The 140514-nt window shown below is 35.8% G+C and overlaps 16 protein-coding genes across 26 annotated transcripts; 7 read left to right on the forward strand and 9 right to left on the reverse strand.

Moving 5' to 3' along the window:
• Nucleotides 1-8573: 8573 nt before the first annotated feature.
• On the reverse strand, nt 8574-9565 carry LOC104904080 (hypothetical protein). The gene has a single exon (XM_010692261.4). The coding sequence runs from the start codon at nt 9370-9372 to the stop codon at nt 8914-8916; it is 459 nt and encodes a 152-aa protein (XP_010690563.1). The 5' UTR covers nt 9373-9565; the 3' UTR covers nt 8574-8913.
• A 6042-nt stretch (nt 9566-15607) lies between these two features.
• Nucleotides 15608-23108, forward strand: LOC104904081 (CMP-sialic acid transporter 4). 2 transcript variants are annotated; one of them, XM_010692262.4, is made up of 15 exons: nt 15621-15864; nt 16218-16275; nt 16468-16513; nt 16639-16750; nt 16931-17010; nt 17228-17303; nt 17394-17494; nt 17607-17678; nt 19129-19177; nt 19275-19316; nt 19456-19577; nt 20807-20866; nt 21680-21728; nt 22300-22394; nt 22492-23108. In XM_010692262.4, exons 1-15 carry the CDS (start codon nt 15838-15840, stop codon nt 22541-22543), a joined length of 1041 nt encoding a protein of 346 aa, XP_010690564.1. In that variant the 5' UTR covers nt 15621-15837; the 3' UTR covers nt 22544-23108. The 2 variants fall into 2 exon arrangements, 1 of the variants encoding a protein (XP_010690564.1); XR_007269645.2 differs by lacking the exons at nt 22300-22394; nt 22492-23108 and adding an exon at nt 19949-20151 and having other exon boundaries at nt 15608-15864.
• A 2748-nt stretch (nt 23109-25856) lies between these two features.
• On the reverse strand, nt 25857-32905 carry LOC104904082 (uncharacterized). 3 transcript variants are annotated; one of them, XM_057391873.1, is made up of 7 exons: nt 32182-32903; nt 31990-32065; nt 29533-29663; nt 29368-29438; nt 28909-28990; nt 27337-27383; nt 25857-26448 (listed from the first exon to the last, which is right to left on the reverse strand). In XM_057391873.1, exons 1-6 carry the CDS (start codon nt 32587-32589, stop codon nt 27363-27365), a joined length of 789 nt encoding a protein of 262 aa, XP_057247856.1. In that variant the 5' UTR covers nt 32590-32903; the 3' UTR covers nt 25857-26448; nt 27337-27362. The 3 variants fall into 3 exon arrangements, with proteins under 3 accessions (XP_057247856.1, XP_010690566.1, XP_010690565.1); XM_010692264.4 differs by having other exon boundaries at nt 27341-27383; nt 32182-32902; XM_010692263.4 differs by lacking the exon at nt 27337-27383 and having other exon boundaries at nt 32182-32905.
• Nucleotides 32906-35580: 2675 nt separating this feature from the next.
• LOC104904084 (cysteine protease XCP2) lies at nt 35581-37288 on the forward strand. The gene is made up of 4 exons (XM_010692266.4): nt 35581-36096; nt 36209-36441; nt 36659-36799; nt 36900-37288. The coding sequence occupies exons 1-4, from the start codon at nt 35637-35639 to the stop codon at nt 37113-37115; spliced, it is 1050 nt and encodes a 349-aa protein (XP_010690568.1). The 5' UTR covers nt 35581-35636; the 3' UTR covers nt 37116-37288.
• LOC104904083 (hypothetical protein) lies at nt 36917-43101 on the reverse strand. Its single transcript, XM_010692265.4, has 12 exons — nt 42697-43101; nt 41862-41927; nt 41314-41380; nt 41158-41226; nt 40861-41001; nt 40411-40539; nt 40225-40311; nt 39231-39305; nt 39054-39131; nt 38869-38946; nt 37783-37845; nt 36917-37680 (listed from the first exon to the last, which is right to left on the reverse strand). The coding sequence occupies exons 1-12, from the start codon at nt 42855-42857 to the stop codon at nt 37600-37602; spliced, it is 1095 nt and encodes a 364-aa protein (XP_010690567.2). The 5' UTR covers nt 42858-43101; the 3' UTR covers nt 36917-37599.
• Nucleotides 43102-43826: 725 nt separating this feature from the next.
• On the reverse strand, nt 43827-46942 carry LOC104904234 (exopolygalacturonase). The gene is made up of 6 exons (XM_010692432.3): nt 46375-46942; nt 45300-45440; nt 45044-45220; nt 44612-44901; nt 44295-44523; nt 43827-44208 (listed from the first exon to the last, which is right to left on the reverse strand). The coding sequence occupies exons 1-6, from the start codon at nt 46603-46605 to the stop codon at nt 43981-43983; spliced, it is 1296 nt and encodes a 431-aa protein (XP_010690734.2). The 5' UTR covers nt 46606-46942; the 3' UTR covers nt 43827-43980.
• Nucleotides 46943-47959: 1017 nt separating this feature from the next.
• Nucleotides 47960-50231, reverse strand: LOC104904085 (hypothetical protein). Its single transcript, XM_010692269.4, has 2 exons — nt 49746-50231; nt 47960-48410 (listed from the first exon to the last, which is right to left on the reverse strand). The coding sequence occupies exons 1-2, from the start codon at nt 49923-49925 to the stop codon at nt 48237-48239; spliced, it is 354 nt and encodes a 117-aa protein (XP_010690571.2). The 5' UTR covers nt 49926-50231; the 3' UTR covers nt 47960-48236.
• A 3904-nt stretch (nt 50232-54135) lies between these two features.
• Nucleotides 54136-54969, forward strand: LOC104904086 (hypothetical protein). The gene has a single exon (XM_010692270.4). It carries the CDS (start codon nt 54326-54328, stop codon nt 54788-54790), a length of 465 nt encoding a protein of 154 aa, XP_010690572.2. The 5' UTR covers nt 54136-54325; the 3' UTR covers nt 54791-54969.
• Nucleotides 54970-58819: 3850 nt separating this feature from the next.
• On the forward strand, nt 58820-63455 carry LOC104904087 (pentatricopeptide repeat-containing protein At2g03880, mitochondrial). Of its 2 annotated transcripts, XM_019251986.3 has the most exons (2): nt 58820-59147; nt 61243-63455. In XM_019251986.3, exon 2 carries the CDS (start codon nt 61319-61321, stop codon nt 62909-62911), a length of 1593 nt encoding a protein of 530 aa, XP_019107531.1. In that variant the 5' UTR covers nt 58820-59147; nt 61243-61318; the 3' UTR covers nt 62912-63455. The 2 variants fall into 2 exon arrangements, with proteins under 2 accessions (XP_019107531.1, XP_010690573.1); XM_010692271.4 differs by lacking the exon at nt 58820-59147 and having other exon boundaries at nt 59154-63455.
• Nucleotides 63456-64366: 911 nt separating this feature from the next.
• Nucleotides 64367-68147, reverse strand: LOC104904090 (uncharacterized). The gene is made up of 5 exons (XM_010692275.4): nt 67596-68147; nt 66162-66614; nt 65884-66021; nt 65461-65700; nt 64367-64742 (listed from the first exon to the last, which is right to left on the reverse strand). Exons 1-5 carry the CDS (start codon nt 68007-68009, stop codon nt 64629-64631), a joined length of 1359 nt encoding a protein of 452 aa, XP_010690577.1. The 5' UTR covers nt 68010-68147; the 3' UTR covers nt 64367-64628.
• Nucleotides 68148-68361: 214 nt separating this feature from the next.
• LOC104904089 (uncharacterized) lies at nt 68362-73374 on the reverse strand. Of its 3 annotated transcripts, none has more exons than XM_010692273.4 (5): nt 72705-73362; nt 71405-71857; nt 69923-70060; nt 69108-69347; nt 68362-68848 (listed from the first exon to the last, which is right to left on the reverse strand). In XM_010692273.4, exons 1-5 carry the CDS (start codon nt 73116-73118, stop codon nt 68735-68737), a joined length of 1359 nt encoding a protein of 452 aa, XP_010690575.1. In that variant the 5' UTR covers nt 73119-73362; the 3' UTR covers nt 68362-68734. The 3 variants fall into 3 exon arrangements, with proteins under 3 accessions (XP_010690575.1, XP_048491754.1, XP_010690576.1); XM_048635797.2 differs by lacking the exon at nt 72705-73362 and adding an exon at nt 72610-72636; XM_010692274.4 differs by lacking the exon at nt 69923-70060 and having other exon boundaries at nt 72705-73374.
• Nucleotides 73375-73686: 312 nt separating this feature from the next.
• Nucleotides 73687-77541, reverse strand: LOC104904088 (uncharacterized). 2 transcript variants are annotated; one of them, XM_010692272.4, is made up of 6 exons: nt 76959-77541; nt 75963-76415; nt 75708-75845; nt 74940-75179; nt 74255-74375; nt 73687-74155 (listed from the first exon to the last, which is right to left on the reverse strand). In XM_010692272.4, the coding sequence occupies exons 1-5, from the start codon at nt 77361-77363 to the stop codon at nt 74262-74264; spliced, it is 1350 nt and encodes a 449-aa protein (XP_010690574.1). In that variant the 5' UTR covers nt 77364-77541; the 3' UTR covers nt 73687-74155; nt 74255-74261. The 2 variants fall into 2 exon arrangements, with proteins under 2 accessions (XP_010690574.1, XP_048491755.1); XM_048635798.1 differs by having other exon boundaries at nt 76967-77092.
• A 675-nt stretch (nt 77542-78216) lies between these two features.
• LOC104904092 (uncharacterized) lies at nt 78217-82256 on the reverse strand. 2 transcript variants are annotated; one of them, XM_010692276.4, is made up of 5 exons: nt 81729-82256; nt 80281-80733; nt 79832-79969; nt 78967-79215; nt 78217-78774 (listed from the first exon to the last, which is right to left on the reverse strand). In XM_010692276.4, the coding sequence occupies exons 1-5, from the start codon at nt 82137-82139 to the stop codon at nt 78655-78657; spliced, it is 1371 nt and encodes a 456-aa protein (XP_010690578.1). In that variant the 5' UTR covers nt 82140-82256; the 3' UTR covers nt 78217-78654. The 2 variants fall into 2 exon arrangements, with proteins under 2 accessions (XP_010690578.1, XP_010690579.1); XM_010692277.4 differs by having other exon boundaries at nt 78967-79206; nt 81729-82254.
• A 2754-nt stretch (nt 82257-85010) lies between these two features.
• On the forward strand, nt 85011-87758 carry LOC104904093 (expansin-A16). The gene is made up of 3 exons (XM_010692278.4): nt 85011-85513; nt 86319-86637; nt 87316-87758. Exons 1-3 carry the CDS (start codon nt 85351-85353, stop codon nt 87626-87628), a joined length of 795 nt encoding a protein of 264 aa, XP_010690580.1. The 5' UTR covers nt 85011-85350; the 3' UTR covers nt 87629-87758.
• Nucleotides 87759-90548: 2790 nt separating this feature from the next.
• On the forward strand, nt 90549-98655 carry LOC104904094 (glutamate--tRNA ligase, chloroplastic/mitochondrial). The gene is made up of 13 exons (XM_010692280.3): nt 90549-90958; nt 91035-91153; nt 92812-92933; nt 94307-94489; nt 95066-95184; nt 95360-95408; nt 95523-95624; nt 95724-95826; nt 95950-96013; nt 96207-96321; nt 97332-97432; nt 97936-98092; nt 98189-98655. The coding sequence occupies exons 1-13, from the start codon at nt 90693-90695 to the stop codon at nt 98417-98419; spliced, it is 1731 nt and encodes a 576-aa protein (XP_010690582.1). The 5' UTR covers nt 90549-90692; the 3' UTR covers nt 98420-98655.
• Nucleotides 98656-100744: 2089 nt separating this feature from the next.
• On the forward strand, nt 100745-114733 carry LOC104904095 (brefeldin A-inhibited guanine nucleotide-exchange protein 1). 3 transcript variants are annotated; one of them, XM_048636648.2, is made up of 12 exons: nt 101327-101456; nt 102037-102111; nt 105006-105323; nt 106479-106815; nt 107623-108045; nt 108295-108587; nt 109551-109824; nt 110277-110779; nt 111206-111527; nt 111648-112008; nt 112607-113280; nt 113834-114733. In XM_048636648.2, the coding sequence occupies exons 2-12, from the start codon at nt 102074-102076 to the stop codon at nt 114443-114445; spliced, it is 4155 nt and encodes a 1384-aa protein (XP_048492605.1). In that variant the 5' UTR covers nt 101327-101456; nt 102037-102073; the 3' UTR covers nt 114446-114733. The 3 variants fall into 3 exon arrangements, with proteins under 3 accessions (XP_010690583.1, XP_048492605.1, XP_010690584.1); XM_010692281.3 differs by having other exon boundaries at nt 100745-102111; XM_010692282.4 differs by lacking the exons at nt 101327-101456; nt 102037-102111 and having other exon boundaries at nt 105145-105323; nt 106469-106815.
• Nucleotides 114734-140514: the final 25781 nt, after the last annotated feature.

Genomic DNA, 140514 nt, shown 5'->3' on the forward strand with positions numbered 1-140514 from the left:
CAAAACAAAACAGTTAGTTATCTCCCTATTTTTTTTTCTTTTATTCCTTTTTCTATTTTTTGGTGTCCCCCATATGTTGACTTATATAATAGAGATTGTATCACGTGGCACTCTTTTGGAGCTTATTGAATAGCAACAAAGAAGAAATAAAAATTAGCAGCCAATGGCTGCTGTTAATAAACCATAAAACAGCAAGAAGCAAAGCCAATGGGCCAATGCTAACGACTAAGCTATGTTGGGGTTACAGTAAATGTAAATCTTCAATGTTTTCAACTATATAAATCTGAAATTACATATCTCTGTCAAAATTTAACTAATAGATATTTAAAAAATTCATTTATATTCGTTAATATTTCATATGAGTTACACCAAAAATCTATACTAATATATTAAAAGGCGTGCCTAAATCAGGAACGGTGCGATGTGGCGTTTTCCCTAACGGCATTATACTCCATGTCATTCACAACTAGGGATGGAAATATCCAGTGGATGACCCGTTCACCCGGTCCACCCGCATTAAGAAAGCGGGTGAAAACCCGAGATAAACGGATGAAAAGCGGGTGACGGATAACCGGGTGACGAATTCGGGTCGGGTTCGGGTGAACTTTTTCATCCATCACCCGACCCACCAACTTATCACCCGATCCATCACCCGTTTTTGTTAATATATATATATATATATATATATATATATATATATATATATATATATATATATATAATTGTTAATAATATTTTAATAAATCCATAGCCCAAAAGTTGCCACATAGTAATATAACTCTTTAACTCCCAAAACCCTAACGTAATTCACTATCTCAGTTCCCCAGTCACCATCTCTAGTCTCCTTCTCTCTCTTCAGGTCTTCCTCTTTAAGTGTCGCCGGAAAACGCCAAACTCGCCGGAAAATGCCAAACTCGCCGGAAAAAGAAGCCAAATAAGTTAATTAAACTCTTCTTAAGTTACTTTGTCAAGAAAAATTAATTTTTTTTTGTAAGAATTTCGAGTTAGATCTAGTTTTGGGCAACCTCATCAAATGAATCGTGGTGAATGTTAAGAAAAAGAAAGGGGATTTGCTTTGTTTTACTCATGCAGCTTCTGTTGTTTTTGTTTGAATGCTATTGCTTTTTTTATTTTTTGTATGTACGCCTGAAGTATGCTTCTCTTTCTTGCTGTTATAGCAATTTTTGGGTTGATGTAGACAATAGTTGCCCCTCTTGGATTATACTGTTGTTTAATTTTTTGTTTTTTATTCACAAATCACAACTAAACAATTATGATGCTCTTTGATATTAAAATGTTGTTTAAGTTACTACACTTTGTATGATAATTGGTGATTGATGACGATTAGTACTTTATATGTTAACAAATTATGGTGAATGTGTTGATTTATTTTCTGTATTTTAGGGAATGGAAGGTGATGAATCTGGATTGCAATCTGGCATTTGTAATACTGTTGGATAATTTGTTTATTTTACTGCTTATTGTTGGATACTTCATAATTAGTTATTAAACTCTTTATAATTTTCTTTATTTCTACAATATACTATTTAATTTCACCAACTAATCACCCGATCCATCCGTTTCACCCGGTGAAAAATGGATGGATGGATTCGGGTGGGGATGGATGCGGGTGATGGATGGATCGGGTGCAGCGGGTGGATGCGGGTGATGCTCCATCCGCCCCGAACCCAATCCATTTCCATCCCTATTCACAACAATAAAAAAAAGTTAGAAATTACATAGTATAGGGTTTGATCTCGGAACCTCCGGAAACACAAATTAAAGTCTTAACCACTAGACCAAATAACATTTAGTGTTATTATCTTAAAGTACAATATTAATAAATTGGAATTTTTTCTTACCCGGGGCGTAGCCCGGGCCTAATAACTACTTCCTTCGTTTTTTTTATAGATGCTACATTTCTCTTAAATGGAAATGTCATAGTAGATGCTACATACCATAAATGGATTCCTTTTCACCATAAAAATCTTAAAATACTATTAAAAAGTTGGTGGTCCCCCACCTTCTCTTTTAAAATACTCATACTTTTTCCTTAACAAATGTTTTTTTATTCAAAAAGTGGTGGTCCCCTACTTTCTCTCTCTACCTTTTCTTAAAAACCCCCCACTTTCTCTATGTAGCAAGAATAAAAACACGGAGGAAGTAGTTAAGAATTGAAACCCTAGCTACACTTAAAAATTTATAAACACCCTCAAAACACTAAATCCAAATTCTCAAATTTAATTGTAAAATTATGAACATCTGACAAATCTATCAGACATGCAAAACAAACAATACTAAAGCTCAATTCATATCATCAAATAGAAAAAAAATTAAATATAATTCCATCAATCAATAAGTGAACCCCTCATAAGATTTTAAGAAAAAAAATCAGTCAAAAGATGTGGCCAAACAAGTAAAATAGAAGGTATTATGAAATTAACAGTGAATAATCCGCGCCAAATTTAGAGATCAAAATATAACTTGCGATTTGCGACAATCAATGCCAAATTTAAAGTCATACAAGTAGTTAAAAAAAATAGACGTTTAAAAAAAGTGAGACAAAAGGCAAAGGGCAAAAAAGTCCTTTTAATATTGTTTTGTTATTATAAGAAGACTCTTTGCTTTTTAAACGATATGATTATTATACAAACTATTCGGACGAGGATATAACAAATCTATTCCGATTAGGATTTAGGTGTTACTCAATACTGTCTGCCTATATATTATATATAGTCATATAGGGTTTGTAATGTTTGTAAATGAGCATACAAACCTTTCTTATTTATTTGATTACTCGACCTTCTTCTCAAATTGTCTTTCATTAGCTGGATTCTTCCGCCTTCCGGGTATTTATTTGATAATAGGATATTGTGATAATTATACTAATTATTAAGAAAAAGTTAAGCAGCTAAAAAACATGTAGAATTATTAATTCATAAAAATTTAAAACAACATATGAGTCTAATTACTCTAATGAAAAGAATCCAAAGTGGAACAAGAATATGATCCCCTAGTTGGACATGGAATGACGTTTGGTATGGTGATAAGGGGTACATAGCATATCTGGGCCTACTAGCCCAAGTTATGCATGCACCAAGCCCAAGGCTCTCATAAGTATATTTGATTTGCCAAATTTCTATGGTTGCATTTGCACAATGTTTGGCTAAAGAAGAATAGCCATCAAATTCCGGCATAGTTTTGGGCATATGTTCCATCTGCCACTGTCGGTGATGTATGGTAGGGAGTAGGGACTAAGGAGCATGTGCTGATGTGCTAATAATTTTTTTTTTTTTTTTTTTTTGAAAGAAAGAAAAGGGATTTCATTAATATTTCGCCAAACGGCACTTACAAGTCATTTCTGAAAAACATAAAATTCTAATAGAAATACATATCACCCTAGAAATGTAAACATCGCAGATTTGACTTAATTTTGCCTTAATAAAAATCTTCATCTGAAGCAATGCAATCTGTGAGTTCGCTCTGGTTCGGCATACGATCTGCAGATGCGGAAATTTTGGGATGAACGTACTCCAATAGTCTTCCATAATTTTACAGAAGTTGTGAAACCCTAATTCTTCAGATTGAATCTCGAACTTCAACCAATGAGAATAATTTCTCATACCTAAAAACAAAAGAACTATACTCACAACTCCCATAGGGAGAAGGAGATTTCCAAAACAGAAACTAAAAACCCCATAAAAGGGTTTGAGAAAATCTCATAAAGAGATACTAATTTATTGAACAAAACAAGAAAATGAACTAAAAACTGAAAATAAAAGGGAAAAAGGGGCTTACCATGGATGAAAACATCCATGGCAGCCCCCTAATTGATGAAGAAGGTGTAAGGGAGGCTAGGGTTTTATAGAGAGAAAAGGAGAGGGGAGGCTGATGTGCTAATAATAATTACTCTAATAGCAACTTAATTATTGTCATCTAAATATTAATGTTAATCATCACAATTATTATTCGAATGGCATATTTCATCCATTCTGTTTTAAATATCGGGTGAAATGACATTATTTATTGATTAATTTTGATTCTAATTTATCGTCATTATATAAAGAAAAAGATAGTTAAGTGAGATCTTATTAGATTCGTCTTGATATATATTATCAAATTATAACTTTTTATATTTTTTATGTGTGAACAACTAAAGATATCATCTTATTTATTTCAAGTAAATAAACATGATCTACTTTAAAAGACTAATTGATACTCGATCCAATATTATTATGGTCTTGTTTGATAAAGAGAGGTTTGATGCAAAAAATAGAGGTCTGAACTCATACTAATGGCTTGTTCTCCCCATCTTATTTTCAGTTCAGTTCAATTCAACTCCAATCAGTTCAGTTCAACTTCAATCAGTTCAGTTCTGCTCCATTCTTATATAAACATTTTGTTAAATATTATTATTATGTTGGTATAGTTTATTTTACTAATTACTCTTATTATTATTATTATTATTATTATTATTATTATTATTATTATTATTATTATTATTGTTCTTATTATTATTTTTTATTTTATGTCATTACTATTAAGTATTAATTATTATTAATATTATTATTATTATTATTATTGTTGTTGTTGTTGTTTCTATATATTATTTTGTTTATTATAGCTTTACTCATTATTATTACGATTATTATTAGGAGGAACATGGTTTAGGTCAAAGAACAAATAAACCCACGTTTTTTAACCCATAAACCAATCAAATCGCGTCAAGACGGTTTATGATATAATTTTCGCGGTCCAACCCAATCATTATTTTTATTACTAAATATTATTATATTAGTAAATCTAATAATTAAAATAGTAATATTAATTTACTTCTTAGAAATTATTGTTATTATATATCATCATCAAGTATTAATATATTAATACAAATAATATAAAATAATTATTATTAATTATCATTATTATCATTAATTATTATTATTATTAATTTATGATTATTAATATTATTTATTTATAACTATTATTTAAAAATATCCAAAATACTTTTATTATTATTCATTATTATTACTTATCATTATAATTATTATTTAATATTCATATTATTATTGTTTAAATATTATTTATATATTTATTACATTCAATTTAATTTAATTTAATTCAATTCAGTTCAGTTCAGTTCAGCTCCGATCAGTTCACTTCAGTTCAACTCCAATCAATTAAGTTCAATTCAATTGTTTTATGCCGAAGAGAACCGGTCCTAAAAGATTTCATTATTCAACCCTCTATTTTGAGTGTTTGGTAATAAGTTTTAATTAACTGATTGAGTCCAAAAAGCTCTTTCTGAAAAAGTTGAGGGAAAAAGATTTTTGATATTAGAGGTTTGGGAATGAGTGTCCCAATTACATTTATTTTCTAAAGTTGTTGAAATTTACATTAATAAACAATAAAAGGTACAACAATAGATTATAAACATGTTTTTATTAGTCATTTTTCACAATTATGTTGCAATCAACTATCAGCTACTTATTAGACACCTTTGTACAAACAACTAATATAATCAGCTAGTCAAATCAATTAATACAATCAGCTATTAACTAATTAATATAATCAGCAAACAACTATTCAATAATTGTCGAACAGGACCTTATATTATTTTTACCTTTATGTACCGATTTAAAAATTAGTGGAAAATTTAGAAATCAAGTTAGAAGGGACCATGTTGACGAAATGTTATCAATTTTGTAATAGACTAACCACCTTATAAGCTTCTCATTCTTGCTTTGACAAGTGTTTGGATCCTCTATAGTTCTAAAATAACTCTATAATGTAGAGTTTAAGCAATATCAACTATTGAATAAGAAAATCAATGACTCATATATTATCTTTTCAAAATCCCTCCTAATTTTTTCTCATCAAAATATCTTCTTTTAAAATGTAGTAATTAATTCAAAAATTATTAAAAGAGACCGTCTAATTTTAATATAAAAGTAAACCTAATTACTAAATGAATTAAACTAGTCACCAAAACAAAATAACTTAGTCACTATTAGGCTGATTTTCTTTTTAATATTGGGTTTACCATTGCCTACTTTTAATGTAAAAATAGACGGTCACTCTAATTATTTTAAAACATCCCCTACTCGAACATATAAATGATACTACGATATTACGAGGTAAGGAAGAGACATCGAAGCATATAAGATTTCTTATGTATGTCTTGGTGGTCAATGGAGAACCGTATAATTGTTTACCTAATTAGCTTGTTATAAACGTGAAAACAATGGCTCCTTTGTAGCTTTTTTACTCTATGATCTGCCATGAAAACAAAAAATATTGACAGCTTGCATTTAGATGTCTGACCTCCCAAATAATTGCTTATATTAGCAAACTAATCATTGAAATTTTCTTTTAAATATAGACAAATAGCGGCTTATTATTGACTAATCTTCTATTCTACGGTAAAATCTAATATAAGAAACTTTTACAATAATAATCTAGCTCAATGGTATGTTTAGTTTTATATATAGATAATACCAAATTCTTGAAATTAAATCCCGTCAACATTACTCCCTCGTTTTTTTTTAATCTTTATATACACCAAAAATGTGACCTTAACTTATATTTAGGGGTGATCTTATTGTTTTTCTAAGGTGATGCTCAAATGCCTCTCAATACATTAGCGTAATTCGTTTAAACAGCGTAACAATAAGCTCATTATCATGAAGCACCTCTTGCATAGAGAGTTGAACTTTCTATCTGAACATATACATGCAACTTACAACTATGCAAGTTTCATTGATTTGTAATCTTGTATAGTTGCGAAATTTGATTTATCGTCTTAGCTCCTTAGAATATTGACTTGCTAATCTTCTCCTATAAGGCCCTCCTCGCAAATCCCAACTATACCTAAGTTTTTGAACAATTGCGAAGATCTTTAATAAGGTACACTAACTCCTCGACGTCTAGCTAATTAGTGACATATTTATACGAATAAGAACCAAAGACCCTTGGGTCTAATGGTATCCTATCTCCCACATGGGAGACCAAGATTCGGATCTTGGTGGAAGCAAATTTCAATATTGTTGGAGAGGGGGGAGGGGGGAGGGGGTTGGGCTCGTTGGGCCTCTGGGTGAGTAGCCCTATGTGAGGGTAGCCCAGAGGGCAGAGGTACTTCATCTTATCACGGGTCCCCGAACGGGGCCCAAAAAAAAAATTATACGAATAAGAGTAAATTCTTTAAAAGACTTCTAATTATATGAGAAAAACTATGTATACCTCATAAAATGAGAGATGATGCATCCAAGCAAGAAACTACTAATGAAACCATCTACTACTTCTTATGAACACGCTTCTCTTAACAAACCTTTCATATAAAATAGAAAAGTGTACCACTTATTTTAGAACGGATCAAGTATATGAATACCTCATACTATTTGTCATCCGTATTTATACGATACTCTTTCTCCCCCCAGCTTGTTCTTCCACCATAACCACCACCTACCCACCACTACCCACCCACGCCAGCTAACCCACCCGACCCACCCCGCCAGCCTAGACCCCTGCAACCACCACACCCCCACAACCCCCACCTCAGAGTCACACAACCCTCCTCGATAGCCCCCTTCTCGCGCAGCTCCCGCCTCTTCTTCTTCTCCCTCTTTCTTGAAATTTTCCTTTTTTTTTTTACTGTTAATGCCTTAATGGTGGAACCAAAAATAAAATTCTGTTTCCACCATGGTAAAATAAAAAATCGATTCCGTTCATGCTGAAAAAATTATTAAATTTTAATATTTTTGAGATAACTTTTTTTTTTTTAAAAAATACAAATTTCGTATAAAAAATACAAACAATATTTAGTAAATACAGACAATATTTAATAAACCCCTGAATTTACAAGTGGCACCTGCATTCTTAAAGAAAGTCATTAGGTAGGTACGCAGACGCTGGTGGATGCATGACATAAGTTGCAAAATAGGAGTAACACTTCCTTTTCTTTCCCTATTGGAATTTGGAAATGGACATATTATCGCAAATTCAACAAAAACCAAATTTGAATCCTATGCTGTTGGTATGCTTCATATGAAAGCAACCCTTTTTCTTGCTACAGAAGTTCAGAAACATCTCTAGTTTTCCTCCTTTCTTCCCTAAAGACTTGTCTTTCTTTCATTTTGTTCAGCAGAGAATCTTTGATTTCTCTTGCTGGAGAACATAGCAGTACTTACAAATAACAATAGGAGACATTAGACATAACACTGTAGTAGATTGGTGAATAAGGGGCCAAATTAGCCTATTTTACATGGGGCAATTAATAATTTTATGCATGGCAGATGGCACACTCGATTCACCACAGCTTAGCTCTGACTACATCCGAGATCGATCAGGGCCACACACCTATGTTATGGGGCAATTTATAATGGCTGATGCTTCAAACCAAAGTTGAATGAAGTACTTTTTACTCTGTACCTCTTTCTTCACCAAAAATTCATCGAAGTTTGTGAATTGAGAAGTATTGCAAGTAATATGAAACGGGAAGTACAAAAAGCTGACTTTAACAAAAGAAATTAATCCACATACAAATTTTGGCCTTTTCCATCACTCATCTTTCAATGATATAATAAGAACGTACACCCATATTAATTACGTGTAAAAAAACTTTACAAATTACACTACAATACCAAATAATTCTACCCCAAACAACAACAAATTAAATAAAGTAACATAAATGAATACTTACTACTACAAATAATAATATAATAATCTTCTATTTACCCATCAAAAACCTACCTCCAAATCACCCACCATTTTGTGAAATCTTCTTATAATTTTCACCTCCCAAATTAATCCCCCCCAAAAACCCATAAGTAGCACATAAAATACATTGATTATTCATAATAAAGAACTAATCTTTATTAAAAAAATCTGCAATAAATGAAACAAAAAAAAAAAAAAATCTCAAGCAAAAGTAGAAGTTCTTCTGATCCCATCATACTTATTAAAAGTTTGAGGAAGAGACATATCATCATATCTCAAAAGTTTCCTAACCTCAGATTTAACCTTAAAAAAGAGGTGTCTTAAATTCCCTCTATTATGAAACCCAAGAACATGTTTTTCCTCTTCATTCATTTCCAGATCTTGAACAAAAGTGGGCTTTCTAGAAAGAACCCAAGCCCAGCCCAAATCCCACCATTTCTTGATGGAACTTCCAGCATTTTCTCCCATGGAGGAGAGAGATTTGGACCTGTGTAAAGCCCATGAAGTTGCAGGAGAAGAAGAGATAGAAGGGTGAAGTTTAAGAGAAAGAGAAGAAAGTCTTCTTCTTAAAGATGGTTGATTATTATCTGAAGGAGATGATGAAATTGGTAAGGATTTGTTTGTAGTTCTATGTTGAATTGTTTGAACAATTGAGCTCATTTTTTTGGATTTTTTTTGAGGAGAGAGAGAGAGTGTCGGTTTAGAGGAGAGAGAATGAGAGAGGGACTGTATGAAGGAAATGGGGGATGAGAAAGAAGATGGAAAGAACAGAACAGCTATAAGGTTTTTGAAAACAGGCTGGCTGATTCCTTCTTTTGCTCTGCCTTCATTTTAAGGCATAACAATTAACAACAAGAGGAAGAATGGAAGGTGGGGTGATCATGGTAGGGTCCTTTTTTTTGCCTTTTTGTATTCTTTTGTAATACTATGATATGAGTAAATAAATAAGAGTAATATCTGTACATGACCACTTTTATAAAAGAAAATTCATTTTTTCCCCCAATGTCCAATGAAGAGTTGTACTCCCACATTGGTGGTTCGTGCTTTTTTATCTATATGAGTTACGAAGACAGTACAATAAGCGGTGAGAAGATGTGAACATGTAACCTATTATTCACAAGCCTGTGCAAACTACCCACTTGCATAATACCTCGAATGTTTTACGATCCCCTAAAACAAGAAAAAGAGAAAACACTTTATCTCATATCTCCCTTGAAGATGGCAATATTCCATTCAAGTTATAGGTGATCATGGGCTGTGCCGGGCCGAGTTCAGGCCGGACCGCGGCTAAAAAATTGCCCATTAGTCGGGCCTGGCCCAAATTCGGGCCGAATTTTTGTGTCCAAAGCCCGCTATTTCGGGCCTAAATTAGCGGGCTTTGCGGGCCAAAAAATAGACTAAAAGATCGTTTTTGACATGCCCAAAGCCAAAAAAAAAATACGGCCGGGCCAAGCCCGCATGCCGAAAAATTCTGCCCAAAACCCGGCCCAAAAACGGGCCGAACCGGGCCAAAATGATCACCTCTAATTCAAGTCTCCAAATTCTTCTCGTCCTTTAGTTGCAACTTCCATAAAAAAATTATATTTTCTATAATCCATTATTATGCAATTATCATTAATTTTCTTGATTTAACCACATTTTCTAATAATACTTTCATTCTTTCATCTTCCTCTCTCAATCTTATTTTCTATGTCAAACTAAATTGTTAACCCCTACGTATTTTCACCCAACCTTAATAATTTCTCAAACAACATCATATGAATCAGAAGTTTGATTGCAAAAAAATCAGATTCATAAATATAAATGCATTTGATTGATTTAAAGTACTCTCCAATTCTCTATACTCAAATCTGAGCAATTTCATCGCCAAATAATTTGAAGAAAATTCTGATTCTTGTTTTGAAGATGCAGATTTTCGTTGGTGGCAATTTATATTCTACATTTCTATAGTTTATGGAATGCGTAACTTTTAGTATTTTGTAATTTATTCTTTAGTTCATCTTGGTTAATTTCAGATTTTAGTGTTCCACTATGTGAAATGGGTATTTTGGTGCTTCACTTGAGTCTTAAAATTTTTTGCTGCCTTTTTAAAAAATTCAGTTTTGTATAAGTTCTGCCATTATATGAAACAGATGAATGTTTTTGCCATTGACAGTTCGAGAGATTACTTTCACATATGCTTTTCTGGGATGATTTTTTCTTTTGCTTTCTAATCACAATGAACCAATTTTGTGTAATTTAATTGCCTATAAAATCACATATACCAATTATGTTTTTAATTGGTTCACTGTACGATTATAGGATGAAAAATTCCAAAACAGGAGTTGAACATTGTAGAACATTTGTTTGTAATAGGTAGGGGTGTGCACGGGCACAGGATCGGACCGGAACCGTCTGGATTGGAATCCGGCATTTCCTTGGACGGGACCAGATCAGACCGGAAAAATTTTTGTCCTGTCGGATTATTTTTTTTAAAAAAAAATCTTCTTTTATTTTATTTAAATATATTTATAAACTATATATATCAAAAAGTAATAATTTTAATAATAATAATCCTAAAAAAATAAATAGTAGGTTTTTAAAATTTCTAACTTGCTACCTTTTAATTTTTATTTATCATATAAACTTGTATTTACTAAAATAATAAAAATTCCGATTCAACCGATCCGGTCGACCAGATTCATGATATTCGGCGGACCGGGGACCGGAATCTCCGGTTTGGTCTGATCCAAATTTCAATTCGAATCAATTTGTGCACACACCTAGTAATAGGGTTCCATTTTTAAAATTAGTATAAGATTAAAATAGGACCTTCGAAATGTTAAAGACAACCCTAATTAACACCAAAATTTGTCCATTTATGAATTTTTTTTTTTATCTTCGCTACCGTCTAATAGAGGATTAAATTCTCACCTCTTGCACATACAAGTATACAAACAGGGCCGTGAATGGGCTGTGCAAACAGACCCATTGCACAAGGCCCCCAAGTCAATAGGGCCCCCAAATCAGTTTATAATTATGTTGTTATGATAGAATAACAAAGGTTTATGTTGTAGCACATTGGTACTACCTTATATTGATTCATTGTCTTTGTATTTAGTCAAGGGTTCAAATCCTACAAGGTAGCTTTTTGATCCCTTTTTTTTCCTCTTTTATTTATATACCATCAAACTAATAAAAGCAAGTATGCTTTTCTCAAAAAAAAAAAATCAAGTATCATTTTCGTGGAAAATTACCAACTCTAGAAATTTATCTTTTTTTTTTTTTACCAAATTAACTCTTAACATTTTTCATTTTTTACATTCAAGTTTTAAATAATGATAAAGATTTCTCGTTCTTAGGTAGTACTCCCTCCGTCTTTTTTTATTTGCTACATTTTGCCATTTAGGGGTGTTTCAATTTATTTGCTACATTTGCAAATATTTCCATATATAGTACATAGGTCCCACACTTTATTTACAAATTTGCCATCACTCCCTCCTTGATTTTGTAAATGTTTCCATATATAATACATAGGTCCCACAATTTACCTATTTGCTTTTTTGTTAATTCCATTTATGTCAATGGTCCCCACTCCCTCCTTAGTCTTTGTGAAAAAGTGCTTGTAGCAAATAAAAAAATACGGAGGGAGTATTAGTTTATTCTCAACTATGAATTTTGTCGTTTGAAATAACAAATATGACATTATATGCCTCGTATGTATTTTCACATATGTCGTAGTTATATATTCTAAAAATTTTGGGGCTTAAATTTAAAATTAGCACAGGATCCCTGAATTATTTAAGACGGCCATGTATACAAATATACATCATGAGACTTGAGAGTCGGACTGTTCTTTGCTGGCATGGGTTGGACTTTGGAGCATGGACGTAAAGTTTTTCTTATCAAGGTATTTATCATTCTATGGAGGACTAAACAAATAAAATTCGAGCAAAGTTGGGATAAACCGTCGCACCTATTTCCTCACGAGGCGGGGAATAAGTCATAACTTATAAGTGAATGAGAATTCGCGGGAATGGAAAAGCGAGTAATTCATACGTGGCAAGAGCGGTGTCGTCATGCATCTGAGGGTGGGACCATGTGAAGCTGTCGGTTGACATTACCGCCGACACAATCATTTCTCAATTTTTTTCTTTAAAATGAAAAAAAGAGAATTTATCTCCTGCTAATTTTCTCTTTTTGTACGTACTATGGGGTCAAGGGAGTTAAGGGCCGTCTTACGAGTTGGCCCAGGCCCTAAAATCTAGTAGCTAAATAAATCTAGCATCTTTTACTCTTGTAAGTTGTAACTAGTTATAAGGTTCGTGTTATGCATTGGTTAAGAAAAAAATTCATTTATTATTATAATACTTTATAATAATAATACTAAATACAACTTAGCCTAATGGTTAAAACTTTATTATATGTATTTGAGGTCTTGGGAGCAAACCCTATAATATACAACTTAGCACCATGTTCTTTTTTTACATATGTTAAGACACTTTTCTTATATAAGTAAATTTTATAAAAAGTTAATATTTGAATTCTTATATTACGAGGAATTTAATAAAATTCCACTTGTCTATATTTTTTTTATATAATGGTCAGAGTAAATTTGTCAAAATTAGTTGATTAATAATGTCCAAATATCAAATGATGGTACTAATAGAAATAGAGGAAGCATTATCTTTTCAATTGACCCAAGTCCAATCGTGCAGTAAACTATGTTGTAGTGTTATGTCAAATTTTCTAGATTCACTAGGATGTTAACCCCATTCATAGATAGTTAATTTTTCTATTTTATTCTTTTGACAAGTTACAGTATTAATATAAGGCTTTCCTTACTTTTGTATTTTTTGCATTCTAAAAAAACTTTCACTAGTAATCAACTAACCACTAATCAATATCACTTTGTGAATACAGATGACATTGTGTTGAATTGGATTATATTATTTAAATTTCATATATGATCATTCTATGGGGACTTGACTCGCACTTTTTAAAATAAGATCTCAACTAGGATTTTTCTTGGATTGAGATTATATTTTTATCCTCATATATATCATGGGCACAATTAATTTATATTCACATTATTCTTGTCCATCTTGCTCCTCATCTCCTTACACATCAATTAGAGAATTATAACCTTAATTGACTATGATATATATTTCAGTTTTAACGAATGAAGGTAAAAACAAATAGCTAGTGTATAGCTCAGAAAAATCGTAAAAAAAAAAATTGTTACGTTCATTTAATTTTAGCTTACCTGTTTTACATAAATGTACAAAGAGGCTAGAATAAAATAAAGACGATGTAAAGATTTGGACAATTTAACCCTATATTTGAACAACCATAAAATGAGTTGAAAATTTGTAATAAGAGTATTTTACCCTCGAGTCCTATTTGCTCCACTTACCTTTTTAGCAATCTCCACGATACATATTTGACCATTAATATTATCAACTATATATATGAACTCGAGGGTGGTGGCACTTTTTCACTAACTTGAAAAGCTTTTCAGGTGGATGAGCAGGCTGGTGGCAGGAAAAGCAACAGGTAAAGGTGTAAGCCTCTAGTTTTAGGTTGCCTAAAGCTCAACACGGATGGTGCCTAGAAAGATGATTGGCCGATGGCCGGTATTGGTGTGGCTTTTAGAGATCACAAAGGTCGTTGGGTTTTTGGTTTCTCTAAAAGGTGGATGCGGCTTCGGCGTAGGTGACGACTGTTGGACAGATCGCGTGTGATGGCTGCTATTCAAATCTAGAGGCGGAGTTTGATGCTTTGAATGTGTACTAACTTCTGTCTAAGCCTCAGGTTGTTGAGAACCACCCGCTGGGAGTGGTGGTGATGGACATTTGCATTCTGCTTGGTCACGAGTGGAAGGTGAATTTTGTTCACACTAAGGCTATGTCCAGTTCACCTTATTTTTGCTTATTTCAGATCTAATCAGATAAGAAAAAATAAGTTCAGATTAGACCAGATCAGATCAGATCTTGCTTATATTTAAAAATCATTATTCTATTAAATATCTTTCATTACATATTAGTAAAAATTATAATAATTGAATATTAATAAAGTACTCATTGAGACGAATCAAACAAGACCCCACATGACTATATTTTTTCTTATATATTGAGAAAAATCTAAAAGATAAGATCTTGTAAATCAGATCAGATCAGAAAAAATAAGTTCAGATCAGATCAGATCAGATAAGTTCAGATCATAAAATTTCAGGTGAACTAAACATAGCCTAAGAGATGCTAATATGGCAGGTGGGGGGAAGGCCTGCAGTGGGGAGGGGCAAGGGTGGTGGGGGTAATGAAGTTTGGGTGGTTAGGACATTAAGGTGAGGTGGGGTCATGTGGTGGGGTTAGGGGGACTGGGGAGAGAGGGGTTAATTAGGATTTGAAAGTATTAACTAGGTTTAATAAGAGTTAATTAGGATTAATTAGTATTGATTAGGTTAGTTAGGGATTAATTTTGTTTATTTATCCTTAATGACTAACGGAGTTAACGACCGTTAGTCATTAAGGGTATTCTGATGATTTTTCCAAACCACATGGTACTTGGTGATTTTTGGAAAACGCGAGGGTACCAGGTGAATATTAAGAAACTTTAGGGATACCTGGTGAACAAACCGTTTATAATATGATGCGTTTTTTGTTTTTTGTTTTTTTTTAAAAAATGTATCAATATAGTTATAAGAAAATTAATATTTAAATAATACAAGTCATTATAAATCTAAGTACTTAACTAGTATCTCACATAATGTTATTAATTTTAATGATAAATCAATAAGATTTCATAATCACAAATTTAGTCAAACACATTATGGAATTAAGGACATTCCATAAATATGGTAAAATGGCTCTTAAGTCCCAAAAACCCAAACGGCGAAATCCAACCCAATGCTTACATTACACGCATAAAGCCCAAAACCCTGATTTTTCATATTTCGTTTGGCAGCAAATCAGATCTCACAACTCCGTACAATCTTCAAATTTTTGCTTCTTCAGACACGAAGTGAACAAATGAACATACTCACATACTCACTCTAGACTACAGTGAACTGTGACTGACGACGTTGTGTAATCAATCTCTTTTCAAGATCAAAATCTCATCACATCTTGCTTTTCTTCTTCTCTAATGGAGTATCGCAAGATCAAGGATCAGGTGTTTTTCTCTCTCCTCCTCCATATTTTCCTCAATTGCCTGTAATTTCCTCATCATCTCATGAATCTTGTTTCTTTCATCAATGGCAGATTTTCTCCAATTTTATCTGGAATTTTGTTTTTACTTATAGTTTGTTCAATTGATTCATTTCATTTTTATTATTATAGTTGCATTATAATGGCGATTTATCTCCTCGTGATTATTGAAGATATTTAAGCTTTGCTATTGTATTCATCTTCGTTAACCTAAATTGTTACATCGTTTAATTTTTCGATATATTGCTGCTTCATTTGATTGCTGTTAATTAAGCGCAAACAGAGGATTTGATTTTCTGTTATTTAAATTTGTTTTAGGAGAAAGACGAAGAAACCTCTGGTGACCTAGAAATTCCGCGAGGAAAAGCTAATTCAGGTATTTAATCCGTTAATTTGACTTGAAATTACTGAACTAGCCAAATTTTATAATCTCTGGTAAATTTGATTTAATAAGAGATTATTGAAGTTGCAAAATTTGCCAATAGCTTGATACTTAACCTTGCAAAATTATAGTGTTCAACTTAAGCTGATAATTATGAATTCATCTGGTATTATATGAATAATGTAGCTGCGTTGGGAGGATTGTCGGGCGGAAGATCTCAATGGAAGCGCAAGTATGTTTTATATCTTGTAACTTAGCTGATTTTAACATTACATTATTATGTTGAGAACATAGGGGAGATCTATTGTTGCTAAAGTAATCGCTCTTGGATCTTTGTGTTTCTTATTATGAGCGTAGGTCGCTGGTTACGTTTGCACTGACTATACTTACTAGTTCACAAGCTATACTTATCGTCTGGTCAAAGAGAGCTGGGAAATATGAATATAGTGTTACAACTGCAAACTTTTTGGTGAGCATTTTGTTTTCGATTTATAGTCTGTAACCATGTTCCCTTTTCGTGCTGTTTGTTAGTCATTATAATACCAGGAGCTAATTTTGAGGAATCATTCTGCAAGCTCCAAGTATTCCTGTTTGGTATTCTGCTTCAACTTTGAAATTTTAAGTTCTGACCATGTTTCTTTGCTTCCAGGTTGAATCTTTGAAATGTGCATTATCACTTGTAGCCTTGGCCAAAAGCTGGAAAATTGAAGGTGTTACTGAAGATAATAGGTTAGTTTTTATTGATTAAAGTTGTCCTCCTATTACCCATCAAATATCTTATCATTGAACATGATTGAGAATTCTCCTCTTCACATGCATACTACCAGAGGAAAAATAGGTTGTTTTTGAGATTTATATATTCAACTTTCCCATTTGATCTTATTGTTTAAGCATCCATGTAGAATTGTGAGGCTGATTCCATGTTTCCATATTGCTGTCATGTTAGGTTAAGCACTACAGTGGATGAAGTCAGTGTATATCCTATACCTGCAGCACTTTATCTTGTTAAGAATCTGCTCCAGGTATCAAGTCTTCTGGTTGGTTCGTTACTGCTAGTTTAAGGAAATCGTGCTGCTGTGGCTTCTCACTATATGTTCCCATGACATGAACAGTATTATATCTTCGCGTATGTGGATGCTCCAGGATATCAAATACTGAAAAACCTGAATATAATCAGCACTGGTGTTCTCTATCGTATCATTCTTAAGAAACAGTGAGCCCGTTATTTTTTCCCCCAGACTTATAAGTAATTAAGTATCACTTTTTGTAACATGACTGCTGAAATTCATAAATGTCTGAGTAATTCTACTTGCAATATTTTTCAGGCTAAGTGAGATCCAATGGGCAGCTTTCATTTTACTTTGCGCTGGCTGCACCACAGCACAGCTCAACTCAAAGTGAGAGTCTTAATTCTTTTGGTATGATCTAAAATGGTTTGCTAAGTGGGTTGATCATTGATGATGTTGTCAGTGGTATATTCAGGTTATCAACAACAAAATCAATAGGCTCCTTAGTTTCATTTGGCAGTTGACAGTTTTCCAGTTTCTGATGTTTTCATGAAGAGAAAAAGGAAAAAAAATTAGCAAGGATTGCACAGAAAGTGCAATAAGAGGTGTGAAACAGACACATTTTTAGACTATACATCAATTGAGTTTTACATTGATTAGAATGGTAGAACAATACACTAGGACCTAGATAATTTTCTTCCCGGTGCAACTTTCTTAAATCAAGAGGTACAATTGTTTAAAAGAACCTTTATTGTTCATAACTTCTGGAAAGTACGAGCTTGATAACATCCACCGAGTTGTGTCCCCAAAATATATCATAATAGATGGGAAACGTGAACCCCCCCCCCCCCCAAAAAAAATAAAAATAAATCCGTTTGAACAAAAACCAAGGATGTAATATAAAGTGGGCTTATCCATCTTGAAATCAGGAAACGGGTTGATGTACGGTATACCTCCCTCTTTAACTCCTCGATGGCAGCCTCACTCCTTAACTAGGTTCAACCTTTACAAGACCCACCAGCAAAGTTTTTAAAATCGGGATTCTACTCTTTGAATCGGAAACGACCTTTAGAATCGAATCGTAGAATCTTAAGATTCTACAAACACGTATAATCAAGATATTACACTCAATCTTCATTGAATGTGCTAAAATTATGAGTCAAAAAACCTAAAAATTGGAAAAAATAGTTGTTTACCTACTATATTGGCAATAACTAACAATATATATATCTATTATTTGCTTTGTTAGCATGATTTAAATTTGCGAGGTTTTTGCTAGTCAAAAGAAATAGTATAGAATCGTGAATCGAATCGTCTACCATATGTTGAATCGTAAAATCGTAAGATTATAACATTTGAATCGTGATTTTAATAACTGTGGGAGTAGTATATATATTTTACAAGCAAAAAGGTACTATAACTTGTGGTCACATGCATGAATCCTACTACTATTGGTTCCGAGTAAAGGACATGTCTCACTATGCTCTATGTAGGCCATCTCTTGTCTTATCACCTTGCAATATTTTTTCTTTGGTTGACCTTGTTTACTCTAAACCTCTTAATCTTAATTTTAATTTGTCACTCCTCACAAGAGCAACTGGATGCTGCCTCTTAAGTCTTAAGACATTGGAACCTTCAATTTGGCTTATCAAACTTGTAGTTTAGAAATTCCTTATAGAAGTATGTGTTTATTCATTAAAATATATTTTTATAGGCCTTAAAATTTTAATTAGTTGATAGAGCTCAGCTAGGGAACTTTTGACAGTTTATATTCTGTAACCTGTACCTTGTTTTACTTTTATGTGCTCTCTGCTCAATAGCATTCTTCGCATCCATGCAGCTCTGATCGTGTTCTTCAAACTCCACTATATGGTTGGGTGATGGCCATTGTGAGTTTTGTAAATCTGAGGAATTTTTCTGATAATTTCAGACTAGTAACGAACATTGTTTATCATTCTTGGAATAATGAGTTGTATTTTCTTATAGATCATGGCTCTTCTGAGTGGGTTTGCTGGGGTATATACAGAGGTAACTAAAGCTGATATAACTCGTCTATTAGCATTATTTAATACAAATGTGTCAAAGGCTCTTTTTGTTGAGCATTACAGAGGTAATAAACTATATTTCGCTTGAATTTTGCGCTGATGAGCTTATTCTGTATTCCCAGGCAATAATAAAAAAGCGTCCCCAGAGAAACATAAACGTGCAGAACTTCTACTTGTATATCTTTGGAATGATTTTCAATGCCATTGCAATAGTAATTCAAGATTATGATGCAGTTGCAAACAAGTATGTTATCTTTCAGTATCTGCTATAATATCTATAGTTTTCTGTTTGCAGGTGTTTATTAGTTCTTTTTCTATGTAATTGGGAGAGGGGAGGGGGGTTCCATGAATGAAGCAACAAAGCAGGATCTGATTGAATGCTACTAGGCTGTTATGATTAATTGAATTGAACTGTGAAATTCCTGTTTGTTTGTGATTGTGAATCAGATTGATGATATATATTTAACTGGTGTATTAGTGATTGCTTGCTAACTGATAAGCATGAAGATAGTGCTTACAAATTTCTTGTGGAACTGCTATAGAGCTGCTTCTTGATGTTTGCCCGGATTCAAATTTGATGATGTTTAATTATAAGGGTGTCTTCTTCCAACCTAGGAACATTTTTTTTTGTGAAACATCTCGGGTTCAGCTCAGTAAGCTAGATAAAGATGGATTTTCGGAGTGCTGGAGGAAGCTATAGCATGTGTGGGGATTCCATGGAATGATCAGTGCCATGTGATATTTGTTATATTAATACCTGATAGATCCCAGAGTGGTGAGAGATAGTCTTGCAACTGGTGGTTTGGATTGTTTCAAAGGTGGGATGAAAGCTCTAGCCGTTTACTTTTTTTCTTTGGTGAAATGCCATTTACTGTTTCATTGCCCTTCTTGTCACCATGCTTCGTGCTGTGTGCTTTGCTTGCTGGGGATACTAGAACTGAATAGGAGTTTTGTAGAATGCTGAAGAACATGAGTGGGGATTAACTATCTCATAGCTGCCATCTGCGAAACCTGGCTGGACAGGATGAAAGAAGTTCCAAGGTAGTCATAGACCTATTTATCTATTGCAGCTATTGTTTTCGAATTCCAAGATCAATTTGCTGCTGTAGAATATTTTGAAACGTACATGGGCCCTATGCTGTGCACTAAACTTGGCCTAAATTCCTATGTGTTTTTGTACTGTAATCTGTAAGCATCGCCCTTGTTTTACTTGGCAATATCTGGAGCTGCTAATTGTCATCTCTGGTAGCATGTCAATATAAATTACCATTCCCCAAAACAGTCAGAAGCCTATGCTATGACCTTCCTTTTTGTGTAGGTATATTATTTTCTTTATCTAATCAATTTTGTCAGTTGTGATATCTAAGTTAAATAGATATACGTGAATCATTATATTTTCAAGCATTTTGATGCGAGATCGCTAATGGCCTCAACATGTCTTGTAACTGTGTACTCTCTCAATTTTTTTGGCAGGGGTTTCTTCCATGGCTATTCATTTGTTACTGTACTCATGATTGTAAATCACGCACTCAGGTACATTATATGTAACCTCTACTAGATTTCGCTGATTGAAATATAAAATAATTTTTGCTCCAACCTCAAATAAATTTCAGTTAGGATCGAGTATGCATATGAAAAGTTGTAGTAGTGGAGTGTAGGTTTTTTGTAGATTGTGTATGAAGTTGATTCAAAAATTTGTAAGTAAATCGATAGAAACGAAGGTAAGTGATTGAAAGTGTATGATTGTGGGAGACAATTAACTGATGTGATGAGAGAGAAACTGGGAGAAAAGGGACAGGATGGGCACACAATATGGTAAGAATGGGATAAGTATTCAATTATGGTAACGAGTCATTTTTTTTTGACTGACTAAAAAGGAATACAAGAAATTAATTCGAGGACGGATCTTGAATAACTGCTGTGTGTTCCATTTTGGTGAGTTATGCCCTCCATATCACAATCTCGGTTCAAGTTTTAATTAAAGACGCTGAGTGTGTGTGTGAGAGAGATAGTTATTGCAGGAGTTGTTCAATCATGGACAAGTTCTCACAGTGGTTGAGATACGTATATATTATAGACAAGGTATCTGCAAATCGTGGTACATGCTAGGAGGCTGTGTAGGAAATGTTTGTAAGCTACTATAGGTGCCTAGAATGGTTTCTCAACTAGTACTTGATACCTAGCTGTGCCAGTGATGGGTGCCTTGTGCACTGGGTCCTGGTTTATGGACTGTCACTTGCTCCCACTCCTCCCCGCCGCCTCTGTCGTTCTGCTCTCTCCTTTGTACTTAGACCTGTCATTTTTTTCCCTATTTGGATAATGAACTTTTTAATCTTTCTTATGTAGTGGCCTTGCAGTCTCGATGGTGATGAAGTATGCTGACAATATTGTGAAGGTAAGGCTTGCTCCATCATTTTCAATTGTGGCGATTTCTTGATGGCTTGAATCTTTAAGCTTCTTCCTCTTCATAATGAATTGCTCCATTGAGTTACTTGTAGAAGTGAATCTAGCCAACGAATACTAGACAATTAAAATGCTATTTTCTGTCCTGATTTTTTCACCAAATTTGTTTGATCTGTGGCTTGTCTGCTGTTCCTTGTTTACTAATCCTTGTATCTTTTCCTTTTTGCAATGCTTGATCAAATGTATAAGCCAAAGAGTGTTACTTTCTCCCTGGCTATTTGATTTAATTGTAGTTTAGGATGCTAAAAAAAGTGTGTTCATGAGCCTTCTCAGGAGTTGCTGTGGATGAAGCATATTTCGTGTTTCCACAAACTTTCACTTGTGCCAAATTACTATAAAGAACAGTTATTGCTTTGCCGAGCATGACTTTTGCTTTTATAGTACTTGGCTTACGCATGCTTTATCTAAATTTTGATGCCTCCAAACTCCCTGTTTTTTACTTGCATGCTTCATCTTAAGTAGATTTCTTTGAAGTGCATTCTTAGATGCGTCTCATTTTGCAGGTGTATTCCACTTCGGTGGCAATGTTGCTGACAGCGGTTGTCTCTGTTTTCCTGTTCGGGTTTCATCTTTCCCTTGCCTTTTTCCTTGGCGCTACGTAAGTAACTGTCTCGTGCAGTATTTCAGTGATTTATACTATTGTATTTCCTTCCACTATTATTGGAAAGATTTTCTGATTAAGCATGTTTTGCCAGTGTCGTGTCTGTTTCTGTTTATATGCACTCAATCGGGAAGGTGCAAAGATAACATCAACTCCTTTCTTCATAAATTTTCCCGACCGAGCTTTTCAAATCCATGCTAATACAATGAGACGGATGATATGGTGGATCACATATAGACTGGCATATTGACAATGTCTTAAGCCACTTACATTGCCGACTCTTCTGGTTCTATTATGTTTCTAAATCAGTGGAAATGCTTTCTCTGGTCTCTGCCTTCTCTCTGGCTGAAGCCATTGATACTTTCGGCGAGACTGCAACCTGTCAATACTTCCTTATTGAAGGATCGGAGCATATAGTATTTGGCCATATATATGGTTTAACTTTGTATTGGCTACTGTAAATGTCAGATGCAGTCCAAAGCCATCTCTGTTAATTTGCTGATTCATTGTAGTCAATTTTTGTATAGTATGCATGCTTCCTCATATACTACGTGCCTAATTGGCTTAATCTGTAATTCAGATGTCGTTCTTGTATTACCTTATACAACATCTCAATCTTGGATATAATTTGGATAATCAGAATTGAATTTCAAGTTAGTAACTATGTTTATCAAAAAATTAAGGTGATGTTTCAAATTACATTTTCAAATATTTTATGGTTCGTGGATAATTGTTTGTTTTTGTCTTATTGCGTTCAGGGGCGGATCCAAGATCTACAGTTAGGGGTAGCGTAATATCACGATTATTATATCTAATGCCAAAAAATATGCATATCCACAGTTTCATTAGGGGTCCTTTAGAACAAAAAATGTACTGAGATATTACTATCTTGTTTTCTCTTCATAATTTAAAATTTTTTTTACACAACACAAAAATACAAAAGAAAATTATTTTCGTGCACTCTACAAAATCATATTCTTCGCTTTATTGCATTATTGTCCATAGCGTCCGTCATTTCTTTGTGATTGCATCTGATCATTTTATTCACACTCCACTTCTATTGCGCCAGTGTTTGTCTCAATTTAATTAGTGCAGTCTTCCTTTTTCCTTGTTAGTGAGGCAATATGAAATCCTACACTCTTATACCATCTGACCAGAAGGATGCAACAAAATATCTCCACTTTACAGTGATCTGGTGATGTTGAAGTTTGTAGAGCTACATGAAATGATAGTGGTGTAAAAGTTGGTAATGTTAGAAGTTGGCAAAACTATAGCAAAAAAATAGAGATGAAAGGTTGGTGATATTGAAGTTGGCAGAGCTACAAGAATAGATTGAGGTGTAAAAGATGGTGAGTGGCACATAAACACTAGAAGGAATCATCGAGCATCTTTAACATCCCACGTTTTTCAGTTTTATTCAACAATATTGAGGAATCAATTTGCGACCAACATAGCGGTCGCTAAGACCCTTTGCGACCGCTTAAAACGGTAGCGAAATTTTTTGCTACCAATAAAGCGGTAGCTAAACTAGATTTTTTTTTCAACACATTTCAGGTGTAACATGTGCTACCTCTTGTTACCAAGTAGCTCCGCCCCCTGATTGCGTTCATCTATTGACATCAGACATCAAACATGAAATCCAAGGGGTTTCAACATATTTTGTCAAGCCATTTTCAATCCTGAAGTTTCCCATTAGGCTGGTTCGTATTATAATTTGCAACGGTAGGGGTATAAGTGGATTGAATTGAATTTTGCGAAATTCAAATCTAGTCTAAAGTTAATTGGACTCGATAAATTGTGTCGCAGTTCGATCCAAACATTTTTTTAGTCCAGTCCAGTCTAGTTTGATAATTTTTCTTGAGTTAGGAATCCAATCCAGTCATGTCCGATTATTATATTTTTTTTTTCGATTTAGGTTATATGATTCACAACGTTTTCTCATAATTGAATTTGAAAAATCAAGCTTATTATATCTATTTTATAAAATAAGTCACATACATCTTTTATATTATATGTATAAACATTAAATATATATATATACATTATATATATAAATATTGAATATATATATACATATATATATATACATATATATATATACATATATATATATATATATACATATATACATATATATACATATATACATATATATACATATATACATATATTATCATATATACATATATATACTATATACTATATATATATATATATATATATATATATATATATACATATATATATATATATATATATATATATTTGGACTGGACTGGACTCATTGGACTCGAAAGGGGGTGAATCGAAATCTAGTCCGAAAAATATTTGGACTCGAAAATTTGAGATCGAGTCCTGAACAAAAAATTTCGGTCCAATATAGTTCGACAAGTTTGGACTGAACTGAATTGGACTCGGGACTTTTCGCTGTTTGCTTACACCCTATACGACTAAGCTTTTTGACCCAAACTGCTCTAAGCTGGGAATTTGCATAGTCTAGATTTATCATGATTGTGTTGTTCATTTTGAAAGAAGCCTCTAGGACCAATATTACATAGTTATTTCTTTTTAGGAAAATTTGTCAAAATAACCTTTTAAATACAAGTTTTTGCGAGAAACAACCTTTGAAAAAAATATAGCAAAATAAGACCTTAAAACTAATTGTTTTTGCGAGGAACAACCTTCTATTTTCTAGGCGTTAACCAAGTATTTTGCGGCTTTGATTTACTAAAACCAAACATGGATGTCAAGACACGAAATCTAAATTTTTTTATGTTTCAACCCCATTTGCCTTAATATGTTGATGAATTCAACATCAATTATTTGGTCAATGTCGAAAAATGGAATGAAAAAGAGTTGAAACATAAGAGATGCATTTCACGTGCCCCCTACATGTTTGGTTTTAACGAGTCAACACCGAAAAATGCTTGTTCAATGCGGGAAAATGGGTCGAGGTTATTTCTCGCAAAATATTTTCTTCTTAAGTTTTTTAATTTGCTAGTTTTTTTTTTTAAATGTTGTTTCTCGCAAAAACTTGTATTTAAAAGGTTGTTTTGACAAATTTTTCTTCTTTTTAATCTACACAACTTGACTTTTACACTTGTCATACATAAGTTTGACCATTCATATCTTTAATTACGAACAAGTAAATATTTAATTATTGAAAACCATATGTTAAAACTAATCTAATAAGATCCTACTAGACTATTTTTTTTTTTTTTTTACATAAATAAATTACAAACGAAGATGAAAGTAAAACTTGTAAATAGTGTCAAAATTCAAAGTGTATATTAAAAAGATATCAACGGAGTGCTAACTTCCGAGTTCCGAGTCCTTAGGACTATGTTTAACATAACCTAATCTTAAAGCATTATAATCTAAAACATAATTTGTTCGCACTTTAGAGTTAACAAAACTCAGTTGAGCTAGTTTCGGTGACCTGATTGCAAGACACTACTCTTGAAGAATCCGTTTCAGGCATCAAAATGATTATATTGAGAGAAAGTTTATAATCCCAAGTTCCCAAATTCAGATACAATTTGATCAATTGAATTGTTTCATTGACTCCTATATGAAGCTTCCGAAATTGTGTTTCCAAGTATCCTGCTGTTAGTTCTTCCAACAAGCGATCTCCTCAAATTTCATGGAGAAAACTTTCAGTCGAATTTTACATATGAGCATATAATTAAAACTAGTAGTTATTGAAGGGTGTAAATAACTTAGGGAGAGAACTGAGCAGAAAGTGATATACTTGAAACTGAAGCGAGGGCAATGATCTGTACTCATCCTTGCTTCTAGGAGGTTTAAGACACGAAGCGATGTTCACGAACATTTATATGCACTAGATGGTCGAATCTTTCACTTGTCCCCTGATGAATATACAGGTTCTAGCAATTACACACTAGTCCAACCATATTTGATCAGGTGCCAGCAATATCTAGTTCATGGTCTTTCAGCAATGAAGAACCACTTTGGGGTTTATGCATTGTGATCCAGCTGAGGTTATTTTAGCATCGAGCACTAGAAGAAGCATCAAACACCTGATGCGGTCCTGAAAAATCCCAGCACTAGAAAAGTTCAAGGAAAATGACAAAAAGACAATAATTGTGTAAAATTTTGAAAAGAAAAAGAAAGAGTGTGCAGCTATGCCTTCAGCCTAACAAAGATACTCTTTATCTTACAATGATTCTCCACTTTTTCGTTTTTGATTTGTCCCATTTTTGTAGTCCTATTTAATAAATAAATGCATATTCATCTAATTAAATCGCACCATTATTACTCTGCTAAAGTACTCCCTGTCCCTTTTTGTTGATCCTGATTGCATTTTGAACTTTAACCAATGATATATAATTACGTATTCCCAAAAAATATGAGAAGTTGATGTTCATAAAATACACATTGACATGAATCTAACGACAAACGTAGGAGAAAAATTAGTTGGCTAGTTAGCGTGATAGATAATACTTACACTTAGAAGTCCATACCAGTGTAATCAAAGTCCATACCAGTGTAATCAAAGGCCAATCAGATTTCAGACTGGGAGAAAAAAGAGATCAACCCAACTCCCAAGTGAAACTTTACAGGCACAACAGGGTAGAAAAGTAGAATACATAATTGAATCTGATGGGCCCCTGATAAAGGCAGGGTATAGATGGTACTACTCAAGAGATAGTACTATGACTCCCTGTCACTGCAGAATGAACGGAGGCGCTCCTAATTTACTGTAATATGTAATTAACTCACACTGCCCCAAATTAGCTGCCACATGTTCCTCTTTTGGATGTCCCAATTTTAATGGATCACACCCACCTACTCTTTTCTCTCGACTTTTTCTTACTCCGGTTACAACTTGTGCCAAAGGTGCTTGTTGCAACTAAAGTGGACAGAGGGAGTGTCAAAGTGAATGATAAGGGGGAAAAAGATGGTGCAAATAACTAACCAACCTCAGAAAGTCAAAAGTGATATTTACTTGAGTGGCTTCATTCCCTGCAAAGTTGCAAACAAAATTCTTAATGTGGGCATCGTTCTGTTACTTATATCCAAAAATACAGCAATAGAACTAGAAGTGAACAAGCAAGAAACCTAGCAGATATAACCAATAAAAATTAACAAATTAGAAGAGTCTTGCTAAAATCCTTAAATGCAGCTACCTGCTGTCGCAAAAGAGAGAGAGTATGATGCTAAGCCCGGAATGTGTAGGGCAGAGAATTTTGGGTAGAGCGACAGAAGTTTTGAAAGAGAAGGTCACGGCGAGACGAGCCGTTTATCATTACGATAGGTGTCAAGTGGAAGTGCAGTGATGTATGCAGCTGAGGCATCCTAACAGACCGATAGACTTGAACCTTGTTCCTACATGGCTCCGCTCATTCCCACCTGCCTTCTTCCCACTAAAGCGAGAGTCACCCTAGTCGCCACACGGGGGGACATGGAGGCAAAAAAGGGGATCCTATTGTTCCGACCTAGGATAATAAGCCCATGAGCTTGGTCTTACTTCACCGCCGAGAAACAAAAGACTTCTACCTCCAAGTTTAACTCAGACAAGTCCTATACTTAGCTTCCTTCATACTTGTTGCAACGGATTCTTTTCACGAGTGAGCTGAAGCTACGTACCGAAGAACGAGTGAACGAGCTCCCGTTGCTCGAGGTTTCCTATCCTTTCCTGGTCCTGGGTCAAAGTATGTACTCAGCTATATTATTCTGACGAACCAGTCCATCCTCTCCCTTACGGTCGAGCATAATGAAGAAACTCTCCCTATATAAAGAGTATCCGCGTAAGACCTCATACGAACTATCTCATTCACTCTCGAAAGAAGTCTTCGTATGAAGAAGAAGGCTAGCTATACAGGGGAAGCCCTCTATATATGAAAAATCAATGTACATCGACCCTTTCCTTACCCCGACGTGCGAAATCAGAAGGACTAGTTCCTACTTGAGAAACCAACCCTTGGTCTAATTCCACGCCTTATGACGAGAGGGGAGTCGGCGTGGCGTAAAGGGTATGGATATCGCGTTGCGCGAGAGTAAGCAATTGACATTTGTCTTTTTTAGTCAAATATTTCATAATGCCGATAAAAATGAAAAAAGAAGATTTTTTGAGTTTGAATTGTTTTTAGTGTTTTGTCTCCTCCCCAAGGTAACATTGCCGAGCGGGCGATCCCTGTCTTGTTTAAAAAGCTAGCTTTTCTGCGGCACTCAAATTACATTTTTCCCTAGCGCTCTTTTTTGTAAGTGGTAAGCGTAGGAGGCATGCCCGAAGGACAGCGGCAGCAGTGTGGTTCCAGGAGCTTCCGTTAGATTGAGATCTGCAGGGTGGCGGGGACTTCGGCTGCCTTGTTTCGGGTAAAACAATTTGTTCAGCCAAACTCACAACTATAAGATATACAGTACAAATATACAAGGTTATAAACTTCTCAAGCTTCGAATGAGCTAATAAGAAAAAATCTCTCCATAGACACCAAAGAGTTGCCTGGCCCATAGGAATGTATATAAGCTAAAAGGTTTGAGTTTCTACCTTCAATGCTCTTAACTCATTAACTGCCCCACGAAGGTTGTCATCAGAGAGAATGAGCCGTGACAGAGCCCCTGTGCTCATCCTACAAATTCAACAAGCGAACAATTAGATCAGCAACTTCAAGCTATATATGGTACCATGATAGCCAACTATAATTTTAGATGAGAGTTTTAATCTTATGTACAGAGCGCGATGTACAGGTTCAACAATAAGATAAGATCCTACAGAGAAGAGTTAAAAGGAAAAAAGGGACTGAGAATACAGAAGGAACCAATAGAATTTTACCGTATGACGGTTCAATATATAACATCAGCTATTATAGTATCTATCTGCAGATTCAAATTGAGCTTTTGTGGCATAAGCCACAGTATCTTAGGAAAAGGCACCATCATTTACAAATACACAAAGCAGTGAAGCACGACAGAAATAGAGCTTTACAGATATGTATTATGACATTACCCCAAGTACTTAGAAGCATCTGCTATGGAACCTTCAACTGCAAAGATTAGATCTAGTAATGCTTGCATTCCCTGAAACATAAAAGAGGATATCATAAAGAATCTAAATTTTGCATCATCACAACAACAGGTGAAAGATAAATCCTTGAAAGAAACATTGGATCACCTCAACAAATTTTGTATTATTGGATTTAATTTGTGGACCACATTCTGATCCTCTAATAGTAGATTTCGTGGGAAGAATTTGAAGAAGCTCTGGCGGAGGAGAATAAGCATTGAGATCAACAGATCTTCTTACTGTCATGCAGAAGATTGAGCAAAGGCAAAATCTTGTCAATTTGATGACCATCTCTTTCACATAAAAAGAACTACTGAAAGAGCTGTTAGTTTCTCTATTTTTCATTTGTTATTTTCCTGACAGAAAGTCACAGTCAATGGTCATAGTCCTCGTAACCATATAACAGGAATCATGGAGCTTAAGGAGCAGTTGACCAGCAGCATGTATCAACTTAAAGCAGTAAGAGGGGTTCCAGCATACTGGAACTACCCAACAAGCCAATAGGTAACAAAGACTTAGCCTATAATAGGCAGGACATAATGCAAGGCACGCAATAGAAGAAATTACTTCCTCCGTTGTTTTTTACTTGTACATTGAAGTATGGCAAAAGAAAGTCAGGAGAGAAGAGAGGGATAGAAAGAGATAAAAAGGACCCCCATGTGCTAAGAGAGAGAAAGAGAGAATATATTGCCAAAATGTCAATGTTGCAAGTAATATGCAACTTCTTAAAATGGGAAAAGTTGCAAGTAAAAAAAAATGGAGGAAGTATTAAGCTTCTGCTACCAGTTCCAGTAATCTCTCTGGCCCAATATCTGATTATTCTATCAATTATAATTTCAAGTTACAAGCAGGGCACGGAGTCTAATTCTCACCTTTATCTTCATCCTGAAATGGTGGCATTTTATGGTGCAAACCTTTTGGTTTGAAAGGGAATTGCTGTGTCTTGCTTTTTCGTTAGGCCATTTGCAAATGAGGTGGATTCAGGAGACGAAAACGACAAAAATGTTGCTTTGGAGCTGTGCATTTCTGGCTGTGATTTCGGAGCTTTTGGTTAGAGTGTACTAGTCATATCATTTGTAATAAGGCTAACAGGGTCAAGGCCTTATGGGATCATAATTCATATGGTTTTGTGAGCTTCTTTGTGTCTTGTGGCCACTGGTGCTATTCCTAATTATGATTAGTTTGGGATGTATAATATGATTGATTTCTTGTAATTTTAAAGGAAGATGACTTATCATCTTATATGCACTGCAAATTGAACTGTTTTTCTTTGTATACAATTTTTGGAAGGCTCAGATTCACTCCTAAGAGACACTACTAGCACCAGTCATTCAAAACCAACAGGACATGGAGGGAAGGTCCTTGACTTGCTGAATGGCCTCCAAGAGCAGGGATGCCACCAATCCTTAGTACTGGGTTCTCTCAACAGCATCCTCAGTCATACTCAAGATTCAAGATACCCAAAAGACTAAATGACTAATCAGTAATTGCCAAAGAGAAACTTATAGGAAAATACAACTTGGTAAATTTATAGCTTCGCCATTAGATTATACTACCTCCGTCCTTTATTAGTTTACCCACTTTGACTTATAACACTATTCATCTTTATTACTTTGACCGTCATTTGTACTTTATATGTAAGGAAAATATAATCATGTGTGATATTGTTTGATTCGTCTCAATATGTAGTTTTGGAATATTAAATTTTTATAATTTTTACAAATACATAATTAGACTTTAGAGATATTATTACTCAAAGTTTTACATTGATAAATGTGAAAAGTCAAAAGGGGTAAACTAATAAAGGACGGAGGGAGTATTATGACAAATAAAACATTCTACTCATGAAGACAAAATATAAGACATGCTAACTACAAGAACAAAACCTTATACAACTACAAATCATTATCACTCCATGTTTCAAAGCACATCTAGTTTCTCCAGTAGTAATGACAGTTACATCTAGATTGCAGCTTTCCCCATTTGTTTACATTATTACAGACTACAGCGAAAACATTTAACTCATGGAGATGTTCCAACCCAATTAGATATCCGTCAAATAAAACCATTTTGATATATCATACTTTCTCCGTTTCTTTTTACTCGCTACACTTTCCATTATGGGAAGTTTCACATTACTTGCTACACTTCTTTTTTGGGCAATAAACTCTCTCTATCTCTCCTCCCACATGGGTCCCTTTTCTTTTTACTCTCTACCTCTCTCTTCTCCAAAAATTGCCTAGGAGTCCGTGAAATGAGAAGTGTAGCGAGTAAAAAGAAACGGAGGAAGTACAACATAAAAACCTTAACCACTACCTTATGAACTTTGCCAACTATACACAAAAGCAAGAATGCAACAGCCACCATGTAACATGCCTAGAAGCAAACTTTTCTAGGATCATAGTGTAAAAAATACGATACATATCCAAACACTATCATTTTAGTTGACAAATTTTCACAGCATTACCTCAACAATCCCATGATCATTATGCAAACCCTATCAATCAAAAGTCAAAATATCCAAACAAAACCATTCAACTTAAAGTAACATCATGAAGACCTCACCTTTAAGAGCCAAAAGAGCTCGAAGCCGCCCTAATGCCGAGGCACGATTCTTATGCTGTGATCGATCCTCAGCAGCCTAAACATCGAATTCGAGACGATAACCAAGTAAACAACCAAACAATCAGAGAGACATGATCACACAATCAATACATAAAAACTACAAACATTACTAAAAACATCAATTAAAGTGACCTGAGCAATAACACCAGTAGGAAGATGCTTAAGACGAACAGCAGTTTCTCTTTTGTTTCTATGCTGCCCACCTGGTCCAGAAGACTTAAAAGTCTCCATTACACATTGACTCATCAACTGTTCATCTGATAACTGTAAAAACCCACCTCCATTTTCACCAGGTGAAGTTTGAATATTATCACACTCACTTCCAATTCTCTCTCCTGCAGCTGAAGAAAACACCATAATTCTTTGATGATCAACCTTTAAATTTGGGAACTTTCTTGTATATGCTGCAATTGGGTTTTGAGGAGGTGAAAATGAAAAAGAAATTGCCTTTTTTGGGAAATGGGTGGGTGATAAATAGGGCATGAATGCTATAAGTTTGATTCCTCCTAATTTTAAACAAAATTGTAATCCACCCATCATGTAAGTGAAATTCAGTAATCAGATAATGTGATTGTTTTGCTAAAAGCAGAGGAATTCTTGACTAGTTTTTAGCATTTAGTAGAATTTGAAGATGCGAAGAAATTGATGGAATTTAGGGGTCACAAGATTTGTGGCATTTTTATGGAGTTTAGATGGAGCACATGTACAGAGAGTGCGAGCTTTGTTGATTTGAGATACGGGGTACATCCGGTTGATTTTTGTTTTTTCGCGTGGATTGGGTTGAAAATCTATGGCTCTTTCGGAAATTGGAATGGGTGGAGATCAAGCAATTTTACTTTGTTTTATTTTGATTTTTGGGGCAATGTCCTAACTCCTAAGAAAATGTCCACAAAAAAAAAAAAGTATTTTGCTATTAATAATTAGGTATTCGAGCTTCTCACGAGTTTTTGAGTTGAGTATCGAGTTGCTCAACTCGACTCACCAACATCTCGAGTCGAGCTCGAGTTCGATTCGAGCTCACTGGATTCTAGCTTTGATCGAATTTTGACCGAGTCGATCTCAAGTAACTCGCGAATTGTCTCATCTCATTGCCACTCCTACGACCCTATTCCTCCCAAAATGTTGTAAGAGGCATGAACTCTTGGTTTTTTTAATGAGCAAATCATTAACTAACCATCACATTATTGCCAACCTGAACAATTATATCATAAAGTTTTATCAAATATCTAGGAGAGTTCAACAACTAGTTTGTAACTTATATGTTGTGAAGTTATCACCTACCACATATATAGGTTTTAGTAATATAATTTATATTTACACTCTTCTTTATAATATAAAAAGCAAAATAATTTTCAGCAATGACTCTACCTTGTAATTATATTATGTATAATGAAAAAAGTGCTCTCAATAGAGAGGCTATAAATAGATTGAACTAAAAAAAGGGTTAAAAATCAATTTTCTACTTTTGGAAGGTTTGCAACAACAACATGAAAAAATAATAAAGAGATGCGTGGAGGAGTGGGTATCATCTACCTTAGTTGATTAAAATTGCGAGAGGTGGTACCTAAAATTTAAGCCTGCATTTTAGCCTGATGAATTTCAAAAAATTACCCTTTAGATTAGATAGAGCAAGTTGTTAGCTTAATCCTTTAAGGTTTTCATTCACCACCTTTCAATACCAGCAAGTACTTGATAAAATAGTAAATTTTACCTATTTTACTATCCTCATGGCGAAATTTAGGGGTGTCCATAGGTGATTGGTTAACCTTTTCTGAAACAACATTTCAGTTCGATAACCGAAAGTTTCGATTCGATCTTATTCGCAAACCGTAACCGTTTAGACTGGTTACGGCATAACCGGTTCAAAAGTTATTAAAAAAGACGGTCTAATTTTAAAATAAAAGTAAACCTAGTAACTAAATGGATTAAACTAGTCACTAAAAGAAATTAATCAAGTCACTATTGGGCTAATTTTCTTTTTAATATTGGGCTTACCATTGCCTAATTTTAATTTAAAAGTAGACGGTCTCTTACAAGACAAACTCTAAGCGGTTAACCTTTTTTTAGTATGGTTTTTCAGTTAACCATTAATCGTTATTTAAATGATACTATTATGTTTTACTTAATATACATATATATTTTTTATTTTTTTGTGCATATATTTTATATAATATACTCCCCCCGTTTCCTAAAGATCTTCCCACTTTCCGTTTAAGGGTGTTTCCAAAAGATCTTCCCACTTTTGCTTTATTCCTTATTTGGCAAAACAAATTTCCCTATTTACCCTCTCATGTCACTATCATATGATCCACTATTACATTATTAATTCAATTTTACTCCCTTTCTCCTCCTACTTTAACCCCTTTTTATTTGTTTATTTATCTTAACCCCTTTCTCTCTCCTACTTTACTCACACCATGCCCCACACAACTTGATTTTCCTTGGTATCTGTAGGAACAGTAAGTGGGAAGATCTTTAGGAAACGGAGGGAGTATACTCTAATATAAAATGTATTATAAAGTGGATAATAAATCTATTGGAAAACATAACTAACACTAAGAATTCACTCAAATTCCTAATTATAGTGTTTATATTAGTACTAGAGTTTCCAAATAATCACATACTTTATCTAATTATTGTAACTTAGTAACAAATATTAGAATTAATATAATTGTTTGAAAATGTTTCACAATAATTATATAGAGAAAAAATATATTTCGATATTTCGGTTAACTCATTAACTCAAAAATCATAACCGTAACTGTATAGTTTATCCGTTAACCGGTTCAATAACCGTATCGTTAAAATAATTTTTTATCGTTACGATTATCACCCATTTGAACCGGTTTTTTGGTATTTCGGTTTCTTTTTTCTATGAACACCCCTAGCAACATTGCCTCATATGAACTAAATTAAACATGATTAAGTTCATTCTTTTTAGTTCTTTTCATTTAAAATCTTTATATGAGATTAGAAAAATTAAAATATAAAAAACAATTAAGAACGAAAGGAATAATAAATAGTCTCAACTCTCATAGATTAAAGTTGATACTATTTCAACAATAAAGTTTCTCTCCTTCAAAGGATTTTGAAGGATAATAATAAAACCAATTACTCAATCTTAGGTTGCATCATTTATGATCATCTCAAACAATACAGCTTAATAATTATGGATCATATCTTCTTAATTTTGAAATCTGCCTGAACCTTTTTTTATCGAGAAGTTTTCTGGGTCTGATATCCAAAATATGGTATTAAAAATTCCAAATCACATCTACATAGCTGTATTTCATGGCTCTCCTAAGAACCAAAAAGCTGAAAAAACAGTACATAATTCATTAAAAAACAGCAGATGCTTCTCATTTATCACTATTTAATTACTATGCTTCCAACAAACAATGGAAAACCTTGCAACTAACTCTATCAGAAAGTTTCATCCTTAAAGATTGAGTTAACTTAGACACTAATCCCTCCTTTACTTCAAAGCAAGATATGACAAACCATAGCATATATATATCCTTCCAAGCTCTACCCATTTCAACCCAAGCTAATCTCACACATTACCATTTAGTCAATCTCCTAACACAATGCCTCATCAACTGCAAACAATCTGCTACTTAACCTTCATTGTTGTTCTTGTGTCATATCCGGCTTTCGCTCATGACTTCTCAATCATCGGTTATTCTCCGGATGACTTGAGTTCAGAAGAGAGTCTCCATGGTCTATTTGCATCATGGATGTCGAAGCACCAAAAAATCTACAACAGCATCGAAGAGAGGCTATTTAGGTTCGAGGCATTCAAAGATAACTTGAAACATATTGATGAAAGGAACAAGCAGGTCAGCAGCTACTGGCTTGGTTTAAATGAGTTTGCAGATTTAAGCCATCAAGAGTTCAAGAATAAGTACTTAGGCCTGAAAGTTGCACAAAGGAGAATGAGCGAATCTTCGGAAGACTTCACCTACGCAGACGTCACTAGTTTACCAAAATCAGTAGATTGGAGAAAGAAAGGAGCTGTTACACCAGTCAAAAACCAGGGTGCATGTGGTAAGCTGCATATTTGCTGTTATCTTTTTGTTGTAATCTAAAGTATAAAGCTCTAAGTTTCAGATACATGAGCTAAGAACGTAGCTTGACTCATGCTGTTTCACTATTGCAGGGAGTTGTTGGGCATTTTCAACTGTGGCTGCAGTTGAAGGCATCAATCAGATTGTCACCGGAAACCTAACTTCGCTGTCTGAGCAAGAGCTAATAGACTGTGATGATAGCAACAATGGCTGCAATGGTGGACTTATGGATAACGCATTTAGGTTTATAGTCGATAATAATGGACTTCACAAAGAGGATGACTACCCTTATATTATGGAGGAAGGAAGTTGTGAAGCAAAAAAGGTATATGGCACCGCACAAATTCTCATATAAGACCCAATCGTCAATTAGTTTTGTTGAAAATAATGAAACTTACAAGAAGTACGTAAAAAGTGAAATTTATACAGTTTTCAAAGCTAAATAGTTATATAAAAAAGACTCGAAAGCAACAGAGGACAAGCTGAGATAATGCTCAAAACATTCTGATTGATCAAACTAACAATAACTGACATGTTGACAGGGAGAAATGGATGTAGTAACTATTGATGGTCACCGAGATGTTCCCCAGAACGATGAAGCAAGTTTACTGAAGGCTCTCGCTCACCAGCCTGTTAGTGTCGGAATTGACGCTTCTGGAAGAGACTTCCAATTTTACAGTGGGGTAAGCCCTTCTACACAGTTTTCTACTTTCACTAATTGAATTGGAATAGATCCTAACATGTTAAACCGTGTACATGACTGTTAACAAATGTTCTTCGCAGGGAGTTTTTGACGGACCTTGTGAAACATCTTTAGATCACGGAGTAACAGCTGTAGGGTACGGTTCAGCTAAAGGATCGGATTACATCATTGTGAAGAACTCATGGGGAGAGAAATGGGGAGAGCGCGGATACATAAGAATGAAGAGGAACACTAGACACCCACAGGGACTGTGCGGTATCAACAAAATGGCTTCTTATCCGATCAAGAACAAATGATGATGGTGACAGAAGTATCTTCCTAAATCAACTTTCTTCCTGCCTTTGCAGTAATCCAAGCAAAAAATAATAAGTGTGTATGTCTATACAAAGTTTATTGTAAAAATTGACAGACAACGTTCTGCATATTATTCAATGAGAATTATAAATATTCGAAGTATTTCTTTTAGATATCTTCCTGGTCCTTACATTTAAATTATCAGTACAAAGAAAAAAAAAAATCTTCCACAGCTAGAGCATTCGCACACCAATCACATGAACTCGTTACATCGGGATGTAGAAAATTCCCTATGCAGTAAAAAATGGCATTATGCAGGAGTAAATAAGCCTCTGCATAACTCGGCCAAGTGCCAATTTTCTAAGGCGATGCTAATAGTATGCTGTACAGGAAAAACAGAACAAGATCCCAGGACCTGATATTTTATATCTGTGATGCTTAATGTAAGAGTAAAAGGAATTTTTTCAGGGTTGTTAAAGATTCACATCAATGGAAAGCCTCACTGTATTTGAAGACACAATCATAGAGCCGACCTCCTAGAAACTGGGCAACTTCTGGATGCTTAACCTGAATAATATCAACAGCACAAAAAATGAGTTCATATATTCTCTGCAAGTAGCAATTTTCTAAAATAAAGACACAGACAAAAACATAAATCAAGGTAAATACCATCCCAATCTTGATGGAGTCACACTTGAATTGAGCATAAAGGTTTGTTTCTATTCCACGCCCCTGCAAAAGCAATAATAATTTCAACTATGCTTGACCACTGACCACTTATAGCTGACATATTCACTTTGGGGTACTAGAAAATACGAATTGCGTAGGTTAGGGTGCCTAGCAAGAAAATTAAAGCCAAAGGCCATTCCTCAGGTTTCGTGTTTTGGTCAGTGACTTTCTCAGCCCACCAAGAATCATATCCTATTGCATGCGCTGTTGGATGGGACAATGAGGCAAAAGGGAATACTGTATCCTCAGTCCCTTTCGCTTCTCTCTCTTTCTACCCCGAATGTTTGGCTATTTCCACCTGGTTGGGTTTGAATTATATAAGCAACCCGTCGGGGCGCTCTACTAGCTCGTAGCCTTTCTTCTTTGCTCTTCACCCTCTTTGAGTTTTTTTTGTGGTTTGTCGAGGCAGAAGTGTCCGCTTGATCTAGATTCCATACCCTTAACTTGTAATGTGAAGATTGCCAACACAAATGCCACAAAAAATGGCTAGTTGAAGTAACTTAGGAGAAAGATAATACGAGAAGAGAGGTGAAGAATCATAGTAAATGAGCATATAGGTAAAGAATCTAAATCCTAATACATTAGGTTTGAAACCCTAGGAAAAGGGTCCTAGATTTGAACTTTGAAATTTCACACTCCAGTTGTTACAATCATGGCTTTGCAATGGACATTCAAACTCAATATGCGAAAAGCAAAGACACTACTATGCCCCTAATAATGCAAACTCTAACACTGAACTCTCTGCATAGCACTTTAACTGGATCCATCCACCTATTGAACAGTTCACACACAAAGACCAATGGTCGAACTGGAAAAGGCAGCAACCAGTTGATATTGCTGGGTCACTTGATGCCACTAGTTTAGGTGTAATGATGTCATCAATAATCAGTCAAGTGATGCTGCATGACACTATTCTTGTGATTTAATCATGAAGTAGACCATCTCCTCAATTAGAACATTCTGGACAACGATAGATGTTTGAATCAAGGTATCCACACATATCAGAAGCACAGCATAATTACATACCATTCCTTCAAGGACGACCAGGTCTGCATCACTAGCCAAATATGCCAACTCTTGCGACACACTCGTAAGATCGATTACCTGTAAGAGATATATGTTTTTCACTTTGTATAGAGGACAATGATCACAAAACAGTTGACAAGTACCAGAAGAAATCTGAAAGCAAAAATATATGTTTTTTCACTGACCGGCAAATCATTGCCAGAATTGGCAATCAAAAGTTTGGAAGTATCAACACCCATGAGCTGTCCACTTTCATCCTTCAACTGAAAGAGGAAGCAGACATACCAGCAAGGCCATACAATAAGAGGAATGATGAATGGACAAAAATGTAAGGAAGAACAAAGTGTAAAATGCTCCAATACCTTCGATACAATTTCAAACAATTCCGTATATGTAACATCATTTATGGAAGGCAAATCATTGGCTGCCAAGATAACCTACATATTTTAAATATAGCATCACAACATGGTGAATTAAGATGTAGTAAAAGCTCTCTGGATGCAAAAAGGTCAACAGCTTTCAGCCAACTAACAAAAAGAAGGATGGAGTTATAGAAAGCATGCAAAATAATAAAATTAAGGTTGGCCAGGAGGGCCATGATCTATGATCTATGCAAAATAATAAAATTATATATAGTAGTGAGGGAAGGGGGATTATAGAATATAATCAAGGACACCAAGCAAATGAAAGGTTATGTCTCTATTTTCAGGGGACATTCCAGTCTTAGTTTGTAGGTTTGGAGGCAAAGTCCCTTTACTTCCCTTTTCTTTTTCGTCCTTGTCATCATCATTTGAATGTCTAAAGTCTGAGTGTGTCGTCTATATTTCTGTTCTTTTTCCTTTCCTTTTTTGGTTTGCTACATTACTGATTACAAAGACTCCCTAAATCTGAAATAGATTGTTTCTGATGTATGTTAATGCAGTCCTTGGCCACTTGCCCACTTCTATAACAAAGAAAACACACTCTTCTCTTGAAAAGGCCCATAAGTCACTAACACACTACCAATTGCTTCAAATGAACTTTTACCTAAATTCTGTATCTTACTTTTGGGCAAGTAGAAAAGTTACTGAAAAGGTGTCCCAGACACATAGTCCCTTTTCATTTTCTTTTAAGAAAGATTTACCAGCTAATCGTAAAATGCAAGAATTAAGGCACATTCAAATAAATATCTCAGAGCTATGAGCCAATCCATATGATCAGATCATATCAGGCCAACTTGCCATATGATTTCATTCGGATAAGTGGTGAAAGCTTTAGCTTCCGAGACATCCAAGTGAGTCTGTTTGTCCAGGTGTGTGTGTATGGCTAGTTGTAAAATTTAGAACAGCACTACATGTAAGTCCTGCAAAAACAAACCTGTGTACCACGACGCAGTAATTCCCTTGCAAATGGTAGAATTCCTAAGATGATATCTGCACCAGAATTATCAACAAAAATCACAGCCTGCCATATGGAAAGAAATGGTCAGTGCAGGAATTATGAGTTACACAAGACTAACTTTGAATCCATCACTGTCATCTACTTAGCCACAAAAGTAATCACCTTTTGCCAGGACTTCTTATTCCACTGCAATTTAAAAGTCTCAAGGTCATCAATAACCCAGGGTCGAGGGACAAGGTTCTGACAACTGGCGAGAAAGGACATCCCATCCTTTGAAAATACCTCTGCAAGCTTCAGAATATAGAGCACAAACTCAATACGCCAACATCACATATTGAAAAATAAGCGAAGAAGAGATTCCGGATTAATATGTAACCCTTATTGAAATATACTAGTAATAGAAAAAAGGCCCAGGCCTCCAATATAGTGTGCAATGATTCATTTTTGCAGTCTACTGGTTATAGATGGAAAATTTTAACTTCTGAGATTTATGTTTAGAGAAATCCCATCAGCAGTTGGTGCATAATTCGTATATACATGCTATTACACAGGATGATGGGAAAGCTCTAAGGCTTGTATTTGCAAGATCTTTCCAGCACAAAGTATTGGTACCTGTGCAGAGCCAAGGTCAAATATGTTTCCAGCAAACATTCCTCTAACGAGATGCTCTAAACGTTTCACTGGATCTTCAATAGCATCATTGAGATTCACCACATTGCTGAATAAAGATATAGCCTTCGCATTCTCATCATCCTACAAAACAGAAAAAAGTAGATCGGTAGATATATATGGACAAGTTTCAAGTACGTAATGTTGATTCAATATGCAGAATTTATTTGATTATCCTAATATTTCGAATAGATTCCAAAAAAAGACGGAAGAAACAAGACAGCAACATCTACTATGTACCTTCACTTTTTTAAATATGTCTCTGAACCCCAATTCCCGAAGCACTTGCTCCCGAAGCCTGCAAAGTAGCTACAGGGGGGGGGGGATGGGGTTATTAAGAACACTTCTAGAAATCACAGAAAAAGTTTTAGATGGACATCTACATATATCTCTTACAATGCAATCAGGTGGGCCACCATGACTTTCAGGATCTTTCTTCATATTTTCAAGTATATCGCCATACCTTCATAAACACCGATAGTCTCAAATTATACTATTGTAATTGGAAGAATATACAACAATGCAGTTCCATTCTTACTCTAGCACTCACTAGTCACTATTCCTATTGGTTTTAGGAAAACTTAGCACATTGTCAAACAACAATACAGGAGTACATGTTTCCTCACAAATACAAAGTCAGAAAACAAATAATAGCTAGAGTAAAAGAGCTATTACGTGCTAATGCATTGAAAAGGCTGATTTCTGTTATATGAACACAAAATATTCCAATTATATGAAGCATGAATACTTAGACTGGGAGTTCATAGGAAGGCCAATTAGTTACAAAGTTAAGAAAGAGACACCAGCTACCAGCTCACAGAGAACATGTAAAAGCTACGAACTGTGGTTCTTCTAGAGATATTTGCATCAAAATTAGCTGATCAACCATGCAGAAAAAGGTTTACTTAACAACAATGGTGCATAGCAGAAGTATATAATAGTACCTCTCTGCAAATTTTCTAGCTCTATCTTTAGCATCGACCACTGTGTCATCACTCTCAGCCCGTTCTCTGAAACAGAGCACAATGTAACTTCAGTATCTCAGAATATAAAGGTATCAGCACAGCTCATTGTCTAATATGCTTGGCCACAAACGACACTAGCCAAAGAAAATAATAGCAACTCAGACACACACTAACCAAAGAATAACATAGCAATTCAGATCCCAACCCCACCCGACACCACCACTAAATCAACTGCACTTCCTCGATCCGTCCATTGCCACAAAATGCGTTTTGAATAAAAAAAATCTAATGACAAAAGCATAATCAAGCCACCAAAAAATTCATGCGAAACTTGCCTCATTACTTTCTCCAATCTCCCCCATCCGAACAAAAATCTCGCTCGTCAGCTTACTATTGGAGGCACTAGCACCACTTACTCTTCAACAAAAGCTTCTCCAGAATTATATTCTAGTCTCTTACACACTCACATCAAACTCACATCACAGTATTACACAACACTTGAAATAATACAAGTAAACTACAACAGCATACAACACAAGCTGTTACACCATCAATGACTTTGGTTCAAGATCACCAAACTAATTAAGCTATAATCTGATTAAAACAACACATTCATTTCCTTGAATTTAGTTGATGAAACAATAACAACTGAACAGTCAAGACTAACCAAAATGAATGATTAAAAAACCATATAACATTTTAATCAGTCATAAATATAATCCTTCAACAAATTCACAAAGAATTCACATATGACAACGAAACAAAAATGAAGAAAAATGACAATAAAATTGAAGGAGACAGAAATATAATATACTTGAAAGAAGGAATTGAATTAGCGAAGAGGTTGATCCAAGAGATTTCAGTGGGAGTAGGTTTTCTAGGGTTATCGTTAGGAAATCTGTACGGAATAGTACATGCTCTGTAATTGGATTCAATCAGTAATGGAAATGCCACCAATTCCGACGAACTCTCCATTTCCTCTCTCTATAATTCTCACTTTCTCTCTCTATAGTTCTCACTTTCTCTCTACAGTGGTGTTGAATTTGGTTGTATGATAGTATGAGAGAGATGGTAAAAGTGAAAGGAGAGAAATAAGAGAATATGTGAAGAGAGAGAAAATTGCGCAGAAAATATTCGTATTCGTCGACAAGCAGCCTGATGTAACAATCCAGGGGAGTAGGACTGGCAGTCACAGATAGTACCTCTTGTTGGATGATTGATTCTTCCTACCGTCGATGGTCCCGAAGTGGTCAATTTACTAAAAAAAAGTTGCCTTCTTTTATTTATTAGGTTGTCACTTGTCACTTGTCACTTGTCACACATACACTGTACAAGATACGACGTTTATGGGCGTATTGCGTATAGCCTACCAGGATGTTAATCGAGTTGAGCAGTTTACAAGTAAATCATACTTAAATCGATCAAAACACGACTTATGTTAGTCATGTTTAAACGTTGTATTTGGTACGCTATTTTAAGTCCTTGTAAGGATGGTTTTTTATTTTTTGTTGTTAAACTTCAAATTCCTTTTTATAATTTTTTTTTGGTGTAGGCGAACTACATATTGAAGTTCATGATTAAATCATGCGTTAATTAGTGTTAAAGTGCATAATGTTCCTACTTTTAACTTCCTATACTTGATCTTCATAAGTCTCGCATCTCATTTTCCCTAATATAAAACATTAACGTTTCTCTAATTTTTATGGTTTCACATATTTTTGGAAATTTGGAATGTGGTGATTATATATATTGTCATACTTGACTATCTAAGCTCAAGAGAAAGGATGTTATGGTTATTCATTCTAGTTTAGAGCCTAAATGGCTAGGATTTACTTGTTGGACGGGATTTTTGTGTTCTCATCGCCAGGCTCATATCCTCAAGTAGTCAAGTAAGCACCTGGTAAAGTAAGAAACATTTTGCACTCAATAAACTCAACAACAAAAAAAACAAGAGAGCAGATAGCTCTCATTCATTTCATAGTAAACAATACTACATGTTAATATTAGCACAAAAATGTCACAATTATCTATCTGCTAGCTAACTAAGTTAGCCAAGCTCGACCCATCTGAATCTGATACTGCGCGCAAGTCTATTAGCTTAAGGACATGGAGGAGGCATCTGGGTACCAATGTATCTTGCACGAACATTCTCACAAGTCGAAACTGGTAGCCTTTCTCCTGATGTCAAATTTAAATGAACATTCTGAAGGAAAATATTCTTGCATGGAATCCCTTTACTACAAGATAGTTTTACTGCAACTTCAGATAGTGAAGTCCCTCTAATATTCTTGAAATATATGTTGCTCAATTTAACTCTTGATGGTGCCTGCCAAAAACATCAGTAATTGCATCAAATCTGTCAATTATCTGATTAAGTAGACTAAGATTAAGTTGATCTTAAGGCTTGATTACCTCAGATGAACAGGAATCAAAGGGGCAATATGCTTGATCAATAATGATTGGATTTCTAACATGCTTCATCACAATGTTCTCGAATTTCATGTTAGTTGCCGCGCTTTTACCAGGAGAATTAGCCCATGTTTTGATCCTAATCCCATTTGAAGTCCCAATAATAGTGCAATTTCTTACAAACAGTCCGTTTACATCTTGCTCATGTGGGTATTTTCCTAAGCTTCCAACACTAAACAAACCAGTAACAAGTTAGAATACTAATGTAAATCAGACATTAGGAAAAACACACAACAAAAAATTGTTCTTTTAAGTCACACCTTATACCATGACCTGGTCCACAAGTGACATTCGTGATGGTGATTTGAGAATTTCCTTGGCCAATTGAAATGCAATCATCACCAGTTCCTATGCTTAATCTAGAGAATTGAACATTAGCACTTCGTTCGAGGTGGATACCATCTGTATTCGGACTGTCTTCTGGTGCAGAAATCTTAAGTGCACTGCCTTTGAAATTTCTGCATTCTACAAGAGCTATATGAAAAAACTTGCTGTTCAATGAAGTAATATCATGAACAATTGTTCTGTTCATACCCACAAACTTCAAATTCTGACATACAAAAAAGGTACAAAAATACTTAGAGCAGCATACCAAAACAACCCATTTCGTTTCTAAATTAAGTAATCATTTCTAAATATTAAAATGTAATTAACTTCATAACAAAAAATGTGACAGAATTAATAAGACATACAGTTGGAAGAAGATCACAATTAGAACTAGTAGGACAGTCATTGTAAGGCCAAGCTTCTGCACCTTGCCCATCAATAACCCCACCTCCCTTTAAGATTAGTCCATTGATCCATGCAAATTCAATCCACCCGGATCCGAACTCGTACCCAGATAAGTCGGTTGTCGCCTTCAAATAACCCTGTATGATAGATCAACTTCTTCAGTTGATCATACTGTCAAACTATAACCAACTTGTTAATTTCAATTATTTTTTTTACCTTCATTAGAACTGTAAGAGATGATACTTGTTGACAAGGACCTCTAAACTTAAGAGGGCCAACTAGATAAGTTCCTTTAGGTATCAAAAGTGTAACATTTCCTCCAGAGTTACATGCTTTCTCCCAAGCTGCAATGAAGGCCTAAGTACAAAAAATTATGAACACTTATATATTAACAAATAATAGTAAGAGAAAAGTAACAAAAACTAGTTCTACATTATGAACACCAATCTATATTATCTCTATTACATAAGGGAAGGGGGGAGCAACGGTGTCCTCTTTTAAACCGACTATTTTGCCCCCCTTCCCTTTCTAAATTATAAAAGGAATCTCAATATCAAAATGGGGGTATGAAAAACTTAAAATTCCTTTCAAATATAATTGAAACTCAAAGTGTGAACATTTAGAAAAAGAGAAAAAATTAAAATGATGAAAATTCTTAAATATTTAGAATTTAGAAGTTAGACAAGGAAAAAAAACTGAAATTGTATTATACTTTTCGGTTACAATTTTGGGATCCTAGAGAAATTACTGAAATTCATATCAAAAACTATTATAAATTATCAAAATGAATAAAACCAAAAAAAAAAGAACATGACGACATTTAGTAAAAACATCATATTGATTATAAAAGAACATGCGCATATAAGACTTGAGAAACAAAAACCTATTCAAAATCACAAAAATGAATAACAACATAAAAAGAACATGGAAGAATCTTATTCACAAAATGGAGGTGAACTTAAATACTAACTTGCATTTTCAGTTTGTCTACTAAGTAGTATTAGGCCTAAAAATATCATCGCACGCATCGCGTGCACAAAAGGCTAGTATTATATAAGGGAAGAAGAGGCGGACACCAAAAATGGTAATTCCTTTTATACCCTTAAGTAATAAAATACAAATTCACCATCTTTTATCATTATATCCTCAACTAACAAAATATTTACTTCATCATTGATTATACAATGAACTTCTGAATAATTTTTCGTATATATTATTACACAATTGACCATTTGTTTGTTTTCGCATGCATCGCGTGCATATAAGACTAGTGAGATAAGGAGAACCTTACCTGGCTATCATCGTTTCGACCGTCAGCTTGGATCCTGAAACTCCTCACATTGATGATGATACCATTGCTTAGGTGTTTACTTGTTGAGTTTACTTGACAAAAGATATTAGCAAAGACTGTATAGAGCAAAGTGCAGAGCTTCATTGTGGTAATTTTACTCATTGTTTTTTGGTTCTCCTTGTAAGTTGTAACTGAAGAACTGTTTTTTCTAGAGAGTGCTGATCTAGACATGGTTCACTATGCTAGGCGGTTTCTTTCGCAAGGTTTTTGTTTCACCACTTCGTATGCAACTGGAATAATACTGCTGAAAAAATAACTACCCACTATCTTTGTTCTATAGGAGTATATGATACAACTTAAGTTAGTCATTTGAAATGAAGTTTATGGTTATTTCAGATTGGGCCATAAGTGAATGTATTTTATGTTTAGAGCAAATTAAAATTCATGCATCTTTTGGGTTTGCTTCGGTTCCATGATGATCAGATGGGGTCCTACTATCGAGTAAATATCAGATCGAGCAGTTGTCTTGTTCTATTGGGTAGTTAATAATTAGGTGGGTCGACGTTTAGATTTCGGATTTCCATATAAAATGTTTTTAAATAAAATATTTGTTTTTAACCAAAAAAAAAAAGATATTTGTTTTTAATTGATTTTTTTTATTCTAGTAATAATTATTATAAGTAATATATTATTGGAAAATGTTATTTGCGAAATTATAACTATTGTTGTTAATGTTATAATCATTGTTACGCCATAAAGAAACAAAAAGAGTACAAATAAGATTTGAAACACAAATTTTGAGTTAAATCCAGCGGAAAATGTAGGCTTGTACTCCTTCTGCTTTACAGAGAATGTAACACTTGAATTTTCACGGTTTTCAATACACAACTTTGAAGATAATTATTATTTTTTAATTATGTATTAATAAAAATTATCAAAAAAAAATATATTTTAAAACACTTATTATTATTATTATATAGTGGTGGCACTTCGTGGTCAAAGTTTATTAAGTTTGACTCTGAAAATGCAAGTGTTGCATTTTTTTGGAGTTGAGAAAGTATGACACTAGAGCTCATTAAGACATTAACTTTTTATCGCCTCACCTCTCCGCCCTTCCCAAGCTATTACATTGAGTAGTTTTAACATAACTTCTTTGAATCTCCTACGAAGTTCTCCTGTAAGAAACGTTTTCTTACAAGGGTTATGAACTAGCGAGTAGCAATCACATGTATGTCATACCAAAGGTCTGAAATAGCAAATCTCAATCCACACAATTAGAGAATTGGCATCAAGAATTGAAGTTGACTCAAGTGGTAAGCTTTCTCATCTTCCCTACAAAGGTCTAGGGTTCAATTCCTACCCTAAACATTTGCTTGGGATTTAAGAGGGAAAGGGGGTTGGAGGGTGTCTAACTTTAATGGACCTCTGAGTGGAGGTCTTGTGCGAGGGCAGCTGATAGAATTTCTTCTTACCAATTTTTTTAAAAAATAAATAAATTGGAGAATTGGCATCCAGCCATCCACGAGACATACAAGAGAAAGACAAAAAACAAGAATGAGCAGCCGGTACAACACTCAACAAGAACTCAGGAAAGAACAAATATTCAATAACTTGTGCTTCCATTAACTGCAGGCCATTCTTCAATTTGCTTAAGGCACAAAGGCGTGCAAGCAGTTCCTATTGCAAACATATCATATATGCTACTACCATGTACACAAACAATTAACTGCAATGAATCTATAAACTTGCTCTGCAGAGAGATAATCCACAAGCCATTTACTCAGTAAGCAACATGCAGAACCAAAGCTCGTCGGAATTTCGACCAATGCAGCAGCCAGCAAGTAAGCTGAAGCCAAAATTACTCATTTCTTAGCTTTTGAGAACCTCAGGCATCTATACTTCTCTCCACTAACCGTGATTTCAAGTGCTCCATCCTGGTTATCTTGATTCGATGCAGTCCCCATGAGAACACTTTTCTCCTTTTCCAAATTTTCTCTCTCCATCTTTAGTCTTGCTTCTTGGCGAGCAATCTCTGCCTGCAAGACAATAACATGACCAATCAATTCCTCTGAAAGCATGAGAAGGAAACCTTTCAATCAGAAAGTGAAAATTTAGCTCATGTGACAGAATGAAGAATTAACAATATAAAAAATCGCAACATAAAATATATTACACAAAAGTCACAGAAAAATCCTACAGAGAACTGAATAATTCAGACAGTACTTTCAAGCTCAATCCAGGGAGTCTTGATGACATACCCCACTTCCCTTGTGGAATGGGTTGAGTATCAAAGAAGCCCTTATTACTGATCATTGAATGGTGCAACATATGCAAGCATATATCGACATGTGCCGCAGAAACAGCACCATCTTCTTCTCATAAATCCTTCTTATTATCCAATCTAAGCTATCCTGCACTTCACCCTCTAAGGCAGCGACATTCTCCTGTTTGATTCCAAATGCATCAATTTACATCAAACTGCACTACTATAAAAGTTTATTATTCAAGACATGACTAGTTCAGGAAGCTATTCATTCAACATGGATGTGATTTCGAATGAATCTCCCGATCTCTGGCACTAAGCTACAAGCTTCCTTACTTTCTATGACGACAATAGCAAAGAACCTCTGGGGTTAGTTCACCCAGGCAAGTCCAAATTTATCATCGAGTTCAATGCTACTCGTACTCAACTACTCATGTTGAAAACATGTACATCTCCAAAAGTCTTACTCGGCTATTCTATAAAAGCTTTTCATGATTTTAGCCTAAAAATAATGTTGGAACTTGGAAGTCTCCGTAGTCCATAAAATGGCCTTGGCACCAATAAAGAGGATAAGAGTTCGGTGTACTTGCAAGTCAACAAATGTTCCATATTAAAACCAATTAACAACCGTAAAAGTAATTCTTTTAGCTTATAAAGTGGTATTGTTTCTTTTCTTTCTCCAATATCCGATAACTCACATGTGCATAACAAATAAACACAGGGTTCAACCGTACAATTGCTTAAAAAATAATGAGCATAACTCCTAATACTTCCTCCATTCCATTTCAATTTAGTCGTGACACTTTAAAAATTACGGAAAGAGATATATAGAAGTTATTATCCAAAATGAAAGTATCACAACTAAATTGAAACTTCCGGTAACAGAAAGTATCACAACTAAATTCAAACTTAGAAAGTAAATAAAATCCAACCCAATAATTAACCTATTCACATACGAGTCATTAAGACATAACATAAAATCACACAAATTCCCCCATATTAGCAATAAAAACACCAAATTGAATACCACATATAAAGTTGAGTAAATCTAAAAATTTGATCTAATAACACAAATTTGAAAGACAAAAAAAAGAGCTAAAAATATAACCTCTCGACGAGAAAGTTCAGCTTTCCAAGCAGCTTCACGCTCAGCAACCTCACGCTCACGCTCTTCAATATAACTTTGCATTTCTCTCTCCTTCATAATTCGATCTTGTATGTCTGCTTCCAAGGCTTCTTTCAGCTCTTGCACAAACTTATCTACCACTGATTTTATCCTAAGCGACATTCTTATTTCTTCCTCCTATTAATTTCAAATTGCAAATTCGAATTCTACCCAGGAATTGCAAGAATGTTATTTGAAATTAATTAAAAATTGGTATGAACGAATTTCATGGGGATTTTCAAGATTATCTACAATAATGATGGAGATTGAAAATTTGGTGGGTTTGGGAAGTGTCACTGTTAGATTTAGGGGTGGGTTGTGGACTAGGTTTTATTTAATTTCAATTTTGTTGGGGGAGGAGATGGAAGAGTGTAATTGAAAGGAAGGAAAAGGGGGACGAAATGAATATTGGCCTGTAAGTTGTATTGTATACTTGTATAGTTGTATAGTTGTATTATGCGTGGAAGGGTGTTCTCTAGGCCCATCTTTGGTGCTTTTCCAATATAATGAGACAAGGAATCTTGGCCTCTTGGGAATAACGTGACAAATTTGTAATGGGTTAATACGTAGCGACTTTTGTGTTAGAAATAAATTTAGCTAATGTTTTCAGAGTGAGGGATAGTCGGATAGTTATGTAGTTAGAGTTTTTTTTTTTTGGGTTTTAGGAGGTTATGAGATTGATTTTACCTATAAGATATTCAGTTTAGTAAAATTAAGTTTGATTTAGGAACAATTATTTTAGTTTAGTACTCCCTCCGTCCTAAAATATAGTTCCCATTTTCATTTTGGGTGTCCCAAAATATAGTTCCCATTTCCATATTTAGTTCTACATTTTTCCGTAATTTGTCTAGAAAAATTTTGTCCCATCATTTATTTGCTTCTTGAATTTTGTTTTTTCCTTTATTTATTCAACCAAAATGTTATAATTAATGCTCTTTCACCAATTATCTCCATTCTCTCTCCTAAAATCATCTTTTCCCATACAACATTTATTTAAATAAACAAAAAATCTTTACTATCCCAACTTGCATAAATTACCGTGAAAAAAGGGAAATGAGAACTATATTTTGGGACTGAGGGAGTATAATTCAAGTGAATGGAACGTATAAAGGAAGTTCACAAGTTCACTAAATCACACTAGACTTAATGATTTGTACTAAATTAACACGATTAATATCAGTTTTCCACTTAAGTTCTTAGATACCCAAATTTGATTAACTCGTAATAATCTCATCTTTAAGAGTTGTCTTCTCATAACTATCCTACGAAATCAATATCAATCTCAACTCACATAAACGTCAGGAAATTACGTATTAGTTTTGTTATATTTTCTGATCTAATATAAAATATCGAATAGCACCCGAGAGTTTTATTAGAGTAAAACTTGTTTATGAGATTATCCAAAACAATTTCAATGTAGGGATTAATCATTTAATATTGATAACTACTTTTGGCTTATTATTGCTCTAATATGAGAAGTGAAAATAATAGCCAAATTGGAAGTATTAAGATAGTGACTCTAATAAGTCTTTTGTCATGAATTTTGGACAATACAATAATGTACTCGTTGACATTTACCCGTAAATTTTTCATTAACATATTAAGTGTGATTTTCAAGTATTAATAAGTAATCATAAGTTTCATTGAATATAAAGTCATTAATAGAAGAATCAAAAACATTTTATCTATCCTCTCATACTCAACTTCTATACGTCGCCCATGAAGTACTGAAAATCACCCCAAAAAAATTAAAAATACAGTTTTAACCCTTATCCAACAACCACCCTTCTTACCTCATTCTTTCTCTTTCAACCCCTATCCCAGAACCCGTTTCTTCTTCCTCGATCCCCCAACCTCCTACCTCCACCATTAAACCTGCAGTTTCTTTTTCCTCAATACCTCCACCATTAAACCTTTTGTTTCTTCGTCCTCTACCATTAAACCTGGAAATTGGGTCTCTCCTTTACCTTCTACCTCTTCTCTTCTATGGTTGCGCGGATCTCGGCGAAATTTTTTTTGGGTCGTGGACGAACGTCTGCCGTGGACGTTCGCCCCATGGCCCGAACGTCTGGCCTAGACGTTCTGGCCATGGGTGGAACGTCCACGGCGGACGATCGCCCCATGGCCTGAACGTCTAGGCATACGTTCGGGCCATGGGGCGAACGTCCGCAGTGGACGTTCGCCCACGACCCTAAAAAAATTTCGCAAGCTTTGCGTGTGGGTGGTGGAGGTAGGTGATGGCGGTGGAAGAATGGGTGGAGAACGTCGCAGTTGGCGGTGGAAGAATGGGTGGAGAACGTCGTAGTTGGCGGTGGGAGAACGGGTGGAGGTCGCGAATGAGTGGAGAAGGTCGTAGGTGGGTGGTGGAGGTAGGTGATGACGGTGGAGGTCGGTGATTGCGGTGGAGGTCGGGAGTGGGTGGAGAAGGTAGGTGGTGGTGGTGAGGGTGGTAGAGGTGTGGAAAAAAGGAAGGGTAAAATTATCTATAAAAATAAACTTTGGGCGATTTTAAGTAGTTGTAGGGCGATGTTTAACAAACCTCCATCCATAAGGTACATCAACAGCTACTTCTCCTAGGGCCAAGTGACATGATTTTTCGTGTTTTTAGCCTGCCTTTTGGTGTGAAGCATTGTGATGTTTGGGAACTTTTCTTTAATATTTTCCTGACGTGTAAGTGGGATGTCATATGTAGAAAATCAGATCTAGTTATTCTCATACTTGCTTAGAGAAGTTTCCCCGAAATTTTTCTTGTGTTCTTGAGTTTAATTCAACTTACAAACTCATGTAGAAATAGAACTTCACATCAACTAATAACTATTTGTTTCCTTCTTCGTATCTCATAGGTATTATGATGAAATCCATTGATCATATTAGGTTGGTAAATTATTTATAGAAAATCGTATTTTATACAAGCTTGGAAAATCCATGTGTTTTCCTCATCATATATACGCATCTAACAATCTGATGCAAATTATTGTAGATTTAGAATCGAAATCTGTCATAACATCGCACATATCTTCATCAACAAATTAATTTTTCATGGATCACATAGGCCAAACTCTCACAAGTAAAGAGATAAAACTCAATATATCTTATGGGTAGAAATAATCCAATAATAAGTAAAGTAACTCTCCAATAGAGAAAAAAATAGAGATTTATTGTGAAAATAAAACAAAACTAGAAAAAAATAGGGCTTTATCTCCAACTAAAAATTAGTGGTAGCCATTAAAGTCGACAAAGGATAACTAGGATCTTGGAGAAAGGAAAAGAAAGGAGCTTGTTATTTATTCTTTTAATCATTAAGACTCTGTTTGGTACTCCCTCCGTTTTCTAAAGATCTTCTCACTTACTATTCCTACAAATACCAAGGAAAATCAAGTTGTGTGGGGCATGGTGTGAGTAAAGTAGGAGAGAGGAAGGGGTTAAGATAGATAAACAAATAAAAAGGGGTTAAAGTAGGAGAGATAAAGGGAGTAAAATTGAATTAATAATGTAATGGTGGACCATATGATAGTGACATGAGAGGGTAAATAGGGAAATTTGTTTTGCCAAATAAGGAATAAAGCAAAAGAGGGAAGATCTTTTGGAAACACCCTTAAACGGAAAGAGGGAAGATCTTTAGGAAACGGAGGGAGTAGGATATAAAACATTTTCAATGTAAAATGGTTTTTCATGTAAAATCTTTTACATGAAAAATCCAATTGTGAAGCTAATTTTTCTTTATTTGGTTTAATGTAAAAAAAGTTAAGGAAAAGAAAAAAAAATAGAAGGGGAAGGGAGAGGATGGATAAGAGGATACTGGAGAGTAAAAGGTTCTAAGGAGAAGGGAGGAAAATGTGTTTTCCCTTCCTTCTTAAAGGAAAAATAATTTTCACCTAGAGCTCTTCTGATGGAAAACCTGTTTTACACCTCTTACCCTACCAAACAACGAAAAATGAGAGGAAAAATAAAAACTCATTTTTATGAAAAACATTTTACACCCTACCAAACGAAGCCTAAATTTTACGAATACATATAAGTATAAAAATATTAGTTCTCCAAGAAAAACAAAATGATAAAAAATGTAATGGAGTTAGTATGGCTCAAACGACAATAATTATAATCATTACAAGGAAAGCCACAGATCAACTCTTTCACTCACTCAAAGACCTCAATTTCATCTTTCTTTTGGGCAAAAAAGTAAAAAAAAGTTATAAAAACATTAACAAGAATTACCGCCAATTCCCAAACAAATTTTACCGATATCATAGGAGAGAAAAATGACAAACACATAAACGGCGAATTTTAATTTTATTCCTTTCTTTCACTTAACTGTCTTTCAAAATAGGCCCCTCTCTTTTTCATTTTTTAACCGACAAGAAATCACGCGACACCAAATATTAAAGCTCGTTCAATTTTTTTACTTAACAACCCAACAACATATCTTCCAATTCACAGTTTTGTCTTTCTCATAATCTCATTTCTCACTCATTCTTCATTCTTCAATCTTCAATCTTCACCTCACTCTAAAATAAGAAATAAAAATGATGACAACAATTATAGTACGAAACAGCGTGTTGTTGTTGATGACAATAGCAGTTTTGGCAATTGTTTTAGTAGATTCTCGAGAGCTCCGACCATCAGAGCATGGTTTACCATTCCAAGACCTTTCAGCGAAGTCGCCGGAGATGGTGTCATTCTTCGGAGAAGAATCGAAAGAACCGCCTTCGACGTCGATTTTAAATGAAACGGCGTCGACGGATACGTGGTGGAGAGGGACTCCAGCGGGGAAAGAGGAGAATAAAGTGAGGAAGGCATTGGTAATTGCTACGGTGGTGTGTGGTGGTACAGGTCTTGTTTTATTATTGGCTGCTGTGTTTATGTTTGCGGTGCATTTTTATCGACGAAGATTGCTATTATTATCGTCATCTGATCATAATGCTATTGCTGCCAATCACTCTGTTACTGCTGCTGTTATTGCTGCAAATGTTCCTGATCATAATAAATGAAGATTGCGGAATTCTATTTTTTGTTTTTGTTTTGTTCTGAGAGATAAATTATTACTGTAGACTGTAGTATCGTGGAATTTTGGGTATTGTTATGGAATGAAATGCACAGGGAATTAATTCTTAATGTTGAGTGTTAGATTGATTTCATTTCTATAATACAAGTGTTGCTATTTTGTTAATCTTTTGCTCATTTGAACTTTGAAGGGATCAAATGCTAAATTTCAGATTCTGGAAGGAAGAGTACTAGAATAGAAATGGAGTACTACCTCCGTTTCTTTTTAATTGTTACACTTTGACATTTTACACTATTCACAAATTGCACTTTGACCCTCGTTTGTGATTTATACGTGAGTAGGCCTGTTTATTGGGGCGGGGCCCCACTTAAACCCTTCAGCGAGCCCTTTTAAAATACATATGACCCGACCCTCGTTATAAATGGGGCGGGTTCTTAAAGGGTCAGTGAATAAGAGGGCTAGAACGGGTCGGGGCGGGCCATAGAAGGGTTTAAAAGATTTTTTTTTTTTAACAAAACCTTCACTGTTTATCTCTTTCTTCCATTCCATCTTCATGATTTTTCCCCCAAATTTTTTTCTCTCTCCTCTTCATCTTCTGGAAAACTACAATTTGCACAATTTCTTACTTGTGTCTTGTCTTCTATTGGGATTTAAATGGTCATTAGTCATTACCCAGGTTTGTTCCTCCCTTCTTTAACAACTTTTGTGGTCTTTACCACCTTTCTTCGTCTCTTTGGAGCCATTTGTGCTCTTGTTTTTCCCTCTCTTCTACTATATTTTTGTAGAACTTTTTATGTTGCTTTTTTTTTTGTCTTCGAGAATGAGGTGAAAAGGTCTAGTGCACTGGAGCAGTGAATATGTAGCACAGTAATAGTGGAGGGGGTGTTGGAGAGGATAACACATGGGGTCACGTGTTGAAATGGGTTGCTACGTGGGGTAAATGTAAAAGATGAGAGATTTCTGTAATTTTAATTTGTTACTATGTGATATCCGGGTCGGATTGTAATGGGTTTGACCCGACCCGATCCGTTGGTCAACACCCTTGGCCCGGTCCGGCCCGACCCATTAACATATTGACCCGCCCCGGTCTTGACCTGCCCCAATGAACAGGCCTATACGTGAATAAAAACATAGTCATGCGGGATCTTGTTAGATACGTATTAGTATGTATTTTATTAATATATAGTTTTTATATTTTTTACAAATACAAAATTAGAGATATAAAGGCTCAAAGTAGTGCATCGGCATGCGTGAAAAGTGTGAGTGTAACAATTAAAAAGAAACGGATGTAGTATTATGGAAGGAAGAATAGGTCTTTTAGAGCAACTTCAATGGTTAGCTAAAACAATACTTGGCTAAAGATGCCACATCATTTTCCTTAGCTAATTCTATCTTTAGCCAACTTCCCCTTTAGTGGTTTAGCTAAACTATTTTGTTGCTTAGGTAGGTCCCACAATCACTTTTTCCTTTTTTTTAATATATAAAATATCACTTATTGAGAAGCTATTTGTGGGGTGGAACCCAACAATTTGGCTAAGCCAATTAGCTCTATAGAGCTAATTTGCTTAGTAAAGCAAAACTCCAATTTGTACTCCAATGGTTAAGCAACTAGCTAAGTGTTTTTGCAAAATTGCTAGCAAGTCCCTTTTTTGCACCATTGGAGTTGCTCTTACTTGAAATGGATGAGGCCATAGAGTGATTGATGGGATTGCTATCGCTAATCCTATATTCTTATGCTTTTGGTAAAATTTTGCTTTCACTATACAAATAACTGTTGCTTTTTGTGGATAAAATTCAAACTAATGTGGCCCATTCTCACATGCTGTGGGACTAACCTTTTACCACTTCAGTATATTGTACTTGTTGCTAGCATTATGTTAACAACTCACTTAATTAGTCGCATAATTTTCTTTTGATGTAGTACATTGATGTCGGATGATCATGCGTAATCTTATTTGCATAACACCGTGTTTACTCTTTTATTTGTAGTTCACCCTAGTATATAGTAATAGTACCTTGTTATAGTTGTATCCAAATCTTTTAAAAGGGGAAACTTATTTACTGTTCACATTTTACAATAGTGTTTTGGAGTGATAAAAACTTGAAATTTATTGAAGTTAAGGAATTAAAATAGACCATACGATATGCATTGTGATTTTGGGGGTTGATTGTCTTTGATGGGGGTTGTAGAAAGTGAAAAGGCTTATCAACACTACTGAATCTATAAGATGTCTTTTTATAATCTTCATATCAAAACTTACTAATATTTTCTTCGTTTCTTTTTATCATCCCCATGTCAAAATTTATTTATACTTCCACTCCAGTAAAGCAGTACAAGTGGCTACTCAAAGACAAGTGGCTACTCATACCTTTCGCTCTTATTAGTAAGGAGTTAAATGGCTACCCAAAATATATTTAAGATCACATATCGTGAGTGTTATGTTATTCATTTATGCTACAAATAAATGTAGTCATGTTTGTGACAACATATAGTTCTTAACTGTCCATAAATAAATAGAGAAAGACTATTCGACCAATGTTGGCCCCAATCTAGATACCCCAAGCCTTTCAAGCACAATGCGCGCAATCCAACCATTAGTATGTATAAACAATATCTTTTTTCACGTATTATTATAACATCCTTAACATTATCAATCAATACTTTATAACTTTTAACAATAAAACATATAGAAATATGACGATGCAATATTATTGGAGTACTTATAGGATAAATGTGCTTGTGATCATAAATTTCATATAAAGTAATATTTCATCCGTTTTAAAATATGTTTTTTGTTTTGACTATTTTGTCTCTTAAAAAGATTATAATAGGAAGAACAAAACAAGACGAATGCAGTACTATGTTAATGGTTGATGAGTTATGGTGCAATGAATATAGTTAGAGTTATTCCTCAAACAAGGATAACTCGTTTAAGCTTATGAAAATTTCTTTTGAAGGAAGTTCAAGCTTATGAATTGCTTTCGGAAGGGAGTTCAAGCTTATGATAGAAAATCAAGTAGATGACTCCATCTAAGAATCAAGGTTGCCAAGTTGGCCGAGACCCTTCTTGTACTCTTGTGACGATGTGATAGAGCCATAGAGGTTACATTTTTATTTCTTATAAAGCGGATCCCAAACTTTTCTCTACATACAAGCAATTTTTATTTTACCTCAAAAAAAAAATGACCCACATTTATCTTACCATGCACGTGCCAAGAAAAACAGAAAACCTATGTTATGGACCGGCCCAAATCTAAATACTACCATCCCAATTCACAAGATTAGACATCTTACCATCCAAAAATAAATGCACCATGACATGCAATATCAATTCTGTAGGCCAGCGGGCCATCGCACGTATGTAAAAAATATTATAAGGCCCAAGATTGGAGGCTGGAGCCCACTATCTAGAGTCAACTGTAACCTTACAAAGCAGTAATGTCGGTCAATTCATGGTTTACATTCTTTTTAGGGTGTAAGTGGATCTCTATTATATAAGGCAACACATGGGGGGACACCAAAAAATAGAAAAAGGAATAAAAGAAAAAAAAAATAGGAAGATAACTACCTATTTCATTTGAATGAAAAAAAGGGGGAAAGTAGGACATTCAAAATAAACACCAGTTTTTTGGAACAACAAAATATAAAGACGGTTTTTCTACTCAATTAATTTTATTTTCTACTTCACACGCTATCGCACGCATTGCGTGCATGTAAGACTAGTTAGACTTGATTGGAATTTGCCAAGTTCAAATTCAGTTTAAAGTTTTTTGGACTCGAGTAAGTGAATTCAAGTCTGATTCAAATATTTTTCGAGTTCATATTAATCCAATCCAATACGTTTTTCTTGAGTCTGCATTAAACCCAGTCCCGTCCCGTCCCGTCCCGTCTGATTATTATATTATTTTTTCTATGATTTAAATTCAATTATTCGGAATCTATTACTATATACTAAAAGAGAATACATAGTTCAGTTTTCCCCCCAAAACTATCCTAGGTGACATGTCATGGTTAATCTAATTCCCGCCTAAATGTACTGATGATGTCGCATTTTAAAAAAAAAAAAAAATGAACTTGCTTCTTCCTTGAAAAAAGAAATCAGACTCATTTGTTTCCAATACAAATCATTTATGACCTTGAACTTAATGAAGGTGGGGAAAATCAATCTACTACCACTGCTTTAATTCAAACGGACCAAACACTTCTCTTTCTCACTTTCTCTCTCTTAATTTAAAGCGATTATGTGACTCTACTTTGTATTTCTTCCATTTCTAGCAAACTGGGTTTTTTTTGCTACACTGTCAATCATTTCTCATGAGAATTTGCTAACTTTTATTCCCAGGTTTGTTTCCTCTAATATTTTTAGTTTTATAGAACAATAATAAGCTTTCTTAGCTTTTTTTAATTCCTTCTGTTATTTTGCTTTCATTTTCTCATCATATGTTTGTTTTATGCTCTGTGACAAACTTTGGCTTTAATAAAATTTGTGGCTGACTCCTTGGCTAAACAAGGATTAAGGAGGAATGATGAATTTGTGGCTTGGTGTTAAAGCCCACTTCAGCGCAAACATGAAATAGTAACTAGGCAAAAAATGTAATTTCATTTCTCTTGTGGTTGAGGAACTCTGATTTGTCTACTAACTATGTAATAGATCCTGTTCTTGATCTTATTCAGCCTTCGAGCTTTAATAAAATTGCTCCAATTATCAAAAAAAAAAAAAATCTACATTCAATTTTTGTAGAAATTTATCATCTGAATAACCAATCTAAACTTATAGTTTTTCTTTGCATTTATCTGTTCCAATTATTCTTTTGGGTAGTTTGGTCATCAAGGTCAGTTTTGAGATTTTCATTTTGATTTTCAATGTATAGTTTTTCACAAATAAAGTAAGAAGCTTATTTTCAGGAGAAGAGATAATAAGACAATGACACCAATTGGTCTGTTTTCGTTTTAAATTTGGTTATAAAATGTAATCTAATGTAGTTCATAATATAAGTTTGGTTATAAAATGTAATCTAATGTAGTTCATAATATAAGTTTGAGCTACATAGTAAATAAGTTACTTCCTCCGTTTTGTTTTAAATGCAACAAATGAATATTTTATATAATCACAAATAATACTCCTTTGTTACATTTAGTTCGAAAAAGAGGAAGTATCTTTTTCGGAAACTTTGCTCTCGCTGAATTGTGTTTCGAAATAAGTTTTGGAGAACTGTTCAAAATTGCAAAAATTAAATGAACTAATATAATTCATCCGCTCTTCTTTTTGAGTTTGGGTGATATGGTTACTCCTTCTAATTATAGTTTTCCCTATATTTTTGAAGCATATATGTCATTAGGTTCTAACTTCTACTCCTATTTCTTTCTGCTACTTTTTTTTTTTTTGAAAAGAAAAACCAAGCTAGCTTTCTTTCTGCTACTTACTTTCTACTTTCTAGGCCATTTGTAAGTTGTAATGACTAATGATGATAAGTGATGTCCATTTTTTTTCCCCTTTAGCCACTATCGGTTAGATTTTTTTTCCTTTAAATACCATTATTTTTTTGTTATCTAAGTTGTCTTTGAAAAAACATTACTTCTTTTAATTAACAAAAAAAAGTATACTATCATATTATAATACTCTAAATTTCTTTCTCCTAAAATAACTGAAAAATAACACAATTTTTTTAGATGGTAATGTAATAGGGCGAAATAATTGGGTGGATAAAATTGGAACAATTGATTCCTAAAAAGCATGTGACAAATAGATGAACAACTTAAAAAGACATTTGTGACAATTAATTTAAGACGATGTGTAGAGTAATAATTAGTCCATTTTAATAATTCGCTATTACACAATCTATACTGTTTTTTTTACGAGATCTATATTGTTTATAACTATGCATTAATTAAGTCAAATTTCAAATTATACATTTATTATTAAAAACAACCATACATTCTATTTTTTTACAGCCGTGCGATGCACGGGTACTAACCTAGTGTTTTCTATTCTTGAACGAGACTTTTCGCAATTGGCTTGCACGGTTGCACCCCTGCTTTCATGCATTGCAAATCAGCAAAGGATTTGCATCAAATTACCCGGTTTTTTTTTTTTTTTCCCGAAAGTATTGCTAGATTTTCAATTTTGTCGAAATTCCAGAAACTATGTAATGCTTACTAACCCCGAAGAAAACTATGAATTTATTATTTTCTAAGTTCAAATCCATTGGAAAAGTTTCTCCGTTTGTATTACGCTCGTACTTAGTACGAGCAACTTTACCACATAATGTCTATACAAATACAACAAAATCTTCCAATTTAATTGAAGATTTTACCAATTTCTGCTGTACTAGAGATTTACCCAGAGCAGTAAATGCCATGAAAAGCTTGGAAAATCATGCTTTAATGGCAGATTGTATTGCTTACTCTGATCTCATCAAATGTTGTATTTCTTACAGAGCAATTGAAGAGGGGAAACTTGTTCATAGACATTTGTTCTCAAATGGGTACCAACCGAAATCTTTTTTACTCAGCATGTTGCTGAATATGTATGAAAAATTCAACCTCTTGGGCGAAGCAGAGAAACTGTTCGATAAAATGCCTGAAAGAAATGTTGTAGCTTGGACTACTATGATCTCAGCTTATTGTAATGCTAAGATTAGTCACAAGGCTATGGAATTTTTTATTTTGATGCTCAGAGAAGGCGTTAGACCGAATATGTATACGTTTTCCTCGATTTTGAGAGCTAGTGATGGGTTGTTGAGCCTTAGGCAGGTGCATTGTGGTATATTTAAGTTTGGTTTAGAGTCTGATGTTTTTGTTAGGAGTGCATTGATTGATGCTTATGCAAAGTGGGGTGAATTGGGTTATGCATTGGCTGTTTTTGAGGAGTTTGTGACTGGGGATTTGGTTGTTTGGAATTCGATAATTGGAGCTTTTGCTCAGAATTGTGAAAGTGATGAGGCTTTGAATCTCTTCAAAAGGATGAAGAAAGCTGGTTTTCCAGCTGAGCAAGCAACATTGACAAGCACTTTAAGAGCTGTTACCGGGTTATCATTGTTAGAATTGGGGAGGCAAGTGCATGTTTATGTGATGAAGTATGACCAAGATTTGATCCTCAACAATGCGCTGCTTGATATGTATTGCAAGTGTGGTGGGTTAGATGATGCACGCTTGGTTTTTAGCCAAATGAAGGAGAGAGATGTAATCTCCTGGAGCACTATGATTATAGGACTAGCTCAAAATGGATTCAGCAGAGAAGCCTTAAATTTGTTTGAAAAGATGAAACTATCTGGGACTGGACCGAACTATATTACAATTGTCGGTGTCCTATTTGCTTGTAGCCATGCTGGTCTCTTAGAGGAAGGGTGGTATTATTTTCGGTCCATGAAGAAGATATTCGGGATTGATCCCGGAAGAGAGCATTACGGTTGCATGATTGATCTTCTAGGAAGGGCAGGTAAACTTGATGATGCTGTTAGGTTACTTCATGAGATGAACTGTGAACCTGATGCAGTGACTTGGAGAACCCTCCTTGGCGCTTGTAAGATGCACAAAAATCCAGACATAGCTATTTATGCTGCTAAGCAAATCTTGAAGCTTGAACCTGATGATGTGGGGACATATATACTATTATCAAATATATATGAGAATTCTCAGAGATGGGAAGATGCCATGACTTTGAGAAAGACAATGAAAGAAAGAGGAATCAGAAAGGAACCAGGATGCAGTTGGATTGAAGTAGATAAAAGAATCCATGCTTTTATCTTCCGAGATATGTCACATCCTCAAATAGATGACATTATTCAGGAGTTGAATCAGTTGGTATTCAAACTAAGAGGGGTAGGTTATGTTCCGGACACGAACTTCATCTTGCAAGATCTCGAGGGAGAGCAAAAGGAAGACTCACTTCAGTATCATAGTGAAAAACTTGCAATTGTACTCGGGTTGATGAGCTTGCCGAGAGAAAGTGTTATCAGGATTAGGAAGAACCTGAGAATATGTGGAGACTGCCATCTCTTTGCAAAGCTTGTGGCGAAAACAGAGAAGAGGACTATTGTAATTAGAGATCAAGTAAGATACCATCATTTTCAGGATGGTACATGTTCTTGCGGGGATTATTGGTAAAGAAAGGAAGGAAGCAAGTGAAGGAAGAGAGATGCAATCATATTAGCAAAGTGAAACATCCACGTACAGATGAACAGCATTTCAAGCCGAAGTTTAATGGGACTGTTCTCTCACTGCTGTTCTCCCAATTCTGGGAATGAAAGTGAGGAAGAAGTCTAAAATCTTGCAGCAAGAAGAATATTTGCACTCTTTCTGTCTCCATAGAGTTGGACAAAGTGCAGTAGTGACAACCATATGTGATACTATATGTTATACTGACAGAGGCCATCTCAGAGAAATTTAAAGAACGGAAAACTTCATCAGCCAATTTTTCTAGGTTGGAAGAAACAAAAATGGATGCAGAGATGGGTATAAAGTTGATATAAACATGGGAAAATGTTGTTCCAGTTAGGACACTGGCACGTCAAGGTGTTCGAGATTTATAGTTATTGTATCATTGAATTCAATGAAGGTAATTAAAGGAATGCTCATTGATTAATACTATTGTATCATTGAATTATATTAAGGTAATTAAAGGAATGTTCATGACTTTCTTTTCTCTTCATTTTCACTTCCTTCACCCTTCTTTATTCAAAAATGTTCATTACATAGCAATGATGCAAAGGCCTAGCTATAAGTCATTAACAGATGTGATCAACTATTCAAGTGTATGAAGAGGTCCCTTGTGTGCCCATGAAAATAAAAAATATAGGGTACGTCATCCGTAGTCAATCCTATTTCTGATAAGAGCAGTTGACAATTGAATCCAAATTCCCCATTATTTTCGTATCCGTAATAGTGCGAAAAGAAGTCCCGGCTTCAAGTTGTTCAAGACAAGAGTAGTAGAATGCGTTGAGTTTCTCAACCCTTTGCCTTAGGATTAGTCAGTTCTATTTCTCGATGGGGGCAGGGAAGGGATATAACTCAGCATGTCAGGCATTGGACAGGGACACGCTACCCACATGAAGTGCCCATGCAACCTAGTTTCTATATCAGTACTTGAAGCATATCAACAAAGTGGAACATCCACATCTAGATGAACAGCATTTTAAGTTGAAGTTTGGTGGGACTTCAGCTTAAATGTTGTTCATCTAGATGAACAACCCTTTTCCTTCTCCAGAGAGCTGGACACAGTCTAGCCGTGACAATGTTCAGACTTCCTTTTCTCTTCTTTACTTAGTGTACCCTTCTTCATTAAAAAATGTTCATTACATGCAAAGGTCTAGTTATAACAGTTATTAACAAATGTTATCAAGTGCCTGAAAAGGTCCCTTGTGCTCCCATGCATGAAAATAAAAATATAGGACAGCGTCATTCGGAACATGTCGGACATTGGACAGGGATACAGGTCACACGGCCACCCACATAAAGTGTCCCCTGCAAGTTGCAACCTAGTTTCTATATCAGAATTTGGAGTAAATCTGAATGATGACAGTTTCGTTGTTCGTGAACTAATTGTATTCTAGTCTTTAGTCATCCATAAACTAGCTACTTTTAGAACTGCAAGGATCAGAGAATTGTGCTAAACAAATTGAACACAGGACTGAAGATTCTGAAGCTAGATCAAGTGAGAATGATATTTACAAACACCTGAACTCTTATGAAGATTCTGCTAAACTGATTGAACACAGGACTGATTTCTCTGAAGGAATGAGTTACAGCAGGGAAATCACAGCCTAGTAGAAAAGTGATGCCAAATCCATTTTCGTACAGTAGGCGAAATACACTGACGCTACTCTTACAACTCATCTTTAGAAGCTGTGGCTTCTGGCTGCTTAGCATAAGATGCAAAAGCTTTGATTATAGAAGCATATATGTCAATTCCTTTGATATATTCCTGTTGGTTTAAGAACTGCCACAGACAAACACATGACAGTTAGAAACAAGCTTGGATGTTTGAACTAAAATCTGCCTTTAAGCCGCAGCTCGCATGACAACATCCAAATGGATAGACTTAAATTCATTTAATATTGCAGGAAAGCCAAACAAACAATCTGAAGAAAAAAATCAGCATATTATCTCTTTGATGCACAGGAATAGATGTCATTATACAGGTCAATGAACAATGCCTGAAAACAAAAGTAACAGTAGAGGATAGTCCTAGACTTGCAGCAGGTAAATCAAACATCCACTATGATAGTTTTAAAAAGTTGCAATTATTGATGAAACTTAGGCGTTAATCTCTTCAATTTATACAAATCAGTTCTAGTGAAAATTAGTTTTAATCAGTGGTATTCAGCTTTAATTAACCAAAAATACTTGACGCGTACAAATAAGGTTTTGATCAATAAAAATTAGTTTGGGGGGGAGGGTAAAATCATTTTTTATCAGCAAAAGAAAAACTCGTTTTAATCTGGAATAACCACTAACCAGTCTAGCATGTATTAGTTGAAGAGAACAGGGCCTGAGCCAAGTGGCAAAAGAAAAATTTCGAAACAACAATTTCTGACAGCAAGAGACAGGGTTTCGAACTATCCAGAAAATAAATGAAAACATGAAGATGCAATGTGATCAGATGCAGACTCAGTATTTCTGATTGACATTCGCATAATGATGAATCTACCACGTACCTCATTATGGTCGTGTGCTAGGCTTGGAGTATTTGCAATGGCAGAGAATCCTATAGCTGGCAAGCCACGAATTCTATAGAAACTAGCATCTGTAGCACCACGGAAGATTTCCGGCTTCTCAAGTTTCCCACCAGCACCCTGAACAGCTTCTTCTAAGAGCACCCACCAGGGATTTGAACTATTAGTAACTGTGATGGCTGGCTTACCAAATTTATCAAGTGTGGGAAACTTGTCCTTGAACTGCTCACGAAATATATATTAGTCAAACACAAAACTGAGAATATTGGGAATCAAAGCAAAAATTGGAGAAGAAAGAAATGGGAAAAAGGAGGGAATATGTCAAGCACCAAAAGTTATTATATGAGTTGATATTGAATCTGAAATTGAATATCAAGATACAGTTGTACACACAACACCTCATACCTCAAATGTCATGTTGCGCGAAGCAGGAGCCCACTCCTCAGCAATGCGTCTTTCAAGTGCTTCTTGATCGGCTGTTGGTGGAACCCGAATGTCAATACCTGCTTCAGCTTCAGAAGGTTGCATATTCATGACAAAACCCTGATAGGCAAGAATACGTCTCCACTTAAGAACAGGAACTTGTGATGGAGGCTATTGAGTTTATATAGGACTGTTTGTGAACAGTGAACTAAAACTACAGTATAATCAATAACATGAATTCTGTACAAAGATAAACTTACAGTTGGAGATTCCGTACCAGCTTTCAGAAACACCAAATTCACTGAAATCACATCTCCCCTGGTTTTCAAGCCAGCTTTTACCATGTCAAATTCCGCTGCTCGAAATCTTTTAATGCTCTCGATACTTTTCAACAAGTTCTCCATTGCGGTATTGTCATACAAATTTGCACCATGCCCAGGTTCCCCGGTAGCCTTGATCACCAGCCACATTGGTGACCTCTCTGCATAATATGCCTGATACTTGTCATCTGCTGAAGGGCCACCTTCATCCATCACAAAAGCCACATTCATTGTTTCCAACACATCAGATGCTGCCAACTTCTCTGCCCCATCACGTCCACCAATCTCCTCATCAGGGACATATGACAAATAAATGGTACGAGTGGGCTCAAACCCGGAATCCTTCAGCTTCCGAATAGCTTCTAGATACAGCATACCCACACATTTCATATCCTGCATATACAAAACATTACATAACATGGACAAAAGAACACATTTATATGACATATCCCCATACGGGGTTTCATTCTTTCTTTAATTGTAAAATATGGTAAGGAAAAGGACACTACTGGAATGGAACCTGTTGCAGGTAAACTCATTACAGCTTTGCATACCAAGCCTTTGGGATTGGGTGGAAAGGATGAGGTAAATTCCCACCTCCAAGAGCGGAAGCTGATAGGGTCAAACTTAAAGGCGAAATCCTACCAGTGTCACCGAGTAATGCTTAGGTAGATGGGTGGCATAATTGGTTCCTAGGATATCTTCACAATTTGGAATGATATACAGTATATGAAATTCATTAAAAGTGTTAAAAGTTATCTCAAGTAGAAACTTTCTGCAGTTGAAAACAGTCACATAGGAAGATACAAATGAACAACAAAGTCATAGTTTACCCTTTTCTTCACCTTTTAAGATAAAATCATAGTCCAAGCTATACTATGACAGTACTACAAGAATCAAGGTCGGCCTAGTTGGTTGAGGCCCTCCTTCCACCCGTGATAGGGGTTTAATTCTTTCCCCTTCCGAAGAGGAATTCCCAAATAATTCCCCCCCCCCCCAACTTGCAAGGGATCTTCATCTTGCCTAGAAAAAGGAAAAAATAAATAAATAAAACTGTGACAGTAATAGTGTAATACAATAAATAATCTTGATACTCATTGGATGTAGAAGATGCCTCTACAATCAGAATCAGTTGACCTCTCCCAATCAACAAGAAATAAGGAAGGAGAAAAGAATATAAAAGGTTTAGGCTTTGGATTTCTTAGCATAGCCTATACCACTATGATCCATGGAAGCATAAGTAGTTAAGTACTAAATTTTTTTAAACAAATTTCATATTCATTTAGTGTGATAACTTGATAAGTAGCCGTTTATCAGGATAATCAAATGAAAATTGTTCAATTGAAAAACTGAAAATTGGATTGAAGTACTTGCCTGAGAACCTCTGGCATAAATATTCCCATCAGAATCAATATGAGCATCAAAGGGGTGGTGAGTCCACTTGTGTAATTCAACCGGAACGACGTCGGTGTGAGAGTTGAGGAGGACTGAGGGCAATTTAGGGTTCTTTCCAGGCCACTTGAGCAAGACTAATGGTTTATTTTTAACAAACTCAATAGTCTGAGATTCAAGGGACAAGGATTTAGCTTGAGATATGATGAAATCAGCAGCTTCATAGTATTTGGGATTAGGATGAGCAGTGTTAATTTGAAGATATTCTTGGAATCTGGAGATTACTAATGATGATGATGATGATGATGTTGATGGGTTTTGGGCTGCTTTGCAAGTCATGAAGAGGAGAAAGAGAAGGCAGACATGGAAGAAATGTTTGTAGCTTACAGTTTCCATTGTTGTGAAAAGGGAAACAACTGAAGGAAGGGAACAGCAAGAAGAGATGAAGAGCAATTAAGTTGAATGTTCTCCCTCTGTTTTTCTCTGCTGAGGATGTCAATAGTATAGTATGGTGGGAAGAATATTTTAAGTTTTGTCTCTTTTTGTGTCAATTATAACAGGACAGGTTCGCAACTGTTCTAATACTATGCGGGTGTTTGGTAAATGGCTTTTGTTTTTTCACGGGTCAACTTGCATAAAAGAAAATGCGTGTTAAATATTTGGCTAGTTAAAAAGCCAGGATTCGCCAAAAGTTAATTTTAATCAAACACTTCTATAAAGAACCAATAGAGAAACATCCAATACAGAGTCAGACAACTAGTGATGCTAGCCAAGTGAAATAACCAACAATCAAATACGACCACCGTCTATGAACATATATCACAAAGTTACTGATAGAAAAGAGTAGTATTAGAGAACTATACATGCCTTTTTATTCCTAGTACGTAAAACATTAAGGATTCCTGTTAGTTTGAGCATAAGTGATGAATTTACACACCCTTACAATCACTTCAAGATATTTGCCCAAGTCTTAAAGAAGGAAAGAGAACACCGAGTCCTTTCCTGAGAGAACTAGTTTCTGATCCATAATTTATCTGAATGGAGGCACTACAGGATGAGATCATGACGACCAACAGTGGGATAATATCCAGTTTTCTGAGTTAAGCTTGCTTGCTCTTCTATTACAACTCGTATTTCGAAGCTTCAGCTTCTGTATGTGCAGCATACGATGCATAAGCTTTGATTATTGACTCATATATGTCAACTCCTTTCAGATACTCCTCTTGGTTTAGGAACTGCAGCATGCAAACATTTGGCAGTTAGAAAAACAAGTTCTAAAACTGAGGTGAAGTCTGCTTAAACTTCAGACTATAATTGCTAAACATTGCAGAGGGGAAGAGCAGCAATCACTGGCTCTCACTAATTGCGTATCAACAAGATAGAATTATTGTTTCTTAGAAGTCTTTAAGAATTTGAATCTATTAGGCTGTTGCAAACAATTGTAGCTAAATTTGCTTTCAAATAAGCTGTACAAGAAAACAGACTACCATGTACCTCATTGTGATCATGAACTCGTTCTGGAGTATTTGCTATAGCAGAGAATCCTATAGCTGGCAGGCCTCGTTGTCTAAAGAAACTAGCATCAGTTGAGCCAAGGAGAATTTCTGCCTTTCCAACTTTTCCATCAGCACTCCGAATGGCTTCTTCAAAGAGGAACCACCAGGGATTCGAGCTGTCAGCAACTGTGAGGATTGGCTTACCGAATTTATCAAGCAAAGGATCCTTCTGAATAAACTACCATCAGAACAAAAACAAGATAAGAATAGTAAAGCCCAATTGCTAGCATAATATAGCGAAGTTCAAAGGAACGAAAAGGAAAAAGGCTTCAAGCATCCATCTATATGGTGGAAACTGAGAACCTTTTCAAATGTTCAAAAGGCAGTCGGCGTCACATAAAACAGCCGGAAACTGTGGTTACAAACAGTGAAGTGAAATAGTGAACGTAGATTCTTTTTCCATAAATATTTAAATCATCAATAAAAGGAGATTATACCTAGAAATATCATATGGGCGTGTAAAAAATAATTTTCCATACAGTAGACTCACTAGACTGTTTGTTCTTCTCAACTGAGTGCAGAGAGGCAGAGGCCGCAAAGCAACAGGAGAAACTAGAAAAGGAAACGTGCAGGGAAAATAATAAATTAAAACTATGGACCAAAAGTAAGTGTAACTGGGGAAAAAAGAAAGACAAAGCTAAGAATGTTTGAACAAAGCAAAAGTGACACACAGGTTTATTCTTATGTCTTGGAAGAACTGCCGCCAAGAAAATTTTTTTAAGAAAAAAGGTCCTTGAGACAAGGGACCGCTACCTCAAATGTCATGTTGCGTGAAGCAGGGGCCCACTCCTCGGCGATACGTTTTTCAAGCGATTCTAAGTTAGCTGTTGGTGGAACCCGAATGTCGAAGCCTGCTTCAGCTTCAGAAGGTTGCAAATTCATGACAAAACCCTGATTGACAATATAAAGTCCTCATGTAAGCCAAACTTGGACGATAAATGTTATCGTACTAACTTGTGTCAACATGGTGATTCAACTAGAGTATGTAATCAGACTAGTTCAGGTAATGGAGTCAAGCACATATCACGTATCAGATTCAAGTCGGCAAGTTCTCAAATATAACCTAGATACTCCTCTTGGTGCAGGGAAATTTCTTTTTGCTAATAATCTATGACAAGGAGTAACTATTTATGAGCAACCAAAGAAATTAGAAATAAAAATATATAGAATGGGATAAGAGATAGCACATTGGTCCAGTTAATCATAAACAAAGATAGGATGTTAAGCATAGTCGTCTAGATATGAGCACATAGATAAGTATTGTCCATAAAGAGATCACAATATGAAAACATTCTATGTAAGAACACTGATTTTGCAACAGACATCATCCCTTTTCATTCATTCTTTCATGTTGTTTTTACAGCCTAAACCTGTGCCTTTAAATAGACAGCAGGGAACTAGGATTTTACCGAGGAAGCTGCCATAACAAACGGCTATAAGCAGAGCTGGCAAGCTATTAATTACAAGGGACAAGATAAGAGATATTCCTAGTCATTGGCACATTGCCATATTGTACTAGGATCTGTTGCAATAGTACTGAGTGCTCAACATTCTGTGCACATACACATCAGCACACATACACCAAGGAAAGCAGATATTTTCCTTGGTTCTTTTCAGAATATCATAGGAGTTACTGTGCTCTAATAATTATTACATACTGATTAACCATGATATATGATCATTATACATGAGTCTTAGGAGTTTCTAGTTGAAATCAGCTCATCCCGAACTCTAACCTAAGATCTCTTGAGTTTTCAGTAATAAGCACCTCTAGATTGTTGAAAATCCCTGTTAAGATTTTAGGTTGGCTTTTGGGTAAGCTCAACTTTTACCTGATAGCTTTAACCACCACAGTGTTTCCATCTGCAAAAATCATTGAAGTTCTATTTGTAGCATAACAGCAAAACAGACCTTCAGAAGATGTGCCATATAAGGAATCTTTCACGAAGTATATTACTGAGCACCAAACCCCTCAACATTTGTCCCTAATATGTTAGAACATAAAAAAAGATGTCAAATTGCAGCTCTAATGTGTGTAAGGTGTGCATCATCAAGAAACAAGCAATTGATCGTCGTAGTGAGAACCACAAAAAGTTGAGGCCTATTAAACTCATGAACTTCAGTTTGTAAGCTTAATCAACCAGGTGACCAAATAACTTGAGGTCTGAACTTCTCATAAATATTCAAGTTGCTTAAATACTACAAGATAGGATGCAAATGAAGTTACAAACTTACCGTAGGAGTCTGTGTGCCAGCTTTCAGAAACACCATATTTACTGAAACCACATCCCCTTCAGCTTTCAGGCCGGCCTTTACTAAATCAAACTGTGAATCCCGGAATATCCGTATACTTTCAATACTCTTCAACACATTCTCCATTGCAGTATTGTCATACAACTTTGCCCCATGCCCAGGTGCCCCTGTAGCCTTAATCACCAGCCACATCAGTGATCTCTCTGCATAATATGCCAGATAGTTTTCATCTGGTGATGGCATTCCCTCATCAAGCACAAAGGCCACCTTCATTCTCTGAAACACATCAGACTCGGCTAATTTCTCAGCCCCATCAAGTCCACCATTTTCTTCATCCGGCACGAATGACAAATAGATAGTACGAGTGGGCTCAAACCCAGAAGCCTTCAGCTTCCTAATAGCTTCTAAATACTGCATACCCACACATTTCATATCCTGCATGCATGGGATACATAGTTATTAGCAATTATCATAATTACATGAACATACGATAGACAAGTGCACAAGTAACAGGAAGCGATGCCCATATGATGATATGGGTACTAGAATCTCTTCACATTTGAGAATGACACACAGAAAGCAAATTTGATGCCTTATCCTCGCTATGCTAGAGGACCTAGACGATAGGAAAGAGTTTCATAGGAAGTTACAGATTAATGAATGCGAAAATCTCACAACAGGTTGATTATAATTTTAGCCATTCTCCATTCAAAACAGAAAACTCTTTGCATACTATTCTCTTCAATTGTAAAAAAAAAAATAAAGAAGAATAATCATTTTCCCTTACAATCTCTTTTTACACCTTTCTTAAGAGTCCAAAACTCACTGTTTCAAGCTTCAACACATACAACTTGACAATCATTGATAGTAATAGATGCCTCTACTTTTCTAATTTCCTTAAAATTCACACTTTCTAAATGTCTGCAATCAGTTCAAGAAAGAAAGAGCAAATACTTTTAAACAACATCTACACCAGCAAACTCTCAGTATAGCCTTAACCCAACTACCAAATATGACCCACAATTTAGCACAACAAAAATATATACTTTCTATAATATATATATTCAATAATGTCAGTAGATAGCCTATGATCAATGAAGAACTAAAAATTAAAAATAAAATAATCTCATTTTCCCAAATATCTGTAAGAGTGGGCAAAACGATCAAATAGTTTATAACTAATTTACCCATCTACGCATTAAATTATCAGTAGCAACTCCATCAAAATAAACTCAAAATTTAAATTTTTTCTTGAAAAAAAAAATGATTGAAGAGTGCTTGCCTGAGAACCTCTGGCATAAATATTGCCATGAGAATCAATGTGCGCACTAAAAGGGTGGTGGGTCCACTTATGGGGTTCAGCTGGAACGACGTCAGTGTGAGAATTAAGGAGGACTGAAGGTAATTTTGAGTCTTTTCCAGGCCATTTGAGCAAAACTAATGGCTTATCTTTAACAAATTCAATAATCTGGGATTCAAGTGATAAGGATTTTGCTTGAGATAAGATGAATTCAACAGCTTCATAGTACTTGGGATTTGGATAGGCAGTGTTGATTCGAAGATATTCTTGGAATCTGGAAATTATTAATGATGTTGATGATGATGTTAATGATGGGTCATAGGTTGCTTTGCTAGTGAAGAAGAGGAGAGAGAAAAGAGAGAGATGGAAGAGGTGCTTCAAATATACTGTTTGCATTTTTGTGGAGGGAAATGGGATTTTGCTCTTCTGCTGAATTGATGATAATAATTGTGGTTGACTTGGCAGTTGGCATCCCCAAATTGCAAGAGGCGAGAATCGAACCCTTCATACAGATGGAAGAAGGACCTCTAACCAATTAGGCCAACCTTGATTATGAATTGTACGTTCTTTTATTTTGAATTATATATCCTTTTACTTTGAACTATATGTGCTTTGCGGTAGGTGGCGTCCTCACAAATTTTATTGTTTCCTCTAAAAACCAGATAAACATATTTTAGTGATCACCTGAAAAAGAAAAAAAAGATGATGAAGATAATTATCACCCACCCATGTCCAATAAATTGTCACTTCTTGTGAACAATCAACAATATTAGATGAAAGCCCTTTTAGTTTAAATCCTTAGGAATATGTTACTCACAGTTTATGCATACTCAAATTTTCGATGTACCAATAAACTATACAGCAGTGTAGTTGCGATTCGGGTTCATATAAACTATAAAGCATCAGCATACTGAGATATTATGCAACTAAAAAAGCAACATGAATGGTGCGATTGATATCCACATTCTGATAATCCTGTGTTGTATTCATCAACTTTGGTTCCCTTAGAATGATCAATGACCAGATATTAACACTCCAGCAAAGTTTTAATAACTACAGGAATGTTGCTTTTCAGGCCTTCAAGGCTCTCAGAAATTTACATATTAGAGTCATACGAGCGTTTCGATAAATGAAAAGAGCCTTGAGGTAATTACAAGAAAGGATTATAGTCGAAAAAGTCATAGTTCACATTAGTAGTGTATTAGTAACCACTGGAATCACTTGAAATCTTCACCTAGTAACAGCAAATATTGCTTCTGCTGCAATCAGTTCTGGCAGAATCGTGATGTGAAAAATGAAACCAGGTTTACAACAACTCATTCTTGAAAGCCTCACCTTCTTTCCATTAATCATTCAGCATAGGATGCAATTTGAGCGCTGATGATAAAAACATATATATCTGATCCTTTCAAATATTCAGCTTGGTTCAGAAACTGCAGCAAGTTACACAATAATTTTAGAAGAAATCAGTATGGATGACGTGGACAAGAAATCGCGCTACCAGTTTTCTGACGATAGGCAAAGATACTAACCATTCTCTTACAACTCATCTCTTGAAGCTATAGTTTCTGTCTCTTTTGCATAAGAAGCATAAGCCCTGATTATCGAAGCATATATGTCAATCCCTTTGAGATATTCCCGTTGGTTGAGGAGCTGCAGCAAGTAAACATGTAACAATTAGGAGTAGAAAGCAAGTACCAACCTAAAAAGTTTCCCTGTGCTTTGAAGCCTTTATGCTAGTTTACGCATGCACAGGCAAAAGCAACAATCGATGGCTGCCACCAGTGGAAAATCTACTATGTGTTTAAATTTGTTTGGGGGGAGTATAAAGTAAAAATATATAAATAAATAAAACATAAAAACTGTTGCGCACACAAAGAAGCTGCAAGAGACCAGGTAACATGGTGGCATATACTCCATGTGCAAGAGGCTCCCCTGGTACAAGAAGTCATGCGTTTGAAGAGTTTCACGTTCAAAGAAGAAACTAGCCAAAAAGAGCATTTTAAATGGACAGTTCCATGATTGCAATGAGTTGTACCCAAAGCATTTTATAGAAAGACAACCTAACTGACAAGCTATGTAATTTTATAATTGATTCCAAACATAAAATTCTAAATTGATGTACACAATCAAACAGGCAACACATCCAAAAGTAGATTTGGACCACACACATTTAAAGGAAACAATAAGAACAGAGGCAATCAGGCAATTGTATACCTCGTTGTGGTCATGCAGTAGAAGAGGAGTATTGGCAATAGGAGAAAATCCTATAGCTGGCAGGCCTCGTTGCCTGAAGTAACGAGCATCAGTTGTTCCAATATTTATCTCTGCCTTTCCGAGTTTACCGCCAGCACTGTGGATGGCTTTTTCTAAGAGGTCCCACCAGGGGTTCGAATTGTCGGCGACAGTGAGGGCAGGTTTACCAAACTTGTCAACCACCGGAACCTTAAGCTTGAACTGCATAGGCCACAACTAAATCAGTCAGATAGCAAAAAGTGAGAAATAAAAGAAAAACATAGTGTGTAGGGAAAATGTTCATACATAGCCTAGACTCTAAACCCTGAACACCAAGAATAAAAAAATGTGATGGCAAGCAGTGAAAATAAAATAATGACATTACATAGTTTCTAAAAATGTTGACACAATTTGTTAACTCTACCAAAGGCCGAAAGCCGGAATTTCATATAACATGTTATTTTATAAAGACAAAACCAGAAACAATTTATCACTAGTATGTTTATGCATGGGCCAGCTAGTCTCCCTGCCTAATAATTACTCAGTTTCTCTTATAGAGTAAAAGATGACTGAGTCTCTCTTATCACGTTCAAGATCTAACTTAAAACACATAGCAGAAAATGAGCGCTATCGGTGCAATTTATATTAATATCCAGGCTTTGCAAGATGCATTTATCAAAATATATGACATGCAACAGTGTTTATCATGTAAATCCACAAGAAACATCCAGTGAATCAAGCAACTCCTACCTCAAATGTCATGTTGCGTGCAGCAGGTGCCCACTCCTCAGCAATACGCTTTTCAAGTGATTTCTGATCAGCTGTGGGTGGAACCCGGATGTCAATACCTGCTTCAGCTTCAGAAGGTTGCAAATTCATGACAAATCCCTGAAGAAAGAAAATTACAAAATTACTATATTGATGTAGTAAGATAGTCAATTGATAAATCAGAAATTATGATCCTTGATCATATGACAATATGCCACTATGAAGACATGGACTTACATTAGGAGTTTGTGTACCAGCTTTCAGATATACCATATTTACTGAAATCACCTCTCCCTCAGGTTTTATGCCAGCTTTTAGCATATCAAGTTGTGATGCTCGAAAACTCCTAATACTCTCAATACTCTTCAACAAATTTTCCACTGCAGTATTGTCATACAACTTTGCCCCATGACCAGGTGCGCCTGTAGCCTTGATAACCAGCCACATCGGTGACCTCTCTGCATAATATGCTCGATAATTCTCATTTGGTGAAGGCATTCCCTCATCCAACACAAAGGCCACATTCATTTTTTCAAAGATCTCAGATTCAGCCAGCTTCCCAGCACCATCAAGTCCTCCAATTTCTTCATCCGGCACAAATGATAAATAAACAGTACGAGTGGGCTCAAAGCCGGAATCCTTCAGCTTCCTAATAGCTTCTAAGTATTGCATACCCACACTTTTCATATCCTGCATAAGTACCAAGGAGAGATTATTCGGTAATCCGGTCCCTCGAGCTATTATTTACACACATTGTTCTAACATAATCCTTCATTGCAACATAATCTATGTACCCTCCTAACCTCCTCCTCCTCAGTTTTGGAAAGGAATACATAATTTTTACAGTCCCACAGTTCCTTCCTCACAACCCCAATATTTCGAGCTACTCAAAAGCTTACTTCAAGGCATGCCTCAATCTCCAAATTAGTCAACCTCCCCCCCCCCCCCCCCCAAAATTCCTCCACCCCACCTCTCCCCAAACATTTTCATTAAATTCTTCAATCATTTCAGCAAAGAAAGAACAAATTCCAACATTTTTAAACCACAATTTCATCAGCATAATCTATCCCCATATTACCCACAAGTCCAGAATTTCAAGTTATCATCAAAACAAAAAAAGTATTAAATTTCAATTTGCTAAATTGCTCAGAATTAACGGAAACCACATTCCTTAATCAATCTATGCATAAATTAATCATAAATTTCAAAAAAAAAAAAAAAAACTTTACTTGCCTGAGTACCTCTAGCATGGATATTGCCATCAGAATCGATGTGGGCATCAAATGGGTGATGAACCCACTTGTGGGATTCCACCGGAACGACGTCGGTGTGAGAATTAAGGAGAACTGAGGGCAATTTGGAGATTTTCCCAGGCCATTTGAGCAAGATTAAGGGTTTGTTTTTGACAAATTCAATGGTTTGTGATTCAAGTGACAAAGATTTAGCTTGAGATAGGATGAAATTAGCAGCTTCATAGTAGCTTGGATTTGGTTGAGCAGTGTTTATTCTGAGGTATTCTTGGAATCTTGAGATGATTGCAGAAGATGAGTTTTCAGTTGTTTTGACAGTGATGAAGAAAAGAAAGAGAAAACACAAAAAGAAGATGTTTTTGGTGCTTAATTCTGATTGTAATTGCATTGCTGTGGAATTGAAATGTTGAATTGAGTGATTATTGCCTAATTGGTAATATTGGTAGTATGGTATTACTTCACTCTTGGCCTCTTTGATCGTTTCTCTCCTTTAGAAGTTTAACATTCATAACTCATAAGTGTATGAAATCATATGTAATTAGGAAGAAAATTCCTTACACCGGATTTTTTTATCTTTAAGATATATTTATTCTAAAAAACATATTTGGTGGTGATTTATCATTACCATGGATATTGACATGAGAATTTACTCAAACTGGCGTCTTTTACTTGGAGAGTTGGAGTTCGATAGCTTTGGAGAACTGTGTCAAGCTGCTTTTTCAAACAAAAGTGTTTAATGGAATGTTTTCTAGTTTAGACATTTTGAAATCATGTCTATACTCCTTTCTATTTTGATAAAATTGCTTACACTTCTCCAAAGTGGTTAGATTGTTTTCGCAACATAAAAGTGTAATGGATACTAGCATAGCAAGCAAATATGTCGAATCTAATTGTCAAATTTTAATGGATTGAGTAGAGGCATTTCATGACAAATGCAGCCTTTTAATGCATAATATATACCAAATCTAACCATCAAATGTGACCTCAGTCAAGATTGAACAACTTTCTTCTACCAATACTAGTAGCTATGGCCTTTTGTCGTCCTAAGCTTTGATGATGGAAACATGTATGTCGATTTCAAATCGATATCCTCTATCTTACTATCCAAAAAAATATATATAATTTGACATACATGACACCCATATACTTCATTTCTTGCTACTTTCTTCACTTTGATCTTTTCTTTATATTGAAGCAACAGTAACATTTCAAGCACCTATTATTTTGGGGAAAAAATCAACTTCATCGGCAACCATACATGCTGCATTTTTTCTGCAATTATAAAGAGGTGGCAAGTTACAGGAGCTTATGTTATCTCCTACACATTAAATGGAATGACTGAAGCTTTATCCCCTGGTAAGGATAAGTCAGTGAGTTCAACTTTGCTCCACTACTCATAACATCCATTGAATCTAAGATTGTAAAGCCTGACAAGTATGGAGTTTGAAGTTTACACCAATACACTGGTAGATTTCATATGTAACAATTACCAGGCAACAAATCCACACGGTTTCACGTTCAGTAAATCACTCCTGAAACGTTATTTGACAGAAAGGAGTTGTAATAGGAATAGTGTGATTCTCAGCACAATAGTGTTGTCGAATCTGGTCTACTGAAAAGAAAAAACCTCTTTACAACTCATCCCTGGAGTTGGACTCTTCTGAAAAGAAAAGGCCTCTTTACAACTCATCCCTGGAGTTAGACTCTTTCGCTTCTGCATGCTCGGCGTAGGATGCATACGCTTTGATGATAGACACATATATGTCAACTCCCTTAAGATACTCTGCTTGGTTTAGGAACTGTAAGACGTGAAACTTGTCAGAAAGCAAGTAGTCTAATTGTACAAGTCAGGAGAGCAATAGGCGGATATATTAAGGGGAGAAAAAGAGCACGTCACACATGCCCCAGCAATTTTTAAAAGAGAGACCAAAGTAGATTAAGTCCGCTAAAGTACAAAAGAAGTAATAAAAGAAGACAAGACTACTATGTACCTCATTATGATCATGTAATAGAATTGGAGTATTTGCCATTGGAGAGAAACCTATAGCAGGCAGGCCTTGTCGCCTAAAGTAACGAGCATCTGTAGAAGCTGGGAAAATTTCTGGGTTTTCAAGTTCTCCACCAGCACTGCGAACAGCTTCTTCTAAGAGGACCCACCAGGGGTTAGAACTGCCAGCAACAGTGAGAGCTGGGTTACCGGAGTTGTCGAGCACAGATTGCTTCTGCTTAAACTGCCCATGCTACATTGTATAAGTCAACTGGCAGTAGCAAAGCAATAACGGAAAAGACTCAATATGCAGAGGGGGTAAATAATCATGTGCTGCAGTTTTAGGACCATTGCAAATGTTCCTAAGACAAACAGCTCTACGCTATACAATCTCAGAACTAAAACAAAAGTTAGATAATAAAGGAAAACGGTGGGTGAAGAGGCCAGAAAGAGAGGGAAAAAAAATCAAGCATATCCATGACAAAACCCTATAAATTAGAAGTGATCATGGTCCGGGCCGGGCAGGGATAATCCATAAAAATGCCCATTAGTCGAGCCGAGCCGAGCCGAAATTTTGTGCCCAAATCCCGCTATATCGGGCCAAAAATTAGACTAAGAAGTTATTTTTGGCTTGCCCAAAGTCCGTCCCAAACCAAAAAAATCAGGCCCGGGACCGCCGGCCTATAAATTCTGCCCAAACCCGCCCAGAATTCGGCCGCGCTTTTTTGATCAGCTCTACTATAAATAAAAACGAAAGACACCACACATATTTCTCTTTGGGGAGGGAGGGGGAGGGGACTAGGTTAGGAGATTTAATTGCTTCTTGCGTAAACCAGCAAAAGAGAGTTTTTCAGACAAGCAATTTCAACCTCAAAAGTCATGTTACGTGAAGCAGGGGCCCACTCGTCAGCAATACGTTTTATGAAGGCTTCTTGATCAGTTGTTGGTGGAATCCGAATATCAAAACCTGCTTCAGCTTCAGAAGGTTGCAAGTTCATGACAAAACCCTGATAGACAAAAAGGAAATATTCATATTAGCACTTAAACATAGGCAGTAGTTATGAACATTGCTCATGCTACTAATAATTCACCATTATTTTTCCGTATCTCTTTGACATTCACCAAGACCCTAGGAAGATGGCAAAAAATTTTAAGCCTTCAACAAGCAGATTTGACATTGAGATTGAGATGCAACTTCATATCATGGACAAAAAACATACAAGGAGGATCAAGGACCTATGACTCGAAAGTTGAACTAGAATTCCACATTCAAAGCTGCTGTACATTATGCATGGAGAAAATTAAGGCACAAACTTACAGTAGGTGTTTTAGTGCCAGCTTTCAGAAATGCCATATTTACAGAAACAACTTCACCTTCAGCTTTCAAGCCAGCCTTTACCATATCAAATTGTGAAGCTCGAAATCTTCTTATACTCTCAATACTCTTCAACAAATTCTCCATTGCTGTATTATCATACAGCTTAGCCCCATGCCCAGGTGCCCCAGTAGCCTTGATCACTGTCCACATTGGTGATCTCTCAGCATAAAATGCCCGATACTTCTCTCCTGGTGATGCAAGTCCCTCATCCAGAACAAAGGCCACGTTCATATTTTTATAAACTTCAGATTCAGCCAGCAATTCAGCCCCATCATGCCCTCCAATCTCTTCATCTGGCACAAATGACAAATAAATGGTGCGAGTGGGCTCGAAGCCAGAATTCTTCAGCTTCCGAATAGCTTCCAAATACTGCAAACCCACACATTTCATATCCTACATAGATCACATACAAACTAATCAGCAATCTATACAATATCAATATTACCTAAAAGCCAAAAAGCTCTTATTTGTCAACAGACTTGGGGAACGACAGATGTGTGCAGCTTTACCCCTTGATTACAGGGAGCAATTTCAATTGACCTTTACTCCAATATGCAGTAAGCATTAGCTACTTTACAGCAGAAAAGAAGTACATTAGGCTAAGAAATCTATCATAATTCATAAACATGTAGTAAAGAACAAGATACATCACTCACTTGCTAATAAAGACAGAATTCTCTAAGATCCCAATTCCCAACACAGATGAGAAATTATAAATAAATGAAGTACAATACTATTGTAAGCAACAAGTTTCCAATAATACAACTTTTTCTCTCAACCCTCCTCTTAGTACATTCCCAAGCAAATCCACAATCTCCTCTTTGTGATCTACCCCACAAGGCCACAACCCACTATTTCAAGCCATCATAAACCACAGGAATATATATACTATTCATTTTTTTAAAGAATTTAAAATTTAGAAAACCTTGAAATGAAAATCTAGAAACACAAAAATCTCATATAAGGGGGGTTACAATAATCTATCATAAGTTTCTTATTAGAGATGACTTGTAACATACTTTGTGCTTGTTTGGTTGAATGCAGGAGTGCAAATTCTTGGAAATTTATTTTCCCATGTAATTGTATTTCCTATGAATTGCTAAATATTGTTTAGGAACTGAAACTTAGTAGGAATTTCAACTTCCCATATATTTATCAGCCAAACAAAATCAAAAAAATCAAATTTCCTAAAAATTCAAACTTTCAAAGTTAAACAATGTCAAGCAAACCAGCACTTATTACAAGTTCGTCAAACATTATATAACCACAATCTCACTGCAAATTATCTCTTAAAATTGCAAGAACTAATATTTTATTGCAAAAAATACCCACTTAATAAAATTGATCAGAAAATAAATGAAAAAAACAAACTTGATTGAACTGCTTACCTGAGAACCTCTGGCATAAATATTGCCATGAGAATCAATATGGGCAGCAAAAGGGTCATGAGACCATTTGTGGGATTCCACCGGAACGACGTCGGTGTGAGAATTGAGAAGAACTGAGGGTAATTTAGGGTTTTTACCAGGCCATTTGAGCAAGATTAAGGGCTTATTTTTGACAAATTCAATAGTTTGGGATTCAAGGGATAAGGATTTAGCTTGAGATAAGATGAAATCAGCAGCTTCATAGTACTTGGGATTTGGCTGGGCAGTATTGATTCGAAGGTATTCTTGGAATCTGGAGATGATTGATGATGTTGATGATGATGGATTTTGGGTTGCTGTGATTGTGGTGAAGAGAAGAGATACAACATAGAGATTGAAGAACATGGTTCTGCGACTTATTAGTGATTCCATTTGAATTGAGTTTGAGTGAACTCTGATTATAGTCGAACTTCGATGGTGATGGTGATGGTGATGGTGATGGTGATTGAATATAGGTAGTGCAGGCTTGCAGCATATAGTATGACTTTATTTTTATTGGGTCATTGGGTGTATGGGTTTACAATTTTACATGAGCGATTAAGGTCGAATAAGTTTAGATAAGAATGCGTTCTCTTCACGTTAATAAATTAAGTTTTAGGTATAATAAGTTTAGACAAGTTTTAATCGGTTCCATTAAGAGCAATAAGTTTTAATAATGTCCGTTTAATAAGTTTCAATCAGGTGCAATAAGTTTCAATCAGGTACAATAAGTTCCAATCAGGTCTAATAAGGTCCAATAAGTTTTAATTAGGTATAATCAGGTCCAATAAGTTTCAATACGGTCCAAATCGTCAATGATTAATAAATATTTGTATTATTGTCCATTATTTTATTATTCATATCACAATTAGTTGATTATGTTATTATTAGAATTTTAATTAAAGTACAACAATGATTATATTATACTTGTATTATTGTCTATTATTTTACTAAATGTTTGTATTATTGTCTGTTATTTTATTATTCATATTACTATTAGCTGATTATGTTATTATTAAAATTTTTGAACTAAAGTAGCACAATGTATAGTATTGTACTTACTGTCTATTATTTTATTATTCATATTACTATTAACAAGACTATTAGATATATCCCCTCAAAAAAAAAAAAGACTATTAGATATATTAATGGTGAAAGTTTAGATAGGCAAGTATATAAATAGTATACTTTTTTTTTAAAATTGTTTATTGTAAGAGATAATAATAAATATTTTTTTAAATGGTAAATTTTAGTAATTATTATTTCATAATAAATTTTGAGGGGTAGTACGTTAGGGGTAAAATTTATGTTATAACTCATCAATAATTTTGTCTATAAAGGTCAAATAAGTTCCAATTAGGTCCAATAAGGTCTAATAAGTTTCAATTAGGTCCAACAAAGTGTAATAAGTTTCAATCAGGTCCAATAAAGGTCTGGTAAGTTCCAATCAGATCAATAAGTTTTAATCAGGTCCAATAAGTTCCAATAAGGTTCAAACAGGTCCAATAAGTTGAATCAGGTCTAATAAGTTCAGTTCAGATCCAATCAGTTCAATTCATGTCATAAGTTTAGTTTAAGTAAGTTCAGGTCCAATAAAGTGAAAAGAACGCACCCTAAGTGTAATGATGTAGTCAGATAGGTAGGTTTTATTTTATAAGACTTTACCAACTCAACTAGATAACGTTGAAATATAACTATAAATATGTGTAGGGTGAGTGTGATCATAATTGATAATTATGGGAGCACCACCTCTATCTTATACTCTGGTGATAAGAATAGAATCAAGAAATAGAGCTCAAGGAAAGTTTATCTTTTTCCTGAGTAAGGGAATCAAGGCATAAAGTTCTAGAAAAGTTGATATTTTTCGCAAATAAGGTCTGATCCGATTTAAATTTAGATTAATCGGAGTTCGAAAAACTATAAACTAGGTAATCTCATAAAATAATTCAAATATAAAATAGCCATCAAAAAAATTAAGATCAAAAGCATACGAAAAGAATCGATGAGAAATGTAGTAGTTCGTGCATACTTTGCTAATAAGGGTGAAGCTACAAGGAGGGTTGGTAAGGGATCGACTAAGGGTGTCAATCTAGGTTATTGGGCGAGTCTATGTTGGTAAGAGTTGGGTCGAATGTATTTGGGTAAGATCGTACTGGATCAAACCTTTTCTCGTATCGAGTGTGGGTTGGGTAGGAGCCACTTAGGTCGGATCGAGTCCGATCAACGCATACTCGAGTGCGAGTTGGGTATGGGTCGGGTCATTTCGCCTTGACTTTGGATCGATTTTGGGTAGACATAAGTCGAGTTCTAAATAGCTTTGTGCAAAACAAGTTGGAATCGGATGGACTTGGGTTGGCGCAAGTCGTGTTCGGATGTACTTGGTCAGCTCAAGTCGTAATCGGGTGGAATTGAAATGGTTTATTATATGTTTGAGTTCGTTCTTTTCTAATCATTATCGATATTGATCGAAATTCGCGTCAACACACGCATATCTGTGTGTGTGACAGCGCGAGAAATTAATAAATGAATGAACAAGTTAATAAAGTTGACCAATATTACCTATATAATCATATTATCAAATATGTACAGAGATTTTATTAATAACAATTATTTAATATCGTATGTAGAAGTATTTAGAAGAACATGAACTAAAGTTATTATCAAAACATATTTGAATTATAATATCGGATTGGTAATGGGCTGGTTGACATGGGTTAGATTACAATTTGTTGGGTCTATATAGGTTTTCTCGGGTCTACTCGGATTCAGGTTTGACTTTAGGTTAGATACATATTGGGTTCAGATTTTTGTATTCGAATATAACTGGGATCAGATTAAGTTTGAGCTGATAACATATTGGGTTGGGTTGTGATATGCTCGAGTATAACTGTGTTGGGTTGATTTCGAATCAGAATAAATCAGATGGGAAACTTGATTTTGTCAGATCGGAGTAGACCAGATGCGGGTGAACTCATGGGTCGTGACTGTTTTTGACACCCACAGGACCAACCCCTACGACTGAACTTCGCAGCCCATATATTTCTAAAGTGGCCCTTGCAAGATTTTAAGTTATGTCTTATTAAATTGGGTTTTATATCATATAAATGGTCTTGGTTTAGTAGTAAAGTAAGATGGATGAAAATAGTTTTTTCAATATGAGGTCAAGAGATAAAAATCATGGTAACATTAAATTGTTTATTTTAACCAAGCTTTTAGAGGTCCAAAGTCCACAAAATTTCCAACATTTTGGCCCTACTGAAACCTTGTTCTCAAAAGAAGAGTTCCAAGTTTTGTTTCTTGTATAATAAAACCCTTCAAAAACCCAAAATGTGAAAATGTAACTCCGGATTCCATGTCAACTCTACACTCTACCACACCAGATTTGTAGTTTTAAAAAAAAAGAAGCTTCAAACTTCAAACCCAGAAAAATCCCACTCTTTTTTGACTAATTATTACCATCATCTTTTCCTCATGCTCTTCAATCAATGCTTTCTCTCTCCTCAAATCTGAGAAACCCTCTTTCTTCTTCTTCTTCTCTCTCACAAAGTTGTTCTCATTAATCCCCATAAAAAAAAGAAGCTACCTTTAATTTTATCTCTCCAAAATGAGTAGTAGTAGCACCATTCAAGCTGCATTTTTGTGCTTTATTCTTCTGCAAACTGCCATTTTTACGTCTTTAAGTTATGATGATTTTGATCCCTCAGAAGATGAATGGGAATCTGCTACTGCAACTTATATTAAAGAAGCAAATGGGTCTATTATCACTGGTAATTTGTTTACTCGTTTATTTCATTGTATAAGTATAATACTCTTGTTATTTCTTTCACATTGTTGTTTTAGAAGTGTGTTTGAGAATATTGAATAAATGAAGGAAACCCAGATGAGTAAAAATTAATATAGTAGAAAACTTTAGATTTTGTAATTATTCTCTGGAAATTTGAGAAAGAAAAAATAAGCTGAGTTGGTTTTTTGTCCATGTATTTGCTAAACAAACAATGAACAACTGTTATTAATCACCTACTTTTCAGAGTTTCTATAGTTGTTCAGTGTTATTATTAGTAATAATATTTATATTTCTAATGTTTTCCCTTAGGCTGTGTTTGGTTGTCCTGAAAACAGGTTTATTAGGATTTTTTTCCAAGAAACATTTTCCAAACAAAGATACCTCCTCCGTTTCATATATAACTCGCTATATTTCTCACTTCACGGACTCCTAAGCTTGGAGAAGAGAGATGTAGAGAATAGAAAGAAAAGAAACTTATGTGAGAGGAGAGAGATAGAGAGAGTTTATATTGCCCAGGAAGGAAGGGTAGCAAGTAATGTGAAACTTCCCACAATAGAAAATGTTGCGAGTATTATGAAACTTTTTTGTTTGTTCAAAACATTATTAGGGAGAACTATTTTCCTATTTTCCACCATTCAAACCAAGCAACGGAAAATGGAAAAACCATTTTTCTCGCAACCAAACGCGCTCTTAATGTTTAAATATCCATAGATTTGCTCAATAAAAAGTTGCCAAACATGGTGTAAATGTACTATATTTGAGTTTTTATTGTTCCTTAATCCCAACAGAAGGAGCATGTGGGTATGGTGACCTTCACAAGGCAACCTATGGAAGATATGGGACTGGATTAAGCACAATATTGTTCAATAAAGGGAGTAGTTGTGGAGCTTGCTATGAAGTAAGATGTGTTGATCATGTAAAATGGTGTCAGCCAGGGAGTCTTTCAGTTGTTGTTACTGTCACTGATTTCTGTGCTCCAAATTATGGCCTTTCTTCTGATTATGGTGGCTGGTGTAATTTCCCTCGCCAGCATTTCGAAATGTCAGAAGCTTCATTTACTGAAATTGCTGTGAAATCAGCAGATATTGTTCCAATTCAATACAGGAGGTAACAAATTTCTCTAATGGTTGATAATGGTTTGATGTTCCTTTTTGCTGTAAGTGTTGTGTAGTACTAGGGCGTGTTCTGTTCAACTGAATTTATCTCACTTTGTATATAGCTGAACTTAATATCGAAACTTCTTTCTATGGTTAACTTAAACTTATCGGAATTTATCTTAACTTGAACTTTGTAAAATAGGTTGAATGAAACACTACCTTAGTATGAACTTAGTTTCGAATTGTGGAGTAATGTTGTGGTAGAGCCGGCAAAATTGACATGACCAAATAATAGACCAATTTTTTTTTTTGGACAAACTTGATTTTTGATGTAATGGTATGACCCAGAATCTAAATAATTGAACTCAAACAAGTAAATAACCCTGATTGGCTGGATCTTCTTGTTTTGTTCTCAGTACTGCCTAAAATTAGTCTCAATTTGGCCAAAATCGAACCTGGCGAAAAATGTATTTTGATATTATTGTATGACCCACAATCAAAATCAATTGAACTCAGTCCAGTGAAATTTGCTCTGCAAGCAAAGATTGCTTGATTGGAAACTGAAACCGGAACAGATCAAACTTTAAGTGCGCGTTTATGTTTGCAGCCTTAGACTCATTTTGACTATAAGGCTTACTTGACACATCTTGTTTGACTCATCTTCACCATCCATGGATTTTTGATGCAGGGTAGAGTGTGAAAGAGATGGTGGGATGAGATTTACGGTGACTGGAAACGCCAACTTTTACCAAGTTCTTATAACAAATGTAGGTTTGGATGGTGAAGTGATGGGAATAAAAATTAAGGGATCGAGAACTGGTTGGATACCAATGGCAAGAAACTGGGGACAACTTTGGCAATGTAATATAAATCTGAAAGGGCAATCTTTGTCGTTCGAGGTAAGTACCAGCAGTGGAAAATCAGTGACATCTTATAATGTAGCTCCAGCAAACTGGCAGTTTGGCCAGACCTTTGAAGGAAAACAGATTTACAACTATTAGGAAAATAGCAAGTGTTCAGAGAATATTTAGAATTTGTGGGTGGCATTTTGAGATTATTGGCTTCAAAGAGGCCTGAATTTTGTACTAGTAAGGAACATAATAGTAATCAAATGAAAAGCTAATTGAACAACTAAGTTTACATCTTTTTCTTCTTTTAGTTGCTTTAATCTGCTTTATATGTGTGTAAGCCTGAAAGTTCTTTAAGAAAGAGATATACTTCATGATGAAAACTCCACTTTGAGAAATTGGCAACTTTGTTGCTATTTGGCTCCACCAGTCCACAAATGAAGAGATGGATGTATAATGTGTTGATCCTTTTAAGGAAAAGTCATTAGCACATTGTAGTTAAACTCATTGTAAGGGCGTAAGAGGATTATAAATTTGGGAGGTCATAACAAGCAATCAAATAGACAAATATCATAATATACAAATGTAAAGTTAGTTTTAACATAACAAAACCAAACTGTAATATTCGAGTCATTTATTAGAGATACTTGCAGATTCTAACTCGTGTTACCATAAAACTAAACAAATACGTATTAAATTGAAATAATACAATTCTAATATGACAAAATCACGATTGTTGACTAGATTTATCACTTCTGAAAATCCCCGTCTTTCACATCGCTATCTGATGCAGCCTTCTGTAAGGGGGTCTGTCGATCTTTTGTAGTTTTAAAGTATATCTAAATTCAATTATAATGATTATCAAAGAAGTATTAACATCTGTTGCAATCCCGCACAAACTTCGATCAATAAATCAACCTCTTGAATTACACAAAAACCAAAAACAAAGTCTCCAAACTATCACATGGAGAGAGATAAAATCCAATATATGGGTAGAAACACTCTCTATTAGAGAGAGACTAAAGTTTATTAGAAACATTAACATAAAAACTAGTAACAAAAGAAGAAAAGGGACGTACCACCGCCCAAAAGGGTGGCGGTAGCCTCCTAGGTTGAAAATGAGGGTTTTGTGCGAGAAGAGAAGGAAAAGAGAAAAATAGGGGAGAGTACTATTGTTTCTAGTTATTGAGTTTGTTTTATTTCTTATATCTTCTTAATCGTGTAACTCTATCCTCGTATACTTGTGTTATACATAGTTAACTAGTTATCCTTGTATAACCAAGGCTGTATAAATATGTTTCTCATTAATGAAAATACACAAGCTTTCTCAAAACTTTCATGGTATCAGAGCAGGATATTTTTCCTCCAAATTTTTTTCGGCCACCTCCCTCTGACTTCTCCTATGGCTACTCCCACCATTACTAATGATGTTCATCCATCCCAACCTCTAGTGATCGTTTCTCTCACCACCCACAACCATCCCCACCCCCGAATTTGATTCCATGCCCCAACCCAATCCTCCGCATACTACCTGCGTGCACCAGGATGAAGTGATATTTCCACTATAAGGCATCATATTGCACATCTCAATGTCAATACCAAGGCTATACTATCAAAAGGTTTTAAAAAATAATTATAGCATCACGAAATTACTATCAAAACATTTCCAACCATATTGAAAAAAAACTATAATCCTAAAATTATAAATATTAAAAATTTTAAAAATAAATTTTAAAGAAGAATCTAACAATATTTTACATGAATGTGCTCCCCCCCAAAAAAAAATAAAATTAGCATAACAAAATCAACAATATGATCAAAATTCCTGTCATAATCGAGACCCGTCAATTCAAATGTTAATAAATTCATACTAGACTACAAGGTAAAAAGAATAGGAAAATTCCACTTGGTACTACTGTACTCTTTGGGCTTTCCTTTTGGTGCTTAATTTTTTTTTTGAATTCTATAAGGTACCACTGTAGTTTGGATTTGTTCGCTACCGTACCATTATGCTAAACAAAAAGTCAGTTTGGGAGTTAATAGGGTTAGAGGTTTGTCTAATTTTGCATAATTAAGGTTTTGTGAGTCATTTTTGTCCTTAATGACCAAACGCAAGGTCCAATTCGGAAAAAACAAGTAGGTATATACTAACACATAAAACGAGATTATAATCGCTTTTCTCTAATTTCACCTTCAATTTTGGCCCATAAGAGCTGAAATATCTCCCAAATCTTAGTTGAACAATTCTTGATGTACAAGACACGTAAACAAGGCAAACTACTATCCATATTTAACCCAAAATTACTTTTTTATTTAATGGAATGTTACCGTAGAGAATGAATCCAAACTATAGTGGCGAATGAAAAAGATGAACTACTTCTAAATTGGGTACCAAAAAATAATTGGGTACCAAATGAAAAAGACCAAAGTGCGATGGTATCAAATGAAATTTTCCTAATAAAGCTTACACTTCTAAAGGTGAGTTTATTGCCAGTCTTGATGAGAAGACTCTTATACGACCACATTGATATTGGCGATAATGCAAAGGGTTAAGAGTAGAAGTCTTGACACGAGTCTTGAAAATCAAGACTCTAACCAGGACTTGTAACAACAGTGACCAATGAGGGTGAGTCCAACGACTAGTACCATGTCCTACAAAAGATGAAACGGATTCAATAAAATAACGTTAAAGTCATCTAGAGAGCCTGAAGAATAAAAAAGTAAGTAAAATTTAGAGAAAAGCTAATAATATGACGCACAGGAGTTGGAAATTGAGTGTGAAAGATGAACTACTTGTGTGTTTATCCCTAGTCTTGATGATGAACCTTAGCTTCAAACTTTGTCAAAACTCCTACCAAACTTGCTTTTTAATGTAGTTTGTAAAGTGGATGAGTCTAGACACGAGTCTTAGATTCTTCTCAATACTTGTCTTAGAAGGAAATAAATTTAATAAAATAATATTAAAGTAATATGGAGTGAGTTTCAAGAGTTTGAGGATAAAACTCGAATGAATTTGGAAATTATTATTTAGTGAAAAACTATTGTGGTCATTTGAAGTTTAGTTTGGGGGATATCCACAAACCGAACAAAAGCCTCAACGGATTCAACTGTTTAACTCTGCACTTTACCCCCTTTTTTTCCCCTGCATCTCCTAATTGCCCAACGAGGAGAGAGAAACACACACAAACAAAACTTAGAAAGATATCCCGTACCAAAAATGGCGACCATGGTAGGAACTCCATGGATAAGAATGAAGGTAATGCCTGATTTCCACTATCATTTCTTCAAGCAATCATCATTCTCTCTCCACCGCAATTTTCACCGTCACCTCCGTCGTAACTTCTCCATTTTCGCGTCTTCAGAAACTCCTCTTCCATTGAAGAAGAACGACGACGAAATCAGAGTTCGATTCGCTCCTTCACCTACCGGCAATCTCCATGTCGGAGGTGCTAGAACTGCTCTCTTCAATTACATCTTCGCTAGGTCAGTTCACTTTTTTTTTTTTGCTCGATTTTTTGGAATTTTTTTGGAATTGTTTCTGAAATGTGAGGTAATTTAGGTCGAAAGGTGGAAAGTTTGTTCTGAGAATTGAGGATACTGATTTGGAGAGATCGACAAAGGAGTCTGAAGAGGCTTTGTTGCGTGATCTTACTTGGCTTGGTCTTAATTGGGATGAAGGTACTTTACTCTTGCTGCATTTTCATTCATGAAATGGTTAAAGTAAATATGAATTTGATGTTGCTAGGTTTGGAATTTGCTTAAATTGTTTGATTATTGATTGTGGTAGAGTTAAGCTCGAGGTTGTATGCAATAGACACTTTAGCCTTGAATGTTTACAAGTGTTGAACGTGATAAATTATGTGAATTACTAGGGGCCTGTTCTCCCCAACTTATTTTCAGTTTAATTCAGTTTAGCTCAATTAATTCAGTTGAGTTCAGCTCTGCTCAGCTGGACAATACTTTTACTCTCACATATCACTATTCATTTCAGTTCAATTCAATTCAATCCAGTTCAGATGTTTTAAGCCAAAGAGAACATGCCCTAAGTCTTTTTAATTGGTTAGCACTCGGGGAAAGGTAGGGACGGGAGGAGAAGGAAGAGGAAGGAAGAGTGAGCTGCATATTTCCTTCCAAAATTAAAAGAAAACCATTTCCCTCCACTCTTTCCTTATTGCATAATGAATTTTGCATAGTCCACAAGTGCAAAATGTTACTTTGTTTGGATAGCAATCGTGGAGGGAAAAGGTAGGGACGGGAGGAGGAGGATGGGGAAGGAAGAGTGAGTTTGCATATTTTCTTTCAAATTTGAAAGAAAATCATTTTCCTCCACTCTCTTCTTGGTGCATAATGAATTTTGCATAGTCCACAAGTGCAAAATGTTACATTTTGTTTGGATAGCAATCGTGGAGGGAAAGGTAGGGACTGGAGGAGAAGGAAGGGGAAGAAAGAGTGAGTTTGCATATTTCCTTCAGAATTTGAAAGAAAACCATTTTCCTTCACTCTCTCCTTAGTCCACAAGTGCAAAATGTTACATTTTGTTTGGATATTGATCATGGAGGGAAAGGTAGGGACAGGAAGAGAAGCAAGGGGAAGGAAGGGGAAGAAAGAGTGAGTTTGCATATTTCCTTCCAAATTTTTATTAATTGGGAGTTGATTTAGAAAGAGGGGGAGGAAATAATACTTCCCATTCCCTTCTCTCATATCATATTCACATGAGAAAACAAATTTCTCATTTCCCTCTAAATTTCTTATCCAAACACACTTTTAATCTAGTTACTTTCGGTGGAAAAGAAATTACTTTTTTTTTTGAAACCACATAAGGACACGATACGTTTACATGAAATAGTGTTGGAATTTGGGTCTCTTTCAGTTATTTAAATGAACTTTAGAATTTTTGTGGATGAAAAATTGATTTAGTTGATTTTCTACTATGAGGATTAGTTTACTTTTTACTTATTTCCTTTGTGATATGAGAATTCATCCTCATTTATTTCATTGTATATTTGTATCATTAAGATACTTTGTCATAAATATTTGATAGGACTAACTCACTGCATATGAGTATGGTGTGCTTGAATTCTCTTGATGAAGGAATTAAGTTGGTGAATATGGTATCTTAGGTAGACCTAAAGGTACTTTTATTATTGTGGACTGGCTTTGCTTAGAATCTTTCCGTGGATTCTGCCCTGTTTACATGCTAGTTACTGGTTGCAGCTATTCTTTTTTGTGATGAGTGTATCGATATGGGTTGTCATATAGCTGCTACCCGTAACCATGATTTGTCTCTTAAGGGGTTATCTTAATGATGATTGTAATGAGTGTTTAATTGTATGCAGGTCCTGGAGTTGGTGGAGACTATGGTCCCTATAGACAATCTGAAAGAAATATGCTGTACAAGCAATATGCTGATAAGCTTTTAGAGTCTGGTTATGTTTATCGGTGTTTCTGTTCTAACGAGGTAACTTTATCTTGTTGTTTGGACTATCAATTAACTTAATAGAATTTGTATGTGAGAATTTCGGTTAAAGGATTCACAAGAATAGGAGATAGAATTTGTAGGAAAGAGAGAAGGAGAATTTTATTCTCTGAATCATCTGAATCTCACAGCAAGCTGAGAAATATATGCAGAGAGTAGCTCAGCTAATTGAAACTGTCTCTGCCTCGTTGGGCCTCTAGCTATCTGACAACCTGAAGTGACTATGTCAAAAGAAAATAGAAAGGATCTGCAAAATATACATGATAGGCAAGAAAATCAATTAGATGTGAGCACTTGACTAGCACATAGGTACGCATTACTCTGTAACAATTAACTCCTTAATGGAATTTATGTGGACATGGCAGAAAGTGCTGAATATCTGAAATAGAACTGCAGAACTTAAAACAGAAATGGGAGATTTATTAGTGAATAGATAGCATTCACTATCAACTTTATCAAGTAGTAGCTTCTTGTATGGGATGTTCTCAAATCACATACTTTGATAGAAACTAATAGACCCCCCCTCCCATGTGAATTGTGACGTGTCCCACTATTTCTCTTGCTAGCTTTCACCCTTCATCACATCGACCCATTTCTCTATCCATATTTGGAGTGTAATTTGAACGGACTTGGTTGGACTTTATCAAGTTCAAACTCAATTAGAAATATTTCGGACTTGAATTTTTTTTTTGTCTAAATCCAATCTTGTATCATGAGTGCAATTCCAGTTTAGTCCAATACAAAATCAAAAGATATATTTTTGGTCAACTAAAACCCCTCTTAAACCAACTTCTAAACAATTGGAAATTTGATTGTAGAAGGTAAAAGCAAGTAGATGTCATTCCATTAGTACCACATACTTCCTCCATTCACTTTTAATTGCAACACTTTCCTTTTATGGCAATGTCAGATTACTTGCAATACTACTGTTTTTTGCATTGAGTTCTCTCTATCTTCCTTCTCATCACATGGGTCCAATTTTTTTTTCTCTCTATCTCTCCCCTCTCCTTGGTTCATATGCCTCCACTCATGTTGGAAGTAAAAATGAACAGAGGAAGTATAAGCTAATGACATTCTCTACAAATTATAACCTCAAAATATCGAGCAGTTTTATATAAGCTAATGGCCTTCGCTCCAGTACTTTTCTTGATGTGGTATTTTTTTGAACGGAGAGAGTCTTTGGCTTTAGGTATTTGATCTTCACATGTTAGCTTTATAATAATTTGGGTGAAAATCTGAATTTCATTGTTTTGCTACATTTGTCATCCACTTTTGCTTTTCTTTGTTGTTGCTGCTTCAGAGAAATGTTGATTTTATCGAGTTTGTATCCTGACACTATGTGTGATATTCTTTAGGAACTTGAAAAAATGAAGGAGACAGCAAAACTGAAAGGATTGCCGCCGGTATACGTTGGAAAGTGGTCAGCTGCCAGTGATGCCGAGGTACAAGAAGAGCTGGAAAAGGGAGTTCCATTTACGTACCGATTTCGTGTACCTAAGGAAGGGAGTCTCAAAATTGATGACCTTATTCGAGGAGAAGTAAGTAGCTTCACTTGTTGGTCTAGGATTAGTAGATGACAGCATATACTGATGATTATATACTCCCTCCTTCCAGGAATGATAGTCACTTAATACAATTTTATAATGCTCGGAAACAAATGTCACATTTTTTGAAATTGAAATAGATTATCATTGGATTTCCAGAACACCAGACTACCAGAGCATGTGAAGGAGACATCTAGTTAAATGGATAGTTCAGTGATCTCGTTGAAATATCTGATTCGGGGGTGGGGTTGGGTTGGTGCAATCAATGTGATGATTAATTCTGGATGGAGGGACCAAGGGAGTATCTTGTACTGAACTAGCGACTTGTGACAAACTTGTTCAGAAAATCACAATCCATATTAGAACCAGTTTTGGTCAATTTTTTTTTCTTTCATTTGTCTTGTTGTCTGCTTCTCTCTGTTTCTACCATACAAAATCCCGTTGCTACTATTATGAGGCTAGGATAAACTTAACTTTGACGAGCAGTTTTCCTGCCTATAGGACATACTTGATAGAATGTGGCACTTTATTGTTTCGTAAGGTTTTAAAGTGTTTGATAGCATCATGAAGGTTAGGTGGAGCTTGGATACCCTTGGAGATTTTGTGATCATGCGAAGTAACGGACAACCTGTGTACAACTTTTGTGTCACAGTCGATGATGCCACAATGGCCATTTCACATGTCATCAGGTAAAGTTATTCAGATATTTGATGCTGATTACGATGTCGTGCTGTCCTGGGTGTTCTTTTCTTTTTCCCTTTGTATGTTCTTGCATTTTACAGTGTGCTCCTGTGGTTTACTGGTTTATAAGGACCTATTGGGTATCAAAAACTGAACCTTACTCTTTTCTAACCTGAATATTAGAGCGGAAGAGCATCTACCTAACACTTTGAGGCAGGCATTAATATACAAGGTGATGTTTAATGTCTCATGAATCCTCTTTTTGTTTCCTCTTGATCTCTGTCCGTCTATCTGGTTATACTTTTGAATGTTGCTTAATGGATTTTTTTCAATGCTATATTTGCAGGCTCTGGGATTTCCTATGCCTTACTTTGCTCACGTTTCGTTAATTCTTGCACCTGACCGAAGCAAGCTGTCAAAGCGTCATGGTGCCACTTCAGTGGGTCAGGTTGTGTATATTATCATTATTATCATTATTTTGATATGCTTGCATAATGGTCTGGCTTGACATGGTTTATTTAATTACCTTTCTTGTGTTAACAAACAGTTCAGGGAAATGGGCTATCTGCCTGAGGCACTGGTGAACTACTTATCGCTATTGGGATGGGGGGATGGTACAGAAAATGAGTACTTCACCATCAAACAACTTGGTTAGTTATTCTTGCCCGATATAAATTTGCTGGACTGCTGTAAGAATCTGAGAGATCCCAACTTTTGTAAATATTGTTTTGTGCAAGTGATCTATATTCACTCAAACTTACCTGTGGCTGCAGTTGAAAAGTTCACTATAGAACGTGTGAATAAAAGTGGAGCTATATTTGATTCTACTAAATTAAGGTAAAGAGGACACTAATACTTATTTTGTTGACTCTATGCGCTGGATATGCATCTTGAACTAGTTACTTCAGTATCTTGTTTACTGATACGAGTATCTATCACATGGACTATGTAGCAGGAAAACTTGTCAGGATAAATTGCAGTAGCTGTTTAGTGACATCTTTTTACGTGGATCTTGTTTGTGGAAATGCAGGTGGATGAATGGGCATTACGTGCGAGCTTTGCCATCAGATGAGTTAAATAAAATTGTTGGTGAGCATTGGAAGAGCTCTGGCATCCTTACTGAATCAGAGGGTTCATTTGTAGATGTAAGTAAAAGTGTAAAACTGTATCTTGGAAATGGAGAAGGGGGAGAAACCGATATGATATCCCTGTTTTTATTTATTTGAGTCAATACATGTGGGCTCTAGGATTAGCCCACGTATCTCAGGTATGTTAGGGCCAGCCCTTTTGAGCTTTTATAGGCAAAGTGTGAGTTACTCATGAATAAAGAAAACTATTCAACTTGTGAACTCTTTTCTCTGATGACTCTATTATATATTTTTACTCCATCTTGATATAATAGTCACATATACTATTTTAAGGTTTTCGAAACAAAATAAGTTGTCATATTTCCTACATTATAAGTTAGAAAGTGATTCTGATTGCCTTTCCTAACTTACCTTCTCTTAGATTGAGGGGTGGGGAGAGGATAGGAAGGACACTAGGAAACAATTATTGCAAAGCGTATTTTGGTGCAACTGTGGTGAATCCTTAATTATAACGGGTTATGTGACAATATTTCGGACTGATAATTCTGTATATCCACTCATGTAGTCATGTTCCAAAAAGAAGAGCTTGAGATTGTCTGTCGATCAGGTAGTTTGATGGCTAAGGACATGGATGCTAATTTTAGCCTTTAAGCAGCTACTGGTTTGTTTGATATGCAAGATTTTGTTGTGTGGACCCTAGAGTGCGTACAGTTGTTTGCCAACCTTCAGTGTAGAACATCAGTAATGAGGAATGTCTGTCTGTAATGTGTTCAAACAAGTGTTGTGGCTTGGTATGCCTGCTGTTGGTAGAACTATATCTACTATGCTTTATAGGTCAAAGTTAGTTTTTTTAGAATTAGAAGGAAGAACAAGGATAGTTTGTAAGAACAAGAAGATGGATCATTGACTCCATATGCCAGAGGGGATTTAGCTTTCTGGTTATTGGGTTTGTGGTTTCCAAATATGGACTTAATATCTTTCCTACCTAATTAGGGTAAAAATAGATTGACTAAGCAACTTATCGATTTCATGTCAAAGACACTGAGATGCTTAAACTGTGTGAGCAGGAGGCCGTTGCATTGCTCAAGGATGGGATTGACTTGGTGCCAGAGTCGGACAAAGTGCTTGTGAACTTGCTTTCATATCCCTTAAGAGAAACTCTTGCCAGGTGCTTCCTGAACTTTAAATTTTTGAAAGCTCGATTTGCCTTCTTAATTCATGTCCTGTTGGAATTTCTCTACGACTTATTTCCTGGTTGTTGTCAGCTTGTCACCATATTTATTAGTCTTGGTTTGTAATTTATAAAGGATATGAGTAGCAGGAGTTCACTCATATTCTAGAGAAGCTATTACATAAATTCTGAAACCTCTTCTTATATATAATCATGGTGTCATCTTTTAATGAGTTTGCCTGTGGTAATTGCAAAAATATGCCTAAATCACTGATGCTATAACCTGAAGGAGATAGCTAATGCTTCATTCAGCTCTTTCAAAGAAAGTGTTGAATGATTGTGCATGTGTAAAGAGGCGGGTGTAAGTTATGTAACATTTATGCTAGTATCATTTAGGATCACGACATAATGTAGGAGAACTTATCCGCGCAGTTGTTCTTGCTCCTCTGCTATTACCCGAGTTGCAAGATAACTAATATTGCTTAATTTATCCTTCGCAGTCCTGAAGCTAAGCCATTCCTTGAAGATGGGCTTTCTGACGTGGCAGCCAGCCTTGTAGCAGCATATGACAGTGGTGAGCTCATTGCGGCTTTCCAAGAAGGCCATTCTGGCTGGCAAAAGTGGGTCAAAGGCTTTGGCAAATCATTGAAGCGCAAGGTATTATTTTCCCGCCTCTGTATCAGTAGCACAATGATGCTCTCTCTCTCATGATTCTTTCTCTGTTTTTTTCTCACTAGTATATTGTTGTGGCAGGGGAAATCCCTTTTCATGCCACTCCGAGTGTTGCTGACAGGAAAGATCCATGGCCCAGACATGGGAGCTAGTATTATTCTTTTGCATCAAGCTGGGACTACTGGGGTTGTAAATACCCAGTTTGGGTTCGTAACATTGGATGAAAGGATCAAAATCCTGCAGGAAATTGACTGGGAGTCATTTAGAACAGATCCTGCTGCACTAGAACCAACGACTATTGTAGCACATTGATATAGAAGGAAAATGTGTAATAACTAGTTATGTGCAATTTTGATCTTGAGAGTAGTCATTTCTGTTTTGCAGCTTGACTTTTAATGTAGACATTAGAACATATTGGATATAGAAGTATCACACAGCAAATTTCAATTTTGATTTTACCCTCCTGTATACCAAATTAATTGTGTTACATTGTTTTGGATGTCTGAATAATGTGCAAGTTGCAACATATATTTGGTAGTTTTTCTCTACTTTTGGAACTTCCAATTAACCAATTTTATTAAGAGCATATTTTGGTTCACTATTTTTGGGCCCCAAAAAACATAATCAATTATCGATCCATTTCTTTTTGTTTGGTTTAACTCCTCATCAATCGATTTCCCCAATTTATATTTTACTCCCCTTTAAATAACAAAATCCGTTACTTTTTTCTTTTGAAAGAAAATTCGTTACTTGTTGGTAGTAGTTTCTATTTAATAAAGGTAACAGTTTTGTTACCAATCTCTTCTTTATTTGTGTCTATTCTTTTTTCATTCCATATCTTGAACCCAAAAACGCAAAAATAGTGTTAAGAAAGAAAATGTTGTAACTGAGTTCGGATTCAGTAAATTTGGTCCAAAGAGTTTCAAATTTTCTACTCTGTGAGTTTTCATATTCAATTATTATGGTACGCACATTGCTATTGGGTGTTTGGTAGTATACATCAGCTATTGATGGTGACTTGGTAACATTGATGGTGAATTGGTAACAACTGATTCCCTCTGACTTGGTCTACTGTTTAGCCTCTATGAAATTGCAGAGTAATGACTAACTTGAACAATTATAATAGTGGTCAGTGACTGTTCCTTTTTATTTTCTTCGACGAATCCCATAGTTAGACCAAATTAGTGAAGTGTCCAAAACTGAACGGGAAGACAAATATCAGTTCGATTAAGACTAAAGCAAACGGGTATGGGGTCTGAACTCTGTATGGCTGATGATAACATGTGACATGATCAATAGATGTAGTAGTTTACAAGCGTGCATGTCTTCATACTAGGACTGACAATACCTGACACGACCTGATAATATGACACAAATCCGGCCTGAAGTTAATGAGAGAAACACGAACCCGACACGAATACAAATTCAACCCGATTAGTTACATTTATCATATAATGCAACTATTCTACTTTTTATATCAATTTTGATACATTTGGGGGCCAACCCAAAATCGACAGGAAACCAAACACGAACACGACCCAAAATCAAATTGAACACGACCCACTGACACGAATTGTCAGCCCTACTTCACATATCTACATGAATTTGAGAAATTGCCAGTTCATCATATGTACAAACTTTATACATTAAGCGAGATATTCGAAATAATGCATTACTAATATTGAGTCGTTTTTTCTTCTTGTTTTTAAAAGAGGAAAATCATGACTTATTATCACTCATACAACTTAATATTAGTAACATTTTATTTACGAAAATGTCACTTGATGTGCGTATGTTGTTCATCTTAGAGATGAACCGACAGGAACTCAAGGAATATGAGATTCTTCAACCATAATACAAATGAAAGAGATTCTTAATAAATGTTTAGTAAGTTTAAATATGTTAACCAAACATCGATTTCCTTTATATATAGAACAATTCTATTCAAGATCTATTTTTTTTATTAGGAAATTAAGTCAGCGCAAGGGCTAACCTCTACAAGGTTATTAGTCTGTAGGAAACACTAGCACATTGGCTGGTAAAGCATGCATAGCATGCTAAGGAAATACCCCAACATAATGCTGGGGATAAGAATCGAACCCCTAACCTCAAGGGCCAAGAGGGAGCATTCTATCCACTTGAACTAACTACTATCTTTTCTATTCAAGATCTATTATGAGTGAATAAAAATTATACGAACACCAATTCAAATTTTAGATTTATTAATTGATAAGTCAAATATCGTACCAAGTTACTCCCTCCGTCCCATAATATAGTGCTTACTTCATTTTTGGTGGGTCAAACTTTGAAATCTTTGACCGAATATTCTCATTTGTATATATAAAAAAACATATTCATGTGGGATCTTGTTAGATTCGTCTCAATGTGTAGTTTTATAATATCAACTTTTTATATTTTTTATTAATACGAAATTGAAGATATTAAAAGTCAAAGTCACGTCTTGGAGACCGTGTATAAAGGAAACAAGCACTATATTATGGGACGGATGGAGGTCAAAACTAGTTACAAGATTTACAAAAACCATTAACAAGACCCAGCCATAATAAAGACTAAAGTCAACATGAAACAATCTTCTTCCAGAGAAAGTCCATTCAAACAACCTCAAATGTCTTAATCCAATTTTTCATAATTTAAACACCAATCTCAAATCTATACATTTCATCTTCCCCTACTCTCTTTCTCGCACGTGTCTGTTAACCGACTTTTCTCTTCAGACTAACGCCAACTAAAATTTCCCTCCGGTCATCCTTTTCACTACTTCAGGCCAAAAAAACATTTTCTCTCTCCTCATTCATCAATGGCGATCTCAATTTCAGATCTCTAAAATATTTCAATTTTTCTCTCTCATCAATGGCGTCATCTCAAGCACTCGGTGGTTCTACTCGTTGCGGCAAAATCCTAGGTCCATCCTTCGACAAAATCATCAAGAATGTCGCATGGCGGAAACACACAAACCTCGTTGCAGCTTGTAAATCCGCCATTGATAAGCTTGAAACCCTAACAGAACTTCCTTCGATTTCTCTCTCCTCTACGATCCCTACTTTATCGCCTTCCGACGCCGACTCTCTTATCTCTCCTCTTCTTCTCGCTCTAGATTCGGCTTCTCCGAAAATCATCGATCCTGCTCTTGATGCTCTCTTTCGTCTATTCTCTTGCAATCTTATCCGGTTTGAACTTGATCGTTCTTCCGATGAGAATCGTAATTTGATTGTTTTTCAGCTGATTGAATCGGTTTGTAAGTGTTGCAGTTTAGGAGATGAGTTGGTTGAGTTCAGCGTCATGAAGGTGCTTCTTTCGGCGATTCGATCGTCGTATGTTGTGTTTAGAGGTGATTATCTTAACCACATTGTTAAGACTTGTTATAATGTTTATTTAGGAGGTTTGAATGGGACTAATCAGATCTGTGCTAAGGCTGTTTTAGCTCAGATTATGTTAATTGTTTTTACTCGTATTGAAGAGGATTCTATGTTTGTAAATAGTTTTAGAATTATTACGGTTTCAGAGTTGTTGGAATATACTGATAGGAATTTGAGTGAAGGAAATTCGGTTCAGTTGGTTCAGAATGTGATCAATGATGTTATGGAGTCTAATGAAGGGGTGGAGGATGTTAAACAACAACAGTCTGAAAACCCTATGAATGGGAATGGGAATGGGAACGCGAATTCGGATGAGAATCCGAGTGATGGTGATGTTTCGGGGGTGAAAGTGGAGGAAAATAGAGAAGCAGAGGTAAATATGGAGGAGAAATTTGAAGGTGCATTGGAGGTGAAAAGTGTAGGAGGATTGGAAGCAACAGGAGAAAGGGATAGTATGCTTAGAGAGGATGGATTCATGCTATTTAAGAACTTGTGTAAATTGTCAATGAAGTTTTCTTCGCAGGAGCATTCTGATGATGAGATTCTTCTTAGGGGGAAGATCCTATCTTTGGAATTGTTGAAGGTGATCATGGATAATAGCGGTCCTGTTTGGCGCTCAAATGAGAGGTAAGTTTCTGGATCTTTTCTACTCTAGTTACTGTTGAGCTGTCAAGTTGAATGCTATTGCTGCTTAAATTATTGACTTAGGTAGCTTTTTTTCCCTGAATTTTATGGTGCTCGGTTCAATAGCTTATGTAGAATATAATGATAAAGTAAGTACATTTGGTTGAGAAAACTGAGTTGGTCAATTCAAGGGATCACTTTACGATGTTCTTGTTGTGGTTGGCCAACATTTACAACATTGAAGTGGTGTGAAATAAGTGTCTAGGTGTAAACTTCAAAGCTGTGATAAACAATGAGATTGTTTTGAGTAAACCTAGTACTGTGTTTTCTAGTTGTGCTTGCGTTTATTTTTCTATACTTATGAGGTGTAGAGATTAGGTTGATCCTTTTACACTTGGCCAACCTTACTCATCTTTTAGAACAAGGACGTTAAGCCAATTGCCAAAACAATAAAACCAAATACAAAGGTAGAGATGATATTCCAATGTTGGCCACGAAGTTCGCATTTCATTTTATCGCTCGTGTTTAATGGTTATAATGGCATCATCATGCTGACCTAAGTTTTAAAACCATTCTCGATTACTTTTTGGATCACATGGAATATTGCTCTCCCTCTTGAGGGTTTAACGATGCATAGATTATACCCCTGGCTCAAGCACTGGAGGGAGAGATATTAATTTCAAGTCAAGCTATTATGTAAGGCTTTTTGTTAATAGATATGCGCCATGTGCGTGATGTGTGTGTGTTCGACTTGTGCCTCGACACGAGATTTCCCTTTTGCTAATTGGCACCTCTCGCTATCTTAGATTAAGCGCTCAATAGTCAAATTGGGGATACCCATGGATTTTGCTAAACTGACCTCCTTCTGAGGGCACGAGTTTCTCTAAATAAATTAATCTTACCAAATGATTCAGAAGTTTTAGGTGGTTTGATTCATAAAATATATTTGTGGATAAATCTAGGCTATAATTTTTTAGTAGAGAGATTTTTTGATTTGGGTTTCATGGTTTTGTTATTATAGAAGATTTTCAATCATTATGTTTTTCTTTGGGAGATACAATACTTGCTTTTGGATATTGATGCATTACAAAAAATAGCACTTTTATGAGCCATAGGATTCCTAGCACTTCCATATTGTTGATTTATTGTAGAGTGGAAGAAGTTTGTGTGGAAGAAATTTTGTCTAAGGCATATTTATCGGCAATCGAGGGGCCTGGGGTCCCTTGTTCAAATATTGTTCTTAATTCTTATAATTCGCTGCTGATAGATCTGAACCACCTTATATGCATATTAAGACAAAGGCTTCAAAGGGTACTCAATAAACAACTATCCAGCGTAAACGAGATTTTAATTTCAGACAAATAATAGAATTTGAAAGTCTGAAGATATATGGTCGAAGTATAATTATATAGATCCTTATTTGGAGCTTAGAGCATCTTAAAGGAGGACGTGGTACATATGTGAGATAATAGGCTAGTCATTTTCCATGCTTTCTTATACTTCCTCCGTTTCAAAATAGATGATACATTGTCTATTTATGGGTGTTTCAAAATAGATGATACATTGTTTTTTTTTTCCTTATTGAGTAACTTTTGCCTTACACTTTTACCATTTTACTTAATTAATACATGTGGTCCCCAACTTTTTCTTTCTCCCTCCTCTTTACATGGGACCACTAGAATTAATCTACCTCCCTTTATACTACTTAAACATACTTATGAAATTTTGCCTAGGAGTCCGTTTTAATCACAATGTACCATCTATTTTGAAACGGAGGAAGTATATTTTTATTCTGGTGAAATAATTCTGATTTGACTATATTACACATTTTCACCAAGCATTATGATTTTTAGTTAGATTGTTTTGAACTAGAAAGTGGTTAAAGGATTCCAATTAAGAAAGAATGACTTCAACTACTCCCTTTGTCCTATAACCAACTTACATTTCTAAGTTGGGCATGTTTATTTGGAATACTTTAAGAAAAAGTGTTGGGAAGGATAGATAAGGTGAAAGTTCCCAAATTAGTACATACACACTCTGTAGGATGAGCATAATACGCACGATGAACATCAAACACTAGATTATGAACATAAAGACCAATACCAGTGAACTTGTAGTAACAGAGATGTACATATGTTCATTTAGCTTGTTAGTCATGTACATGTGGTCATTTAACTTGTTATTCATGTACATTTGACTTTTTAGCCATGCACCTGAGCATACCATGCTCTACGCACAAGCTTGTGCACCATCTAGGCATTGGTCAAAGTGAAAAGGAAAAGTGAAGTTTATTTTGGGACTTCCTAAGATAGTATGTTTGAAGCTCATATATAGGAGTATAAAGTAAGCATGGTGTAATTTATGAAATGGTTTAGTGGTTTAGGTTTCTAAGTTTAGAAATTTGGGGTGCAACCATGGCAATAACAGGTAAAAGTTGAGGACCTTAGAAGGATGGAACATACACAAGTAAATCTTGACAATGCTGAATATAGTTTCTGTTTGAAATTGTGATAGCTGCGCCTCCAAGTAATGTGTTATGTAATTTAGCTGAATGGGTGAGAGGAAAGGGAATGTCCACAGGGTCCTCCGCACTCCCCTCTTGGCGTTTGTGGGGGTGTGGGAGGAGAAGTGGAGGAGGGAATAAAGGGAATCCTGAATTCCTGATCTTAGGGAAGAACAAATCTCAAAGTTAAGCTATATATTGACTCTGAATCTCCTAGTTTGTGCCCTTCTCTTTGGGACATTATAAAACTCGTGTACAAATAGCCGTGAAGCTTCTTATTTAGTTGACTTTTTTCTTTTGGCTTTGCTATTTGAGGTTTTAATGATACAGATTGTAACCAATGTTTGGAGCTTCTGTTTAACAATATTGAAGTTAGTTATGCTCTTTGTTGCAGCTTTCTGAATGTTATCAAACAGTTCCTCTGCTTGTCGTTGTTGAAGAACAGTGCATTGTCAGTGATGACCATCTTCCAGCTTCTGTGTTCTATATTTATGAGCCTGTTATCCAAATTCAGATCAGGGCTCAAAGCGGAGATTGGAATCTTCTTTCCAATGCTTATCCTTCGCGTCCTTGAGAATATACTTCAACCTCGTTTTATACAGAAAATGACTGTCCTCAACCTGCTTGAGAAAATTTCTCAGGATCCACAGTTAATCATCGATATATTTGTCAACTATGACTGTGATCTTGACTCTCCAAATATTTACGAGAGGTACTTCTGATGTCTGATTCTTCACTTTCGCAAAAAATCGAAAGATTCTTGTTATTCACTTGAGTAATAGTGCTATCAGTTCCTTCGCTGCAGCTTTTATATATGTCTCTCTTGTTTGCACTGGTAATGTCTTCTCTAGTACATTGTCATTTCATGTCATTAAAATTTGTGTTTATTAGGAGTTTTTACATGTATCTAATCTTAATTTGCTGATTCTTGAATAAATTATGCTGTGTAGAATATTAAGCCTGGTATAGGTTGTGGGATGCGATATGTGGAGTGTCAAAACCTGAAGCATTTTGGCTTTTTGCAGTGTGTTTAGCACTTTGTTCATATCTAGGCTCAATTTATACAAATCAGAAAGTTATAGCTATTCAAAATATACTTGCTGAATTAATTGTAAACTATGATGGATCTTAATTCTTAAGTACTTTTTTTGGAGTGCATTTAATGTGTTGATGACACTTAAGCTGACATATTGACGAAGTACAATATCTTTTGATTCCGTTTTCTCTCTCATGTTATAAGTTTATGAGAGTTGTGGCATTTCCGTGAGGAAGTTGTGTAGTTTTGAATTTTATGATATTCAATAGTGTTGGCTTGTAAGAGTTGTAACTTGTAACTGATCCAGTAAGTGTCTTTACTAATAATCCTATTACTAAAGATAAAACTTGGTAAATCACTTCAGATAAATGTCCTCTGCTTAGTCTTTACTATATATTAGGACCCTTCCGTAGTTCCGTTACATCTGAATCATCCTACTGTATGTGAGAGCTTCATCAAAGACCTTTGGTTTACGGTTGGTTTGAGCTGAAGTCGCCATGGTCATAGACTCATAGTCAAAGGGTTAGTCCCTTAAGTTATAAGCGAATTATATACTGTTTGAATAAAGGTTAGAAAGTTCACTGCATTACATTATTGGTGGGACTCTACTGTTACTGATTTGATTTTTAACATTTATGAGTGAAAAATGAAGGAGGTTTATTCATGTTGGACTAACTACGGAGAAGCTAGTATAATGTCGAACATGTCTGCACCATTGACTCCTTTATAACTCCTTCCGATCTTGCCTGTACTTTCCCGTTTGATGGTTCTCTGTAATCTGACAGTTTCCAAATCTATTTGAGCTCTCATAATTCCATCAGATATTTGCAGGACGGTTAATGGCCTCTTGAAGACTGCTCTTGGCCCGCCACCTGGTTCTGCTACAAATTTGCCTCCGGTTAAGGATCTTACTTTCCGGGTTGAATCAGTGAAGTGCCTAGTTAGAATTGTCAAGTCAATGGGAACTTGGATGGACCAGCAATCGAAAATAGAGGAATCTTCCTTGTCAACTAGATCCTCCGTGGTGTCTGGTTCAGTAGACATACAGTCTGTCTTGAATGGAGAGGAGGGGATGACTACAGAGTATGAATTGCATCCAGAATCGAATCCTGAGTTGTCAGATGCTGCTACGCTTGAGCAACGTCGAGCTTATAAACTTGAAATTCAGGTCTATCTTTTAGTATATCAAAGTGAAATGGTCATCAACTTTCTTGTACTATCAACACATGCTGAATCTAGGATGTTTGCTAAATAGGATAAGGGGAGGTGTGAATACTTGTCTTTCTTATCATCCCTATGTCCAAAGAAGCTGACATGTACTTTGTCTAATTCCAGCTGAGCTGGAGCAGTTTCCAGCTAGCTATGCTGATTGCTTCTCAATTAAGGTCATGTCGTTATGGACTTTTATTATATTACTTCATTATCTGCAGAGCGGAGCCGAGACTTGCGAAGAAGTTTCAAAGAAGTTTAAAAGGAGGGAATTTAGAATAAAGATTAATTAGAGAGAATAGGCAATGTTGCATTCACAAAATTTCACCTTTTACAAGGTTGAAGGGAGGGTTTCTAGATTAATGATCAATTTGGGGAGATTAGGCATTGTTAATTTCATCCTTTGTGTATGTTAGTGCCTTGGTGCTTTGATGGTTCAAGGTGCAAAGTTGAATTATATTAATTTGCCTGCAGGTCCTGCAGCTACATTCATATCAAGCTGTTGTTTTATGCTGATACCATTTGCTAAATGCATTCTCTATGTGCCTCGCCACTGTCAATGCATCATAGAGTGTGTTGTCCTTTGCTTATGCATTTCTAATTGTGTCCTGTTGGTCATAATGTGTGCTACCGTTCAAAAACATCATACTTGTTTGTTTTTATTGTGGTTTCAAGCATTTTCAACGTATAATTTTCGTTTTAAAATGTTGTTTGACATCTATAGCTCTCACTAGTTTACCGACAATTCTCTTTTTTTGCTATGCAGAAAGGTATCGCATTGTTTAACAGGAAACCTTCCAAAGGTGTCGAATTTTTAATTAACACCAAAAAAGTTGGTGGTTCTCCTGAAGAAGTGGCCTTTTTCCTGAAGAACACTGCTGGCCTGAATCCGACAGTCATTGGTGACTACTTGGGAGAACGAGAAGAATTTCCATTAAAAGTCATGCATGCTTATGTAGATTCATTCGAATTTGAAAATTTGGACTTTGGTGAATCTATTCGATATTTCCTGCGTGGGTTCAGATTACCTGGAGAGGCTCAAAAGATAGATCGGATTATGGAAAAGTTTGCTGAGCGCTATTGTAAATGCAATCCTAATTCCTTTAAAAGTGCAGATACAGCTTATGTCCTTGCTTATTCTGTCATAATGCTCAACACAGATGCTCATAACAGCATGGTAAAGGATAAGGTGAGCTTTGGGATTGAAATGTGTGTTTATTTGATTCACTGAAGGATGATATGCAATTACTCTATCTATGGATTTTGGTGGGAACTTTGTGATTTTCTATTGTCCTATTTGGTTCTTCCTTATCTGAATCTGGCCACTCTAGGTGGGGGTTGGTTTTCTTCTGTGTCACAATCGTTTGAGTGGATAATTTCTGTGTGTACTTGTGATCGAAAATTAAAGTTTTGTTTTTCCTTAAATGATCTACTCCAGATGACCAAGGCTGATTTTATTCGGAACAATCGAGGAATCGATGATGGCAAGGACTTACCTGAAGAGTATCTAGGTGCTCTCTATGATCATATTGTGAAAAATGAAATTAAAATGAAGGCTGAAAATTCACAACCACAGAGCAAGCAAGTTAATGGATTCAACAGGTTATTGGGCTTGGATGGTATACTGAACTTAGTCATGGGGAAGCAGCCAGAAGAAAAACCTTTGAGCGCAAATGATCTTCTTATCAAGAACATCCAAGAGCAATTTAAGGCAAAGTCTGGAAAATCAGAGTAAGCCCATGCTAATAAAGCTTTTTTTTCTGAGTTGATAAGATGCCCGCAAAGGAGCCTAGCTCACATAGTCACATAATGCAATCTATTTTTGTAACATTGTAATCTATTTTCCGTATGACTTTCGTTCTTTCATGTGTGATCGTGTTGATTCATTTCAATGTGTGCTTTCAGCATATCAAGTTTGGTTTATAGTTTTCACCGATACATAGTTAAAGATATCAATGGTCAAAAGCGTGCATTGGAGACCGTGAAAAAGCATGTGGTGCACTGATCTGGAAATAGAGGAAGTATGGAATTGGCATGAGTAATTTAAATATGTGTTAGACTTAAAAACTTAACGCATAATTTATTGTGCTCAAATGTTGCCCAAAATGATGTTGCCTTTTATCCAACATTTAAGTATTCTTGATTGTTTACTGTAGTTTGATACTATGAGAATCTGGGAAAGAATGTGTCATCTGTCTGTAGTCTTCTTACTAATGTAATCACTCACAAAACGATTATTCTAAATGTATGATTTCGTAATTGTTTAATGATTGTTTCATACATCCATTAGACGTTTACTTTCTCTGTTCCGTATAACTTATTGTAGTAAATTTCACCTTATATATAGTTGAATATATACTGGTGTAATATTATAGTAAACATGTTAGGTATGTTCCTTTGGGGAAAAAAAAAGTTTTAAGAAGATATGCATGTTTTTAATATACTGGCCAAAGTTTGGTGTTGGAGACTGTTGATTTCAAAAAATTTCACATAATTGAAGACAGAGGTAGTGTGACTTTTGATGCAGTTATATACTTATATTGCTCTTAATCATTGTGAGGATATTACTGGGATTCTCTCTATAAAAGTGAGGTTGCAGTTCTATTATCTAGTGAGTGTGTGTGTGCATGTTATTTATCTTGATCCATTATGAGAAAAGAAGCCAGTGTTGACAGTCATACTGCTTTGTTGCAGGTCTGTTTTTTATGCAGTTACAGATGTCTCGATATTGAAGTTTATGGTGGAAGTTTGTTGGGGTCCTATGCTGGCTGCATTTAGTATGACACTCGACCAGAGTGATGACAAGTTAGCTACTTCAGAATGTTTGCAAGGCTTCCGGTATGCTGTACATGTAACAGCAGTGCTTAGTATGCAGACCCAAAGAGATGCTTTTGTGACCTCTTTGGCCAAATTCACTTATCTCCACTGTGCAGCAGATATGAAGCAAAAGAATGTTGATGCTATGAAGGTAAGGCTATATTTATGTTATCATTTAGAAAGTGACTTATCGAATTTAATGTCAAAGCTGGTTAGCTAGCAGGTTCTGTTCATGTGTATTGACAAAATGTATTCAGAAGCACAACAAGAATATATTGCTTATGCATCTAGTCTTTTGAAGATTGTTGGCTGTGCAGTCACAGTGCCTAAGTTGACAAATGAGTTGTAACCTTAAAGCAACTATGTGCTACATATGAAGTTGTCAGGACCATATCTGAAATTGGACTTAGGATCCATGTAGTTGGTACCTTCTCTCCCAATTATTCTTGTAAGACCAGGAATCAGTCTTGACGCAAAGTTGTTGATTGGAATTGAGTTTCTGCGCACTCTTATGATCGATGTCAGCTTTGTTCTTCGTACAAAGAAGGTATTGAAAGTGTTATTACCATTTCCTTCTGATGACATTGATGCTTTTTTTCGCAGACGATTATGTTGATAGCTATTGAAGATGGAAATTATCTTCAAGAAGCATGGGAGCACATCTTAACATGTTTGTCTAGATTTGAACATTTGCAACTTCTGGGAGAAGGTGTTCCTCCTGATGCGTCATTCTTGAGTATGTCTAATGCTGAACCTGAACAGAAATCACTTAAGTCCAGCGACTTAGCTTCTTTAAAGAAAAAAGGAGCCCTTCAGAATCCGGCTGTGGCAGCTGTTGTTCGAGGTGGATCCTATGACAGCAGCGCACTTGGTGCTACCTCCCCAAAAATGGTTACCCCAGAACAAGCCAATCACTTCATCTCAAATTTGCACTTGCTCGATCAAATCGGGAGCTATGAGTTAAATCACATATTTGCGCATAGCCAAAGGTTGAACAGTGAGGCAATAGTGTCCTTTGTGAGAGCTCTTTCTAAAGTTTCAATGGCAGAGTTGCAGTCTCCAACTGATCCACGTGTGTTCAGCCTCACAAAGATAGTTGAAATTGCGTAAGTCTATATGTTCCTTGAGACCTCCATCACTGAGTTCTTCTTTTGGGAGAAATTTGCTGCTTTTTGTATTTGTGAATGATTTGACTTGAAAGCTCTAGATATGTGATGAAATTTCTAACAGAATGATGGAACACATATTGAGACCTCCATCACGTAGTTCTCCTTTTGGATGGAAGTTTGCTGCTTTTCTATTTGTGGATGACTTGCCTTGGAAGTTGGAAGGCTCTGCATGTCTAATGAGATTTCTCATAGAACAATGGGCACCTTTTATGCTTGTTTTTGTCCCTGTGTTTTGTGAACGATAGGAGCATAAACGACCCTAGCCCTGTCAGATAGCCAATTCACCTGTCACCATCAATGTACGAGCAGTTAAGCATGAGTGATTATCTGGACTAACTTATAATAATGGGTTACTTTTTGCAGGCACTATAATATGAATCGCATCAGACTGGTCTGGTCTCGCATCTGGAATGTTCTTTCAGATTTCTTTGTGTCTGTTGGCCTATCAGAAAACCTCTCGGTGGCAATTTTTGTCATGGATTCATTACGACAGCTTGCTATGAAGTTTCTTGAGCGTGAGGAGTTGGCAAATTACAATTTCCAGAATGAATTCTTGAGGCCCTTTGTCATTGTAATGCAAAAGAGTAGCTCTGCTGAAATTAGAGAACTAATAGTCCGCTGCATTTCTCAGATGGTCCTAAGCCGTGTCAGTAATGTGAAGTCTGGATGGAAAAGTGTATTTATGGTAATTCAATGGCTTATTTCATTCGTTATCTTTTTCTGATATGTTGGCTACATTGGTGTCCTTGTTGTTCTTGCTGTATAATATCTATCTGTTTGTTGCTTAATGTTTTTCTTTTCTCAGGTTTTTACAACAGCTGCTGCTGATGAGCAGAAGAGTATAGTGTTATTGGCCTTTGAGACTATGGAAAAGATTGTACGGGAGTATTTCCCTTACATAACTGAGACTGAGTCTACAACTTTCACAGATTGCGTTAGATGTCTCATAACCTTTACAAACAGCAAATTTAATAGTGATGTCAGCTTCAATGCCATTGCATTTCTCCGATTTTGTGCTGTTAAGCTTGCAGAGGGGGGATTGTTTTGCAATGAGGATAGCCAAGATGCCAATTTATACGATTTAAGTGGCAGTGGGGAGGCTTCCGATAGACAAGCTTTTACTGGCAAAGATGAAAATATCTCCTTCTGGATGCCTTTGCTTACAGGTAAATGATCCTGCAGACCAGTGTTACCTAATTCGCTATTTAATTCGCCTTTTGAATTCGCCAATGAGCCAGAAATGAATCAAAACCGACCATAATTCGCTTTTCTCAATTAGCTATTCGCGAGGGAATTAGGGAATTAGGTAACACTACCTTTTGAACACAGTTTATGATGGCCTCTTAGGCTTTGGTCTTTTGGACACGTACCTTAAAGTTGCGTGCTCAAAGATTCAACATGCTTTGTACATAGTCTCCAATCCAAAAAAAATTGTTTTATCTTTGGAAGCATATTTGTTTTCCTGATTGCATGTTACTAGATCATCACAGTTTGTTGGCTATAATAGCATTTGGTGACATTATGACAAGCTATTAGCAAACATTCGATGGGATTTAGACTTGTAACCGAAATTCTGTTTCTATTTTTTTACATGTTTCGTTCCTCTTAAGGATTTCATGGAAGGACATTTGTTTTCCTCGAGTATCATTAATAGATGTACCAAGTCAGCATGTGTTAACATTGTGACAAACTATTTGCAGATTGTTTCAAGTTTGATGTATTTCTAATTACCGATTATTCTATGTTTCTGCTGTGCAACTCTAGGGTTATCAAGGTTGACATCTGATCCAAGATCAGCCATCAGAAAGAGCTCGGTTGAAGTGCTATTTAACATCCTCATGGATCATGGCAGCCTCTTTTCTAGGCCGTTTTGGAATGCTATTTTCAAATTTGTTGTTTTCCCTATACTCAGCAATAGAGCTGGCAATGATGAAAATGAGGTGAATGATGACCAATCACCTCAAACTTCTAAAGACTCGTCCTCTCAGGGAAGGCCCTGGGACTCTGAAACTTCTTCATTGGCAGCAGAACGTCTTGTTGATGTTTTTGTTACATTCTTCAGTGTTGTGAGATCTCAACTACCAAATGCTGTTACTGTATTGGCTGTTTTCATCAAGAGTCCAGGTCCTGCTTCTGCTAAAACTGGGATAGCTGCTTTGGTACGTTTAACCAGTGAATTGGGAACCAGGCTTTCTGAAGATGATTGGAGAGGTATGTTAATGGCTATCAAAGATGCTGCTGCTTCAACTCTTCCAGGGTTTTTGAGGGTCTTGAGAACTATGGATAGCATTGATATTCCTGATGCTATGGAATCCTATCATGGTCTTGATGACAATGAAATATCGAACAACGATTTGGAGGATGACTCATTGCAAACTGCTGCATATCTGGTCTCAAGAATTAAAAGTCATATTGCAGTTCAGTTGGTCATCTTACAGGTTTGCTTTACTCTCTCACTTTTTTACCTCGTTTACCTTTTTCCTTTAGGGAGGACAACAGGTAGTTCATCAACAATGAAACTGTCCAGTGCATATTGCCAATAGCTAGGAGTACATGGGGTGGTTTTAAATGGTTGTGGCCTTCCTGTTAGGGGAAGAAGTTTTACATAGTGAGCATAATATAGTTTTGATTTGTGTGTTGGAGGACTGAGGCTCTACTGTATGCCTTCTCAGGGCATTTCGTGTTCATAGCAGTCTGTTAGGCCTTGACATAGTGGGCAAGCTCAAGTTCTAGGGGAATGGTGGTTTTACCTTGGATCTCCTGCCCATATCGTTTTCTCTGTTCCTTGTTTAATTAATCCCATTAAAAAAGAATAAAGCGGAAAGAAAATGCTCTACCGAATTGTTTTTGGAATTTGCATTGTCTGTTGGATTTGTGGCTTATTATGAGAGTGAGATGTGTCATGGGTTGCCAAATAGTCATTTAAATTGGAAGTTCATTTTATTTTGAGAGCGTGATATTGCAATTCACTAATTTTCTCTCCTATCACAGCTTGTGACTGATCTTTACAAGACACACCATGATGGCCTGTCAACAGCTAACCTCAAGATCCTTCTCGAACTTTTTTCAATGATTTCATCTCATGCTAATCAATTAAGCCATGAAGGTATCATACTGAAGAAGCTTCAGACAGTGTGCAACATGATTGAGCTCTCTGAGCCTCCGGTGGTTCATTTTGAAAACGAGTCTTACCAAAGCTACCTAAACTTCCTTAGTGACTTACTTTTGGAACGACCATCTGCTTCAGAAGATATTGACTTGGAAGCAGAGGTTGTTTCCGTTTGTGAGAAAATATTAGTGATGTACGTGAAGTGCGCTGGCACCCACTCCAGCAAGCCAACGCCTCCAGATGAGCCCGAGGCACATTGGATTCTTCCATTGCTTTCAGCGAAAAAGGAAGAACTTGCCGCACGAAGTACTTTGCTCTTATCAGCATTACAAACGTTGAGTCGCTTGGAGAAAGACTCGTTTAAAAGGTACATTTCACGTCTATTCCCCTTGTTGGTTGATCTTGTGCGAAGTGAACACAGCTCAATAGAAGTATTACCAGTTTTGAGTCACATGTTTCAAACCTGTATAGGCCCAATAATTGTTGAATCATAAATTCTTTTGGTATAAATATGAGTGGTCTTCCCCTCCCTCCCAGGTTCACCGTTTGGGACCTCTTTGACTGGCTTTCTTTTTGACAGCCTCAAGGTCATTGATACCAAAATTTTGTACTTAAATAGATAGTAGAATGTGTTACAGATGTAAAAGCGAAAATTCATAGCAGTGAACTATAGTCGAAATTTATCCATTAATTTGTTAGTGTTTGTAAATCTCAATAATTGTCTCAAACTTGTCCCTGCAATGTATTTTGGAAATCCCTTTTCGGGCCGAGACGTTCTTACACTGGCAAAGTGTCAATTGCTTGAATGCTAGGGCTGGATATATGCATAGAATTTCAGTCATATATTAATTTGTATTCTAAATTATACTCTTGATGAGCCATCAAGAACCAGTTGTAAAGATAATGGCTTCATCGAAAACATGCGCTTCCATTGCTGGCAACTATCACAATTATGCCAATTTGCACACTTAACTTCCTAACGCCGAGTTGCTTCTAAACAAAGCCGACAGCTCAAAACTCACATGGAATAGTCAGCCTTTTATTTAAAGTTGTGTGTTTTTTTTTTAAAAAAAATTTGACAGAAATAATCCTAATTATGACTGGTCTGTTCAAAATAATTCGAACTATTTCGGATATTTTCCCAAAATAATCCAAACTTTTATTTTTCTTGTCTTCAATGATCCCTTCTGGGTCTATTATATATATGATAATTAAAAAAGTTTGGATTATTTTGAGAACTTACTTCTAATATTTTGGATTGTTCTAGAATAACCCATAGTTCGGATTATTTTAAGCGAAACAGTGATAGTTTGGATTATTCTTGTTAGTGTTTTTTTTCTTTAACAAGTGTTTACTCGTATTTGTGTGGCCCTTAATAGCGGTTGAAACCACTGGTATTAGGTGCTGATGACCATCTTGGCTTTGAATTATAACAATAGTCCAAATGACTATATAATCTATTTTAGAGAAGTTTTGTATGAGTTTCTTTTTGATTAATGACATTGATATCATATTTGTCTTTTCTCGCTCTGCTTAGATTAGATTTATAGTTAATTTAGAAAATGGATGATGATTACTGAATACTGATTAGGTGGAGACGGTTGTCACACATGTTGAAGATGTTAGCAACTTTACTAGGTTCTCTCCTCTTATATACTTTGACGGTTTATATTTTACTTATTTAAGATAAGGCTCTACCCTAAGTTTGTTTTAGAGTTACAACAATTTCTGAGAAGTTCATATAAAGACCAATAAATTTATATCAGGAATATTCATTTTAGGTAAAGAGAATTGCAACAATTTAATACAACTTAACATACAGATAAGATAAGATTTCAGTCAAAACAAGCTGATTTTAGACAAAAATAAGTTTACGCAAAACAAGTTTAGATAAAATAAGCTTGGATTAGTCTAGGTAATATAATTTTAGACAAAACAATAGCCTTAGGTAGTGTTTACTCCTACTTGAATATTTATTTTACAAATATAAATTAAAATACGTTCAATAAGTTTGAATATCATTAAGGATGGCGAAATCATCTTGAGCATCTATTTATTTCTAAGGGCCTAGATTGGTTCCATGTTCTTAGGCTATAATTCTCACTATGTAATCCATTTTGGGCAATTTAGTCTTTTTTTGTAGGATCAATCTTCTAAAAAGATTACATTTTCATGAAAAGTTTTATCATGCAACATCTTAATTAAATATGAATTACTATATTACTCTTATCATATAAGAAGTGTTTTCATATATATTATATAGAGAGAGAGGGAGGGAGAGAGAGGGGGGTAAGATCACATGAGAATGCTCCTTACATACGAAATGAAAATGAATCTCAATCACACGTCCACACGATTTGATTAGAGTTTCAATACTTGTTCATTAGAGTTATACCCTCTAAAAAATTTTGAGCCCAAAAAAACTATTTTTTTTTTTTGAATTTTTTTCTTCTAATATTCTTTTTTTGGAGTTACATCACTTCTTCATTAGAGTTACATCACTTATTCATAAGAGTTATAGCGCGTACATTTCATTCTCATTTTGTTATGTAAGTATGCATTCTCATATGAACTCTTGCTATGAGAATGCATACTTATATGAGAAATGAAAATGATATTTTCTCGCTATAACTCTTGTAAATAAGTGATGTAACTCTAATGAAAAAGTGATGTAACTTCAAAAAAAGAATATTAGAAAAAACAATTCAAAATTTGAATTTTTTTTTTGGCTCTAAATTTTTTAGATGGGTATAACTCTAATGACAAGGCGTTGTAACTCTAATCCAATCGTGTGGTTGAAATTCATTCTCATTTCTCATGTAAGAAGCATTCTCATGTGATCTTGCCCCTATAGGGGTGGGATCCGCTGAAAACAGCTCTTAATCTGAAAACTGAAAACAAGGGTAACTTTTAACCCCTTTAGGGTAACTTTTAACACTTTTAGGATAAATTTTTCCAGTTTTGGGGATAACTTTATTATATTAAAGGTAGTTTTATATATTTCAAGGATAACTTTATTTATTATAAGAGTAACTATTACCATTTTTAGGGTAACTTTTACCATTTTTAGGGTAATTTTATATATATTTCAGTGTAACTTTTAGGGTAACTTTATATGCTATAAGAGTAACTTCTTCCACTTATAAGGTAACTATAAAAAAATATCAAAACAACAATAACTCGATTTATCAACACTTGCAATAACATTCAACGAATTTCGCAAAAACAAATGCTTGATAAAGAAAAATCAAATTAACTATCAATAAAAATACAAGAAATTAAGAACTGTATATTTCATGTTCTATTGTCAAAAAAAAGTTCACGCATGGATTCATCATCATTGATAACATTTTTGTCCAGTGCAGTCAAAATCTGCTACAAATAATTCAAATAAATACATTAATTATGAAAAATGTGATAGATCTTTGAAAATCGCAAACAAAACAGATCGAATTTGAACGAAAAATGAAGATCTCTTCGCAATTTCGATCGAAATTTACTAGATTAAAAAATTCAGTTGAAGATCTGATAATGATGATCAAAATGAGCTCAAAATTATCAGAAAATTAACAATTACACATCAAATCACATAACTCTAAAACCATAAAAAAGAGAAATTTAACCTCAATCAATAATCAAAACAGAGATAATTCTTCGTTTGAGGAAACGAGAATTCCGTCGAGGCCATGAACGGCGACGTCGATCTCAAGTAGAGGTCAGGAGAAGAGACGCGAACTCCATCAATGGCGATGAATCGGCGACCAGAAGAAGTGACGAAGACGACATGGCTTGGAGCAAGAGTCTCAAGGTAAGGATTTGAGGAGAGAGAAACATTGCGAAGCTCTGCAAACGTGAGTATTTGGTTTTCGACGAGCGTAGACTATGATTGAATCTTTGGTTGAAGATGGAGGTGTTGATCATGGTGGCGATGTTGTGTTTTTTTGCCATTGATGAGGGAAAGAGAGAAAAAAAAAATGAAAGGGGTTAAATGTGGGTTGGAGGGAATTGAGAATATACGCCGCACGATCAAAATCAACGGCCTAGATGTCTTGTTTTCAGTTTTCATATTAAGAGTTGTTTTCACAAGATCTTGTTCATATATATATATATATATATGTATGTATATATATATATGTATGTATATATATATGTATGTATATATATATGTATGTATATATATATGTATGTATACATATATATATATGTATGTATATATATATGTATGTATACATATATACATATATACATATATATATATACATATATACATATACATATATACATATATATATATACATATATATATATATATATATATATATATATATATATATATATATATATATACTTTTTTGTGTTATCTTGTGGTTGGACACAAGTTTTAAGGAGAGGAAAGAGAGACAAATAAAGTAATAAAACACTTATTTTAAAACGACGTGTAATAAGTGTTCCACTTCAAAAAGATGGAGGAAGACAGGGAGTTTATCCTTTTGGAAGTGACTATAGTATTAGGATTTGTCTATTTTGTGCTACAATAACTAGGATATATAAGAAACAATTATTAATTAAGAAATGTTTTTTTTTTGTTGCAAAATGAGAGAAGAAACCTCAAGAAAACAGATTAAGAACAACTAAAACACAGAAACTAGGGGGGAAATAAAAAAAGTGGCCTAGCCACTCCTACTACATCTTCAAATAAATACCTAAATTTAATAGGGGACTTGAATCAACTCAATTATGTTGTTCTGCTTGACTCTTTGATTTGCCAACCAATCAAGAACTCAGTTGCCTTCTTTATAGCAATGTATAATCTTCACTTCCCAATTGTGTATGGTTATGGTTTTAATTTCCTGCATTGTTGGATAATGTGTGTGTACTCTCCTCAATACTCCTCTATGCCATTTAGAGCCCATACTACACCTTGGTTGTTCATTTGAATTGTAGCTTGTTTATTATGTTCATTCTTTTAGCCATCTGAAGATGAAAGTCTACAACCCTTATTTCAGCTGTGAAAGAGCGACATGAACCAAGATTTAGAGAGTACGTATAGTGCATCTTCCAATGCTGACACAAATTAAACCACCACCTCTTGCAATCCCAGAAGCCTCTTTAGTAGTGCCATCAGTATTAAGAACCATCCAATCTTGGGGTGGAACAATCCACCTGATATAAGCTTCCTACCTCATGTTGTGATTGTAACTACGATCCATCTGATTGTCATTTAAAGCTTTCCAAGCCTCCTGAAAACAAGTCATAAGAAAACTGAGCACATCAACCGGAAGTTCACCTAGTATGATTAAAGATATTACAATTCGCATCTTCATAACCACGAAAGCCACATTAGCAAAGAAGATGGGCCACATTTTTGGCGAGAGATCATTGCGCATTTGGATTCTAATATTACATACTATCCATTGTTGAAGATTCCCAATTCGAAAAGAGCTTGCACTAGCTGGTCTTCCAACTTATCTCCCCACCTCCTTTGCTGCTTTAAAATCTCTCAATACATGTAAGAAAGTTTCATCCATATCTTCACATCATCCACATCGAGGATTATTAGTGATAGAGGGTTTCACACATTACACATAATCCTATTGCACATAACAAGCCAAAGAAAAGCACGCAATCGTTGTCGGGCCCTTAGTTTCCACATAACTCTCAGCTACCATAAGAAATTCCAACACCATTCTTGTTATTACGAATAATGTTAAGTGCAGATTTTATAGTGAACTTACCTCGTGGGGTACGTTCTAATAAATGAGATCAGCCACATTAGGATCTTCCTCTAAGGTATGCATGTCTACTTGTTGGATGATGTAAGTAGGTAGATAATTGGCAAATTCATCCCACTTCCACCTGTTCTACGAATCCCATAGTTCTGCTACTGTAGCACCACTCACTTCTGCAGGGATGTCTTGTGTAGTCAGCTCTCTAAGCCTGCTACCATGGTCCAAATTAATAGAGTTGTTGTTCCATTGTTTGCTGCAACTCGCGAGGCTTCCCAAATATTTCGTTCATTTTCTGTTATTCCACGCCATACAATGGACATATTTGTTATTGGAACAAACATGTTAAGATAAAATCTTCCCTTGTAATATTTGCTTCTCAAAACTCTTGTGCAAAGAGCATTAGGTTCAGTAAGTTCGCGTCACCCGCAATTTTGTAAGAAAAAGCTGCATTGGATTGCCTCGTAGATTTGATGCCTAGCCCGCCTTGATCAATCTGTTTTTGAATACAATCCCAAGAAAAAAGATGAATTTTGTGAGAGTCTTCAATTCATTACCTCCCTACACAAATCTACGAGTTTTCTTGTCAATTTCATCACAAATTAATCTTAGGATTTTAGTCGTTTGCCTAGCATATGAGGCTATAGTGGATAATGATTTAGCAAGAGAATGCGTCCCACTAATGAAAGATATTTAGACTTCCAACCAGTTAGTCTTCTATCAATTTTCTCGCACAAGTAACCAAATGTATCCCTTGTTACCCTACTAGTAAGAGTGGGCATACCAAGGTACATCCCAAGATCATCAATTTCTTCAATTCTCAATGCTTGACTAGCCCTAGCTACATGTATCAGTTTCATTATTGTGGGAAAAATATACCCGAGAGTTGGCATCGGTTATCTTCGATCCCATTACAAAAATGATGCAAACATTGTTGTAGTACTTCAGCTTGATCAACAGTAGCTTCCGCAAAGAGAATAATGTCATCCGCAAAGCAAAGGTTAGAGAGTTTCAAACTATTCCTACTTGCTTGGATAGGCTTCCATTTGTTAGCTATAATAGCTTCTTCAATCACTTGATTTAGACGTTCCATACATAGAACAAAAATATATATGGTGGAAGAGGGTCGCCTTGTCGTATTCCTTTACTAGGAATAAAACTTTCAGTTGGTTCTCCATTCCATAAAACTTTCACAGAAGAAGTATTTATGCATTACATGATGAACGTGATAAGAAAATGTGCAAATCTAATTTTCAAGAGGGTATCTTGAATAACATTTCATTTCAATCATCTATCACACGCCTTATCAAATCAACTTTGATCGCCATATATCCAGTCCTACCTTGCTTGGTTCTCATAGTATGAATCACTTCTTAAACAATCACTATATTGTTCGTTATTTGACATCTCGAAACAAATCTAGTTTGTGTACAAGAAGTTAAATGAGACATCATTGATTTTATACGGTTAAGGATAGGAGTTAGCTAAAGTGGGTAGAGCGCTCCCCCTTGGCCCCTGAGGTCAGGAGTTCGATCCTTACCCCCAGCACTATGCTGGGGTATTTCCTTAGCATGTTATGTATGCCTTACCAGCCAATATTGGTGTTTCCTACAGGCAAGTAGCCTTGTAGGGGTTAGTCATTGAGCTGACTTAATTTCCTAATAAAAAAAAAATAAAAAAAAATTGATTTTATACGGTTGACAATACATTTTGTAATGATTTTATACACCACGTTACATAAACCAATCAACCTAAATTGAGATGCTACTTCAGGAGAATCAATTGAAGGAATTAGGCAAAAGAAGGTATTATTTAAACTGAGGCATACTTTTACCCTCTAACACATTCATCACCAATTCGTACACATTTTCAGCAACCAAATCCCAATTAATTACTCCTCAGAATATTCCTTGGTCTTTTAACTGGATATGGAAAATTAATATAGCCCCTAAAGTACAAATTTTTCTATGGCAATGTCTACAAAATGGTTTGCCGTTAAAATTCAATTTAGCCGATCGTCAAATCACTAATTACGCTCTTTGCCCTCTTTGTAAAGCTGGTAATGAGACCCTTGACCATTAATTTTTCACATGCCCTCTAATCAGTCAATATTTGAATTCAAATTATCTACGACCAAAAATCCATTATATAATGCCTCAAGAGCTTGTACAATGCCTAACGAGTCTCCATCCCCACCCTCGGGCCTTACAATTGTTCTGTTACAATTTGTGGAGTTTTTGGAAGGAACGCAACTCAATTATCTTTGAGGAAAATCTGCTTAATTTAAATCGTATTTATTACAAAGCCTGGCATTTCATTCAACTAGGGGAAAAAAAGGAAGGGTTGCGCTGGAAGAGCTGCGTTTTCTTTAAAATGCAACCCTTCTTTTATGAAGTCTGCGTTTTTAAAGAAAACCACAGCCCTTTTAGTGAAGGGCTGCGTTTTTAAAAAAACGCAGCCCTAAAAGCCATAAAGGGCTGCGTTTTTTAAAAAAACGCAGCCCTTTATGGGCTTTTTCTAAAAACAATTTTGAAAAGAATTAAGAGCGGGCTTACCATATTAAGCGGGCTCATTCTCTCTCCTCTGTCACGTCCTTCCTTCTCCCTTCTCTCTCACCCTCCTTTACTCGACTCATTTTTTCTCTCTCTCTCCTCTTCTCTTCAAATTCTAACCTAAAAAACCTCCGTCCTTTACTCAGCTATGGCTTATGTGGATCTTCACGGCTCAATCTTCATGGATCTTCGTCTTTTATCTCTCTCTTAAACAAACAAAAACCTCCGTTTGTCATTCGTTCCTTCTGCGTTCGTCGTTCTCAAAGTTTCACCCTCCGTTCGTCGTTCGTCGTTCTCAAAGTTTCACCTCCGTTCGTCGTTCGTCGTTGACCTGCGCCGCGCCGTTCCTCGTCCGTCGTTTCTTTGTTCGTTGGTCGAACTCCGCTTAAGCAACGACAGCAACAACGTCGTTCCTTCCGGCATGATTGTCTTTTGTGCGTTGGTCGAACTCCGTCGTTCATTCGTTGACAACAACTTCAGATCTATAATTTTAGGGGTTTTTTTTATTTTTGTTCTTTTTCGTTTATATTTTTCATTTTCTTGTTCATTTTCAGATCTGCGATTTTGGTCAAAACCGCAACCCTTTGTTCAAAGAAGGGTTGCGGTTGAGGCCCAAAATCGCAGCCCTTCCATATTGGAAGGGCTGCGTTTTTGGGTCTCAACCGCAACCCTTCGTCGTGAAGGGTTGCGGTTTAAAAACGCATCCCTTCACTTTTAGTGAAGGGTTGCTACGGAAAGGGCTGCTAGCCAAAAACGCAACCCTTAGGGATGTTTTAACCGCAACCTTCCGTCTTTTTTCACTAGTGTTTGTATTTGGAATGGACTACGCGAACTACGATGGATTTTTCCTTTACTATCTCTTCACTTCCTCCTTGCAGGTCCTCTACTTCCATCGCAATTAGCTGGCAGCCTCCCCCTTCCAATTACTTCAAGCTTAACTTTGATGGTTCAGTCATTGACTCATCAGCCGCTGCCGGTGTTGCCATTCGCAACTCCGCTGGTCTTCTTGTGGCCGCTCAAATTTATCGATTTGGCCAAACCTTGGCTCTCGTTGTTGAAGCCTGGGGATTAAGAAATGGAGTGATACTGGCCATTCAGCAGCATATTCAAGATCTATATATTGAAGGAGATAATCAAGTAGTTATAAGAGTGTTGCAGGGGTATTGCCCCTGGACTATCCAAACCCTAATTGATGACATTCGAAATTTGCTTAGACAGTTTCGATTCTACACCATCAAGCATATTTTTTGGGAAGCTAATCAGGTAGCAGATCTTCTATCAAAAAAAAGGTCACAATAGTTCTGTTGCTTCGGTAGACGTGGATATTTCTACGGAACCTTTTTAAAATAAATTAGTTCTTCTGGATTCGTTAGGAGTCTCCCTTGAGAAAAGGGTGTCCTAACTTTCATTATGTACCCAACCAAAAACAATTTTGAAAAGAAATGTGAGTAGTATGTTTCATAGTATGAAGTCTACGAACCTTTTTGAAGTACTCCTAGGTTTTATGAAATGGACTTTGAAGAATGTGAAAAAATTATTTCCTCCTTTTTATGTAAATGTGACACTTTCACTTTTTACACATGCTAATTTAAAATTTTGAAGACATATATTTCTAATTTTGTATATTTATAAAAAAAATACATGATACAAAGTAAAGACGAATTTAATAAAGTCCCACATGACTATATTTGTATTCACCTATAAATCACAAATGATGATAAAAATAAAATTTATTAATAGTGTAAAATATCAAAATGTCACATTTAAAAAAACAGAATACGTATGTTAATCCTCCAAAATCTAAAAGACTTCGACAAAAGTATATGAGAGAGAAAGTAAGAGAGATAAGGCGAAATTTCCTCTCCTTTCATTACCCAGCCCGAAAAACCCTAGCTAAATGCAAAAAATCCCCAAATCAATTGTACTTGTTTCTTGCCAAAAATCTTAGTTTTCAATGCTTATTAAACACTCAAGATCTGCTATTAAGATTAATTGTAGCCTTTGGTTTGTCCAAATTCTTTGCTAATCTGCTTCCTCTCTTCTGTCATTATTGCAAGTTTAGCCACCCTAAAAGTAGGTCTGCGAAATTAATCTCTCAAAGTTTGCAGGCCTATGCGTGTAGATTTGGAGTTAAATCTCTGCTGAAGTGTTCGAAAATCCTTCATTTTCGCCTAATTTGGATGAGGTGGATTCAATTTATTAGTATCAAGTACAAATTATCTCGTAAAGCTAGGGTTTCTGGGTTTTGGTCAGTGATGGGTCATTTATATCTTCTAGTGAGAGAGAGTTCTCTTAAATTTTTTTGGTTTACTGTAATCATTCCGCTATGGGTATCCTATTTTCCTTCTGCTTGGCGTGCTGTTCTTGGAGCTTTACCCATAATTTCTGGATTTGCATTTAATGCGATTAGAGATTTCGCTGATGGAATGCATTTGTGGATGTGTGAGAAAGGTAGGTGGCTGTGTTTGTTCCCCTATAAATTGGCTTCATTCCAGGTAAATTGGTATAACTCTTTCCTTTGCTGTTTTTTAAGAGCTAATTCTAGTCTTCCTAAATTGAGTCATATAATACTTTTCTCTTGTCTTTACTTTATCTTCTTTTTCTTTATGGCATCTGAGCCATCCTTTAAGGAAGTTCTTATGAAAGATTCTGGTATTGCTGAGTCTGGGGATAGGGTTAGTATAAACCCTAATGGTTCTGAGTCTACTGATAACACTGTTAAGAATGTTTTGCATGATGTTTGTTTTGACCCCCCTGGTCCTCCCTTATTTCCGGAAGCCATCATTCTTGATGACCTTCCGCAAGTCCAGAGGGATATTGAAGATTTATCGCAATCTTGTTTAGTTGGTAAGATGTTAGGAGAGCCAGTGGACTTGAGAACTATTATCTCAAGGACTCGGGCAGACTGGAGTTTTTGTAAAGGAGATGTTGAGTACCTTGATATGGGTAATCACTGGGTCCTTATTAAGTTTGCTAATCCTGGTGATTTGTTCTTGGTTTGGTCCGAAAGGCCATGGCATGTTATGGGAGAGCTGTTTGTAATTTACCCTTGGAAAGCTCACTTTGATCCTTTTTTAGAGGAAGTAAAGTGGGTGGACTTGTGGGTGAGAATTCCTCGATTCCCAACTGAGTTATTGAATTTTGAGTCCATTGCAAATTTGTTAGCTGGAAACTATGTTGGTTCTTTGATTAAACTTGATTCTAGGTCTTTATTGAGACACAAGATAAGATTTGCTCGTGCTTGTATTAGGGTTGATATTACTGCTCCCTTAGTTGAGTATGCTGAGATTAAACGTGCTGGTGGGATTGAGAGTGGTTATTTAATCTGGTATGAGGATTTCTCTGTTGGGTGTAGCTTTTGTGGTAGTGAGGATCATGTTATTGATTTTTGTGCTGTTCTTTCTCCTCCTAAATCCGAAAGAAAGGTTTTGTTATTGAAAAATCCTAAGAAGAAATGGCTAGCTGAGTTCTTGAGCACTGCTAATAGGCAAGCCATGCCTCCATCCACAGCTGAGCCAGCTAATGTGGTGGAGGCTAGGCCTAGGCATGTATCAAGGCCAAGGTTGGGCCCTTCTGGTAACTCTTTCACTGCTGGTCCTAAGAGGTTCCCTTCTAAAGTGTTTGCTGGTGCTGTTAAGAAAACTGGTCCTTCTGGTATTATTATTAATGAGCCTTCAGCTGCTGTCCCTAAGAAAGCAATGCTTTCTCCTGCTGGTATTCAAGGTAAGGGTAAGAATGTTGTTCCTGATGTTGTGGTAGAAGTTGAGTCCTCTGATGATGAATCAACTAACTTGACTGTGCTCCCTCCTTCTTCTTTTGCTCCTGGTGCGAGTGCTCTTCCTCCCTTGGATGTGCACTCTTCTTTGCCCCAGGGAGAGACTACACTATTGCCCCTCCCTCCTGCTCCTGAGTTTGAAGGTGTAATCTCTCCTGTTCCATTGAGAGTGGTCTACCCTTCAGATTTATTTGCTGCTGCTATTCTGCCTACTGATCCTTTTCATGAGCATGATGGTAATGAATTTGTTAATGCTGAGATGCAAGGACAGTCTGATGTGGATGATGATGATACCTACCTGATGGATGAAATGGTTGATGCTGAAATGGATGGTGAGTATATCTCACAGCCTGATAATTCCTTTCATTCCATCTACTCTGACCATTCAATAGTTAAGCATATTGAGAGTTTGGGGGTGGAAGGGGCTAGTCAGTCAGAGCATATCTCGTCTTCCAGTTCTGCAAAAAGAAGAAAAGGTATGGTAGAAGCAGATTCAGCAAGTTCTGATCTGAAGAGGAACAAACAGTAAGTATTGGTCAATTCTCCATCCGTTAATTATGTTTATAGGTAGTTGGAATATTCGAGGGGCAAGGAGGCCTTTAGCTTTGGAGGAGGTAAAATCTTTTTGTAAGATGAATAATTCTTCTATTATGATGCTTTGTGAAACCAAATTGTCTACACCACCGTCTGATGGTTGTGTTAGGAAATGTGGTTTCACTCATTTTGATTACCTGCCTTCTTTTGGGTTAGCGGGTGGAATGTGGATTTTTTGGAAAGTTCCTAATTGTAATCCTTATGAGCTTTCAGCTATTAAAAAGTTTGATCGTTTTTGGTCTTGTAATATAAAGTTATTAGAGTTAAATTTTTTGTTTACTTTGATATTTATTTACGCTCCGCCAAATTATAATCTGAAATTTGCATTTTGGGAGGAACTAATAGAATTTATTCAAACTCTTTCTGGCCCCTATCTTATTATGGGTGATTTTAATGAGTTGAGTTCTCATCTTGATAAACAAGGTGGTGCTAGTTTTAGTTTTGCGAGGCTTGCATGTATGAATCACTTTTTTTCTAGTATTGATTGTTATGAACTTCCTTGTAGTGGCCATAAATTTACTTGGCGCAAATCAAGAGATGGTACCAATAATATCTTTGAACAATTAGATAAAGGAATAGTAAGTTTGGATTGGCTTAATATGTTTCCTAATACTAAAATCAAACATCATGCTTTTACTTCGTCAGACCATTGTCCTATCTCCGTTGAACTCCAAATTAGCAGTAATCTAAAGTTTCCTCCATTTCGTTTTGATAAATTATGGACTTCACGCAAAGATTTTGACGTGCTAATTAAGAAGTCATGGTGCCATAAGTTTCAAGGTTCGAACATGTATTGTGTAGTCCAAAAAGGGAAGTTATTAAAATCACTCGCAAAAAACTGGGTCTCTACTCGCTTTGGTAATATTAATAGACAACTTATTTCAGTTGAAGCTAAGTTAGAGCAGTTACAAAAGCGTATAGAAGAGGAAGGAATAAGCCCAAGTTTGAGTGCTAGACAATATTTGCTGTTAACTAAACATAATAAACTTCTAGCCTTTCAAGAAATGTACTGGAAAACCCGTGCTAAATCTAATCAATTAAAACTTGGTGATGCTAATACGAAGTACTATCATTCTTGTGCTTCTATTAGGAGAAATCGTAATATTATTTCGTCTATTAAGAATGTAGTCAATACAACTTTATCTCACCCAAAGGATATTGAAGAGTGTTTCACATCCGCTTTTAAAACTCGATTTGCATCAAATTCAAGATGTAGTTTAGATGTAGATAATGATTTAGAATTGTTAACTCCCATTATTTCGGCAGAAGATAATGAACAACTATGTGCGACTATTACTATGGATGAAGTTAAAGATGCATTGTTTGATCTTGCCCCCGATAAATCGCCGGGCCCTGATGGGTTCACCCCATTTTTCTACCAAAAATATTGGTCCCTTGTAGGTAATTCTGTTTTCCGGGCAGTTGCGGCCTTTTTCCATTCAAGTAAACTCCTTAAAGAGATAAACCATACTTTTATCACGCTGATCCCAAAGGTGGAAAACCCCGATAATCCTAATCAATTTAGACCCATAAGCCTTTGTTCTACTATGTATAAAATTATTTCTAAAATAATGGCAAATAGAATGAAAGTTATTCTAGGAAAAATTATCCATCCTTTACAGGGAGCTTTTGTTCCAGAAAGGTTAATTCAGGACAATATTTTGTTAGCTCACGAAGTTTTCCATTCGTTTAAAAATAAAAAGGGTAGGGAGGGTTGGGTAGCTATTAAGTTAGATATGGAAAAAGCATATGACAGGTTGGAATGGACGTATGTGCTGGCATGTTTGCGAAGATTGGGGTTTTGTGAAAAATGGGTTAGTTGGGTCGAACAATGTATTACGACTGTTTCTTTTTCTGTGTTGGTTAACGGTATCCCGGGGGAAATGTTTCACCCTTCTAGGGGCATAAGGCAAGGTGATCCTTTGTCTCCGTACATTTTCATTTTGTGTGCGGAAATGTTGGCTAGATTATTGTTTAAAGCAAGTATGGAACCACCTAAGTTAATTGGGGTTACTCTGGGTCATTCCCGGTGTAACATTCCGTTTCTAACCTTCGCAGATGATACTATGATTTTTGCCAAAGCTAAAATTGAGAGTTGTGCTGCTATCAAATCTATTCTCGATAAATATTGTCTTATGTCAGGACAATTAGTTAATTTTCATAAGTCTGCTTTTCAGTGTACAAACAATACTCCGGAGGAATTAATTTCGTCCTTTCAAAGTGTGTTAAGAATGTCTCATTCAGATTCATTAGGGAATTATCTAGGATGTCCTCTAATCAGTGGAAAGGTCACTAATTCCTCCTTCTCGTTGATCCAAGAGAGGGTTTCCGCTCAACTAACTAAATGGCGTGCTAATTCTCTTTCGCAGGCCGGTAGAACTGTTTTGATCCAATCCAACCTTGCGTCAAAAGCAAGTTTTCAAATGCAGAGTTTCTCCTTGCCTCCGCTTATTCTTTCTGCCTTGGATCGGTCTTATAGGAATTTTTTATGGAACAAGGATCCGGGGTCTAAAGCTCCTAATTTGATAGGATGGGATAAAGTATGTCTGCCAAAGAAGATGGGTGGGTTAGGTTTAAGGAAAGCTAAGATTAATAACCAAGCTCTCCAACTCAAGCTTCTTTGGAAAATAATTTCGATGCCGGATAATTTGTGGGTTAGATTGGTTACTCAGAATTACTTAAAAAGTGATTCCATATTCAGTTACCAGCCTAAGACAAATGTCTCGTGGCAATGGCGTAAACTAATGGCCCTCAGAAATCCTTTTAGACACGGGCTAAGATGGGTAGTAGGTAATGGTGAGGATATTTCTTTCTGGGAGGATAATTGGGTGTATGACTCGCCTATTAGCGAGAAATGCTTGCCTGGTCCAAATTCTGCTCAAATTAAGGTAAGTTTTTTCATTACCGCAACAGGGACTTGGAACTATGATTTGTTACTTCAGTTTGTCCCTCAGCCTGTCGTCAAAGATATTTGTGGTATTTTTCTTCCTTCTAATGATGCTACGGATAAGGTTGTCTGGGGGTTAACAGCCAATGGGGAGTATTCAGTTCAGTCCGGTGCGCGCCTATTGCAAGGTATTAAGTCTGGCAATATTAGTCGTGTGTCCTTTGATTGGATCTGGTCTGTAGATATCCCCCCAAAGATCAAATTTTTTCTTTGGAAAATCTGTCAGAACGGCCTTCCTACAAAAAAACGTTTAGAGGTTAGCAACGTCTTTTTACCTCTAGAGTGTGTTTTTTGTAATCATCATGCAGAGGATGCTCATCATTTGTTTTTCTCTTGTCCATATAGTCAAGATGTTTTTTTTTATTCTTCTCATCTTCCTTTTTATTCAGCTCTCCCTTTGATGGGTAATGCTATGTGCTTTATAGATTATGTCTGTAATTTAAAAAAAGTAGTCTCTCAGCAGTCTGTAAGCTTTATTGCTACTGTCTGGTGGTTTATCTGGTATGCTAGAAATAGTATTATTTTCCGTCAACATTCCATTTCAGCTAGAGCTCTTGCAATTATGATTAATTCGTTTATTCAGCAATGGGAACAAGCAAGTAAGGGGTGGAATGTTGATAATCATCATTCTTCTCTAGCAAGTCAGGATGTTTCTCAGAAGGCCCCGAGGAGAGATAGTTGTTGGGTCTTGCCTCCTACTAATTATGTTAAAATTAACTTTGATGGTTCTAAGACTTCTGACGGGAGTTCAGCTTATGGGTTTACTATTAGAGATGCGGTTGGTAATCTCCTGCTTAGTGGAGCTAGTAAGATTGATAAAGTTAACTCGGTCATTGTTGCTGAAGCTTGGGGGCTTAGAGAAGGGATTAGGGGTGCTCTTTTTTTAGGGGCCAAGAACATTATTATTGAAGGTGATAACATGTCTGTTATCCAGGCTATTAAGCGCATTTGGAAAATCCCGTGGGCTATTGAAGCTCTAATTGTTGATGCTGAAAAAGACTTGAGTAAATTTGAGTCGTATGAGATTCATCATGTGTTTCGTGAAGCTAATATGGCAGCTGATTGGATGGCGAATTATGGTCACTCTACTGATCATCTAAGTTATTGGTTTGAATCACAAAATGTTATGTTTACCAAAATCATCCGTCATGATGCTTTAGGGTGGCCTGTCTCTTGGCGTCCACCCTAGTTTTTCTTTCTGGCTAAAAAAAAAAAAAAAAAAAAAAAAAAAAAAAAAAAAAACAGAATACGTATACCAAAGGCTAATAGCCTACCACAAATCAATACAGTTTTGCTGTTATATAAAATTCATACTCAGAAAATAATTTTTGTTAGTTCTTCGTCAGTCACCATGTTAATGTTTGTAGACTTCAATAATTGAGGGACCATGTTAAGCCCACTGTATATAGTACTGTACTAATCATTTTTAAGGAGGAGATTTCTGGTATATGAACGTATTAAATATTAATTATTAGTAGTATATATGCACTTTTCTGAAATTAGTCCTAACTAATTTTTTTATCGGTTTTTTCACCATATACCCCTGACAAATTTTTTTTTGCACCGTATACCCTTTCAACTTTCCAAATTCATCATATACCCCTCACATTTCGAAAAATACATCAACTTACCCTTTTGACTAACGGTGTTAGACTTCCGTTAGTCATTAACCCCTAATCCCCCTCTAACCCTAATCAACTAAGCTAAATTAAACCTTAACTCTAACCCTAATCTAATACAATTTGGGATCTAACCCACTGCCACATCACCCTCACCCCTTAACCCACTGACACATCACCCTCACCCCTTACCCCACTGCCACATCACCCCACCCTCTTACCCACTGCCACATCACCCACCCCTTACCCCTCCACTCCCACCCTCCCACTCAGCTGACTCCCCCTCCACTCCCCCACCACCCTCGAATCCCGCCTCCCCCTCCCCCGGCAACCCCTCCCCACCACCCTCGAATCCCGCCTCCCCACTCCCGGCAACCCCCTCCCCACCACCCTCGAATCCGCCTCCCACTCCCCGGCAACCCCCTCCCCACCACCCTCGAATCCCGCCTCCCCACTCCCCGGCAACCCCTTCCCCACTCCCGCGGCAACCCCCTCCCACTCCCCGGCAACCCCATTCGATTTTCGCACCCCCCACACAACCCCGAGACCACGCATCCCCTTCTCCCAGACCACCCACCCCGTCGATTTTCGCACCCCCCACCCCAGTCGATTTCCTCGCCGATTTCCGCAGCAGGTCAGCCCACAGAAGGGCGAGATCCGACGTCGGCAACCTGAAGAGACAAGAGGGGGTTTGGTGCGACGGAAAGTTGGGGGAAGGGGAGGGGGTTGCGGGACTGAGGGGGGAAGGGTTACGGGGGGTGGGGATGCGGGGGAGGGGGCTGCGGGGGGTGGGACTGCCGAGGAGGGGTGCTGCCGGGGAGGGGTGCTGTCGGGGAAGGGGGAAGGGTTACGGGGGGTGCGGATGCGGGGGAGGGGGCTGCGGGGGGTGGGACTGCCGGGGAGGGGTGCTGCCGGGGAAGGGGGCTGCGGGGGGTGGGGCTGCCAGGGAGTGGGGATGTGGCTGTGGTGGGGGAAGGGTGGGGTGGGGGTGAGGGAGGGGTGGTTAGGGTTTAGGGTTGATTAGAGTTAAAAGAAGATTAGGGTAGGGTTTAAGGTTAATTAGGTTAGAGGGGGTTAGGGTTTAAGTTAGTTAATTAGAGTTAAGGGGAAATTAGGGGGTTAATGACTAACGGATGTTAACGCCGTTAGTCATTAAGGGTAAGTGGATGTATTTTTTCAAACGTGAGGGGTATATGGTGAATTTGGAAACTTGAAAGGGTATACGGTGCAAAAAAAAATTTGTCAGGGGTATATGGTGAAAAAACCGTTTTTTTATTATTATTCATATGAGCCACCTAGAGGGAAGATTCGAACATATAAACTATCGTTCATAGCATCTCAATCTTAATCATTAGGCCAAGACATTATTGATAGTCCTAACTACTCTGGTTAATAGAGGAGAGGTTTAGAAAACTTACAAACTAAAAAAAGATTTCATCTTAAAACCAATTAATAATAGATGTAGTAACTCTTTAACAATATTAAAATATTTATATTTCTCCTCCTCATGTTTAATGTGTATGAGACAATAATTACACTCATATATGATTTGTTCGTGAAATCTCAACCGTGATGAATCATTAAACTTTTGCTTTGTTTGATCTACTCTCCACCTTAACTAGTTGAATCATACTTCATCAGTCATTTTTCATCTTTTGATTATTGGAATAATCATGGCCCCGAAACTTTTTAAAATCGTTTCAAAAAAAAAAGTTGAAATTATATTTATAACCTTTTCTTTTTTTTCCTCTAAACCACCACCTGGCACCATCATCCACCTCTTGCCACCATTACCTGTTGCAACTACCATCAGCCCCACCACCACTTCCTCTAAGATTTCATAAGTTGAACTGAAATTCTTTTAAAAAAATGATGGGTGGAAAACTGGACGTTCCAGCCATGGCCCAAACGTCCAAGCCCGATGTTTAAGTAAGACATTGCGGCCATCATTTAAAAAAAAAAATAAAAGGTGGGTGGTGTCCTGTGATGAGGGTTGGCGAGGGAGGTAGGTGGTGGCAGGTGGTGGAGGTTTGCTTGGTAAAGAAAAAAAGAGTACATTAGAAAATTATTATTAATTCGTGAGCAATTTTAAGAAATTCAGGGGCGGTATTTAACCTCGATTGATTAATACTCGTTACTAATTCATCTATCCTATTGAGGCAAAATTCCAACCAGATTCTTTTCTTCATGGGGCATTTAGTAACATCCTCTTTTATCCAAAAGAGACTTGCAGTTAGGATAGTAATAGGTTGGACTTGGACCAGATTATGCGTAATTCGACTCCAATCCTACAAGAAGTCGGATTTTAAATCCGAATCCAAGTCCAAGTCCGACATTCGACTCCGACCTGACTTGAGATCCGAACACCCGACTCCGACCCGACTTATAATTCGAACATTCGATTCCAAACCCGGTCCGACTTATTTTTCCGCCCATTTTTTTATAATACTTCCTCCGTTTCAAAATAGATGATACATTGTCTATTTATGGGTGTTTCAAAATAGATGATACATTGTTTTTTTTTTCCTTATTTAGTAATTTTTGCCTTACATTTTTACCATTTTACTTAATTAATACATGTGGTCCCCAACTTTTTCTTTCTCCCTCCTTTTCACATGGGACCACTAGAATTAATCTACCTCCCTTTATACTACTTAAACATACTTATGAAATTTTGCCTAGGAGTCCGTTTTAATCACAATGTACCATCTATTTTGAAACGGAGGAAGTAGAAAAGTCTTCTATAGTATAATAATCTAATCATTACAATTTTTTCTAATTATCATATGAAAATCTTCTATGGTATAAATAATCTAAATATTACTATTATTTTTAACAATCATTTCTTCAATGGGAAAATCTTATATAATAAAATTGGCTGAAAATCGAAATCAGTTTATACATAAATAAGAAAAAAAGATTAATTGACTTAAAGTCGGGGTCGGATATCGAATTATTTTATGATATCCTCCTCCGACCCTCCTCCGACTCTGAGTTAGACTTTCAAACGTGGTCGGATTCAGTTTTTTTTTATCAGAATCGGCTCGAATTTTTTCTTTCGAATTAAAACATACTAGGACCGAATTCAGAGTAGATTGACATTCGTACCTGCAGTATGTCAATGGTCGTATAATACTAGTCATACTACCGTCCAAAGCACATGTTACATGTGGATGGCGGAGCAGATACCTAAAACAAGGCCATCTTGAAACATGTTACAAGTTTACAACACGAACTATAACTTATGTGAAGATCTTAATTGCACCGGACACTTGTTAGTAGTGAAGATTACACCAAAATCTTGTAGATTATTTGTTGAGTTCAAGAATGATTTCTTGTTGTTTAAATATAGTAGTAAGTGCAGGTATCGATTTATATTACTAAACATTAAAGCTATTTAGTGATGCCACGTTCAATTTAAAGTTATGGCAAATCATCACCTATTATCTAAATTTCTGATTTAATTTTCTATTTTTCAGGTAAAATGAAGATTCCTTATAAATACTATGAAGATTCCTTATAAATGCTGAGAAGATATGTGAATCTCATTTTTGCAAGCAGTAAAAATCGAACTAACGCCTGTAACAAGAGTTCGATAGAAATTAGGAGACCTTCAATTAACTATGCATTTTTTATTCTTACCTAAACTTGGTTTTATGATGTTTACATCTATTCAATACAAATTTGATGTAAAAAATGCAATACTCCTGATTACTTTAATAGCAGACTACTCATTCTAACACAAGATGTGTCTTTCTTTTAGGGAGTTTATTTCCTTGGTTACTCCATAATTAAGTGTATTTAGCTGGAAAATGCATCGTAAGAACTTTTGTTGATTATTGAAGACAATTGTTGGTCCTAGAAGCATTGGTGACGATAAACTCGACTTTGTATGGGTCGGGTATTATACAAAATCTCATATAAAACTATATTACAATAATCTATGTTAAGAGGTGTAACTTTTTAACTCAAAGGAACCACCTTTTTACAGATGACTCATTTAAGATGAAAGGTAACCTTTTGTGTAAAAATGACCGCTTAAATTTGAAAAGTGACCCTTATAACTTAAAAAATAATTCTTTTTGGATAAAAAAAAAAGTAGTCTTATACTAATATCTGAAAAGCCAATATATATACAAGATATATTAGAGAGTGAGGAATAGCCTAGTGGTTAGAGCTTTTCTCCCGATTTCAGGAGATTTTGGGATCGATTTTCGCCCTTGACAAGTTAGGATCCCTTTTATTCCTCCCAACCTATCAAGGCATCAGAGTTATGAGATTTTTCGCAAAAGAAAGTGTTATTTGGTTTGCTGAAAAAGGTAACTTTATTCTTTGTGCTATTACTAATAGAGAGTGAGAAATAGCCTATCTATCTATCTCTATTATATAAGCCAAGGGAGGAGGTGTGGTGTCCTCTTTTGAAGTGACTAAATTTCCCTTAATGATCTAATTAATGGAATGAAAAAAATTACAAAAGCAAATCATTTAAAAATTCTCATTCCAACTTGCCATTTAAAACAAGTTTAAATGAACAAAATACTTCAAAAATTAAATCAACTCATTATTTTTGTGTATGCATCAAATACTTCAATCAAAAATTAAATGAACAAAATATTTATACCTTATAAAAAAAGATGGCATACATAACGTGCACATGAAAAGTCTGAACATTCACTACCTTTGATACTCTTTAATTCAGTTAAACCAACTCATTATTTTTGTTCTTTCTGTTCAATATTCATTCACAAAAATTTAATATTAACAATCACTCACAACCTTTTTATTTTTTTACATTAGCGAATTAATATATCTAAATTCATCTAACTGTTGAATTTTTCACATTTAAGTTTAATCATAAATAAAGTACGAATGGAGTATCTAATAGAATAACAAATTTTGCATATTAAGGCTAGTACTAATATATTAAAAGGTGTGCGTAAACGAGGAACGGTGTCAGGTGGCGCTCTTCCTAAGAAGTTTTAGTTCATGTAATCCATGTACAATAAAAAAAAATTAGAAATTGCATAGTATAGGTTTTGATCCCATAACCTCAAGTTCATGTACTAAAGTTTTAACCACTAGACCAAGTTGTATTTAGTGTTATCATATCAAAGTACAATATTAATAAATGAAAATTTTTCTTACCCCGGGGCATAGCCCGGGCCTAATAACTAGTTAGTTGTAAAAAGTAGGTAACTTTGTGTTGTTTCATCATAATCCGAAATTGGTGTCAAAGATAAATTATCAGTGAATTCTGTTTCCAACTTCACAAAATATAAACCTTATGCTTCCAAAAGTGTTTGATAAAATTAATGTGGTTGTTAGTTGTTCATTAGAGAGTTAGTGGGCCAACAAATCAAAAGTCAATCCAAAAAGCTACGCCATAAAACTTTTTTATTTTTCAACAAAAAAACCAATAACCAAACACTATTTTTTACTATTTAACAAAAGACCAAAAACAATCATTTACCAAACATGACCCGTTCACATATTCACATGATGTCAAAAACAATACTAGTAAGAAATCACCTGATATGAGTAGCTGAACGGACTTCAAGAAGGATCTTGCAATCTGTTTAAAGTAATTCCCTTGTCAACAACCTGTTACCTACCAAACTACCACCTTCGTTCCTCCCTCCAATATTTGAGAGCATATAAACTTATTATGTAAGAAAATCTCATACATAGGCACTAATCTATATCTATATATACAAATATATTAAAAGTCGTGTGAAAAAAAACTTATGTGTTACATGACACTCTCTTCAAATTTTTAATGCAAATGTTTTTTTTTTTGTTTATGTGTACTCCTCAATTAAAAAAAATGTGTAAGTGCAAGATATCGTATACGTGATCTTTAAAATGAAAAGTAAGAGTTTAACCATCAGTACACTATGATTTTGTTGTCTAATGTTTTAAATAAAAGATGATGAAGTCTTTTAATAATTATAATTAACTAAAAAGACTTAGGGCCTGTTCTCCCCAGCTTATTTTCAGTTCAATTCAGTTCAGTTCAGTTCAGTTCAATTCAGTTCAGACCAGTTCAGTTCAGACCGGTTCAGTTCAGTTCAGTTCAGCTCTTGACAATACTTTTACTCTCACATATCACTATTTATTTCAGTTCAGTTCAATTCAGATCAGTTCAGTTCAGATCAGTTCAGTTCAGTTCAATTCAGTTCAATCCAATTCAGTTCAGTTCAGTTCAGTTCAGTTCGGCTGTTTTATGCCAAAGAGAACAGACCCTTAAACAAGTATATATATCCCTAACACTCTTATTACGTAACTTACAAGAGAATATTGATGTCATATTCTCTTACCACAATTTCTTTTAAGGTATTATTTTCAAACTCAAACCTTTTAATTTTTTTAATATTTATCACGTCGTGTCGTGAATTTTTCAATTTATTAATGGACAAAAAATAAGAAAAATAGCAAAATAAATTATGAAATATAAAAATAATGACATATTTAACTGACCTGGGATATCGTCCGGGCAAAAAAAACTAGTATAACATTAATAAATACATACATAATATTACAACTCGAGCAAAAATGGAAAAAAAAACTTCCATAGCTTATCAATAATTGTGGTTTCGCCATAATATAATCATACTTGATTTGATTTAATATGTATTTATTACTCTTAACTTCTATTATAGTTTTTGTATGACTTTAAAATTATTAGGAAAAATTGTCAACCAGGTCCAATAAATTGAATCAGGTCCGATCAAATATAATAAGTTTAGTTTAGGTTTAATAAGTTCGGTTCAGATAAGTTCATGGGCTCATGGCGAATAAGTTGAAAAGAAAGCACCCTAAAGACACTTTTTTTTTTTCAAAAAAACACTACCTTATATCATGTTTGTTTTACAAAACTACCTTATAAGTGGAAAAACTTTATAAAACACTAACAAATTCAGAATTTACTAACCATGGTTAACTATTCCTTTCAATTATCCCTCTAATAATTACTAAAATACCCCCTTAAATTACGCTAAATTGCTAATCCCTCTTTGTTAATTCGCTCATAGCAACGTTAAACTCTTCCTTCAACCAAGTGAAATCCTTACAACAGTGTTAAACCCTCGATTCAAATGATCTTCTGCAAAAGTTGTTTTGTTTTTCTGTCTCATTTTTTTACTTATTGAGGTATAAAATGGGTTGGTGTAATGGTGTTTTAGATGTGCATCTTTTCTCTCTCAAAGTAGGTGTAAAGCTACATATATCTAGACTCTGTTTTAACGGGATTAATTTTGGATTATCATCTAAGTAAGAATTGCACACAAACATTGACAATTTTACATATAGTAATTCCTTTTCCTTGTCAAGCGATAAAAGGAATCACATAAGCTTTTACTGGCTTGCAAATAGTTATATGCTTGAATTTAGCATGTTCTCATTACTAATGTACCTAACTTTTTTGTTTGCTGCTAGGCTGGAGCTGAAAGACAATTTGTTTACCCCAACTTGCAATATATGGATCTTTCTCTTAATGAGCTAGATGCAATTTGATGCTCGTGTATCTCGTTGGAATAATTGAAAGAAAGTGAAAAAATGCTGCAGTGAGAAAATGAAAAAAAATTTAACGAGTCGAGAAGGCAACCAGTGATATGCTAATGTTGTTGCTCTGTAATTTGATTGTTTTTGGTAGGACTGTTCGTGGTTTGAGTTGGTGTGGTTTGAGATGTAACCCAACTCAAACTGCAAAGATATGGTTTGACATTTTTGCAACCCAAACCGTATTGCACTTTTGTCCAAAACAACCCAAACCGAATTGCGCAAAATGGTTTGGTGCGGTTCGGTTTGAGGTTTAACCATATTTTCCTCCGCGACATTAATATTGTAATTTAAGAGTAAAAAAAATTGTTAATAAGAGTCCAAATAGATATGAAGTTGACTTCATAATTAAACATAAATAATGATTTATCAAAAAAATGGCGAGAGGAAGATTCATTGGGTTGCGTGGAAGAATCTTTGCAAAAGAAAAGAGGCAGGTGGGTTAGGTTTTCGGGATATGAAGCTTTTTAACTGGGCTCTTTTGGGTAAACAAGCATGGCGCCTTGTTACTAGTCAGGGGAGTTTGGTTGAGCAGATTCTAAAGGCGAAATACTACCCTCATTCTTCTTTTATGGAAACGGAACTGGGTCTCAACCCAAGCTATACTTGGAGAGGTATTTGGGAGGCGAGATGGGTGTTGAAAAGAGGGGTTAGATGGCGAGTTGGTAATGGAGAGAAAATCCGAGTATGGCACGATGAATGGATTCCTGGTACTCAGACACGGAAAATTCTCTCTCCGCGGGGCCACGCGAATTCGCATGCCATGGTGGAAGATTTAATTCATCCTATTGGTAAGTCTTGGAATAAGAGTCTCTTATCACAAATTTTTCTTCCTTTTGAGGTGGAACGAGTTATGAGTATACCTCTTAGTCCCCGTCTCCCGGAGGATGTTATATGTTGGGATCTTGAAAAAGATGGTGTTTATTCGGTGAGGTCGGCTTATAGAGCTATTTGGGGAGACCTAGATCAAGCTAGTGAAGCTTCTACTTCTTATCCATCGGAGGTGTGGAAGAAAGTTTGGCATTTGCAAGTTTTGCCTCGGGTCAAAATATTCGCATGGAGAGCACTCTCCAAAGCCCTCCCTACAAATGTTGCTTTGAACCGTCGAGTGCCTAGCTGGGAGAAGGTATGTCAAATTTGCGGGCAGGATGACGAATCAGATATCCATGCTTTGTTTTATTGTCCTTTTGCGCAGGAAGTGTGGAGGATTAGTGAGGTGGGTTTGGTGTGGAGGGATGGTGGTAGGTCTGTAGGTGATTGGTGGGCAGGAAGTTTTGAGCGTTTGGAAGGCGAGAAGATGTGTGAGATGTTGACTATAGCTTGGGCTATATGGGGATCTCGTTGTAAGATGTTGATGGCGAATGAAGAAGGTCACCCAAGGGCGACGATAGAGTATGCTAAGAAGATCTGCAAAGAGCTGCTGGAGGCGAGCCAAGCTCGGGTAAGTGTGGGGGTTGCTGCTGTCCCTTACGCTAGTGCGTGGTCTAAGCCCACTGCTGGGCACGTGAAACTGAACGTTGATGCTGGGAAAACTGGGGTTGGAGGGTGTGGTCTGGGTGCTGTCTTTCGTGATGTAGATGGAGTCGTATTGGCTGCGGGATCGTTTCAATGTCACGATACTTGGGAGCCCAGGGTAGCGGAAGCAAAAGCTATCTATTTTGGCATCAAACTTGCGAAGGAGTTGGGTTATAGGCTCGTGGAGGTGGAGAGTGATAGCTTATTAGCCATTCAAGCGTTGAAAAATGGTAGAACGGGTTGCAGTGAGTTTCATTTAATTATAGATGATATTTTAG

The sequence above is a fragment of the Beta vulgaris genome, chromosome 9 (genome assembly GCF_026745355.1).
Source record: "Beta vulgaris subsp. vulgaris cultivar EL10 chromosome 9, EL10.2, whole genome shotgun sequence".
Taxonomy (NCBI): Eukaryota; Viridiplantae; Streptophyta; class Magnoliopsida; order Caryophyllales; family Amaranthaceae; genus Beta; species Beta vulgaris.

Excerpts from the sequence above, each read along its gene's own strand:
- LOC104904089 (XM_010692273.4), bottom strand. The coding sequence starts at position 73,118 with ATGCAAACAGTATATTTGAAGCACCTCTTCCATCTCTCTCTTTTCTCT. Across the intron at positions 71,858-72,704 it reads TTTATGCCAGAGGTTCTCAG|GATATGAAATGTGTGGGTAT; the intron begins GCAAGCACTCTT and ends CCATGCATGCAG. Across the intron at positions 70,061-71,404 it reads CTGGCACACAGACTCCTACG|GGTTTTGTCATGAATTTGCA; the intron begins GTAAGTTTGTAA and ends ATTGTCAATCAG.
- LOC104904095 (XM_010692281.3), top strand. The coding sequence starts at position 100,979 with ATGGCGTCATCTCAAGCACTCGGTGGTTCTACTCGTTGCGGCAAAATC. Across the intron at positions 108,588-109,550 it reads GCAAAGTCTGGAAAATCAGA|GTCTGTTTTTTATGCAGTTA; the intron begins GTAAGCCCATGC and ends GCTTTGTTGCAG. Across the intron at positions 111,528-111,647 it reads GATGGAAAAGTGTATTTATG|GTTTTTACAACAGCTGCTGC; the intron begins GTAATTCAATGG and ends TTCTTTTCTCAG.
- LOC104904086 (XM_010692270.4), top strand. The coding sequence starts at position 54,326 with ATGATGACAACAATTATAGTACGAAACAGCGTGTTGTTGTTGATGACA.
- LOC104904081 (XM_010692262.4), top strand. The coding sequence starts at position 15,838 with ATGGAGTATCGCAAGATCAAGGATCAG. Across the intron at positions 16,514-16,638 it reads AGATCTCAATGGAAGCGCAA|GTCGCTGGTTACGTTTGCAC; the intron begins GTATGTTTTATA and ends TTATGAGCGTAG. Across the intron at positions 19,578-20,806 it reads TATGATGCAGTTGCAAACAA|GGGTTTCTTCCATGGCTATT; the intron begins GTATGTTATCTT and ends TTTTTTTGGCAG.
- LOC104904083 (XM_010692265.4), bottom strand. The coding sequence starts at position 42,857 with ATGGAGAGTTCGTCGGAATTGGTGGCATTTCCATTACTGATTGAATCC. Across the intron at positions 41,227-41,313 it reads GTGGCCCACCTGATTGCATT|CTACTTTGCAGGCTTCGGGA; the intron begins GTAAGAGATATA and ends CCCCCCCTGTAG. Across the intron at positions 41,002-41,157 it reads ACATATTTAAAAAAGTGAAG|GATGATGAGAATGCGAAGGC; the intron begins GTACATAGTAGA and ends TCTGTTTTGTAG.
- LOC104904084 (XM_010692266.4), top strand. The coding sequence starts at position 35,637 with ATGCCTCATCAACTGCAAACAATCTGCTACTTAACCTTCATTGTTGTT. Across the intron at positions 36,442-36,658 it reads GAAGTTGTGAAGCAAAAAAG|GGAGAAATGGATGTAGTAAC; the intron begins GTATATGGCACC and ends ACATGTTGACAG. Across the intron at positions 36,800-36,899 it reads ACTTCCAATTTTACAGTGGG|GGAGTTTTTGACGGACCTTG; the intron begins GTAAGCCCTTCT and ends TGTTCTTCGCAG.
- LOC104904094 (XM_010692280.3), top strand. The coding sequence starts at position 90,693 with ATGGCGACCATGGTAGGAACTCCATGGATAAGAATGAAGGTAATGCCT. Across the intron at positions 95,625-95,723 it reads GTGCCACTTCAGTGGGTCAG|TTCAGGGAAATGGGCTATCT; the intron begins GTTGTGTATATT and ends GTTAACAAACAG. Across the intron at positions 97,433-97,935 it reads TTAAGAGAAACTCTTGCCAG|TCCTGAAGCTAAGCCATTCC; the intron begins GTGCTTCCTGAA and ends TATCCTTCGCAG.
- LOC104904092 (XM_010692276.4), bottom strand. The coding sequence starts at position 82,139 with ATGGAATCACTAATAAGTCGCAGAACCATGTTCTTCAATCTCTATGTT. Across the intron at positions 79,216-79,831 it reads CACGTAACATGACTTTTGAG|CATGGGCAGTTTAAGCAGAA; the intron begins GTTGAAATTGCT and ends TATACAATGTAG. Across the intron at positions 78,775-78,966 it reads TATTACATGATCATAATGAG|TTCCTAAACCAAGCAGAGTA; the intron begins GTACATAGTAGT and ends CACGTCTTACAG.
- LOC104904090 (XM_010692275.4), bottom strand. The coding sequence starts at position 68,009 with ATGGAAACTGTAAGCTACAAACATTTCTTCCATGTCTGCCTTCTCTTT. Across the intron at positions 66,022-66,161 it reads CTGGTACGGAATCTCCAACT|GGTTTTGTCATGAATATGCA; the intron begins GTAAGTTTATCT and ends CTTGCCTATCAG. Across the intron at positions 65,701-65,883 it reads CGCGCAACATGACATTTGAG|TTCAAGGACAAGTTTCCCAC; the intron begins GTATGAGGTGTT and ends TTTCGTGAGCAG.
- LOC104904088 (XM_010692272.4), bottom strand. The coding sequence starts at position 77,363 with ATGCAATTACAATCAGAATTAAGCACCAAAAACATCTTCTTTTTGTGT. Across the intron at positions 75,180-75,707 it reads CACGCAACATGACATTTGAG|TTCAAGCTTAAGGTTCCGGT; the intron begins GTAGGAGTTGCT and ends TGGCCTATGCAG. Across the intron at positions 74,376-74,939 it reads TACTGCATGACCACAACGAG|CTCCTCAACCAACGGGAATA; the intron begins GTATACAATTGC and ends TACTTGCTGCAG.
- LOC104904234 (XM_010692432.3), bottom strand. The coding sequence starts at position 46,605 with ATGTCTAGATCAGCACTCTCTAGAAAAAACAGTTCTTCAGTTACAACT. Across the intron at positions 45,441-46,374 it reads GTCGAAACGATGATAGCCAG|GCCTTCATTGCAGCTTGGGA; the intron begins GTAAGGTTCTCC and ends TTTTGTACTTAG. Across the intron at positions 44,524-44,611 it reads GGACCAGGTCATGGTATAAG|TGTTGGAAGCTTAGGAAAAT; the intron begins GTGTGACTTAAA and ends TGGTTTGTTTAG.
- LOC104904082 (XM_010692263.4), bottom strand. The coding sequence starts at position 32,589 with ATGATGGGTGGATTACAATTTTGTTTAAAATTAGGAGGAATCAAACTT. Across the intron at positions 28,991-29,367 it reads GATGCTTCTAAGTACTTGGG|GATGAGCACAGGGGCTCTGT; the intron begins GTAATGTCATAA and ends TTGAATTTGTAG. Across the intron at positions 26,449-28,908 it reads ATGAGTTAAGAGCATTGAAG|GACCGCATCAGGTGTTTGAT; the intron begins GTAGAAACTCAA and ends GGGATTTTTCAG.
- LOC104904080 (XM_010692261.4), bottom strand. The coding sequence starts at position 9,372 with ATGAGCTCAATTGTTCAAACAATTCAACATAGAACTACAAACAAATCC.
- LOC104904093 (XM_010692278.4), top strand. The coding sequence starts at position 85,351 with ATGAGTAGTAGTAGCACCATTCAAGCTGCATTTTTGTGCTTTATTCTT. Across the intron at positions 85,514-86,318 it reads AAATGGGTCTATTATCACTG|AAGGAGCATGTGGGTATGGT; the intron begins GTAATTTGTTTA and ends TAATCCCAACAG. Across the intron at positions 86,638-87,315 it reads GTTCCAATTCAATACAGGAG|GGTAGAGTGTGAAAGAGATG; the intron begins GTAACAAATTTC and ends TTTTTGATGCAG.
- LOC104904085 (XM_010692269.4), bottom strand. The coding sequence starts at position 49,925 with ATGTCGCTTAGGATAAAATCAGTGGTAGATAAGTTTGTGCAAGAGCTG. Across the intron at positions 48,411-49,745 it reads CTGAACTTTCTCGTCGAGAG|GCAGAGATTGCTCGCCAAGA; the intron begins GTTATATTTTTA and ends ATTGTCTTGCAG.
- LOC104904087 (XM_010692271.4), top strand. The coding sequence starts at position 60,980 with ATGAATTTATTATTTTCTAAGTTCAAATCCATTGGAAAAGTTTCTCCG.